Genomic DNA, 144,179 nt, shown 5'->3' on the forward strand with positions numbered 1-144,179 from the left:
ATAAGGGTCCCACCCAGCAGTCTGTATCCCCATGATCTCTTTGTGTGGTGGTTAATGAATAGTATCCCACATGCCAGCCAGTAGTGAAATCATCCCTGATGCTACTTCTAGGCTCCCCATCCCTGGTCTCTGCTAACCTGCATACACAACAGTGGTCACAGAATCATCATTAGTGTGTGAAAGAGAGAGCAAGAAGATAAGAGGGCAGGAGCCAGAAGGCCAGAGGCTTCTGCCCCTTTTCCCATCCAAAATAAGGGTGCTTTTGTGCACATGGGGAGGAGTGTGAGGAGAAGGGGTCAGGAAAAAATGCTGGTGCTGCCACTTTCCCATACGTGCCTTTCTCCTTTTCATGAAAGAGAAAGATGAGAGTGGCTGTTAGAGGCATGAAGAAAAATTATTCTGTAGCACGACTAATGTCGTTTAATGATGCTGCTTGCTCTGCTTTATTAGGAATGAACCCCTGTACCCTAAACACTGACAGACTACCTGGAAGCTTCAGAAGTGGTTTCAGCTGGCACATTGGCAGGCAAAGACCACAGGAATGTGGGGAAATGCCCTCAGACATGCACAGTACACTATTAACCACACTAGCAAACTTCGGCAAGTGACTGGAGGTATTGAGCTACCTTGCTGTGCAACTGGAGGAGGGGGGATGGAAAGGATGCAAAGATGACATAAATGGGAATATCAACAATGTAAGGTATTGTGGAAAAGGAGTTGGAAAAATGCTCTTGTGACTGTTGTACTTAGGAAGGTTTCTTTGGCCGTGGAACAATAAAGTTGTCTTAGATATTTTTCACCGCCACCGTGGGACTATCACGAACCCCTCATTCCGGACCCAAACATTTCAACCTCAGTAGCTTTATAGAGAAGAATCAGAAAGAGGTTACAGTAATGTGGGAGGAAGAGCTCATTTTAATTGTCTTGAGAGTGACTGGTTGTTCCTTAGTGACCTCCTGCCCATGCCTGACATCGAGTTTCACTCCTCTGTTGCTCTGCCACTTCGAAACAAATGATTAAATGGGAAATGAAGCAGTTGCGGCCTTGGTCCTCCATTGCTGCAGCTCTCCCCTGGGAATCGTAATGTGCAGGATTACAAGGGAGTCCAACAGAAAGTATGAGCAGGGTGCCAGGAATGGAAAACCAAGTCTTTGAATTTATTGATTGACAGCATTGGGTTGGCTATAATAAAAATAATGATTTGATCAAACTTCAGTTCACGTGTGTTTTTTGCCTCGCTTGGAACTTATTCTAAGTCCTCACTGCAGCCCTGTGAGTGGGGTTCCCAGCTCTGGGTTGGGTAATAATTGGGGATTTTGGGGGTGGAGACTGAGGAGGATGGGTTTGGAGAGAGGAAGGACTTCAGCAGAGTATAATGCCATAGAAGTCGCCCTCCAAAGCAGCCATTTTCTCCAGGGGAATTAAACTTTATCATCTGGAGATCTAATGTAATAGCGAGAGATCAGGTATGGTACAAAACACAAAAAAGAGTCTTATGGCACTTCAAATATAATTTATTATACATAAACTTTCATGGATTGCTTGGTGTAGTGTTAAGAATGGCAGTTTTTAATCTGGCAAGCAGGGTTTGATTCTCTGTTTTTCCAGCTGGGTAACCTCGGGCCAGTCACAGTCCTGATAAAGCAGGTCTCACAGAGCAGTTTCTGTCAGAGCTCTCAGTCCCACCTACCTCACTGGGTGTCTGTTATGGGGAGGGGAAAGGAAAAGTGTTTGTAAGCTGCTTTAAGACTCCTTTAGGCAGTGAAAAATTGGGTATAAAAACCAACTTTTCTTCTTATGATCTATAAATCTGTTTATTTTAAGCCCCTCCCACTATGCTACAAGTAAGGCCGCCAGACCCACATCAATAACCCTTTGGTTTCAAATCCTCATTCATACATAGACTTAATAGGTGGCCTTAAATTGGCTGCTGTCTCGTAGCCTAACTTCCAGGCAGCACCAACCTCCAGGTAACACCTAGACTAATCAACCCTGGATTAATCTGGTAAAAGTAAGGGATTAACAGTGCAATCCTACATCAAATCACTCCACTTTAAACCCAGTGAAATCAGTGGATTTAGTCTCCAGTAACTCTGCAGAGAGTTAAAGAGGATTCTAGTGGCACTTTAAAGACAGACAAAATTTTATCCCAGCATAAACATTCATAGATTACAGCCAACTTCATCAGGTGCAAACATAAATAAATAATAGAAAATTTATGGAAATTTAGGAAAATTTATCCTGGAATAAAATCTTTTTTGTCATTAAAGTGCCATTAGATTCCTGTTTCTTTGTGCTGTAAAAGACTAAAGTGGCTACCCCTCTGTACCAAATTAAGATTCACATTTGCATTCTCTAGATCTAGATTAGTGGTTCTTAACCAGGGCCATACGGTCCTCATGGTGGTGTGCATGATGGGTGGAGACCTCCAAACTCTAAAGGACTTCAAGAACTTTTGGAGCAAATGGGGGGAATTTGGAATTTTAGGCAGCCCCTTCTCCCCACGTTCACTAGCCTGACAGCAGAAGATAATTGCTTTATACTGCTTGCCATGCCCTGAGGATAAACGACCTCATCTTAGATCGTCCTCCAGGGCCCCTAAAAAGGTGCCATATTGCTAGGGTTGCCAACCTCCAGGTGTTGGCTGGAGATCGAATTTCAACTGATCTCCAGGTGACAGAGATCAGTTCACTTAGAGAAAATGGTCATGCTGGAAGGTAGTGGACTCTGGCATCCCAGCCTATTGAAATCCCGCCTCGCCAAACTCAGGCCACCTCAGGCTCCACCCCCAAAATCTCCAGCTATTTCTCAACCTACAGCCAACACGCTGGAGCTCATGCCCACCGGAGAGACGCAAGGGTCCCACGGAATCTGTGCACATCCACGACGATCGTATCCTCCCTCTCGCCGCTTGCCTGCTGAGCTGCTTTTATGTCCGATTTGTGAATCGTCGGCGGCGCTCGCTCGCGGGTGTCCAGCGCAGAACTCCGGCCTCGACAGGCCAGACCCCTTCGGGGCGGTCTCGGAGGAGGTGCTACTCGGAGCGTTACGGTAGGGGCGCCACTCGCTCCTCCTCTCCCTCCCGGGCCGCTGCCAGTGGGGCGAGCGTGGCGCCGGGCGCCCCCGACTCCCTCCTTCCGCACAATGCCTGGGGCAGCGAAAAAGCAGCTTTAAAATGTCAAGGCTGGCTCCAGTTGGCCAGCGAGCGTGCGAGCGGCGGCTGCGGCGGCGGCAGGAGGACGATGCTGAGGGGCCAGGCGGCGGCGGCAGCGGCAGCGGCAGCGGCAGCGGCAGCGGCGTGTTGGCGGGGCTGAGGCTGAGGCTGCCTGGCGCGTCATGAAACTCTACTGCAAAGTGGTGGCCCTGGCGCTGTGCCTGGGCATCCTGCTCCTGCTCTACCTCTTCGTGGGCAACGCCGACGAGCCGCCGTTGAAAGTTGCCAAGGGGCATCGCTCGGCGCCCGCTTCCTCCGGCCCGGGGGCGGACGGCGGCCCCGCGCTCCGGCCACATTTCCGACCCGTCCCGCCTGCAGCCGCGGAGCCAGAGGAGGAAGAGGCGGCTCAGGTTTCCAGGCGGGAGCCACGTCTCCACAGAAAGCCAGGCAAACGGAGCGCGCCCAGAGGGAAGTTTGCAAGCCTTAGGTAAAGCCGCGCGCCCCTGCCCCCTCTCTCCCCCCTCCCCCCCCCCGTCTTCCGCACATTGTCGTTTGAATGCCGATCGCCATGAATTAAGGACTGCCTGTTTTAAGTGGGGGAGGGGGGCTGGGCGTTTTGCAGAGAGGGGCCCCGGCCTCGAAGCTCCCGCCTCGGCTTGGACTAGGCATGGTGCTCCCCAGCGTGTCAGCCCCTCCACCCCCGAAAGCGGGGTCCGCCTCCCAGAAGTCTCCCGTGAAAGTGCCCTCGTTTTCTTTGGGAACGCCTTGCGAGAATGTGGAGGGCCAGAGCCCCTTGGCGCCACGCAGTGCCACGCCAGAGGAAGAAGATGCACGCCCTTCGCCTCCTCCCTCCAGGGACAGAAAATGGGCCTTCTGAATAGTGACATACAACATACTCTTCATGGACGCCTGCGGCTGCCTTACACTGAGGCAGGCCATTGGTCTGCCAGGGTCAATATTGCCCATCCTGGCTGGTAGTGGCTCTCCAGGGACTCCGCTGTGGGGTTAACTGGAGATGCCAGGGACTGGACTTGGGAGCGTCTACATGCAAAGAGCAGTTATGCTGTACCCCTGAGCCTTGGTGTCAAGTATTAGGGCTGCTTTGGGGTTGGAGTTGGCTATGGAATATAGACTATGGGCGGAGATGACTAAGGAAGGGGACATGATAGAGGTTTATGAAATGAGGCGTGGGGTGGGGGAGAGGTGACAGAACTTTGTCTCCCTCTCCGTAGATTTAAGATGCAGAAAAGGAAATACTGGTTTCCACAGTGCGTGATTAAATGAGAATTTGCTTCCAGAGGGTGTAGTGATGGCTACAGGCATAGACAGCTTTAAAAAGGGAATGAGACAGATTTGTCTGTCAGTGGCTACTGAAGGGAACTTCCTCATTCAGAGGCAGTAAACCCTTAAAATCAGTGCCAGGAGGCAACATCAGCAGAACATCTCGGATTCTGTGCCCTGTTGTTGGTCATCCAGAGGAACTGGTTGGCTACAGAGTGAGTCAAGATGCTGGACTAAAAGGACCTCTGGTCTTATCCAGCAGGGCTCTTTTTATGTAGCTGGCTGATGTATCAGTTGGTAGAAAGTTATCATGCCTGAATACAAAATGACAAGCAAGATGAGGCCTACTAGATTAGACTACAGCTCTCAACAAATGCTCTGAAATGGGCGACAGAAAGCTTGATCATCCGTGGAGAGTTACAGGATGGTAAACATCAGAAAGGTTTCCTGGACCCACAGTTAAAGCCAGCCCGAATGAATCCATTTTGAAAAATGATGGTGCCCCCCTCTGTTTTTAATCTTGATGATTTTCTTACAGACATAATGTTTTGGTTTTGGGGAGGAAATTGCACTATCATTGATGAAGTGGAGAATGCTGCAGCTTCCTGATGCATGTACTCATGCCATAGAAACATTTACCCTGCACTTCACCTAGGAGAGCAGGCATATTTTTCTGTGCCTAGCATAAAGTGAGACTTTTTCTTGGGTATGCTCACTGATGCACACAAACTTCCAGAATGGTGTTGTGTGAAGGGTAGAATATTGTAATTCCTAATACTCCAATCATTTAGAAAATAAGTTTCTATGGGTATTATGCCTCTTCCCCCTTTCTCATTCTCGAGTCTCACTCAGTGTACTGATGTCTCTTGTAAAATAAGATTTAGGCAGAATTGTCAACAACCCATTTTAAAAAAACATATTTTCCTTGACTGGCTTCCTTTTGAACTGGCGTGACTGAGTATGAATAGTATTAATATAATTAATATTACTAATCTTGCCAAGACATGTGTATTATACCATTATAACGGTAAACCATATTCTAGATACTTTGTCTTGTCCTACCTGAGTTAAGCTCTTAAATAGAATTAGAAAGGCATCACTCTGTTTAGGATTACAGTGTAAATGTCCTTTATCCCTTTAAATTTTACAGTTACAAAATATTGCAAAAAGCTATGTCTGAGCTATAGGGAATTTGGCTCTAACAATGCACTTTCCCCATCCAAGATAGTCCCGGTTTCCTACATGAGCAAAAAGAGATCTATAAGACCCTCCCCATTTCATTCATTCATTCAAAAATAATACCACAATTTAAATTAAACAAATCCTCCTAAAAGAGAGCCAGTTTGGTGTAGTGGTTAGGAGTGCGGACTTCTAATCTGGTGAGCCGGATTCGATTCTGCACTCCCCCACCTGCAGTCAGCTGGGTAGCCTTGGGCTCGCCACGGCACTGATAAAGCTATTCTGACTGACCAGTGATATCAGGGCTCTCTCAGCCTCACCTCCTTCACAGGGTGTCTGTTGTGGGGAGAGGAAAGGGAAGGCGATTGTAAGGTGCTTTGAGACTCCTTCCGGTAGAGAAAAGCGGCATATAAGAACCAAGTCTTCTAAAAGATAAATGTGTGCTCCCCTACTTTGAAAAAAATCATGACAGGAATACAGCTTTTCTTTGCTTAACAAGGCTAATAAGGTGAAGAATTATCTGCATGGTAAGTCTCTTCAGACATTTCTTGATACAATTACAGTTAGCAAAATGTATGTGCAATTTATGCTGTTATGTTTCCGCTGTTGTTAAAAAGGTGAAACAGAAAAGCTGGGAAATAATAGGTTTTTCATTCAGAAAAGTAGATAATTACTGTGTAGTTTTTCTGAACTTGGAAGACTGCTCTCCTGTTTCCTTTCAGCTTTGGTGTGACCTTATCTATCAAATAAATCCTGTGTGTCTTTGATTCATGATTTCACAGCGATATTCTGAATGAAAGGCTGCCCTATTCTCTAAGATCTTATTCTTTACCCTATTAATGCGTCTAGTTCCTTACCAGCATTGTATCTGATTGAGAGCGAGGGATGTGTTTACTGTGACCAGGACAGGCTCACGGGCTGAATTCAAATGGATGTATTAAGGCAGGATTATTTTCCATTAGCAACTGTATCTTCCCAAGTCATTTTTCTTCAGAGCATATCTCTTAGATTATCATGGAACTTTTGGGCAGTGCTAAATGAAAGAGGAGCTAATGTGGTAAAAACTATCCTGGAAATGGTAAACAAGTGGAGTCCTATTTAAATGAGTACGAATCATCTGATGTTCTGAAGCTTGATTTTTATCTGAGTTTTATTTTAAGTATTTCTTACAAAGTTGGGCTGGCAGGGACTGTGCGTCAATGTAGAAAGCTTAAGAATATAAAAACAGGGATGCAGAGTATCTAGCTCTCCCTTTTTTATACTGTGGTAGTTTGCACTTAGTTATATACCATTTTAAATACAAAGTCAGAGTTAATTCTGCGAAAATCTGTTGATTAAAGTGGGAATAAATCTAGTAAGTGATGTTCTGTATTTTGGCTAAAAAGCCTGGGTACGATCCCAGATGTTTAAGATGTTGGTTTTTATGAAAGTTTTGGTCTCAACCAATGGCTAAGAACTTTCATATTGGGCAGTAACAACCAGCCTTGGAGTTACTCTATTTATGGTCCCCACATGGCTGGCACAAGGACTTCTGTTGGGTGTTCCATGTTCAGAACTGCATTTTGGCCCCAGTTTGGATCAGGGCTGCAGGGCATGGGGTTAGAGGACTAAGCCCACACCCCAAAGTCATTTTTCAGATTTGAAATGGCACTAGGGAGCTGCTGTTATTCCTGTTAGGGAGACTCACATGTTCTGTTGGCTGCACATAAGTACCTTGGCTAGGTGGAACTTAGACTCTCTCTCTCTCTCTCTCTCTCTCTCTCTCTCACAATCCCTATTTAAGTGGGCCCAGCAAGTGCATGGGAAATTCTAAGCCAGGCTTTTTCAACCAGGGTTTCCTGAAAACCTGAGGTTTCTTGATGCCCCTGGAAGGGTTTCCCGAATGGAAGAGAGTTCATTAATTTTTAATTCGTTAAACATTGATTGGATGATGTAATCAAATATGGTTGTCGACCTGCTCCCCCCCACCCAAAATGGCCATTGATGGGCATGGAGGGGGTAAGAAGGGGAGAGCATGGAGCTCTTCGACCAGGTTTTTGGTCGAGGCCGGGTTCTTAAGATCACTAGGTCCCCCTCAGGCTCCACTAGGTCATCAAGTGGACCCCCTGGTAGTTGTTTGTAGAGAGGAGAAGAAAATTTTTGCTATCTTGATGTTTTATTGGGGGTTAGATTTTAGGGGAGGGGTTTTATATTGGGTGTATGACTTTGTTGTAACCCGCCTTGAGCTTCAGAGTAAAGCACACTATAAATTGAATAATAAAATAAAAAATAGAAATTGTGTGTGTGTGGACTGTCAACTGAGCTGGTGTTGGTTGGAATTTCAATGCCTTCTTTTGCAGAATGCTTTTCTCATCTTTTCTTGTTCAGATCCACAGTGAAATAAATAGGTTGGAGGAACAATTATGTCCTGGCCTGTGGAATCCTCTGAGGAGGAATTCCAAGAAACCCCCACCCAGCCTCAACACCAATAACTCTGGGTGCCAAGAAAGATAGCTTTGTCAGGGCTGACAATGGCAGCTTTGTAAAAATGGCTGCATGATGGGAGAAACAGTTCTGTCTTTCCCTTCTTTCCTTTTCCTTTATCTTTTTGGACTGTCCCCATAACCTTTTTCTTTGACTGCTATCCTCTCTTTCTTCTCCATTCCTCCTTCTGCTTTATGCCAAGTCACCTGTTATATCTATATATATTTGGCCACTGATGCAAATGAGGGCTTCTGCCAGCCAAGGAACTAACCAATCAAAGAAACCTGATTGCTCTGCTTAGAGCCAATTGGATTGCTCTGCTTAGGGCCAATCAGAGGCAGCAGCGGGCTGCCTGAAAGGTATAAAAGTGCATGAGTTTGCCTGTTTTTCTCTGTTCAGTAGTTGTAGTCGGTTGATGGAGTTGATAAGGAGGTGGTGAACTCCCCCTCACTGGCAGTCTTCAAGCAAAGGTTGCATACACACTTTTCTTGGATGCTTTAGGATGCTTTGGGCTGATCCTGCGTTGAGCAGGGGGTTGGACTAGATGGCCTGTATGGCCCCTTCCAACTCTATGACTCTATCATTCTAAATAAAAAGAGCTGTTCTGAAGAACTGGAGTCTGTGATCACTGAATCCGCAGACTTAATACCACCCACCCATCTCTGTTTCTTAGGGTTGCCAACCTCCAGGTTGATCAGTTGCCCTAAAGAGCTGCTTTGAAGAGCGAATTCTTTGGCATTATATCCTGCTGAGATCCCTCCCAACCCTAGATCCTGCCCACCCCTGACTCCACCCCCAAACTTTCCAGGTATTTCCAAACCCAGAGGTGGCAACTCTGTTTCTCTCTCCCTTCCTATTTTACAACCCAGTCTCCACCCACCTCCTTTGTTTTCGGATGAAGAACCACGCTTCATCCCATGCTTGTGCTCAGTTGCCCTGTGAATCCATCTCTGATGAATAGTTCTGTGAGTAGGTCTCTAAAGTCCCAGGAGCTTCCACCAGCTACCACACCCATTCCATGGCAACAGCACTCATATATAGATGACATGGTGAGGGGAATCTTCCTCGGAAATCCATGCCTCAGGGGGAATTAAGAAGAGCTGTCATTGTATACCCTGCTTTTCACTACCTGAAGGAGTCCCAAAGAAACTTACAAATATCTTTCCCTTCATCTCCGCACAATAGAGTCCCTGTGAGATAGGTGGTGCTATAAGAGCTCTGAGAGAACAGTTCTAAGAGAATTGTGACTAGCCCAACATCACCCAGCAAGTGGAGCAGTGGCGAATCAAGCCTGGTTCTCCAGATTAGAGTCTGCTGTTTTTAACCACTATACGAACCTGGCTCTAGTGCGCAAGTTTATTTTGCTCTGGGTTTTGTCACTCTTAAAGTCCATGCATGTAAAAGTATTGGCCACATTTTATTTGATAGCATGCTCTAGAATCGGGGGGGGGGGGGGGCTTGTTGACAGAACTTTCATCAGGAATATCTTCAGGCCATGCATTTCAGTGCAGCAGAAGGGAAGCATACAGAGAACTGAAACATGATTAAAGAGAGCATCAGTGTTTTGGGTTACACTTTACTGTTCAACATATTCCTTTTCTTTGCCAGTTCAGGAAAGCACAGTGATATCGGGAAAATCTTCAGGCTCCCCAAAGATTCAGGGGATCTTCAGTATCCACCCCAGGGCAGTTTCAAGCAAGTTTGCACAACGTGTTTTGCTCCATATCAAGCTTCCTCTTTGAGTGGGCTTATGTACATTCCCATGACTGCCTCCCCTTTGGATAGAAACCTGACTCTTCTCCAGTTGGGAGAGCCGTAGGTGAGTGGATTGGGTATTTCACCATGTCCTGAGAAAAGCCTCCAGATATGCGTCCACTCCAATCAGCTGCCTAGCTCTACAGATATGGAGCACCTGCCATACTTCTGTGGTTGCTGGGTGCCATTAGAAGCAAAGGTTGCTGTCCGTCAGTTTGCTTTATTTTGAAGCGGAAAAGGGAAGAATGTCTCCTAAGTTTATTTTATTTATTAATTACATTTTTATACCGCTCTCCCCTGAGGCTCAGGGTGGTTCACACGGAATGTTCACCTTCTGTTCTATTCATCCTCTTCTCTCAGGGTTTCCCCCTCCCCATCTTTGAGGCTGGGTATATACATCTGACCTATAGCCAATTCCTGCCGGTCAGATTGAAGAGGGGTGTGGGATGGGGCTTTGTTTGGGAGTTTTGGGAAATTGTACATTTTTAGGACGTTTTAATCTGTTTGTGAATGTTTCGATTTATTGGTGTAAACCACCCCAAGCTCAGTTGCAGAAAGGGGCAGTCTATAAATCAAATCAAATCATAAAGTAAATAAATATTCAGACATTGTGTTTGGCATGTGAGGAGCACATTTTTAGGCCAAGCCATTTTCCCCAGTGTTGTCCTCCATGTGCCGTTTAACAGGTTTTCTCTAAAGGCGAAACTGGGTAGCTGTCATTACCAACAAATTGAATGAATGAATGAATGAATGAATGAATGAATGGGTACTGTGTGGCAACTTCTTCTCATAGTAAAGATCCCCACTGAACCTCCTGTTGAGACACTCCTCCCCCAGCATTGTTTTCTGTTTTGAATTCAGTTTGGCAAGAAGACAGGGAAATGTCCGTACTCACTTGCAGACAGGTGCACAGAAGCGAAGCTATATCAACATATTTATTACTTGTATCCACTGCTGATCCGAAGCAAACAGTGGATGAACACCTTTTATCGCTTTAGTTGGACTATAAAAGGTGCTTCAGCGCATAGAGCTTCTCCCTCCAAGCAAATGATTTCCCTTATACAGAAACCACTTCTGTTCAGGGGAAAAAAAGATTGAGACATTTTGGCAGAAGGCATTTGTGCCTGTGCACAGCCTTTCTCACAGCGCGGACTTGATCTTTAAAGCCCCGACTTGAGTCTTAATTCCTATAGTTGGAAATGGTTTATTCAGAACAATAATGCTGCTCCTTTTACAGTAAGTGCTCTAATTGAATAATGGCATGAAAGGTGAAACAGTTATTGAACGTTGGCGGGGCTTAGGTAGAGCAGAGGAGCTTGCATATATGCATAGTGGAGAAGTTAGCTTTGCCAAATTGTGGGCGCTTTAAATCTTTGCATTTATATCAGTGAGGCCTATCAGCTTTGATAAAGCCAACTTTTCCAGGAATCCAATGCATGTTCTGTCATGCAGAATGGACTAGAGAGCATGCTAAATGGTGGAGCAGATGTTTTGTATTCAGAGGTTCCACAGCTCAGTCCAATTAAGAATGCTGAGACAGAAGTACACATTGTGGCTATCCAGATGTTTAATATTTTTTAAAAAGATGGATTGGGGTTATGGCATTGGGACAGGGATTCCCCCTGACACACAGTTTCCCTGATAGAAATCCATGGCGTGCTCTTAGACACAGAAAGGGAGAAGACAAGTAAAAAGAGAGTGCCTGTTTCCTCTCTACTGGCAGTAATACAAGAACCAACTGGAATATAACTTCTTCTTCTTCTTCTTGTTCTTCCTCTTCCTCCTCCTCCTCCTTCTCCTCCTCCTCCTCCTCCTCTTCTAATAGCTGGGGTGACACAGCCAGTTTTGAGAAAATAATGTGGATGGAAAGACTTATCCCTTCCCTAGGTTGGGTCCTCTTAGGGCTGCCCACTCTGGATTGGGAAATACCTGGAGACTTTGGGGGTGGAACTGGGCGTGAGCAGGATTTGGAGTGGGGAGAGACCTTAGTGAAGTAGACTGCTAAATGGTCTATTTTCTCCAGGGTAACTCATCTCTGTCGCCTGGAGATGAGCTGTGAAACAGGGGTATCCCTAAATTCTTTTACTCTTTTTAAAGGATAAATTATGTCAGTATACATAGGTCAGCTAGCGGGTGCTAGGAAAAAGCATTGTCTCCTGAGATTCGGGACAGAGTTAGTGTGTAGTGTCAAACTGGAATCTGGGAGACTTGGATTTACCTTTCCACTCAGCCTTGAAGGCTTGCTGGGCAACCTTGGGCCACCTACTTCACAGGATTGTTCTGAGGCATTGGTTCTCAACCTGGGAGTCGGGACCCCTTTGTGGGTTGAACGAACTTTTCACAGGGGTTGCGGCAGGGCAAGCAGCTTTGCCGGGAGGGGGGAGCCAGTGTTGCCGCTCCTCCTGAAGGTGCCTGCTAATTTATATACAATCATGAACAATGGATCTTCACAGCATTGGTCAGTTTCGGTTTAATTTCTGTGAAAGAACACTTGCATAATTTTATGGTTGGGGGGTCACCACAACATGAGGAACTGTTAAAGGGTTGCAGCATTAGGAAGGTTGAGAACCTCTGTTCTGAGGGATAAAATGGGGAGGGGGGATCATATGGGTCAACCTGAGCAGGAGGAAGGGTGGGATAAAAATGAAACTTTCAGATAGTAGATAATACTGAGGTAAATGGGCCAGCTGTTTCACAATGTTAGGGAGTTTCCAATGTCAACTTCCTTAATTTATGGCCGTGCATAAAATTAATGTCCTTAGGTAAGCATGTTATTTTGTGTCAAAGTATTTTGGCATTGCAATAACACATTGTTGGGGCTTCTCCTTGCTTCAGTGGGAGTGTATGGGCAAGAGGCATATCCAAGCCTTATTCTTTCTTACGTACCTCTTGATTTAAAGGAGCAATTAAGAATAAGAGCGGAAGAAAGTAGGCAAAAAGCAGAGTAATAAGAAAGGGGAAAGAGCCCAATCTGTGCAAGCATCCAATTATATGCTTTAATAATTCATTAGGTTTCGCACTAATTGGCTGGAAAGTAAATACCATTTGCATAAATGTAGTATGTCATTATTTATCCACTGCAGAAATTGAGGTTTAATTAAGACAAAAGCCTATGGACTTTTAAGCAATTAATGAAATATATTGCATTGCTTAGCCAGTCAGGTACCAAAGGCGAATGTCCCTTAAGGCGCAAGAAGATTTATGTTGCAATATAGAGCAGCAGCTATTACAGACTTTATTTTAGTTTCTGGAGGAGGGGAAAAAACCCTGCTCCCTTTATGAACAAGTTTCCCAATGCCAGGCTTATTTGTATTTTGCCCCAAGAGACCCATAATTCTGTGCTGAGAATAAATTCTTCAAATAATGAAGCCATAATTTTGCATAAGCATCTTTTGAGCTTACCTAGTATTTGCACATCTGCAAAAGTTTGAATTAGTTGAGTTGGGTTGAAGCATGAGCAGAGATATCAGTCAGAGGTAGAAAGAAAGGAGTGAGTCTGTAGAAAGGGTATATGATAGGGGATTGTGGAAGGAGTTTTAGAAACTGTGCCTCTGAAATGAGGAAGAAAAGCTGGTTTTTATATCCCACTTTTCTCTACCTTCTTTAAGCATCTTACAGTCTCCTTCCCTTCTTTTCCCCACAATAGTTGCCTTGTGGGGTAGGTAAGTGGAGCTGAAAGAGTTCTGAGAGATCTGTGACTAGTCCAAATGACACCCAGAAGGAGGAAGAGGAGCGGGGTATCAAACCCAGTTCTCCAGATCAGGGGTAGTCAACCTGTAGTCCTCCAATTCCCATGAGCCCCTGCCAGCATTTGACTACCCCTGCTCCAGATTAGCTCTTCACCACTACATCACACTGAGTATTGGGCCTTTGACAATTGTGAATGTGCAGACACTGGGTTGGATTCTCAGTGGTCTTTCACCATTGTAATGACACTGATGCTAGCCAAATGATATTTCCAAGGGTAGAGGGGGGGCATTTTTGATGGTTCACCTCTTCCAGTGCAGACCCTACCCTCCCATCCCCATGTTGTTTTTGAGGTCCTCTGCCTACCAGGAGCAGAATTGCAGGTGGACTGTGGGAGGAGAGGAAAGTTGAGGAATTCCATGAGCTTTGTTGGGCTCATAATACTTTTGATCCAGTCTGGTGCCTGTATTTTCACCACCAGGAATCTGTTAGCCAGATGTGAGAGGCAGATTTTGTGCTTTCTATAAAACATACTCCATTGAGGTCCTTCCTCCAAATCCCGCCCATTCCCAGCTCCACACCCAAAGTCTCCAGGTAATTCTCAACCCAAAGATGGCAAACGTACTACCATAGTTGCATTGTGATGAAACAGTTGTGACAGCAGAAAATCTTTTAGGAGACTATTAATACTTTATTTAGGACTACCGGGCGTATAAAATGACCCCCCAACATTTCCACTCAAAATACAGTACTATGGGCCACTATGGGCAGCTATGTCTATCCCAGCTGAAGTGCACCCGGTGTATAAGACGACCCCCCCACTTGGAGGCATGTTTTTCAGGGCGAAAAAGTAGTCTTATACGCCAGCAAATACTGTAATTACGAGTTCTTATTTTGTTCAAGAGCCCTACTCTTAATAAAAAAAATATTGTGTTTACATTAATGTTGATAATCCAAAATCACCAAGTCTCTCTTACCCAAGCACATTTCCCAATTATTTCTAGGAGACCAAAGGATCAGAAACCATCTACAGTTCAGCTTTCATCTCCACCATGGATGCATCTGGCAGTGGTAGCATGTGGTGACCGGCTGGAAGAAACGCTCATCATGCTGAAATCAGCGGTTCTATTCAGCAACAGGAAACTCAAGTTTCACATCTTTGCTGAAGATTCCCTGATGCCTGAATTTGAGAGGAAAGTGAGTCCCCTTTGTTCATTCCTTTCATCAGTTGATTATAAGCCCTTATACTTGATTAGAAATGAATTCTTACGCATCCTAAGTCCTCAATGCACCATCTGAGCAAGGGCTCAGATTTGACATTGTAAATAGCATTTCTAAAAACTGCCCATTGGGAATTCTAATTTTGTACCTATTTGTGCTCTTTAGTTGCAGGACTGGCCTCCCTCTTACACAAAGAAGTTTGAGCATCATGTCTACCCAATTGCCTTTTCAGTAGGGAATGCTCTGGAATGGAAAAAATTATTCAAGCCATGCGCTGCCCAGCGCCTCTTTCTTCCGGTAAGGTACCCAGGCTCCCAAGTGGAGGAGACTAAGAAACTGACACTGCAACCTGAAGTCCAGCTCCCCCCCCCCCCGCAAAGTTGTGTGGGAGTGGTGTGGCCTTAGAATGTTTTATTTGAATTTGAATTTAATTTGTAAGAAATAAACAACGGTATGATAATAATAGACCAGATGAATCATACTGAGCTTAGTTCTAATCTATCCCCTAAAGTTCATTAAAGAGTAAAATGCTCAGAATAAAATGTTTGTTATAAACATAAAGCTTTATATTACTTAAAGTGCTGTTTTAAGCCTGTTGATCTCAGTAGGCTTAGAATTGTTCAGTTCAGTTTAGGATGACATTGTAATAATTTTATTTCGGCTTGATTTATTGTTGTTGTTGTTGTTGTTATTGTTATTATTGGCTTTTTTTTGCTGGAGTTGAAGGTATTGTAGGCTCTTCTCCTTAGTAAATGATGTGCTTTCTGATCCAGAACAGTTCATCAGGGGATTCAAGTTTTTCCCTCTCCACCCACTTTTCTACCTTTGCTAAATATGAACTACCATCAGTACATTGCTTGTTAGTTATTTTAAATGAAAGCAAGGGTGGGCTTCTTCATTGAGACAGCCCAGTATCTCAGTTGAATGTTGTAATTTAATGCACATTTTACTAATCTTCTCAGTGTTGATCGTGCCTCGTTTTCTAATGAAGTTTGAATGTTAGGATAGGTCTGCCAAAGGTGGAAATAAGTAGCAGATTCTGAGCAACCTTTCCAACATACATAATTTCCTGAACTATACATGTGATGGAATTTGACTGGAGTCAAATGGCCATAAAGATCTGGAAGTCTGATTGAACTGTTCCTCTCTCCCCTGTTAACCTGTCAGGCAGTCACTTGTCCCCACTTTCTAGCCTGAGTTGTGGATTTTTTAAAAGACAAACTGGGAAGGGGATGGCGTTGAATGACTGGATTCACTGCCCACCCATTTTCCAGTGACTGTAAAGCAAAGCAAGAGGATCAATGTAGCAAAGTTCTGTCCTGGGTTTTAGGGAGGGACTCTGACTCAGTGACAGAGCATCTGCTTGGCATACAAAAGGTCCCAGGCTCAATCTGCGGTTAAAAGGATCAGTGAACATGAAAGACCTCTGCCTGAGAGCCTGAAGAGCCACTGTGCCAGTCTGAGTGGACAATACTGACTTTGATGGGCCAATGGTCTGATTCAGTATAAGGCAGCTTCCTGTGTTCACATGACCTTTGGTATGTGAGGGGCTCTCTGTCTCACAGACTTGGTCGCTGTGAGTGCAAGCAGCACTAGCAAAATTTAGTTCAGTAAGGACCATTATATTTTCAGACTTAAAAAAAAATAGAAAAAAATGCTTATTTCTTGATATACAACTTCTTCAAGCTGTTTCATATTAAGAACCTGAAGAAGTGAATTAAATCTATGTTTACATAATCTGCAGAGGTCTGATCATTGTTGGGACCATGAAGCTGAGGGAAAGGAGGTCATGTTTGCTCCTATACCGTTTTCAGAAACCCAAATCCTCAGCATTTGAGATCTTGAAAATGACACATGGGCAGGAAGAACAGGCACTCCTCTTCCCCATGTCATGTCCCAGTCAGGACTGGGCCCCTGCAACATTTGTAAGGAGAGGGAATTTCACCTCATGGTGTACTTAGGGATGCCACATCTAGTTTGCTCTGAGATTATCATTTTCAGGAGTCTAGTGCAGGGGTAGTCAAACTGCGGCCCTCCAGATGTCCATGGACTACAATTCCCATGAGCCTCATAAGGCCTTATGAGGCTCATGGGAATTGTAGTCCATGGACATCTGGAGGACCGCAGTTTGACTACCCCTGGGCTAGTGGGTCTCTTGGTGTTCTGGGAACAGCCTGGTTGTGAAGGTAGTGCTACCCAAAGCAGTAATACACATTCAGCCCCTGTAGCATTCTTCTGGTAGCAAGGAGAAATTATGTATATTCATTCCTGCAATCTTAACCCTGTGTCTACCAGGGCCAAGATACAGACCAACACTCAAAAGAAATGAAGGGGAATAAGGTTCTTAAACAAGAAAATTAATTTATTGAATGAACAAAAAGAAAACCAAGTTAAATCAGGTATATAAAAGTTGAGGTGTGACAAAAAGGAAATAAGTACATATGTGAAGTACAAGCACAGTATAAATCCTTTCCTGAACAAACTACCTGTTACTAAGGAAGGAAATAAAAGGTGAGAATCAAAGACATTGGTACCTGCTTCCTGAAGATGGTGAGGCAGCTCTGGAGATGGAAACTGAGTAGATTGGAGGAGTGCAGCAGAACAGGGTAAAACTATAGAGAAGCCAGCAATGCAGATGAGGTAGCAGGCTGGCTTCCAAAACTGGTTATAAAGTGGATGGACTGGTTATAAAGTGGTATAACTTTTAATACATTTTTGCTACGATTGAGGGGGGGGGGGAGGGATGTTGGCATTGGAATGTGGGAGTGGTGAAAAGTCCATCTCTCCAGAGATGAGCGAATTTGAAAAGAGGGTTTTATGTTTGTGCATTGTGGAGGAGAATTTTGTTCTTTTGCATTAAAGGTAAAAATATCAAGGAGAAGTGTTCCCTTAGGGAGACTGAGAGGTTAAAAAGGCAAGTATCAATGGCTGAGTATTTTATACAACGGAGTTAGTCTAGCTCATGATAAAGAGGGCTGTCTAGCTCATGATAAGGAGGGCTGGCCCATTGCTTGTTGTCTTATTTGGATTGTTCACTAACCTACATCTTAGATCCTTGACCCCCACCAGAGATGGGCTTGTGCATAATTAAGGGAGGAACCGTCTTTACCTTCCTTGCATGCCCTCAGCATGATCCATGTAATTTTGTTATCAGTTTGATCCAGGCTTCATTTTTCATTGCTAGGCCCTTGCTAAAATATGCTTGTTTACAAGGATTCAAAATGGGAGTCCCCTATGAGGGGGAGCATCAGTGGAATTCTCAGAGGTTTAAGGGAGGAATCATTGGTATATCTGAGGCGTTTATTGAGAAAACACAGAGCAGGGGTAGTGTATACATGAAAGGGAAGAATGGCCATCCTCTTAACTTACCAAGGCTACCTTGGTAAGACGTGACCGTCTATAATTACTTAGGGAAATGATCTCTTACGGACCATGGCTTTTCTTTTTATTCATGTGTCTGTCCAGTTCAGGATACTTGGCATATAAATAACAAAATCATTTGACTGGGCACGTAAGACTATGTCTGGCTTTTTCAGACCAGGTTAATTCAGACTATCAAAAGAATCTGCCTGTGGTGAAGTTGGAGAGCTTAGCTTTTCACAGTAAAAAAGCAGATTTCTGCACTATAACTGAAATAAATATTTGGAAGCTTGCACTCAGAATTCTTTTATTCATCCAGCTAAGCATGTTAATTTGCCTAATGTGTGTACTTAGCAGAGAAAGGGTAGAGAAGAATGCTGGTTCATTGTTTTGTTTTGTTTTTTTGTTTTTTTTAACTTTTTTGGCAGCGTTTCTTATTTGTATTCACTGTTTCTGTTGCATTTTTTCTTTATAATGTAATCTGCTCTGTGTAAAGTGATTTCAGATGAAAAAAGTGACTGGCAACTATACAATATGACACAGTTTTGTGACATATGAATCAGATTTTTTCAAAAGAACTGTGGTTTATTGTCTTGTCTACAAACCAGGATTTCAAACCCCAGCCTTGGTCTGGAGACAAGAGAACAAACCTGCTTGTTGTGAGGTAAACAACAAACTGTGGTTGGTTTAAACACAGCAAGTTTTCAGTCTCGACCCAAGGAGAGAAGGAAGACAGCTTTTGAGGCTCTTTCTTGAGACATATATTCCAGAAGCAATATTTTGAAAATATTTCTCTAAAAGCCTATTTAATTGAGGTGGAGTGGCTTTTTTTTTTCATTTTTCATGTCTGCACTTAAGACTAGCACTGATGAGCCCTCAATCGAAAGAGGCTGTTTCATACTCAGCACATACTTAAGGGTGAAAATCCTCTTAAGACTGTTCTCCACTTATGATAAGGGTGGCACTTGGCATCATAAGTCTGACTTTACATTGCATTTCTCCACAGATTTTCACCCTTTATTCCTCTTTAACCCATTCACAAAGCGCCTAGGCACATATATCATGGCAGTGGAATCTAGTGTACTGCTAGGAAAGTAATTAATGTCATTCATTCTAAGCCCTTCAATAACACTTTCTCCCTCCCACCCCATATACAATGCACCGACCACGGAGGTCAGCTTGGAATTCCTGAATGAATACAAAACTTCCCTTGGCATTTGGAAAGAGACATTTCAGCATAGATTTGTTAGGCTGAATTATTCCTCAGAAAACATAACAGTTAGCTAAAAGTTGACTAAGCAGGCATTTCAGCTAAGAAATTAGCATCTAGGAAGCTAACAGTTTTTCACATCCAAACCCTTTGAGAACCCATATAACATGTGGGCTGTCTCTAATTTAAAAAAAAAAGTAATCTGGTACCTACCCTAGTTGAAAGAATAAATTACTGGGCTTCGAGTGAATTTATCCATCATTTATCTGATGGATAAATTGAAGAACTGCAATCTGGATTTTCAGATAGTTAGGTGGATAGGGAATTGGTTAGACAACCGCACTCAAAGAGTTGTTGTCAATGGTGTTTCATCAAACTGGAGGGAGGTGAGTAGCAGGGTACCTCAGGACTTGGTGATCGGTCTGGAACTTTTTAACATATTTATTAATGATCTAGATGAGGGGGTGGAGGGACTGCTCATTAAGTTTGCTGATGACACAAAATTGGGAGGACTGGCAAATATTCCAGAAGATAGAGACAGAGTTCAACGAGATCTGAACACAATGGAAAAATGGGCAAATGAGAACAAGATGCAATTTAATAAAGATAAGTGTAAAGTTCTACATCTGGGTCAGAAAAATGAAAAGCATGCCTACTGGATAGGGGATACGCTTCTAGGTAACACTGTGTGTGAACGAGACCTTGGGGTACTTGTGGCTTGTAAGCTAAACATTAGCAGACAGTGTGATGCAGTGGTAAAGGTGAATGCCATTTTGGGCTGTATTAACAGGGGCATCACATCAAAATCACAAAATGTCATAGTCCCATTGTATATGGCACTGGTCAGACCACACCTGGAGTACTATGTGCAGTTCTGGAGGCCTCACTTCAAGAAGGACGTGGGTAAAATTGAAGGGGTACAGAGGACAGCGACGAGGATGATCTGGGGCCAAGGGACCAAGCCCTGTGAAGATAAGTTGAGGGACTTGGGAATGTTCAGCCTGGAGAAAAAGAGGTTGAGACGGGACATTTGAAAGGTTGTCATTTAGAGCAGTGGTCCCCAACCCGCGGGCTGCGGCCCGGTGCCGGGCTGCGAAGGCCTTGGCGCCATGCCACGGCTCCTTCTTCCCTCCCCCCCCCGAAGCGAGAAGCTCGCCAGGCTGCAAGCAAATCGGCTGCCAAAGCAGCCGATTAGCTTGCAGCCCGGCAAGCTTCTTGTTTCGGGAGGAGAGGGAAGAGAAGCTTGCCAAGCCGCAAGCTAATCGGCCGCTTTAGCGGCTGATTTGCTGGCGTCCAGGAGGGGCCGGGAGGGGGAGCCGCGGCCGCCGGCATGGCAGCGGCGCAAACGCACGTGCGCGGCAGTCCACACATGCGCGTTTGCGCTGGGGCTGCCGCGCGTGCGCGGGCCCTCGGACCGCCCTCTCCCCCCACTTCGGAGCAGCGGTCCGCGGCAGCCGAAAGGTTGCGGACCGCTGACTTAGAGGAGGGCAGGATGCTGTTTCCGTTGGCTGCAGAGGAAAGGACACACAGTTTAAAGTACAAGTAAAACGATATAGGCTAGATATCAGGAAAAAAATGTTCATAGTCAGAGTAGTTCAACAGTGGAATAGGTTGCCTAAGGAGGTGGTGAGCTCCCCCTCACTGGCAGTCTTCAAACAAAGGTTGTATACACACATTTCTTGGATGCTTTAGGATGCTTTGGGCTGATCCTGCGTTGAGCAGGGGGTTGGACTAGATGGCCTGTGTGGCCCCTTCCAACTCTATGATTTTATGATTCTAAAGTACTGACTTCTGTTTCTCCTGATCAGAGGAGAATAGGCTATACTTAACAATAGGGAATCATAGGAATATATATATAGGAATAAAATTCCCATATAAAATTCACTTTCTCTCAGTCCCTCTGATACTCTCTCCTGTGGACTGGCTAGCTTTCTAGTACTAAGTTTCTAGAGACTATAGCTGCCCTTTAAAACTCTTTACCTGGCTACATTTTCCTTTGTACAAAACACAGATAGCATTCAGATAACATTTTTCTTTCTTTTGCATCAGAAATGGCTCTTCTTTTTTTAATTAAGCAACCCCAGGGAAAAATGTCTTGGTTTATGTATGCATTGTCCTGTTGTAGTTGTTTTAAATAAGATTTTTAAAACAATTCTAATAACCTGGTTTTATTGCATTGTTTATTATATATATTGCACTTTTTCATGGCATTTTTAAGAATGTTTGTCTCTGGCATGAATCATGGTGACAAAGGCAGAGTATAAATAGAGGAATTAAGTGAACACCAAATCCCTTTACTTCACAGATGTCACCAGAGGACCAATTCCATGGAGTTAGTCTGGAAAATAAGGCAAACAAAATGAAGGGATTTATTACAAAAGAAAGAGGAGTGGGAATGTGAAATAATGAAAAAATTATTTAGCCACCTTTTGAAAAAATATTGCTAATTTTTTATTTAAAAAATTATGAATGAAGGCACACCGAAACAAATGCCCAGCAGAGGGCACACTGTGAACAATAATTGACAGGCTGATTATTATTTTTTCTCCCTTATGAGGCTTGAACACTGAGGTAATCTGTCATCCCATTCAGACATTTAAAGTGTCCAGATTGATGAAAAAGTGCAGCCCCTGGTATCTCCTTTTAAACGATCTTACAGCACTGGCAGACTTAAGCTAGAGACCTTTGAAAAGTCAAGTTAAAATATTGGACTAAATGTACCAAAAGTGGCTCATGTGTTCATCCTTTTTTTGGGGGGGGGGGTAATCCCCCTTCAAAGCCTGACCAAACCATACACTTTGGCTACCTAGCACGAGACTACTTGGGGATAGTTCACATGACCTGAGTTACTCAAGAGGAGGTCATAACTATCAGACAATAGTCTATTTGAAATGTTTATCATGTGGTGATTTTTCTGTATGTGGGAATTCTGACCATATTCTCACAGCCAGTGACATAATCACTGCCTCAAAACGGAGCATAGAAATATCCTGAATAAATTTTTAAAATGTATCAATAGCTGCATGGGGTGTCGTATTGTACATCTGTCACTCTTGCTTTTCCATGTTTTTTTTATTAGTGAATGTTTGTTTGTTTGTTTGTTTATTTATTTATTATATTTATTGTCTTGGGCTGGTGTACAAAATACTAGCTTCCTCTTCTTCCTGCTCCCAATATTTGTGAGTACCAGTGTAACCAGTTCACAAGGTCCAGATGACAGTGAAGTGGTTAAATAGCATTCGAATGACCCTACTTTGTACTCATAATTGCATGTATACCTAATTGAAATGAGTTCTTGGCCTGTAATTTTTTTCCTCTCCACTGTTTTCTTTCCACATGTTTTCTTACAACTCCTGGCAATCCCCTAGATGATTTTAAAAGATGTGGATTCCCTTTTGTATGTGGACACAGATGTTCTGTTCTTACGCCCCATTGATGACATCTGGGACTTTCTGAAAGCCTTTAATTCTACGCAGCTGGCTGCAATGGCACCAGAACATGAAATACCAAAGATTGGCTGGTACAGTCGGTTTGCTCGTCACCCTTATTATGGAATGACTGGGGTCAATTCTGGTGTCATGCTGATGAATTTAACCCGCATAAGAAATGCCGAGTTTAAAGTAAGTTTTTTTTTTAAGTCTTCCCCAACAACTGGGGATTGATATTTGTCTCTTTCCATTTCTGGTTGCTCCTAAAAAATCATCCTGGGTCAAACTGTGGGCACTTTTATGAAGATGACTTTCATATGTTGAAAGCAACCTGTGATCGTTTTAGTCCTGGATACTGGATCTCCTGAGAAATGGGGACAAACCAACTAGAGTCCACTATCACAGCAGCATAGTAAGGGGGCAGTCAACTAGTGAGAGAGAATCCTCATTGTAGTTCTTTGTTACCACACTGAGAACGTAATCAGTTAAGGTGATTCTGCACCTCACTCCTATCCAGCTGAGTAAGAACTACTTCAGAAGGTATTCCTGCCAAGACAGCTTTGGTATTCCTCCCAAGACCTCCTGTGAATTCATATCTTTTGGATGGATTTTTTAAAAAATTTTTTGGAAGTGTCAAATGACCAGAGTGTTAAGGCATATGAAGGCTGTGATATCTGTGAAACTTTTAAAATTCCTCTGGTGAAGCACACTAGGAGGGATGAGAGTTCAGCTGGCCCTCAAAAACTTCTGCTGAGGCACAAGAAACCACTGTGAACAAAGTGTCATGTGGCAGAGGGGGCTGCAGTGAGAAGGGAAAATCAGACAAAATTGCCTTGTCTCATTCTTTTTCTAGCAGGACAAGCTTGGCTCCAACCATGCCCAGCTATCACAAGAGTTAGTGGAAGGGGATTTTGTCTGATTCCTCCTCTTTTAGGGTTATCATGTTCCAGGAGCTCAGCAGCTATTGCTATGTCTTCTACTGTTGTGTTTTTTACTAGCAGACATTTGCATTGCTTTCATACCTGTCTTTCAGAACAGCATGATACCAACGGGCTTGACGTGGGAAGAAATGTTGTACCCTTTGTACCAGAAGTACAAAAACTACATTACATGGGGAGACCAGGACTTGCTCAATATTATTTTTTCCTTTAATCCAGGTACAGAATGCATAAAATACCAATGTATATAAAATATTCTGTTCCTTTGTCTTCTTCAGTCAGATACTTAATATTAAGAGAGGTGGAATGCAGGCTCGTCTCCCCCCATCTATATTTTCCCCTTAACATTTCAATTCTTTTTCTAGACTAGTACTACTAAGGCGGATTATTATTAAAACAATTAACTTAAAAATAAATTGCATATATATACAATAAAACATCAATCAGTTATGTTGAAATTAAGCTTTGAAATTGTTTTTTAAAGTCCTCCTCTTTCCAGTTTAGGTAGGGGGGTAGTCCATATTGGACTGATTTCCATGGCTGGATGAGTTCTCAGACAGGGAGGCCAGTATCTGAATGATGTCATCCTGGACTCAACAATGTGACTGCTGCTTTAGACATTTTTCGTATAGGTAGATGTGAAAGATTTTTTTTTCTTTGTTTTTAAAAAACAAAACTTCTGGCTTGTGAGACCCAGAGATCTCTGTACACTTACAGAGAAGCAGAGAGCATTGTGACCACTAGCACCCACTAGTAGATGGAACTACACATATATTCAGTTACCCCTGGAAGCATTTCCTGTTACTTAGAGATGTCACATGTTTCCCAGAGGAAATATTTTCAAGCAGTACTCTTGGTTTTCTGGTTTTCTCCTAAGATTTTTGTGCAGGAAGTTTAGTAGTAGATTACGAACTAGGGTTGCTAGCTCGGGGTTGGGAAATAGAGACTTTGGGGATGGAGCTGGGATTTGGGGAACTCCAAAGTAGCCATTTTCTCCAGGGCAACTGACCTCTTTAGTCCAGGAGATCCCCACGTCCCACCTGAAAACTGACATCCCTATCAAGGTTGTAGACTGGGGAGAGGCAGAATCTTTTTTTTAACTCATCTTCCCAGCCTTCATGGTTCCTTGTTCACTCATATTCTTTGCCTTCTTTAGGCCTTTGCACACGTCTACATCACTTTGATTTCCCACCCAAACTGTCACTTCCAATGGTTAAGACATTTTGGAGTGACATACATAAACATCTGTTCCTCATCTGCAGAGCCTACTCAGAAGAATTTGATTTTTGTTTGGTCTTTCCTAAATCCTTGTATATGTCCTTGGAAGTTGAAGCTAGTAATTATTTTCCAATGCTTTGCATTAATCCCCTCTTATGTTCTCCCTTCCCCCCCATTGGGCTTTCTAGAGTGTTTATATCTGTTCCCTTGTCAGTGGAACTATCGGCCAGATCACTGCATGTATGGGAGTAACTGTAAAGGAGCAGAGGAAGAAGGCATATCCATTCTCCATGGCAATCGGGGCGTCTACCATGATGACAAGCAGCCTACTTTCAAAGCACTATTTGAAGTGATACGTGATGTGAGTGTTTCCCTGCCAAAGTTCAATCTGTATTGCCCCGTCTGATTGGGAAGATTCTAGTCAGCAACCTCCCTGGAGAAGAGCCTAATGCTGGGGGCGATTGAGGGCAAAAGAAGAAGGGGACGACAGAGAATGAGGTGGCTGGATGGAGTCCCTGAAGCAGTAGGTGCAAACTTAAATGGACTCCGGGGTATGGTAGAGGACAGGAAGGCCTGGAGGATCATTGTCCATGGGGTCGCGATGGGTCAGACACAACTTCGCACCTAACAACAACAACAGCAACCTGCCAGGCTGTTTCCTGTTTAAAATGATCCCCCCCCCAATTCCATTTGGCACCTGCAGCTGTTTTAATGGGTTTTAAAGGTGCCCATTTGCTAAACTGAGTAGTTTATTATAACTCTTTAAAAGGGAAACTGTGGAAGTGAGGAATGAGATTCTATATTGGTAACAGTCAATAAGCAAAGGGGCAAAATAAATTAGGACTGAGGCCTGTGGCATGGATGGATCACAGTTCACTGGTAGAGGTCATGTTTTGTATGCAAAGGAACTCTTTCTCTGCTGGAGGAAGATTTGGTGGAATTATGTTGTAGGGTGTGGTTCAGTAGAAGAGAGTTGTAGGATCCAACCAGTTGTGGCTTAGGATGCCTAAGTCTGTATGGAATTGGGCTGCATGCCGGGCAAATGCAATGGCTTGGCTTTTTTTCACAGATGGAAAGATTTCTGTCCTTCTTTCTGCAATTCCAAATGCCTCCTGGAACGCCTCAAAGTCCTATCCAACCAGAGTAGCAATTGAAGGGCATTTGGGCTTACAGCAGGAGGAGGAAGAAAAGGAATCCTTGAGCATGGATCCTTCAGTCCACAAAAATGCTCCAGGGATCCAACCATCCAAGGCTTTGTGTTGATTCACAATTACATGGTTCAGCTCTTGTTTACAAAGGGTCAATATTACAAAGCAATCATTGGATGAAAACCCTATTTTAAATATATAGATATAAATTTATAGATATAATTAACTCTATCTTATACTGTTCATTCTCCCCCCCCCTTTTTTTTCTTTTTTAGTTTTCATTTGAAGACAATCTCTTTCAATCAATGTACTACCCACTCCAGTCAAAGTTCCTTGATACAGTGCACACTTTATGTGGTCGAATTCCACAAGTTTTTCTGAAACAGATTGAGATGACCATGAAGAAAGTCTATGAAAACCGAGTGGTCATCCAGATTGGGGCCAATTTGAGATTGTAATTATAGCAAATATATATATTTTAATAAGGTCTTCACCTTTTTTTAAAATCAGACCTCTTGAAGAAGATTTACTGAAGGAAAAATGTTTCAGACAGCTGCAGTTTCAACAAAATTGTCAAGATATTTTTGGACGCTGAACGCACAATTCATGGACTTCCTGGTGAAGATGAATATGGCTTAAAAATCTAAGGATCTCTATTAGTAATTGTCAGAATTCTTTGGAAATTACTGTTAAGCATTTAACGTTTATGCTTTTGTATGAAGCTTACAAAGCTCCGTGTCTGGGTTAAGTCCCACTGAAATGAAGGACCCTCTTCAGAGGGGAAAAAGACACTAACAATTTTAGACTGTGAGGTAAAATATTAATTCAGTAGTACTCACTCCGCACCTTGAGGAGAGCTGCATTGCAACTTCCATCAGCTCAAAGAGCCACGTGACCATTGTGTGCTGTGTGCTGGCCCACCAAACACATACATAAAGTAAGATATAGCAATGAGCATTGAGTATTCCCAGAGTTCTTCTGAGCACATATGGTTGTCTGTTGAAAAAGTTAGGCCATGCGCCTTTCAACGCCAGCACTGCTGGCTTGCTCAGAGCAGGCTCCTGCAGTGGAAAGCTTTGTGCTCTGTTTCCATCACTCTTTTCTTGTTCTTTTCCTGGCACAAGTTGGCAACTTGGATGAGAGCAAGATGTTCAAGGCTACTCTGACTTGAGCCAGGAAAAGGAGCAAGGAGGCAGGCAAGGGAAGTAACGTGTGCTGAGACATCCCACGGCAAAAGCCTGCTCTGAGTCCGAGCAACAGGCTTTATAGCAACAGACTTCCAGAGAGAAATTTAAAGGGAGGGAAATGTAATATGCTCAAGGTTATCCTCAAGGTTATCCTCTCTACAGGAACAGGGATGTGGTTGTTCGATGTAGTCTGGGTTGTCTTAGTAGTTCTCTTACTGGCAACAGTCTGACTGGAATTACTGTTATATGTGCACAGATAGGGATACACCACTGAGAATCTAGTGGATGGAGCCAACTGTTTACAGCTGCCCCCTCTTCTATACTGGAATGATTAAAAAGCACATATGGCCCGATTTTTATCCTCAGAAGAAGCACTCTGACTGAGCAATCCTTTTTTTATGCACCTACATCCTCTTACAGATTGTACTGTCCATTTTCTTTTTTAAAAGGGAGCCAGTCTGCTGCTCTGTCTTGTGCACATGGAATCCCCCCTCTAGAAATGTTCCATGCATGGGTAGCTAAGGAACCCCCTGCTGACTGGCCACTTGGCTTCTCACTCGGAGTGTGTATAGCCTTGTGGAATGACTGCAATGGCAATGAATGCAGTGTAGGCAGCTGGTCTGTCCTCCCAAACTGTTGAGACACATTGTAATGCAGGGGCCAGCCCACCAGGATTTTCACACCTGGAGAAGATGAGCACACAATCTTCAAGCCCTTCGCATGTTTGTTTTTTCAACTTTCACCAGCATTGACATCGCTTTGTTTTTTTTACTTTTAAAAACAAATTACAGTTGTCATTGCCAGCAGGTAGCCAATTTTGAGATAGGAAATTCCTGGAGATTCCGTGGTGGAGCTGGGGGAGGAGAGAGATCTCCTCTGTGGGCTATCATACCATAAAGTCCACGGTCCAGAGCAGCCATTTTCTCCAGAGCGTTATCATTCTCAGACATCTGGAGATCAGTTGTCATTCCAGGAGGTCTCCAGGCACCACATCGAAGTTGGCAACCTTACCAGCAGGCAAAAAGCCCAGCTGTGTATGGGGGATCAAAGGCACTCAAGTGGTAATGGTCAAACAGTAGTGTCTGACTGTTACTTGACAGCATTAACAATAACCAGTATCACGCCACCGGACAGTGCTATATTTTGAAGTGTGGATTATCTCTTGTGGGAGAGGAAAAAACCCTACCCTTTTACTCTGAGTTCATGCAATTAATCAAAATAGCTGCAAATGTTGGCACTGGGGTAGTCAACCTGTGGTCCTCCAGATGTCCATGGACTACAATTCCCATGAGCCCCTGCCAGCAAATGCTGGCAGGGGCTCATGGGAATTGTAGTCCATGGACATCTGGAGGACCACAGGTTGACTACCCCTGGTGTATAGGACCAAGTAAGTCTTGCCTATGAAAGCTCATTCCAAAACAAATTAGCTAGTACTTGAAGTCTCTTTAGTCACCATGCGGTGCAGACATAAATCCACGAGCTTAAGAGAATTTAAGTGTGAAATTGTGCTCTTTGTCATCCTTGTTGCATCACATAGACAAGAGGACTTTTCTGAAATTTATTCCAAGTAATTGTTAGACATGGAAGTGAAGATTCACCATGCAATAATAACTAAATTACAGAAAGCTGTAACTGGGTGGGAGGGGGGAAATGCGATTTCCATCTGTGCAGTGTAATACCTGCTATGACTCCAGAACACCTTCCTGTATATTTAGTAAGGAAGAAAAATAAGGCTCATTCTCTGAAGTGGAATTAACATAGCCCAAGACTACTTTGAAACATTTTTCTAGGTTCAGGTGTTTCATGCAGAGTGGGAAAATATTATTTGCCTTTATTATCTGTGTAGCATGGAGAACTTTAACAGATACTGGCAAAAAATGTGCCCAGGTTAGATGCTTTATTAAGTCTCATTCTGTATGCAACATTCAAGTCATGCCATAGAGTGTGTGTCTTAAGGTTAATGTGCAAATCTCTTTTAGAGATGCAAGGTGAGATTACAAATCAAAGTGAGAATTTGTGCATCTTTCAGAAACACGAGTTCCTATCAGTTTTGTGATGTTATATTCCTGTGTCTTTAAATAAATCTTTGGATCGAAGTTTGGACTCAGAAGTTCAAAACTCAAAGGTTTTGAAGCTTGCCATGTTGAAGCTGACATGGTGTTTGGTGCTACTCTTTGCAGAAAGCCAGGGTTGTGTCACAGTAGGATCTGGGAGACCCAGGTTCGAATCCCCACTTTGCCATGCATGTTTGCTAGGTGACCTTGGCCTACTCACACAGTCTTAGCCTAGCCTACCTCACTAGGTTATTGTGAGGACCAAATGGAAGAAAGGAGAACTAAGTAAGTTTCCTTGGATCCCCATTGGGGAGAAAGGCAGAGTATAAATTATATTAATAAATTAATAAAATAAATATGGAAGTATTGTTCCATATGTGAACCCACCTCTTCCCTTAAGCCAGTGTGGATTGATGTATAATAAAGGGACCTGAGACCCAACAGATGAGGACTAAAGTTAAAAATGCATGAAGGTGGAATGAAGGTCAGACTTCTAAATCGGTGCTAAATCGGTGCTGGCAAGAGCCACCAAAACAAAGGGTCCCTCTGGACTTTCACCCATATGACCCTGATCCAAATCAAAATGAACAAATCACTTGGCTTGCTGTTAGCATGAATCTATAGTAATAAAAGAATTGGCCTGTCTGTTCATTTTTGTTTATTTAACTATCACCCATTTTTCTCCCCAATAAGGATCCAGAGCAGCTTACAGCTGCCTCCATTTTATCTTCACACCAACCCTCTGAGGTCAGTTAGGCAGTTAGGCAGAGAGTGTGTAACTGGCCCAAGGACACCTGGTGAGCTTCCATGGAAGAGTAAGGGTTTGAAGCTGCCAATTTAACCACTACATCACACTGGCAGGCATAATTTGTCAGAGAATAAACCTAGGAGACAGAAAATTGGCCATCAGTTTCAGGATGATTGTGGGTGTGTCAGCACAGGAGAATCCTAGTCCAGGTAAGACAGACCATCACCACACTGTGCTGCTTGTAACAAGTTAAGAGTCTCTGTGGCAGGCATAATTCAGATAATAATGCTAAATGTCTGAAAACTGGCCACTAACCCTAGAATGATGATAGAAGTTACAATGCCAAAAATGAAGGGAACTGGAACATCCTGAACCAGATTATCTTCACAACAGACATGTACTGAGGGAGTTTTTATGTAACTTGTCATGTCTGTAATCCTCAGATCCCCAGCCTGACACGGAAGGTTGCTGGGTGATACACTCTGAGCCAGACCTATATCACAATGTTTGATCAAATGGAAGATAGGACAACAATGTAGGTTTGGATCCCTCCTGGGGAGAAAGAAATACTGGATATGGTATTCGTTATAAATCTAATTTTTAATAATATTTAAAAGATCAATTGATAGGTTTAGCATGATCCGTTAGACAAGTTTACTTCAGTCTTGGAGAAAGGGAAGTCTAGCCAATAGAAAGCTTTCTACTGTGCTCAGACTTCCCTGCACGCCCAGTGGCTGCAGCCAGAACTGCATGAAAAAGTAAAGGGAAAGGCATGTGGCTGGAAGCAGCGTGACACTTTTCCAGGACTTGGGCTCCCTGAATTCTGTTTCCTCAGTCCCCTCTGTCAGCAGCCCTGAGAGGAGGCAAAGCTGATCTTGATAGACCAATAGGCTGACTTCCTATAAGGCAGGGGAGGCCCTACCAGCATGATAATGGCAGGGGCTCATGGGAATTGTAGTCCATGGACATCTGGAGAACCATAGTATGGCCAACCATGCTATAAGGCTACTTCATATGTCCAATTAACGTATCATCTTCAGAATTTGAATTCCAGTTACACTATTACACTAAGTTACACATGAGTTCTTCATAATGAAGGAAGCAAAAAACTGGAGACCATTGTCGGAAAAAAGCATTATCTCTAATAAGTGCTTGATATATGTTTACAGATGTTGCAATGTTGTTATGTGTGCACACTTGTTTTTATTTTAACTTTTTACCAGAAAATGTACTTTTACAGTATCTGTATTTGATTTATAGAGGATTTGATTGATTTAACATGGAAACTAGAACCTGCACAATAATATGGGAATTCTGAAAGTTTTTTGGCTCTGTGGATATTCTTTTTTGTGAGCACTGCAAAACTTATGGATTTTTTTAAAAAACTGTATAAATATGTTTATGCTTTGTCAATTTAGAATACTAATTTATATTTTACAGCAACTTTCAGAACTCTATCACATTCCAGTTTTAATAGTAGTTTTGTTTCCCATCTCAGTCTTATCCTATACATCATAATGAATGATAATTTTTTAAAAATACCCATCACTTATTTTTTAAATACTGGGCCTGTGCCAATATTTATAACCTTTTCATCATCCATATGTAGTTTTATATTCTGAACTATGATGCAGTTACTGGAAAAGCATCTTACCTCAGTGTAACTTAGAAATGCTATCAGAATAGCTATAAATGGATATAAGGTCACAAGACTGAAGATACAGGGTCAGTATCGGACTAACTCATGAACAAATTAAGTAGCCTTATGATCCTCTGCCTTATGAACGTTAAACTCAACCCATATGCAAGCTTGTGGCCTAAGTAACGCAAACTGAATGTAGGAATTAAACTCATATATTGTAATTATCTCAAATCAGTCAGAGCTATGTGCATAGAACAATATTATCCTGTGGAGAGCAGAGGCAAGCATGCCTGAAATGGTTCCCTTTCTGTCTTCGGCATGAATAGGTTGCAAGTGTGCTTGTGATTTCAACTGTTTTCTAATACTTATTTCAAAGAGCTTAAATGTAGAAGGTCCTGACTTGGATAGCCCAAGCTAGCCCTGTCTTGCCAGATCCTGGTTGGACCTAGCCAAGGACCTAAGCTGGTTGGACCTAGCCAAGAGTTGGATAGGAGACCTCCAGAGAATTACAAGGTTGTGGTATGGAGACAGGTAATGACAAACTTGTAGGAGTTTGGCTGTTCAGTGCTGGCAAACCACGCCCCTCTCCAGCTAAAGCTTCTACATCTAACCCTAGTCTGAGACGGCCCCTTTTGACCTATTTCCTTATTTGGCTTGGAATGTAACCTAAACCAATCCTGAAAGAACACGATGCCTTCAGGAAGCTCCTTTGTCTAACTTGGGGGGGGGGGGAGTAATAAATACCGCAGCGCCTTCTGATCTGTAGGCCTTTTCGCACAGACCCTCGCCTCTTGTCATTTATTCTTACTGCTTCCCTATACAAACTATCTTCAAATTCTCATCTTGAAAACTCTTATGGGACTGCCATAAGGCAGCTGAAGTTCAAGGGTACTTTCTACCCCCACCAAGCTCAGAAGACCCTGTCATGAGGAAAGAAAGCATTTAATCAAACATTAAGCATGCTACTAGCTTTCTTAGTAAGGATAGCATTTAGCTATTGGGATTTCCTGGATGGAAACTCAAACCCAAAAATGATAGTTCATGCCGGTGCGCCAAATAAATAAACTTTACCTTCTGTTGCTCAACATCTGAAGGATTGTGTTTCACGTACACATTCTTAGTACATGAAGGAAATATAGGCCAATAGGACTTCTTAGTGCCATAAGACCGCTGAATCCAGTTGTGCAACTGAAAACTTTGTTTCTAAGCTACCTGCTGCAGAAACCTGTTTTGCTTGCTACCACTCGAAGAGGCAGAATTAAAAACAAAACAAAATACATTTGTGGTATATGCACTGTGACACCACTTTGGAGGGAGCTCTAGGAAATGCCATGATTGATACAGCTACCTGATGTCATTTCTGGGTTTTCTCCTGAAGGGATTTCATAGTGATTGCAGCACCCCTACCCTCCCTACCCCCCTCCCAGTCTTAGAGGCCCCTCCCAGTCGCCAGGCTGTGCCAGTCCTTAGGCACACAACCGATTCAGCGATATTCATTTTAAAGATATTTGTTGGGTGAACAGAGATATTCAAGATGTCAGCAGATGTATTTCCTGCTAACGTTAAATCCACTATAGGCCTGACTCTGTATCCCTATATTGGTTGCATATGGCAGAGTGATCCAGATTTCTATACAAGTATAAAATGGAAACTTATTTGCATATGTATAAATGCATAAGTCTTCGTATGTATGTAAGACATTACAGTCAATGTCACACCACTTCATTGTCTTGCTTTTTTAAAATTTGACAAGTGCACCATATGTTTATAGCTCCTAAGGAGGTAATTACAGTGCATTTCAAAGTCATTTGCAATTTTAGTCTGTTAGTGTAAATAAATGAACCCGTGAGCATCCCTCGTATTTGAAAAGCCTGTGTTTTTTCTAGAATAAATTAGAAGGGCGGTTCCGATTCTCACTCATTGATGATTGCCTGCTTGTGTACTCTCAAACATACATGCCCCAAGTAGTATGTCTTTTAAAGGTTCCTTGTTTAAAACTGATATTAGTTTGTATGAGTGTATGAGTGCATGAGTCATGTACACGAAACATGCAGTAGAACGGGATTTACTGGCAGGCCACAAGGCATGCTAATCCAGACTTTTTCAATCGGTTTTTTTCTGAAACCAGGTTTTTTTCAACCAGGGTTTTGTGCAATACATACACTAATAAGGATACACACCACTGAAAATTTTGGGCAGCCTTTGGAAGAGAGCTAATGATTAAAAACTAGACACCTTTCATTAAGTGACTCTGACACTTTACAGCTCTTACTTTGGAGCTTTTATTAGCTGTTATACGTATTTTATGTGTTAAGAACTGGTGTGTGTTTAAACCAGACCTTTGAAGAAGGTCCTACAAGGACTGAAACGCATCTGTCTATTGCAGTGGTTCTCAACATGGGGGTCAGAACCCCTTTGGGGGTCGAATAACCCTTTCACAGGGGTCGCAGCATGGCAAGCAGCTTGGTGGGGGTGCCATCCACACAACAGCCTTGCGTGGTAGATTGAGATAGAGCGTTCATCTTTCTGGAGCAGCAGAAAAGAGCGAGATCAGCATGTTGGGACAAGAAGCAGAACTGAACTGAGAAACCCTGGAAAAAAACCAATTTATATACAATCATGAACAATGGATCTTCACGCCATTGGTCAGTTTCAGTTTAATTTTTGTGAAAGAACACTTGCATAATGTTATGGTTGGGGGTCACCAAAACCTGAGGAACTATATTAAAGGGTCGCGGCATTAGGAAGGTTGAGAACCACTGGTCTATTGGTTCACATAGTGCATAGCATACTGGTTTGCAATAGCCTATGGGCTGGACATCTGTATTTAATCTCTTAGAGTTTTTTTTTTAATTGTGCACAATAAAAGTAATATAATTTTAACAATAATACAGACATTCAACCTTGGTAGGTCCTGTTACCAGTTGGGTTTTTATGGTTCCAGTTCTAGTCATGTGTCCCCCCCCCATTTTTTTGGAGGGGGGTTAGATTTCTAGGCTCCACCTGGAGGCTGGCAAAATAGTGCCTTGTATTACAGCAGGTGGAATTTCTATGGCATGACATTTAGTCAAGAGTACCTTTTGGTTTGTTTATTCTTGCTGATATTGGACTTAGAAGCCTCTGGTCTCTTCTGGCTAGGCCTGTATCAGTTCTCTCTCCCTTGAGAGACACATGACAGAATGGATATTGCCAGATAAGTCTCCTCTGGGCAAGTCCAGGCTTGCGAAGACTAGAGCAGCATGTACTTGGCATTCTCCCATTCACTCATGGGACTCTGTTTCATTGGGTCTGCCTGTGAAATTTAAGACTGAAATGAGACAAAATTTAAAACTAAATAAATTGAACAATCTTTTAAAATGCCAGGTTCTGGCGACTAAATGCTCAGCCTACATTACTATCACAACAAATCCATCCCTTGGATCAATTAGATGTCATTCTTGAGTGCTTGAGGAAAGTCTTGATTCCTCTGGCTCTCAAGTATTTGGCTGGATTTGAAGACAGTGGGAAATTGTTGCTGGGCAACTACAGGAATGCATTCATTGTGGCTCAGTGAATTATGGGGAGGCTGTTTGCTCTGGTCTGGGGAGAAAGAAAAGATGAGCAGATCTCTTGGGAGAAGAACCAGGACAGGCAATTCTGTGAGTGGCAGAAAGGAGAAAGCACCCATGTTAGGTACAATACATTTGACAGTTCTCAGGAAAGTCATAGAAACATATCTTGGGTTATTTTGTCCTCTAGTATGATTTTGCTTCTAGGAAATCTTTCTAGTTCTAATGCTATTGACAACAAAGATTTCATATCTAAATACTGCAAGGATAACTGGTACTCCCTGAGACTGGAAATACAGGCCCAGTTTCTCATTCATGCTACCAAAAGATACATACTTGGAGGAGGCAGTCTAGAATAGCAAAATATTTGTGGTACAAAAAGAAGATTAACTAAGTTCTGACAGTCAAGTGTGCGATAGAAGTTGGTGTGGAAAAGTAATCACTGTTCTATTCTGTTTCCCCTAGATTAATAGAATTAGAAATGAAATGGGTCAGTCCTGTCTACCCCTCTCCCCATTTGAAGGCTCTGGCTTATTCTCACTGAGGTGGTAAACCTGTCTGATTATGCTATGTAAGATATTGTGTAGGGATTTCATACAAACGAATTCCCTCCTCATATAAAACTAAATGTCAAAGAAAAGGTTAGACCATAACTTTTCTCTCCCTAGTAACTAATTTTGTGTGACTGGTCCAAGGGTGGGTGGGAATGAGTCTTAATGTTTTGATTGTTATTTATTGTATTCATGTTTTAACGATGGTTTTAATTCTTGGAAGCCACCCTGAGTCCACCTTTAGGTGGGAAAGTTGGGGCAAAAATCTAAAGTATAAATAAATAAACAAACAAATAAATATAGTATGCTTCATGATTAAGTGAGGATTTGAACTCTGGCCTTCCAGCCAACTAACATACTAACAACTAGACCAGGGGTAGTCAAACTGCGGCCCTCCAGATGTCCATGGACTACCATTCCCAGGAGCCCCTGCCAGTGTCTGCTGGCAGGGGCTCCTGGGAATAGTAGTCCATGGACATCTGGAGGGCCGCAGTTTGACTACCCCTGAACTAGACTATTCACAGACTGGATGCTTGGCACAAATCTACAAATGGATCTCAGAATCCATTGTAAAGAATGGCGTCTCAGTATGTTTTGATGATCCACAGGTTGAGAGTAGGGGCTTTAAACTGAACTTGCATAGATCTAATGGAAAAAGTAAGGTAAGGCAGTAGAAGGGTGCTTCTATATGGCAAATAAATCCCCCAAAGTCCTGACCTAGAAAAAGTAAAGTGGAGTTGGCAAGTAGAGCAGGTCACACCACACAGTGTGGGCTGGCCAAAAGAGATAATTATAAGAGCCAGAACAGAAGAATTTCAAAGATGTGAGACCCAGGAATGCAAAGTGAGTCCAGAAAGAGAATTTTTGGATTTGCTGGATGTGACTGATGGGGGGTGGGTGGGGGTAGAGTGACAAAAGGAGACTGCATCCATGCAAGGGTGGACAAAAGGTCTGGCGGGGTGGATGCCTCTCACCCTCCATGCCTCCATGCAATGACAAAAGGAAAGGTGACAAAAAGAGACTGCATCCAGACAGGGGTGGGGCTTCCCCCATCCCTGGGGCAGGCTGGTGGGCGTGGAGACATACAGGCAAAGTCAACAAAAAGGTTATCAGCTCTACAGTCATTTGAATTTGCACTGAGGAAAACTTACAATTGATGATTAGATAACCTTTATAGACCAAGGGTGGGTGCCTGGCTTTGCAAACCCCTGTGGCAATGGGCGGAAATGCAGATGTCCTATGAGTGAATCAGACTCCCACCCAAAGTTTTGATCCAGTCCTGGCCTGGAGAGACCCTTGACCTCACCAAGACACATTTAGCCAGGATGGAATCGGGACAGACTGCACACATCTAAGTAGGAAGGGGTTGTTAGCACTCCCCCATAGCTAATAATAAAATGATGATAGGGCCATTTCTAGTATCCCACCTGTGAAGACAAACCATAGTCCTCTTAATCAAATTCCTTACATCATATAGTTGAGGGCAGCCATGGGGGCCTGCAGTAGAGCAGCCAGATTGCAGTCCAGTATCATCTTAGAGGCCAACAAGATTTTGGGAGCATAAGGTTTTGAGAGTCAATGCTCCTTTCATCAAATACCAACAATGGGAGGGATGACACTTGAAAGCTCCAACACCCCCCGACTCCCCCCAAATCTTGTTGGTCTACAAGGTGCAATTGGACGCCAGTCTAGCTGTAATTACATCACAGTTTGTGTTGCAGGTCATAGGAAATATGTTCTTCAGTTCAACAGCAGAGGCCTCTAGATTGCCAGGCAGATTGATCTTTCCCTTCCCCCTTTCATGCTCTTTAGGGCTGCCATAGAGTTTAGAAGAAGAGCTGGTTTTTATATACTGCTTTTCTCTACCAGGAATCAAAGCAGCTTACAGTCGCCTTCCCTTTCCTCTCCCCACAACGGACACCCTGTGAGGCAGGTGAGGCTGAGAGAACCCTGATATTACTGCTGGGTCAGAACAGTGGTGAACCCAAGGTCACCCAGCTGGCTGCCTGTGGGGGAATGCAGAATCGAACCACTCTCCAGATTAAGAATCTGGCAGTTTGAGCAGTTTCATGATTCCACCTGGCAGGCAGGGTGGGGCACCTGTCTCCCACCAGAAAATTGGGTGGGCTTGAGCCCCACTGCTCCCCCCACCATAGTTTATGCCCCCATCCATCAATAGAGTCTGAATCTGGGTAGAAACTATAACAACAGAAGTTTGTAATTCCTAGTGAGACTAGAATCCAATCTTGGTTTCAAAGACCCATTTCCAAGCTGCATGGAAATTGCTTTGGGAGCTTGTGGGAGTTCACAGCCAGTTTGCAATATGGAAAAGGGAAGAGGAGAGTTATTTTGATCCTACCCAATTAAGTCACCAATATCTTCCTGGGCACCAGCTGAAATGTATAAATAGTCCTGGTTTATATGACAGGTGCAAAATCCATGTTGCTGATTTTTAACCATGTAGGACTAACCACTTCACAAATGGTTACCTATATTTAAATGGCTTTGTGTATAGACTGTGCTGGAGAAACAACAATCTCACCAAAATCGCAACAACAAAGCCTGTTCCAATCCACTAATGCTCTATGACTCATTTTTGTACTCTAAACAAGCATTTGTTTCCTCTTCTTGCTGGACTACACCGAGATCTAATATGCACAACCACCGGGGGAAATGTTCACGATGGATGAGCCTTGTCACTTACTCCATGGAATGACAAATTATCTCTGCCATTCTGAAACTGGAAAAGAAAGGGGAGAAAAAGCCTTTTCCCTGTCAACCTGGAGGACTTCTGTGAAGCCAGTGCCACTTGAATCATATGATAATAACCTTCAGGGTGGTTTAGCAGGAAAAAGATATTTTCTCCGGATCTTTATCTGTAATAGTATTCAGTGGTACACTAATTTGTGCAAGACGCCAGTGAATAGTTCCTTTATCCTGACTTGCCCACATTGAAAATGAGGCCCGATCTTGACTATTCTGAGGAATTTTGTCTGAAAAGGAAAGCGTCACAACCCCCCACTGCACAAACTCAAGTGTTGGTCTTCACACTTTCCCCCCACGTACAGGTTCTCAACTGGCACAGAATACCCAGAAGCCGAGTATGTTTTAATACGAGTATTTAAGGACCTGAAACCTGCCTTCTGATTATGCATTGTCTGAGGCACCTTACAATGGATTAAAAATCATGCAGCAAGAGAACTTCTGATTTGACAATGATATAGCTCTTGCCTCATCCTGGTTGAGATGCTGAATGTAAGGTTGCTGACAGTCCTGGCCCTTTGACAGAATGTGCTGGGCAGCTGAAGCTTTTATGGCAAGGCGGTAAATAACATTATCTGGTAAACAGCAGCTCATTACTCCTCCATTAAAGGGACAGGGCAATTTATCCCCTCCAGACAGCAGGGCACTGTAGCTAAGCAAGTCACTGGAGTTGCATGGGAAATCAGTGTGGTGTTGGCAGGGGCTCATGGGAATTGTAGTCCATGGACATCTGGAGGACCACAGGTTGACTACCCCTGGTGTAGGGGTTAAAAGCATCTACTAGTGTCTGGGAGACCTGGGTTTGAATCCCTACTGATGCCATGGGAGCTCACTGAGTGACTTTGGACCAGTCATACTGTCTCAACCTAACCTACCTCAGAGGGTTGTTGTGAGGATAAAATGGAAGACTGGACACTCACATAAACCTGCCTTGGATCTCCACTGGGGAGAAAGTAGGGTTGCCAGGTTTCCCCAGGAGATGTGGGGAAGGGTTGCCAAATCCAGGTTGGGAAACTCCTGGAGATTTGGAGATGGGGCCTGGGGAGGACAAGGACCTCAGTGGAATACCATGCCATACATTCCTCTCTCCAAAGCATCCATTTACCCGAGGGGAACTGACCTCTATAGTCTGGAAATTAGCTGTGATTCTTGGGAATCTCCAGGTTCCACCTGGAGGCTGGCATCCTTGGGAGAAAGGTGGCATATAAATGAATTACATATTAGACTTACTTTAAACTGGAACATTGATTTATCAAAATTAGTATTGCCTGTTCTAACTAGAAGTGATTCTTCAGGGTCAGGTAGAAATTTTTAATTACTACTGGACCCTTAGAACAGAATGGAGACGCCAGGGACTGAGCTTGGGACTTTTGGCATGTAAAGCAGATGCTCCACCAATATGCCCTGGGCCCGCCTCATAATTTCTGAAGCTGCAGCCACTCCTACTCTCCAGCATGGGCTTGTCTAGGAACTGAACCCAGGAGGACCTACCTCATGCAAAGCTAGAATTACACCCCTAGACTAACAAGCCCGGTAAAAGAAGCATTTCTCAGTATTTTGAGTCTTTTCTTTAAAAACATAAAGCTGGAGATGCAAGGACTGAGCCTGGGGTCTTTTGCAAGCCAAACCATTTGTGTCCCCCTCCCCCATAGAGCTGCAGCCCATGTTAAAGTCTTTTCACAGCTCTCTAATGTTCCAGCTAGAGTTGCCAACTGCATGGGCGAAATATGTCTTGTCCCTTTAATACACAGAATGGATCCTTTTTGCCAGGTGAGGTCATTTACCTCCATGCTGTGAAGAGTTTCAACTGCCCATTTACACACAGTAAATCTCTATTAAAGGGAGAGGGCATTTTTTTCTCCAGGTCTGTTGGCAAGTCAGCACTATTGTGCCTGACCTCATGGGGCCTCAGTGAGACCTTAAAAATACCTGCTTTGGGATGTGGTCGTCCAAGTAACACCAGTTCTGACTCCTGTTTAAAGGACCTTCTCATCCTGCTACATGGGATACATCTCCTGGCTTGGCACTTGGTAATGAAGAGTTATACTGGGTCGTGGCCGTGTGTTTGTCCCTGGCTAGGTACTGATTCAAGTGACAGCCTGCATTCCTGTCAATGCAAGCAGGGTCCAGAAATTTTAGAATCAGTAAGGCTACAAATACAAACGAGCGATCAAATACAGGCTTTGAATATGCTGAAAGCTCATGCAGCTATTTGGACAAAGCAGACTATGGTCAATACTGACTTGGTGTAATGCAGTTGTTCCCAACCTGCCTAATGCCGCAAGCCTTTAATACAGTTCCTCATGTTGGGGTGACCCCCAACCATACAATTATGCAAGTGTTCTTTCACAGAAATTAAGCCGAAACTGACCAATGCTGTGAAGATCCACTGTTCATGATGGTATATAAATTGTTTTTTCCCCCTGAGGTTTCTCAGTTCAGTTCGGCCTCTTGTCCCACCGTGCTGATCTCGCTCTTTTCCGCTGCTCTAGACAGATGAACGCTCTATCTCGATCTACCCCACAAGGCTGTTGTGTGGATGGCGCCCTCCCCAGCCAAGTCGATTGCCCTGCCGCAACCCCTGTGAAAGGTTCATTTGACCCCCAAAGGCGTCCCGACCCCCAGGTTGAGAACCACTGGTATAGTGGTTAAAAGCAGCATCTTCTAATCTGGATCTGGGCTTGATTCCCCACTCCCCCATATGCAGCTAAATGGGTGAACTTAGGTTAGTCACAGTCCTCTTAGCGCTGTTCTCACAGAGCAGTTTCTCTCAACCTCATCTCAAAGGGTGTCTGTTGTCAGGAGACGAAGGGAGGGGAATTGTAAGCAGCTTTGAGACTCCTTTGGGTAGTGAAAAGCGGGGTATAAAAAAAACCTTTTCTTTTTCTTCAGTATAGGTCAAAGGTTGTTAGACCTAATGGAAACCTCATTATTATTAAAAGGCTATGCCTGACCTTTTAATCAGAGTTCAGCCAATGACCATCAGCTTCTGCCAACAGTATATAACTCTGTGTAAATCAAGTGAAGTGTGCCCATAATGGAGCATTATTATTCAAACATGCACTTAAGAGAGGTGAGATCAATTCAGATACAGCCTGAAAAAAGGGGGTTGTATTAGGCTAGCAGGTTGTTGAAAAGCACTGAGAGCAGGTTCAAGGTCTCCACTGAACTTTTCTTTCTCAGGCAAGTTTTCAACTTGTTAAACAAATAGAAATGTTAATGATAGTGGCATGCAAATAATATCCAGAAATGTGTTTAGATTCATACAGAATAATTTTTTAAAACCTTATGCAAATATCATGGGTTGTATATTGCTAATCCTTTGATGGGCTAAAAGCTCTGTGCAGACTGCTGAGTATTATAGGACCTGCACAGACAAAAGATACATGTGCCAGGGGCTGCAGGGAGGTGGAGAACAGGACAAGACTGAGTGGGGAAACTGGCTAGATCCAACTCAACGTCATTTAATGCCAACAGCCCAATTTCATTTGATTCTATGAGAGGTAATCAATACAATGCTATTTGTTCCTCAAATTCCACTTGAGTAGTAGCAGTAATGCTATGACTAGATCCAATTCAGTTACAAATACTAATTCAATACACGTGATTTTGTAAATGACAGACCCGGACTTCCTTTTTCTCTCTTAAATCAAGTTTATATATTTCAATTGTTGGGACTAGCCAAATGACTATAGCTCAGCTCCTGTGATGTCTTTGAATTGGGAACAGCACAGGGTATGGTCTCAGGCACTATGCCAGCACTCTGATGACAGATTTTCTTATGAAGCCAAGAGGTCATGGACCCATACCACCATTTCTGTTTTCCAGCTGAATGCACAGAAATAGGACAAGGCACCATACTGATTTGGGCAAGAATATTCTGCATTATGATTGCATCCCCGGCATGAGTGCATTCAAATGGCCACCAAGAGCAGAGGCTGTGTGTAATGCTTATCTTTCCTATAGCAATGATCAAAGCCTGCGCTCCCTAATTGTATCCCTTAAAAATGAAAGGATTATTTCTTACAGTCATATTCTCCCTAATGAAATGGTTCAATGCAAACAATATTCAAAGGCAATTATTTTTAAAGGAAAGTGGTTTGGCTGAAGATCTGATATTTAAAAATTTTAGTCCATCATTCCTGTGGCTAAATGTTTTAATGTCCTATGAACATAGATCAGAATACTTGATTTATTTGAGTTTTCAGTGAGTCAGCAGCATGTAGGCTGCACAGAAGAAAAATTCACAGTAACACAGCCGGATTTGCAAAAAAAAGAAAGAAAAGGAAGTGGGGAAAGAGTGTAGAATAAATGTGCAGCTATGTTGGTGACAGATAGTGAAAAACACAAAGTTGGGAAGCTCTAAGCTTTTACTGAAGTAACTTTTCTTACTCAAAGAGAATGCTTGCTTATGAGCGTCAAAAGGCTGTTCTGTACCCAGAATTATTTTTTTTTTAATGGTTCACAGCTCAGACTACAATACACTGAATCCAGGCTATCCTGATAAACATTTTATGTTTGGGTAAATACAAGCAACCATTTCCCAGCTGGTATCCTTCCATCACTGTCTACTCTATATGATCACTTAACAAGCTAATCATAAGTTACCCATCTGTATCACCAGGCTAAGTAATAAACAGAACAGGACTAGTCTGGTGCTGTCCCAGATAAAATGTGGAAAGCTGCAAGAATCCAAAATATAAGTCCAGTGAACAAAATTAAATGCCTAGAACATACAGAAATTTAAAATATCCAAATTACTGATTTAGGATTGCATGGAATGATAAGATGTACAGTAAAATTGTACAGTACAGAGAGGGCTGTCTGATGAATGAAACTGGTACACGAGACATTATATTTGTACTTCAGTCACAACGACAGACATTTAGTCCACTTCACAGATCAGACAAGGATGGTCTAAGGGTATTTCTGGGAGTAACCTTTTTTTGGGTCATAGGTGAAAAATGTGGCAAAACAGTAACATCAGAAGCATCCTGGGGATATTCTCCATACTCCCATTGCTCATTTTGCAATGCTGACGACGTTCTCAGATCAGTAAATACACAGGATGAAATGCAAGAACTAGCCAACTTCCCTTTCCAACTTATCATCATCTGTAAATGTTATAAGTCTAATTCTCTTCAGTCAGCAGTGCTAAACAATCCTCTGTACTGACCTCACAGCCATTGACAAGGTCTGATAAGCAATTACAGTCTCCTTCTTGGGAGACAACCTGCTAAAATATATCAGTAACCTAAATGTCACGCCCCAGAGCTTCAGGCTGGAAAAAAAATCCCATCCCCACCCCCCTTCCAGACCTGTCATTAAGAGCTAGGCTTTTGGGTGCAGCTCTGTCAGTAGTTAGGAGAGCATGCTGGGGGAGATTACTCATTTGTAATTCAAGAGTTGTTGTTATCTCTGACATGCAAACAGCCTGGAAGGACAGCAAACAATATATATTATCATAATGTGGTATTAAAGCAGAAACTCTGCAATTTAAATCTCGAGTGATATGCAAAAGATGGCAAAACATAAGGAAATATCTTACTGAGAACTAGAGTGGTGTAGTGGTTAAGTGTGGCAGACTCTAAACTGGAGAACCAGGTTTCATTCCCCATTCCTCTACAGGCAGCCAGCTGGGTAACCATGGGCCAGTCACAGTTCTTAGGGCTGCTCAGAGCAGTTCTCTCAGAGCTCTCTGAGCCCCACCTACCTCACAGGATGTCTGTTGTGGGGAGAGGAAGGGGAAGGTATGTGTAAACTGTTCCGGGTAGTAAAAAGCATTGTATAAAAAACATTCCCTCTTATTCCAAGGACAGTCTGGTTTATTGTGCCCATGGAAGCTGCAGAGCCTGTTGATACCTTTCCTGGTGTCAAATTTTCAGAAAGTGGACAGGGCCAGTGAAGGGTTTGCCTAGCCCGATTTTTAAAAAATTGCTTGAGCAGCAGCTGTCATCACAGCACAAGGATCTTCAATATATGACTAAAAGTAAGTTGTGTGTGTGCAAGAAAATTTTAAACAATATATTCATTAAAGGCAACCTGTTAGGAGAGGTTCTGCCTGAAATAATGACTATTAGATTAGTGCATTACCTCACTTCCTAATATTTTGAAGTTGAAATTGGCTGCAGCTCCAGAGGCAGTCATCTTTTTTTTGGGGGGGGGGGTTGGGGACATGTTACCGCAGCCTTCTGTGACCTTTTTTGGTTGCACCCAAGCATTTTAAAGTGTCTGTAGGCTCAAAAAGGTTGGGGACTCCTGGTCTAGTTTACTACAATACAGCAAATAATGCCATCTTGAGGATCTAACTGTAGATTATTCCTTGAAACCAATGTTAGGCCTGAAAGGTCAATATCATGTGCATCCCAAACAGCTTAAACACAGATATAGCTCCTCCCAAGGATTTAATGAAAACAATGGGAAAATGAAAGGCTCTTTTACTCAGCTACATTCCGACTACATTCCTAAACAATCTGTTGGGGGTGGCTGGCAGCATGGTATTGTTGTTCCGAGAAACCAAATGTTTCGTGTGGCTGGGGAAGCATGTCCAGTTCCCGCCTCAGGTGGACTATCGCTCCCCAGGCCCCTGCTGGAGACTCCCCACCTATCACAGATGCCCAACGAGCTTGGCATGGCTGGATTTGGTTTGATTAACTGGGATTTTTCGCCCGTGTATTTCACCCAGCACTTCGACCCAATCCGTGCCGGATTTTCCTTTCATCCCCACGACATCATCCGCAACTCGAGCATGGGAGGAAGCCGCCTCTAGATCGCGAAAACTCGCCCTCGGTGCCAGCTCCATTGAGGCGGCCCTTCGGCCTCCCCCAGCGCGAGCGTTGCCGGGCTCCTTTATGCGCGAGGGAGCGAAGGTCGCGCGTCGCTTCGGCCGAGGGGGAGCCCGCGCGCGCGGAGCAAGGCGAACGAAGCCGCCGAGATGAATGGAAGAGGCGCCCAGGGGCGGGCGGGCGAGCGTGCGTCACGCAGTAAACACAGAGCCGTCGTCACCTCGACGCCTCCCCCCTCTGCCGGCAGCCCAGGCGCCCACAAGCCGAATGGAAAAGAGCAGGCTCGGCGACGGCTCCTTTTGGAACGCGCCCTAGCCCTCCCGCCCAAACGCGCCGCGGCGCACTTACGTCATCGGCCCCGCCTCTCGGCAAACCTCCCTGAGCGCGCCCCCACCGGGGCGGGAAGAGCACGGCGCGTCCCGCGAGCGAGCGAGCGTGCGTGCGTGCCTCGGGGGCGCGCACGGCGACGGCTTGGGCGCCATGTTGGAAGGTTACTGAGCCCGGCCGCCGGGGATTCTGCCTCTCCGCTCTTCCTCGCTGCCTTTTCTGTGTCTGAGGCTGAGTCGCCGCCGTCGCCGCGGCTGCTGCTGCTGCTGCTGCCTGTTTCCTGCGAGGGCCCGGGCAGCAGGAGGAGCGGGGGGAGGAGGAGGACGGGGGCGGCGGCAGCGGCGGCGGTAGCGGCGGACCATGGATGTCGAGAGGCTGCAGGAGGCGCTGAAAGGTGGAGGCGCTGGGCTCTTTCGGCGGGGTGGGGGTGACTCCGAGGTCAGGGCGGGAGGAGGGCCCCGTCTCCTCAGCCTTTGCGAGCCCTCTGCGGGAGGGGAGCGGGTCCTCTGCTGCCCGGGGTGGGCTGGGTGGGGTGAGGGGAGGAAGGGACGGCGTGATCCGTGCGGTGTGGGGGCAGAGGGTACATGGGGACCATTTCTCTTTCCCTGGCGGCGTGAGGGCCTGTCCTGTGTGTGCCCGTGGTGCTTAGGCGGCAGAGGAGGCCAGCGTGTGCCCCCGGGGTTTCCACCCGCCTCCCCCCCTGAAGAGTCCTTTCTCACCCGTCGCCATCGCTTGCCTTTCCCCTGTCGCCGTGTTAACCTTTTGATTCTTTTGATACCAGTTTCCTGTTGCTCTTGACTCCCTGCTCGGAGTCATCGGCTACGGCTTTTTACTAGCTGTCCAGCCTGAGGCGGGTGGTGCGATTTGGGGAAACCAGTTCTGATGAAAAGGCTGGAAATAAACTTACCCATTGATTCCCTCCTATGTGGTGTGGCCTGTAAAGGTCTGGTCTGGGAATGTGCTTGTGTGGTTGTCCCGGGGGCAGAAAGTAGGGTCATGGGGAGGTACCACGGAAAAGGTTTATAAGGTAAAGATTGTTTTAAGTAATTCTATTACTATTTCTTTGCAGATTTTGAAAAGAGAGGGAAGAAGGAAGTGTGTCCAGTACTGGATCAGTTTCTTTCCCATGTTGCCAAGACTGGAGAGACAATGTGAGTGGTTTTTAACTGAAGGTGATGGGTCTTTATTGTGTTTTATTAAGCGGCTTTTTTGAGAATGTAACTCAATCTTTCCTCTTCCAGCAACTTCCTTTTGGATTGAAAGCTGTTGAATTTACACCTTGTTGAGCTTTTCTAGGTGATTTCTGTGGTTAGTGGGCAGCCCTAACTATGTTGTTTGGTCCCTCATTGCATAAAATGAACCTGTGAAAGTTTTACTTGTATCGCAGTAACTTGTTAGATGTGTGACTTTATGTATGATACTTTTTATGCTGTTATATGGAAGCTGGCTGTCTGCTTCTCATTCGTTTTTGATTCGCAACCTAGCACAAAGTGCTCCCCAACTAATTTTTTTCAAATAGCTGTATCATAAATTCATGAAATAGCAACAATCTTTTTATAGAAAAAATAAATGCATGGTGATTTTCTCTAACTATCTTCTATAATAAATAACAATAAAATGTACGATTAAAAAGTATCTAAAGTACAAGAAAGCTCCCCTCTAATAAACAGCATTTGGAGTTACTCACACGGTGTTCATTTTACATACGAATACTACTCCAAAATCATGCTTAGAAGTGTGGGTTCCTTTTTGCCCACCTTATGTATGGGGAACTAATGCTGAGAATACGTTAACCTTGGTCAAGCTTTGTGGTCATTTTTCAGAATCAGACATCATTATCCTTGCCCATTAGATATCTACAACCAACTCTGAAATAACTGTAGAAGAGGAGAATTCTAAGTTGGAAGACAGATCTTTATTGTTTTGTTATTTTATTATTGGTTGTTGGGTACCACTGATGTGCCTCAGCTGTGAGGTTTCAAGAGGACACTTTTCAATGCTCACCAAACAACCATTCTATAAGTCAGCCTTTCTCAACTTTTTTTTATTGTGGAGAACCCCCTGAAATGTTCTTCAGGTTTTGAGAAAGTGGTGAGGTTGTGCAGAATATGGTTAGGAAGCATAGCTGTATATACATCCACTCGGGGCCCCTCCACCTCTCACTTCCTTCAGACCCATAATTGGCCATTTTGAGAAGCGGTGGGTAGGTTAGAATGATCATATATCAATTGCCAACTAGATCAGGGTGGTTCGGCCATCTGTCAGCCATATTTGATGTGGTTACCACAAGTTGGCCTGTTGCCTTGCCTAGTCTCTTTCCTTCAGAACCAGACACAGAGGGTTGTAGTGAGGGGAGAGCTGCCCCTTTTAACTCCCTTGTGGAGTTCCATAAGGGGCAGTGTTCTCCCCCACACTGTTTATCATGTTTATGTGCCCTCTGGCCCAGCTGGTTTGGAGTTTCAGGTTGAGCTGTCACCAATGTTTGGAAGCTATAGCTGGATGGTTAGAACAGTGTTGCCTGAAACTCAGCCTCTCCAAGACGGAGGTCCTGTGGCTGGGTCGGAGAGAAGTGGATCAGGAAGCACAGTTGCCCACCTTGGCTGGGTGCAGATTAACATCTTGCTGGAGGCCAGGAATTTGGGTGTGATTCTGGATGCCTCCCTATCAGTGGAGTCTCAGGTTATGAGGGAAGCTCGCCATGCAGTGTTGACCTCCAGGATTGACTTCTGCAACCCGCTCTATGCTGGCCTTCCTTTTGGCCTTGACCCAGAATTTGAAGCTGGTGCAAATTGCAGCTGCTGTGGTCCTCACAGCTACACCATGGAGGCCCATATCCAGCCAGTGTTGAGGCAGCTGCATTGTTTGCCAGTTGTGGCCTGGATCAGGTTCAAGGTTTTGGTATTGACCTTTCAGGCCATCTGTGGTCTGGGCCCCACATATCTGCGAGACCACCTACCCTCCTATCCCCCCCCCCAGGGCTCGTTGCTCTGCGGGTGGAAACATGTTGGTGATCCCTGGTCCACGAGAGGTATGCCTGGCCTCGACCTGGGCCAGGGCCTTTTTGATCCTAACCCCCACCTGGTGGAATGATTTCCCGGAGGAGTTGAGGGCCCTGTCTGAGCTTTCTCAGTTCTGCAGAGCCTGCAAGACAGACTGCAATTTTGGAAACCCTTCCAGGGCTGTCAAAAAAACCCAGGGTTTCCTGAAACCCTGGTTGAGAAAGCCTGCTATAGGCCATTAGTTTTTACCATCATGGCTAACTATATGCCTGGAGATGGACTGAAGGTACATATTCTTTTAATATTTCACTAGGCCTCAGTCCTAATGTGTGCATCCAACATACTGCTAGACAGCTCTAGTCCTCTGTTCTGATAAGTCCTTACATGTGAAAGCAAGACTTGTTTGCTCAAATTTTCTCCCATTTTCCAGCCATATTTGCTATGTCAGTATAAAGAAACAATGTACATGACTTTGATCTGCTGCTTCTTGGACAATAGACAGTGATTTAGTCCTGCAGACCAGTGCACCAGAGAAGTAGTAAACAGGAGCCTGACCAAATTCGCAGGCCTTCCTTCTCTCCTGTTGTGCTATTCCTGCTGCTTGGTACAACTTCTGTTGCTTGTGTTTGAGCATGAGCAAATATGCTTAGCAGTGTTTATTTGTAAAGGTGTTGTAATATATTATTAAATTTCTAGTTCTCTGATTTCGTTTATTCACAGTTTAGTGGGAAATGCCTCTAGCATGCACTATTAGTGAGGTAATAGGTTTCTGGTTCCCATTATAATGGGGGCAGTGTATTTGTGTGTGCTCTGTTCTTTCAGAGATTACAGTTGACTCTTGTTCATTTCGGTTTTTAAGGAAAAACTGAAGCTCTAAAACTTTCTCCTTGAGTTAGATGATTTAGTGCAACAAGAACAACACATTGTCTTTTCTGAGTGAATTATGAAGCTAAATAACAAAAAGCCAATATTTTTGTGCATTTAAAATTATATGTACTGGTTGAACCAATCTGTCTTTGTACACTACCATTAAAATGATGGCAAGATCAGTTTAACTTGATGTTGGCAGTAATGTATATAGTACCTTACAACAAATGTTGATTAACATTTTCCAGTATTTGATTGTAGTCTTGATTAACAGAGTATTCATGCTTTGTTTACTACCAAAATAGATGTTGTTTGATTTGTTTTGTTTTTTATGCACTGTAAACTAGGTGGGATCCTATACTTTCCATCTACTTGCGCAGCTCTTTGTCCATTATGGAGGTAGTCCTCCAGTATACATATTCTTCTGTGCTAGTTTTTTTCTGCTCTACTGGTCTTGCATGAGCAGAAAATGCCTAGTGCTGGAGGAATGTGTTCCACAATGAAGGATGGCGCTATAGAAACAAGATATAGGATCTCAGCTTCTGTTATGCTTCAGAGTAAAATGAAATAAGGGTTATGGTAACTTTATTTTCATAAATATTGGTGTGTAAATTTAAAGACTTATCATAGAAAAATTCTAGTGGGTTTTACTTGGATGTCTGCTAATGAGATTTTCAATGTTTTACATACAAGAAAAACTTAGTGATGTCTGGTCCTTAGCTTATTTTTTTTTCCTGTCAAAAGAACCATGTAAGTAGTACAGACAGTTGGGAATGCAAGGTCAGGAACAGCTTGCTGCACAATACTCAGCTGAACTGTTAAAGGACAGATGTGTACCCCATATTTAGGCCTCTTAATGTTTCTGTAAGAAGATAAGCTGTTGGTTTCTGGGCACATTGATTTTTGGCCTTTTTCATTAATCTGGGAACAATATGAATGAACTTGGTAGGTAATTCTGTTACCTATAGTAGATATAGGATAATGTAAGTAGAAGACCGGCAAGATGCAGTGGGCATCTAATTTTGCTCTTTCGGAGTCCCATCCCTCCTGTTTTCGTGTTCTTTTTTCCTACCAACCAGTCAACCTATCTTCATCTGCCCCATTGTCTTTAGCTTTCCGTCCTTTATCCTGGGGAAACCATGGCACAAGTCTACAGTGGCAGCCACCAGAACCAGATGCATAGAACTTGTGGGGGGCACATTTTCTTCTCTAACCCCTATTTCCTCTTTTCTTCCTCCTGGTGTCTTCTCACCCACCAGTAAATCAACCTTTTTATCAGCTACTTGTCTGCATGTACATCTATGCCTCACCTTTCTTCCCAGTGGGGTCCTAAAGCAGCTTACATCGTTCTCCTGCCCTCCATTTTATCCTCACATCAACTCCGTAATTTAGGCTGTGTGTGATTGCAGCTGATCCTGGCACTGATCAATACTCTCTTAGATGCCAAAGTAATTCTGGAAAGGGCCCTGCCATTACTGATTGAATCAAAGACTTAAATAGTATTGTAGTTGCCTGACAATAGCCACTGAGGACAAACTACAGAGGCTTTTAACCACACCCTCATCAGTTTTCTTTCTTGCAAATGTGGGGCTTTTTCAGGTTTGTCAAAAGATCTGTTTTGTCTGTCCACGGTCCCAGTCTCTGGATTTTAGTATCCATACCTGGGGCCTTCTTGAGAATTACCTATATTGATATAACCCTTTTACCTCGCCATGTTGAACAAATGTACTCAGTCACCAGAAGTACAATGAAATGTTTATGATTGCAAGTTTAATTTGTGTGTTCTATGAATCCTTAATATATATATATATATATATATATTGTAAGAAAGGTTCAAAATATGCTTGTGCTAGATTATCATATGCTTTAAACATGATTTAGCTGTACTAGCTGTACATGGCAAGCTGTGCTGAATCATCCTGTTCTGATTCATACAAGAATAAACGTATGCATAGTGTCATTTTTAGAAAAAAAAGATATGTATGTGATTAGGTCTGTTTTGTGATTCCCTTGGCTGATAGGCAGTCATGTGATGTGGCTGTTTGTGGCTCTGCAAGTAAACAAGTAAACTAATGTGGTGTTGCTGTGCTGTGGAAGAGGGCTGGGAAAGGATTCAGCTTGTACTAGAGCTGTGTCTCGTTAGTACAGGTTCTGTGATTTTTATGGCCTAATTCTTATAGGTGTGGTCTTCCTACATCTAGTAATTTCAGCCTGGAGGTTGGGGCTCAGATAATTGAGTGGTCCCCCACGTGAAAAAAAAAAAGAGCAACCTTCAGGTACAGAATGAGTAAAAGCCTAGGCTATGGCTCTCTTCCCTGAAATTCTTTTTTACACAGAGATTTTGCATATTTAATGCTTTTTGATAATGCTTTTTGATTGAGTTAAATCGGAACATGCATTGTGTTGAACACATCAGACCATTCTTTCATCAGGGTTGACTACTCAGATTGGCAGTGGCTCTCTCCAGGGTCACATGTAGAAGTCCTTCAGGGGTAGTCAACCTGTGGTCCTCCAGATGTCCATGGACTACAATTCCCATGAGCCTCTGCCAGCGTTTGCTGGCAGGGGCTCATGGGAATTGCAGTCCATGAACAACTGGAGGACCACAGGTTGACTACCCCTGCTTACATCACCTCTTTGCCTGGTCCTTGCAATTGCACATGCTGGGGATAGAACCAGGTGCTTCTGCATGCAAAACAGAGGCTCTTCCTCTGAGCTATGGCCTCTCATGAGATTTCTGTTGGGAGTTTTATTATGAACATTTTGTTAAGGAAACCCATTTCTGTTGTAAATCTGCTAGGACACACACAAGCAGGTAATTGTCAAACATTGAATGTTCTAAATGTTCTAAATCTTTTAATTGTCTTGATACAATAAGGTAATGTTATGACATGTTTAGTTATTTTATTAACTCCCGCGATCAATTTTAGCAGCCCAGCTACTTGTACATTCACTTACAGTAGTCTTTAGAACATTAATGGCCAGGAAAGGAAATGGCGACCAATTAAATCCGGCACTGTTTGGTCTTCTGGAAATGATTTTCAATCATTATAGCTGACTGTGTGAGTGACTATTTATAAACCTATATTTATTATTGTGACTAAGAGAATGACCTGTGTTCCAAGAGACCATTTGTTCAGATCTTGCTGCAGCCACAAATTGTTTGGCCCTAGGCAACCCACTCTTCTTCTGACCAGTTCTCTGACTGCAATATGGGAATACAAATGTAACCTACCATACAGAGCTATTACAGGAATTCCTTTGTCCTTGTGAAGCATTTTAGATACTAAAGGTGCTATATAAATACCAATTTTGACAAGTGTTTTGCTAAATGTCTCCAACAAGCTGAAAACTATGAAAAAATTAATGCTGGACTTCAACTACCCAGTCTTGTGAATGTATTTTCTAAATGCCTGAAACTTACGATCACTTTATATTTAATTTCAAGCTGTGCTTTGGAGAGAGACAAGTACTTCAAGAGAGTGCAAGCACATAGTTACAGGATATACAAGGGTGTTTTTTTTTCCAAAAAAGGAAAACCCAGGGGAAATTGCTATGTTTATTTCAAGAGACAAGATAAATGTTGATTGGATTTAAACACTGCTGGGCTAGTTTTACCAGGGGAAAAAGTACTATACCATAATAATGTTCTGGTCACTGATCTGGTTCTGCCTCATTAATGCTTTAGGGTTCTGGCTTGTTTAGCATGTAGAAAATAAAGTATTGACACCCAGGCTCTCACAGAGCTCCAGAGCTTTTTGATCCATCCCCCCTCTCTCTCACAAACATGCACACAGACTGCTTCTCTCCCCACTTCCCCAACCTACTCGCAGGTCACTACCCACCAGACACACATGTACACAAAGAGTCCTCCCCCCCCCCCTTGCCTCTTCTCCCAGGAGGGTCCCAGCCTCCGGCCTGGAGGGCAGTGCTTGTGTTGCAGCCTGTGGCCTAGCCCCTGGGAGCTGCACGGCCTTTGCCCTGGCCCCCAGAGGCTTGCAGGGCGGCTTTGGCCAGTTGCACAGCTTCTGCCCTGGTCCCCAAAGGACTCCGCCAGCTGCCTCCCAGACTCTGCCTCCCCTGGCCACCTCCCTCCCTCTTCTGGTGCGCTTCCTTGGGCAGGACTACAGACGTCAAGTCCATACCCATTTCTGTCCCAGGAGGTGCGCCAGAAGATGTGTTCCACATCAGTAATAATCTCACTTGGATGTCCGTCTGTCCCCCTGTAACCACATTATGAATCTTAGATCAGTTTCAAGTATCATTCTGCCTGAAAAGTACTCTTAAAATAAATGACAATTCCTGTTGCACTGGATAGTTGCTGAGGTCAAATAATATAAATGTTAAAACCTTCTGTTAAAAACTAAATATTTTCATATCCTTTTGTCTTTGGTGCTGACTTCCCACTATGGAACTTGGCCAATGGAATATTAGCAAGTGCTAACAAAAACTTGTCTTTGATATGTTTCTCTTTTCAAGAAATTTTCACAAACTTTGCATGAAGTCTTAGTTCCTACTAAATTACAAATGTTTGCATGCCTGGACATGAAAGTGGAGTGATGTTCTTCTCCAGTTACATGTTTCATAAATATGTTTCTTGTCTATAGTGTGAATTACTGTATTAGTATGCAATGAGTACTCAGAGTAATTTTGTTCTTCATTCATACTGATTTGTACTTTTATTCTTTTGTAACTGTGCATGAACTTAGCTTTGTGTTAGATCCCATCTAAATTGTGTGCATGGGACCATGCCTACCCCCTCTTGCTGCAGCCTGAAATGCCTCCTCTGGGGATACGGACCCCCCTCCCACACATAATGAGGAAGTTCAGGAGGGTGACTTGGCAGAGGGAGAACAAGCAAAAATCACCCCTACCATTGTACACAGGGATTTTTTTTCTGTGAGGTCCAAGCTATTCTCATTATTTACTTTTCCTTTTATTCCTTCAGCATTCAGTAATTTTGTTCTTATACTTTAAATTCTCATGATTTGATCTTAGAACCATATAAAAGAGTTAACAGTATTCACACTTCTGAATGAGTTGCAATGCATATGCCAGTGGTGAGAATTTAACTCTCACTCCTACAGTGCTCTTGTTACTCTTTGTGAAAGAGTTAAGAAAGTGAGAGAACGTCTTGATAGTGTTCTTTGGTGAATTTCTTGTCCGTCTCAAGGATGTAATTGGTGATAAATCATCTGTTTTTGTAGGTTTGCCTTTTTAAGACCCAGTATTGTTAAATCTTAGCTATTATGTATTCAAGCTTGGAAAAAGGGTCCACATGCAAAGAGATCCTCAGAGCTCAGTAGAGCCCTGTTCCTCTGTGGCTATTCCCAAGACCTTTACCTGTATGAAGCACGGGGGATGGAAATGGAATGCCTTCCCATGCCTTCCGTATCCACTTTGTTCTTCCCAGTCAAGTTATGCGAGATCTGAAGCATGTGGAAATAAGGGCGGCATGCACAAATCTCCCAGTTCCTAGGCTGTTCTATTGATGGTACTGAGGGAGGAAACAGGCCTCTGGCCCAGTGTGGGTTCTTCCTTAAACGATTCATGATACTCAATGTAGCGTTACTTAGTAAGCAGCTAAAGTATTCTCTTGCTATTTTACAGCCCTTTTTGAGTTCGATTTTGGGTGGATTTTAGAGGTGGTTTTCCATCAGAGAAGGTGGTTTTCCATCATGTGAAAATGGTCACAAAATAACAATATAGTCATAAGGGTAGTATCCACCATTTAGTGGTAACAGTATGAAATAACACCGTTTTCTGTTACATCCCTCAGTCTTTGCAGTTCACAGTAGTCCATGTTTTGATCCCAGAAATAGCAACAATACCATTTATTCCCAACACACTTTGAAACAGCTTTTTAAAGAATTTTGAAATTCTTGAATCAGAACAGGTTGCTGTCATCTCAGACAAAATAGGGTCATACCTTGTGGACAAGCCAAGCCTGTTATTTGCTTCTTAAAATGCACAAAACATAAGCAGTCTGGCAAATAAAAATTCAAGAGGGCTACCTCAGTCTTTGAGGGACTAGGCATATGCTGTAGGGATGGAACGAATCTGAAAGCATGAATGGTGTGCTTGGAAAGCTGGTTCTTATATTTAACTCTGTTCTATGTGAAATGCTTGTCTGTCTCAAACAACTGCTTTTAATAACCATTTTAAGCAAATTTCATTTTCAGTTGAATATCCCTTTAAGCTGATGAACTCATAGTGACTTCATTAATCAAATTTTCCATGTTATGTGCTGATTTGCAATCTAATTAAGATGCTATTTTGCAACACAGTTGCCTCTGCTATCAGTGTTCTCTCCCCCCCCCCTCCCAATGATAATACTTCAGAGGTGGCTTTAGAAGCAAAGGACTCTGGGATTCAATCACAGATGAAACAATGCAGCATTGTTGGAGCAAAGACCAGTTTACCACATCTACTAGTTACACTTTGGGCATAATTGATCCTCAGAGTGACCATTTTGCAGCACCAGAGAGAATGATTGAAGGATATATTTATCAGCCCTGTCATCTTGGGGATGCAGTGTCAACATATAAAAGATAAGAATAAAAATAGAATGAAAGAAATTAATTTAAAGAGGGTTGCTCCAGTAAGAGAATGTCATATCAGCTCCAGCTGACCTGGGAGCTGCATTTTTAATTCAAAATGACAAGCAAACTCAAATGGAGACCACCTTACTGACAAAAGCAAAAGAGTTGTTCCATTTTAAAAGTGGGTGTTTGATAACTACATGACAGCAGGCATTTTAAAGCAATGTGCTAAACAGAGATCCAACATCTTTTTAATAAGCTAATGCAGAAAACTTAAACGTATTGTTTATGTTCCTTCAGTTTAGGGATAAATCATGCTTCTAACAAGCTGTAATGAAGGCAAACCATGTATGTGCTGAAAGACTGACCTTTTCTCTCTTCTGATTTAAAGATAATTGGGGTTAATAAAAAACTGAAAGGGGAGCCATTGAGAATTAAGTCTGACTAGAGAGGCTAGATTTGCAGAATATTGGGACTTAAAATGAAATATTTTCTTATTGAAATATAATGGCAGTTTTGGGAGTAGTTAATGGAGCCTTTTGCTGTGGGCCTCAGTCTACCTCTTTGTTCTATCTTTTTTCAGATTGCTCACATGCAATCACGAAGCAATTTTTAAAAAAATCTCTTACACACAGCCCTCTTTAACACTGAAGTAAATGGGAAGCTTCATCAGAGACTTTAAACCAGGCTGTGTCTTCAGTTTGGTTACAAAGCTAATCTTCATTAATAGTAATAGAATAATTTTTGATAGCAGAGTATTTTCTTGTGCTTTGTTTCTGCAGCAGACCATTTAACACTTGCAATGGCGGCATTACAAATTTTGAGTTCAGTGGCAACTTTAAGACCAACAAAGTTTTATTCAAGTAATGTGGGTGTGCTCATGAAAGCTCCTACCTTGAATAAATCTATTGGACTTAACAGTGCTACTGGACTCAAAATTTGTTCTGTCGCATCAGTCCAACACTTGAGTCTAATGGCAACCTTATTTTGTCATTATAAATGGGAAATATTGAAATGCCAGGAATGCTTTTAACTTTACTTTAGAGGGAATATGTGCACATGAGTACATATGTATTGGTATAGTACTTCTCTACAATGAGTATGATACAGTATTATTAACATGTCATTTTATTTGAGATGACTATTTTAATATTTTTGCTGGTAAAGGTAAAGGTATCCCCTGTGCAAGTACTGGGTCATGTCTGACCCTTGGGGTGACGCTCTCTTAGCGTTTTCATGGCAGACTCAATACGGGGTGGTTTGCCATTCCCTTCCCCAGTCATTACCGTTTACCCCCCAGCAAGCTGGGTACTCATTTTACCGACCTCGGAAGGATGGAAGGCTGAGTCAACCTTGAGCCAGCTGCTGGGATTGAACTCCCAGCCTCATGGGCAGAGCTTTCAGACTGCATGTCTGCTGCCTTACCATTCTGCGCCACAAGAGGCTCTTATTTTTGCTGGTATATTACCCAAATTACACAGGTACCAAGTTGAAAAGCAGGAATTCATAAAGGTGAATTCAGGATTGTTGGTTACCACTGCCAACTTCTGCAAGCATGAAGTCTGTGTCTCCCCTCTGCAGGGTATTCCTTGTTGAGAACTATTTGTAATATTAGAATATATTAATGGTGTAAGCTAGTAATACTGGTTACCGTTGATTTAGTAGTTTCAGTGTTCTAAGATTCCTTACTAAAATGACCTTGCATTACTTGCAGTCCCCCAGCAAGATAAATCAAGATTATTAGCCCATATATTGGAAGCTGAAGGGAGAGGGCTAAGGCTGAGTATGAGTGGCTTAACTAAGGTCATCTGCTGAGCTTGTGGCAGAGAATTTCTGCTGATAGTGTTCTTCTCTTAGCTATTGTATTGTAGCAGTCTTCCAGGGGGGGGGAGTAGTTTTACCTATGAGTATAAAGTATTTCACAGGGCTAAAGAATCAGTGACAAGTGTGAAGACATAACCTGGATGGAGTGAGAGGGGAGAGAACCTGCCAAGTGAAGGATTTTTTTGTCTGTCGCGAGGAAAGGAAATACAAATGCCATGCATTTCTAGTTATGACATTAAAGCAGTTTGAAAGCAGAGGACCTCCAAGCAGTTTGAAAGCAGGGACCTCCAAGCAGTTTGAAAGCACTTTCTGTCCTGCTATCATGTCTTGCTTACAGTTGCCTTAAATAACAGGGGAATAACAAGATGACTTGGTTCATTGTGTGTGTGTTGAAACACTAGGATTCTATGTGACTTCATAGACTAGGTCCATACATAATGCATGATCTGGCCAAAGGGGGGGGGGGGGCTCTGAAAAGCAAATGTGATGCGTAAAGAATTTCTGCTAATTGTTCTTACATTAAAGTATAGCCCTTAGTCGCTGAATGCACTACTGTACTGTTTTCCGTACATTCCTCTGAGAGGCTTGTTAAAGCACTGTTGTGATGAAGCCATGGTAACAAGAAGAATGAAAACGTCAGGAGGCAGAATCAAGTTATGGGCGAAACTGGCCAGCAAGTAAAACAGTCTCTCAAACTCATAAAAGTACTCAGCTCAGTTTGAATTCATGCAAATAAGAATGGCTTGAAAGTTTGTGCTGTTCCAATAATTAGTTCTTTTAAGGTCATCTGGAAATTGTGCCACTACAGTTCAGAAGCATATTAGAGCTTCAAAGCCAGTTTAATCTGTTTTCCTTTTTAAAACACATGTTCTAAAATTCTTGGTGCTTTTCTTGCAGTTCAGTTCTATGGTTTGCTGAACAATTGCAACTTTAAAGTATAGGAGAACTGTTATAGGAATTCATAGCACAACTTGTGCTATGAGGATAGAGGGCATGGCAGATGGAAAGGGACTCTGTCCTTTGTAATATTGTAAGCAATAACATACATGATTATTGTGCTTTTTTGGAGCAGCTTTGCTTTTAGCCTTAGGGGAAACCGATCTCCTTGTTTCCCTACCTGTACCTTTTGGTACTTGAAAATAGGGATAGGCAGAAACCTAAAACCTGGTTTATGGTGGCTCCTGAGTGGACCTGAACCAAACGGGCCATGGTAGAACTGAATCAGTTTGAGAAGTTTGGTTCCCTGTTTCTCCTGGCTGCATGGCTCACTGTGCCTGGGGAAAATGGAGTGGAGATGGCCTTGAAAGGGACACCCTTCCACCTTTCTCTCAGCCAAGGCTTGCCTTGGCCAGAAGAAAGGGAGATGGAATTGCAGAGAAGAGGCAGCTGGGAGAAAGGGAAATGAGATTGCCTGAAAGGTGCTCCCCATCTTTTGGCCACACAGCCAGGAGAAAGAGAGGCGGGATTGCTTGGAAAGGTACTTGACTGCACAGCCAAGCGAAGGAGGGGTGAGATCATCTGAGAAAGTGCTTTCCATCTCCTCTTCTGCCTGTGCACCTCTCTCTGCTGCCTCAGCAGTCTTGGGCTCCCTCCTACATCCTCTTTAAACCAGAGGGCAAGAGGGAGCCAGAGGCAATGAAACTGGCACAAAGAGCCTTCTCTGTGCTGGGCCAGCTGTCTTGGATTTGTTTGTACAGCCTGTCTAAAGGGTCTATGCCAGGTAACCAGCAGATGCCTGTAGTTCCCAAGCACAGCTCCTTTTAAACAAGTTGTGCCAGCAAGCCTGAAACAGCTGGGTTTGCACAGAGAAGGTTCTCCCCACCAGTGGGAGAATCCAGTTTTTTGGGGGAGAGCCCACATACACACTTTCTCCTTGCTACTGTTCATCGTAGCAGAGAGAAAGGGAGTCCACACTTTTCTCTTGAGAGATCTCTCCGCCCACCCACCAAAGTACTGTTACTTTGTTTATGTTTACATGTACCTCTCAATTATAAATGTGTTTTCCTATTTGGTTGTTTGTAAGAATCAAAGTGCTACAAGATGACCAGATGAACACCTAAGTGAAAGGGAGGATTGTAATACTTCCAAACATTTCATGTTTTTCTTTGTGAAATTCTTCTCTGATGCTGTAACACTTATTTATGTTTGATTTCTAACATTTCCTCAGTGATCCTTTTTATTGAAGGAATATTCCTCAAATGCCTATTATGTTTCTATCTTTAAACTAACTATTTTCTAAGATGTACAATTCTTCACTGATCTTCTTTAATTTCTCTCATCTTTTGACCTGTTTTTTGACCTTCCTGTTCAAAAATAAAGTGTCCAGAAATTTTGAAGCCGTATGAAGGAAGCCCCTAATCTCTCCGTTCTTTCTACCCCAAAGAACAGTAGATATATGGGGGAAATTGAAATATGATTTGCTTTTCACTTTTTAACCCGCTAATATTTTAATGTTTGTGTTTTAATGTTTTATGATGTAAACCACCGCGAGCCCATTCAGGGAGTGGCGGTCTATAAATCGAGTAATAAATAAATAACATATATAAAATATATAATTCACAATTTAGTATGTAAAATGTACTATTTGGCTAGATGAAATTTAAAAGTATAAATGCCTGTTATTTCCTACAAGAAAAGTTTCAGATACCTAGTACTAGAGACAACTGCTTTATGTTATGCAATCCTCTGAGCAATAGGAAAAATGCAAACTGAAAATAGCAAACATAGATTTTATTGTAAGAAAAATGTCTGAATAGAAACAGACACCATATTTTTAATCATAAGATTTAAAAGATTTAACTCTTGATTGATCGAATTCTAGATCAGGCTTAAGGCCATACGTGGTCTGGGCCCAGTGTACCTGAGGGACCGCCTGTCTGCCTACACCGCTCAAAGAGCTCTGCGCTCCACCACCTCCAACTGGCTAGTGATCACTGGCCCCAGGGAAGTCGGTTTGACCTCAACAGGACCAGAGACTTCTTTGTCTTGGCTCCTACCTGGTGGAACGAACTCCCAGAGGAGATCAGGGCCCTAACAGGACGAAAACAGTTCCACAAGGCTTGTAAAAGGGAGCTCTTCCACTAGGTCTTTGGTTAAGGTTGACTGAAACTAAGCAGCATTTACTGGGCCCTGAAATTCCCTCTTTTCAACCCATGCAATGGATCTGACCAATCTGCTAGATTGTTTACCCTGTTAAAATGTTGTTATTATTGTTACCTTCATTTGTTATAATTACTACGTTTGATGTATTGTTCCTGTTACATTCTCTGTAAACCACCCTGTACCTTAGAGGAGGGCAACATACAAATCAGTGGGAGTGGTAACTGGGAAAAATCACATTTTACCACCAACTCTTATGTATAGAGCTTATTAGGTCTCTACTGGATTTTACTAAGGGATGTGCATACTTACCCGTAAGGGAGGGCCCATGTACTCTAGTCTCTGATTATCCAGTTTACTATCTGTTCAGAAGCTATTGGGGTTAATGGCCTCTACCACAACAGTGGGTACTCATACAAGACTTAGAATCATGGAAGGGGCCATACAGGCCAACTAGTCCAGCCTTCTACTCAATACAGGATCAGAAATACTGTACTTCATACGAGGCTGATGCAGAATTCGTTTATTTAAAAATTCATAATTCTAGCTCTCAATGGGTCAGGTTGTCAGTCCTTAAGTATATCCTGAAGTTCTTCAGTTGGAGGTGTCAGGACTCCAACGCATTAAAAGGCTACAAATTTTGACAAGTGTCCACAAGATGTGGAAGTGTTTTTAAATGCCAGCTAGGGGGGTTGGAAGTGCACTGTGGTTCCTTTCGCACTTAAGGACTGATGGTCAGAGAGGGAGTCTGCACTATGTATTGATCTAGAGATCAGAACAATCAGGTATGCTTGTCTCTTTTGCAGCTGTCCTTTTAGGCAAATGGGTTCTACTGATGACAGAAAATGTACCTGCAAAAGGGATGGGTTTGCTAGCCTCGTGTTCAAAGGTCGTTTGGCAATGGACCATTCAGAGGAACATCTCCCTTCAGACCGTTTATATTTCATTCATAACCAACTGTGTTTGCCAGACTGAAAACAGACCACTCAGTGTATATTCTCTTAGCGACATGTTGGCCCAGGAGAATACACTTCTCCTTCCTCTGCAACATTTCAGAGGGAGTTCAAATAAGGCTTCTTGTGATTCACAACGGTCCATCACAAAGTCAGGTTACTACACCTCACAAAATGACTGATGAATCTTAGACTGGCAAAATCAAGTTATTATCTTGGACTGTAAACTGGACACCCACATTTTGTACTCGTGCCAAAGGTTTACTGACTGGACTACCCTTAGTGAAGTCCACCCTGATGCTTGCTCTCATAAACCATTTTTGAATATTTTCCCTCAAAGCTGTGGACTTGTTGATAAGTTCTTTGATTGTACACATGGCAATGATCTTGGCTTTCCTGCTCCTCAATCCAGTAGGTTTTTGAAAGGTTTATTCAGTTTATATCTATCATTTCCACAGATCTCCAGTGGAGTTTGTCTTGGGAGTAAACTAATATATAAACAGTTTGCACTCCTGGCTATGTGTGATTTGTGTATTTCATCAGTCAGGACTGGTTTTGCTTTCCATCACTTTATTGTATAGAATCGGAAAATGTTGTGCCCTATGAATTTTGTATTTTCTGTTCACAAATACATAAATACAGTATTTGCCCATTTTCTCCCAAACTCCCCCCCCCCTCAATTTGTCCTTTCTCAGGATATAAAGTTTCCTGCATTTTAGCAAAACAGACTAAACACACATTAGAGGTTAGGAGTTCTGTGCTTTTTTATTTGCAACACATGAAAGACTTTTGGAAGGACCCAAACTTATTTGTACGTGTCTTTGATCCAAACCAAGGCCGGGCAGTTAAACTTACATACTCTATGGCTGACAAGATGTCCTTTCCCATTCCGAGCACATTCCACTAGAGTACTTTTCCTGGTAGAGTCTCCTTAGATGACATCTACAGGACTCCTACCTGGTTGATTCTTTCCGTCCAGAGCCGTAGGGAAGGGCGGTATAAAAATATAAATAAATATTCTTGAAGCACTATTCCATCAGTGTGGATTCCATGAATGAGGCTCCTGTGAGGAAAGCAGTTCTATAATCCATTTTCACCTTAGTAACCGAGCTTGCTATTCTTTCAGTGGGGGACGGGACTGCATAGTAGCCTCAAAGATAAAAACAGAGTTGACATACCTGTAACTGTTGTTCATTGAATAGTCTTCTGTACAGGGTCACATCCCTCCCTCCTTTTCTGGCTGTGGGCTGCTTGCTCTGAGCACCTGGCCTTTCCATGGTGGTGAAGGGAAAACTGAAGGATGGACACACACTCTACCTTTTTCAGGTGCCAGTTTGGGCAGAAAATGGTGGTGCAAGATGGAGGGGGTGCATTCTCAATGCTTTGAAACTTCACAAAAGCTCTGGACTCCACCTCTGTGGTTGGTGTGTGTCTGCATATAAAACCACTCTTTAAACAACTATTATAAGTGCAACTGTGTTATCCTTAGCAAAGGCAGCCCTATCCAGGTAGTAATATGCATCTTCCAGTATCCATCCCTATGAAGCAGACAATAGGGAGCAGGTTCAGAAAGATTGTAGAGACAACACAGTCTAAAAGCAGTGAGATGGCATACCCAAGGCCCCCAGTTCCATTCCCACATGGAGAGAACTGTGAAACAGTCTAGCTGAACTCTGGAACATAGGTGAAGTTTTGCTGATTGGTTGCCTTATATACCTTTTTATTTTATGTTATTTATTCGATTTCTAGCCTGTTGCTCTTGGGAACTGGGTCACAGTGGGTTACATAAAATTCAATAATATAATAAAAACCCATTAAAAACCCATAACGTTACAATAGTTCCAAATGGCAAAAACCTCATGCTTAACATGAAAACTTTCAGAGGCAGCATGGGGGGCTAGATGTTCGGAGCCTGAGATGTAATCACTCCAACCGGAGAAGGGACCCGTAACATTGGTTTCTAGTACTGGCCATGACCATAAATTCGGTGGAAGAGCTCCATTTTGCAGGCCCTCCAGAAAGTAGAAAGCTCTCCAAGGACCCACAGCTCCTCCAGGAGCTCATTCCACCAGGTATAGGCCAGGAACAAAAAGGCCCTAGCCCTGGTCGAAGCCAGGCAAGCGTCCCTAGGGCCAATAATATCAATAGGATGGAATCCTCTGAGCGCAAAGCCCTGCCAGGAACATAGGGAAGTGGCTTGCCTGGCCTCCATGTTTTACCTCCCTTCTGTTTTCCGGGGCTAATTACCGCTGCTGAGTGCTGTTAATTCCAGTGATCTTGCATTTGTGTGGTTTATCAGATGTCAGCAGTGATAAGGCATGTACAACATGGAGAGCTTTCCCTTTCTTCCTTGCAAAAGCATACTTTATTCCGCTCCATTCCTTCATCTTCCTTTTGGTGTGAACTACATGCTGACGAGATCTGGAATTAGTAACAAACTTGACTGACCTGTTGACCCCAAATAACTGTAGAGCAATCCACACATTTATTGAATAGCACCAGGCGTACAGGTGTACCTCATGTGAATGAGGTTGCCAATTTCCTCCTCGTAAAGAGGCTTCTCTGCCTTTGCAAGCTGCAACAACAAACCCCAGAATTACAAGGAGACTTGTCACAATTACTGCATGCTTATGGGAGGGACAATTGTGCCAAACAATAGATGAACAGCTTGTGATGTTGCAAGATGTAGGGTGGATCAAAGGAGCCAGCAAGCACACAGAGCAATAAGGTACACATTGGTCACTGCAGCCATTGGCCATGCATGCCATAGGCTTATTAGGTGGTTGATATCTTACTGGGAATGCAGCCTTTTCTGGCTCAAACCATATTTGTCTCCATATTTCAAAGAGACGCTGTTGGTAAGAATAATGTTATGCCTGGACAGCAAAAAAAGTGGCTGCCACAATTCTGCACATGTTGCTCAAAGTGAAGATGCTGGTTAGTCCTAACGGGTTGTCAGGAACTGGAAAATTCCAGTTCAGGCCAGTCTGATTCGCTTCTCCCCCTTAGAAACAGGGAGAAACAAAACAGACCACTGAAATGGCTGCTAGCCATTTGTCCAATCAGTTTTGCTTCCCTGCTTTGAACGGGGAAGGAATTAAATTGATTGCTGAAATGGCTATCAGCCATTTACATTTATCAGCTTGAGGACTCCCCCATCAGCTGTTAGATTAAATGGCTGCCATCTATTTAAATCATCCATTTCACTTCCTTTCAAGTGAGGGGAAGCAAAACATCACTGAAATGCCTGGTTTAAATAGCTCGCAGCCATTTAAACCTTATAGCTGAGAGGCAGACTGCCCTGCTCAACTGCTAGATTTATATGGTCTGCAGTTAATGTGATTTAATATAGCTTCCAAGCACCCACAAGCCATTGAACTATTTATCTTGATTTTCTTTTTTAGCTTCTTGGTAATCCTATTTTTGTAAAGTGCCTTTTTCAGAATCGAATGTGATTGTGTTGGAATTTTATGGCAGCTTTCCATTGACATGAATGCTTTGTAGTTAAATTGATGTAGTAACACCAGGTCTTGCATTCTGTTGGAAACAGGTCCAGGTTTATTAACCCTTTAGTCACTCCTTTATCAACTTTTCCAGTGTTCTAACATGTTATCTGCTGTGTTGCCATATAAATTTTTGTAATAAATTACTGAAGGTATAAAGTGAATAATATTTTTTCTTGAAAACTTTATATATGGCATTAATTAATGTAAAATTTCTAAATCTCAAAATGACATAATCTGTGGATACTTAAATCTGGAGCCTGGAGCCATGAATAGAACAGGTGTGTTTATGAGCCTAAAACATGGCCTAGGTTTGCAAAAAAATCTGAAATCTAAAAAGGATTAACTGCCCCTAGGTAATAACAGAAGTAGCACCCCTATCTTTAGGAAACGAATTCCGTCATTGGCCATTACTAGGCAACCACAGCCATATTGCTAGGTTTCAAATCTTGATTTATGTCAGTAAAAAGCAGGATCTCTGTGTTACTTTCCAGTGCTGTTAGGCCTTTGAGAGAGGGGAACTCCTTAGAGTCAGGCCCAGCAACAACCACCAGGCATCTTTTTGCCACATGACTTGCATGTTTTATGTGCATCCTGCTACTTGCTACTGTTTAATATTGTACAAACAAAGAAAACCTACTGTGTAGTAACATCACAATTACAATAAGGGAAACGTTTGTCCAGTGCTTTCACAAACACGATATTGTAATACTCCAAAAAGTGTGTAGTTGTAGGAATGCCACTGGAAATTCTCACACAATCCCACCTTTGTGGAATAAAAACTTCACCCACCCCCAACGGCAAAGCATGGTGGAACCTTCCTGGCGCAGCTGCCTCTGTGTGGAGGCAGAAATCTGGAGCAGAGCAGGTCCATTGGGGGAAATCTTCCCCCATGAGGACCCAGGAAGCGGCAGGGCTAATTGTCCTGTTTCATTGAACTGGTGGGGGCCCAGTGTGGCCGCTGCAGTACAGAAAAGTTGTATGTTAGCCTAATTTATCTTACAGGGGTGCTGTGAGCATTAAATGGAGGTGAGGAGGAAGATGTAAGCTTCTTGTATTTCCTACCACACTGAAAGGCAAATATAAATGAAGTAAATAAATAATGTAGTTGAAGATGTGGGGGCAGATAAAAGGAAAATAGGTTGGTGGGGAACAAGAAAAGAAGGAAGCCGGGAAAGTTGAATATATAGGGATTATACCAAGAGGAAAGGGTAAAGAGTGTGGGGAAGAGGATACAGGGGGAAATGAGATGCCTCATCGGTTCTTGTGAGTTTGCCACTGGTACAGCTGGGCCAAATCTAGCAGCCAACACCACACAGCTGGGCCATAAGTTCCTGGGTAGAGGGAGCAAAAGAGGAGAAGCTGGACAATGAAGTAAATAAAGGTAGGTTGGGTGGTTGGTGGAGAGAGGAGCAGGGAAAGAGTTATGGTACTTCCAGTGAAAAGAAAGAAGGAATAATGGGGGAAGGGAAATGACATGCCATTACAAGCCCTTTTGGGGTCACAGACTGATTTGTGAAACTAGTTGTGGAAAATAACAATTGAACTGCTTGGAAAGCTAGGATTTTAGAAACTATTCCTTGTTATTTGGACGGCTGAGGCATCTATTCTCTGTAGTTTTGTAATCGTAATTTTCTTCTGCTACTGACCCACTTATTTCTCTTGTTAAAGTGTTTTTAATCTTACTGTCAAAGTAGCATTTTTATCTAGAAGTGTTGTTGTTGGTGGGTTATGACAGATCCTGCCCTATTTTGTCTTCTTTTCAATTTTGTATTTAAGCCGTGGGGGGGGGGGAGGAATCTGTTTTGTCTTTGATCACGGCAAGATTTCGCTTGCCTGCAGGTAGTTTTATAACTAACGCTGCTGCACATATTTTATTGCTTTAATATAAATATGGTTAGCATGTGGGGTTTTGTATGCTGTTAAGCATGCTGTGTGTTTCTTTTTTTAGGATTCAGTGGTCGCAGTTCAAAGGCTATTTTATTTTCAAATTGGAGAAAGTGATGGATGACTTCAGAACTTCGGCTCCTGAGCCAAGAGGCCCTCCTAACCCCAATGTGGAGTATATTCCCTTTGAGGAGATGAAAGAACGGATTCTGAAAATAGTCGCTGGTTTTAATGGGTATGCAATCTAAGATCAAACCTCATTTATTGTTTGGACCACATGATTTATTATCAAGTTCAGGCATTCTGTTTTTAACCTTCATATTGTAGTAATTTCCTGCCATATGCTTAGCAAAATGAATAATTCCTATAAATATGTTTGGAGAAGTACAAAAGTATCATGGTGAGCTTCTGGATCTTCGTACTAAAACAATTCATTTAACATTTTTCAGGTCTGATGAGAGGGGCTGATGCTCTTCAAAGACAGCTCTCTGTTATTAAATGCTAGAAGCTGTTTCTAATGGCCATGCGTTGAGGACACAGAGTATTTGAGCTGATAGTTCTACCAGTTCTACCAGATACAGTACTGTAGTCTAAAAAATAGCTAAGCTTACTGAGTTCCCCCCCCCTGGTCAGTTTCATTGTTTAACAAAGCCAACATTTGACCATAGTGGAAGGTAAGCAAAGCTTCCTTCAGCCTGGTATCTGAAACCAGCTCCAACTCATGGTTTGAGATTCTTTTTAGATGAAAATTCTGATTAGCGTTACTGCAGTGGTTTGCATGACCAGTGGTTAAGGAGAAGTCAGGTTGCCATTGGCAGGGTTCTGATTTGTGAACTGCAGTTGGCAGGAGCCAGAATTATACCACACAGTTGTTACTTTGTGGCAACACACTGGATGCTCCTTCATCTGTATTGGCTAGGACCTTTCGGCAGTGGGATGGTCATAGCAGTTGGAACCTGTTTAAATAGGGTTTCTTTATCTTTCACAGATTGAGAAATTATAGTAAAGGTAAAGGTATCCCCTGTGCAAGCACCTGGTCATGTCTGACCCTTGGGGTGACGCCCTCTAGCGTTTTCATGGCAGACTCAATACGGGGTGGTTTGCCAGTGCCTTCCCCAGTCATTACCGTTTACCCCCCAGCAAGCTGGGTACTCATTTTACCGACCTTGGAAGGATGGAAGGTTGAGTCGACCTTGAGCCGGCTGCTGGGATCGAACTCCCAGCCTCATGGGCAGAACTTTCAGACTGCATGTCTGCTGCCTTACCACTCTGCGCCACAAGAGACTCTAATTTATACGTTATAGTTAATTATACGTTATAGTTAATTTTTTGTCAGCATTATAATTTTAATTAGGGAAACAAAGGACTCTGCTGAAACAAAGAAACTTGCTGAAATAAATGCTAAAAGCTGAACTTTGATATCTTGTGGGATTGCAGATCAGATAAAAAATTGCTTCACTGCAAATTCTAACTAGGAGTCCAATTGTTAGTTGAATTCTATAATTGGTATCCACTTAATTGAAAAATTTGTCTTTGAACACTTGTACACTTATAGAATGGCAATCATTGTTCATCCTGCACGTAACATACAATGTTGGAAGAAAAATATTTTCTCAAATGGTGTATCTTTAATCAGATGAAGGAATCAAATTGTGTAAAATACAGCCCAGACATTTTTTAAGTGATTCTACATAGATGACATTATACATTTTTATAACTATTAGTGTTCTTAGTTATTTTAGTTGTCAGAAAAAGAAATTGCAATCCTGCTTAACATCTAATTTCATGAAATAAAAAATGTCCTTCAATACTACAAGAACAGGGGTACTGTTGTGCAACTTTAGTAATTGTAGAGTTGTGAGTTGATCTTATACACTTTGTGTTTCTGAATGTAAAAACATCACATTTTAGATAAGGACTCGTTTGTTTCTGACAAATATGTTACAACTGACTCAAATTCAGAAACTATTCAGGTCGTACTTGACCAGTTTTCACGTACTTATTTGAAACAACATAATTTGTAAAACTTGATAAATCACAATTTAATATTTTTCCAGTTCTATCGGCCTTGTGCCTCATTTTGGAAACTTTGTACTGCCTGGAAGTAGTCATATTCTTTGGTAAATTGAAAAGCTTTCCGCATTCATCTTGCAGAGCTGCTGTTTTATCGTGTATTATTATCCTTTCGGGACTAAATCCAGGGGTGTTGCCATTAATATATAGTAGTATGTCTTTTACACACACCAGGCAGTTATGGGAAAGCCACATGACTAGAACGCAAAAAAAAAAAAAGCTTTGTTTTCATGAGGTTAATATGAATGTGTCATTGTTGATTTTCTGAAAATGTCACTTTGGTATGTGATGATTGCATTGGGAAAATTGGCCGAATCCAGTTGTGTGGTGGCATAAGTGACTTGAAACAAGAATCAACTTCTGAAGTGTGCTTGCACACGAAAGCTCATACCTTGGATAAAACTTTGTTGGTCTTAAAGGTGCTACCAGACTCAGATTTTGTTAAGTTTTTGTGTCCCATCTGATGATTTTTTTTCTTTGATTCATCAAGGATTCACTTTCTCCCCAACTTTTTATATGGGGGGCGGAGCTCAGCTTTTGCTACAGTTGATTTTCTCCATGATACCTTAAATTTTGCTACTCCTGAAGTGGTATTTTTATGAATGATGAAATGTTTAGACTGTGTAGTTGTACAATCCCAGCTCATTAATATTTTGCACAGAGATCAACATTTGAAAAGAAATAGCCATTCACAGACTCTGATGAGGGACTTGTATGTTTATGATGTACCTGCTGTGACCGAACTAAAGCTAGCCAGTTCATGAAATTGTGTGAACCTTTTTATACTTCCTTGAAAATTCCTGGCTGGTGCAGGATTGAATTTATGGCAAAGCAAATGTTTGTGTGATGCTTTAGTGCCATCTGCTGTCCATAATGTTTCATACAGTTTTCCAAAAAAGATTCTGTCTAGAGAGCTATCTGTGTGCAGTTGCAGTAGCTTTGCAGATTGTGTATGAAACTTGTCTGGGTTATTCTTTCCATTTCCATTCATTCAAAAGACAATTTTAACTTTATACATGTCTTTCCAGTATCCCTTTTACTATTCAGCGACTCTGCGAACTGCTAACAGATCCAAGGAGGAATTACACAGGAACAGACAAATTTCTCAGAGGAGTAGAAAAGGTATGTCTGCCTTCTGTCTGACTGGTTACTCAACTTGAGCTATCATTTCATGGACTTCCCTAGAATCGATAATATGGTTCCTCTGTGATTGTTTGGTGATTGTTCAGAACTATTTGCTGTACAGCAGCTAATAACATGGCAAGTTCTTCTGTACTAAACATCTTGTGGATGAAGTAATATCTGACCCTGCACTAGCTTTCCTGCAGCAGTTTGTTTTGGTGAATTCTGCGGGGGGGGGGGTCCTCATGTGGATCTGCTCTGAGAAATGGTTGCTGTGAGTGTCTCTTTGCTATGCTGACTGTTACTTCCTTCTTACTGCTGGATAACTGTTTGGAGAACTATCATTTCTGAGCGATGTATGTGTATTCCTGCTTGTGGAACTCCACAAGATTATTCAATGAAGTCCTGTATCTGGATACAGTATTACGTCTTTTGTCACACTAATTTCAGGGTAATTTAGATTTATTTGATACTTCTTAATTACTCCGGTTCCCCCTTGCTACATTTGTGTGGACTGAGCTTCTGTAATGTCGCCAGAGGTTCACAAACATTCATTGCTCACTGGGGAACTATAGGCATTGGGGTGAGACACGGTAACATTCAAGTGCCAGTAACCTACAATAAGCAGAGGCCTAGGAGTGCGAAAAGGGCAGAGATGATGGACCTGGAAAGCTAAGGGAAGAGGAAGCCAAGCGCCTCTGGCAGGAAGTGTAGTGGTGGTATTTATTCATTATGGTTTACACTAGAACAGTGGCAGGAAGTGGAGAGAGGCAGAATTGGAAGAGCCCACGTAGTGGGAAGTGAAAAGAAAATGAGGTTCTAGAGTGGCCAGAGGTTGGACAAGGTAGACAGGAAGTTGGAAGGATGGATCCTGAGAAAGTGAGTAGAAGAAAGATGCAGACCTAGGTTAAAGAGCATTCTGGATGGCAGAGAGTTAAAGATATCAAATACTGAGGAAAATTGCATGCAGGGCATGGATGTGGCATTTTGATTGGGGGACAGTGCATAGGCAAGAGATCCTTAGAAATTAGAGGACTTTGTGCTAATGAGCATCAGGGAGGAGGAAAAAAGTGAATTTCACTTACTGATTTGCTCAGTATTTGGCTGCATGCTTCTAATCTGAAGCGTCCCACATTAATCGTAAATTCTATTCTGCCTTTCCATCAGGTACAGAAAAAATTGAATCCAGTAGCACTTTTAAGACCAACAAAGATTTATTCAAGGCGTGAGGGTGCTGTTTGACTCAATTTTTTTTGTGCTATTTCAGGCCAACACGGCTACCCACTTGTTTCCATCAGGTAGTTCACCAAAAGTAGTTAGAACAGCAATAATAAAATATGATTAAAATCATTTAAAAAGCTCTCAGATGTACACAGAAAATGCACCAAAAATGCAGAGCAGAAGTGTCTACAGCTGGAGTTGAAAAACTGGAGAAGCTAAGGGGCCCATTGAATAAACTGTTCCCGCCTCTGAGTACAACTACATCCAGGGGTCTGTTTGCTTTGTAAATAATCTCTGTAGTTTGACTTATCGTTATGTACTCAAGGGCCTTTTCAGCCTTCTTTAGTAAAATATATTGCTTTGACCTCTTACACTGTTGAGGTGTCCATGCCTTGCTTTAGTGTATTTTGCTTAAGGCAAACTGCTTAGTTGCTCCATAGCAATGATAAAAATTAGAGTTTTTTCCCTTTCAAATTAACACTGTGTCTCTTTTGCTTTGCAGAATGTCATGGTTGTCAGCTGTGTATATCCAACTTCAGAGTAAGTATGATGTCCTACAATTCTTTATAATCAGTGAATCGCCTACCTTTTTTAAAGTATTGCTTTCTCCATAGTAATATTTGTTGTACAGTTTTTATTGATTGTATTACTGCTGCTAAAAGGGATGAAGAGCCATCACATTTTTGTTGAGATTCCTAGCCCTCATGCTAATTTGCCATTGGTGCTACTTGAAAAGTAGTTTTGTTCTGTTGATTTATTCTGATTTATTCTGGCCTTATTATTACACAGGCACATTATAAGGTAAAGGTAAAGGTATCCCCTGTGCAAGCACCGAGTCATGTCTGACCCTTGGGGTGACGCCCTCTAGCGTTTTCATGGCAGACTCAATACGGGGTGGTTTGCCAGTGCCTTCCCCAGTCATGACCGTTTACCCCCCAGCAAGCTGGGTACTCATTTTACCGACCTCAGAAGGATGGAAGGCTGAGTCAACCTTGAGCTGGCTGCTGGGATTGAACTCCCAGCCTTATGGGCAAAGCTTTCAGACGGCTGCCTTACCACTCTGCGCCACAAGAGGCTCTTAGGCACATTATATGTTAATATATATTGCGATTATTTTGTTGTTTGCGTAATACTGACTCTGGTTTCTCTATGTCATTAAAATAGAATTTTATGACATGGTGCTGCATAAGATAAATTTGAGGCATCAGAACTTTTCAGCTAAACTTGTTATTAGAAAAAAGTTAATGGATGGGTAAATAGTACAATTGCATTTGACTGCTGGCCAATCACATATGATCCGCACTTATTCTAATGCATACTAAATGATCCTGACCCACATGTTGACTAACCCCTTCTCTAGTTCTGCCAACTGCATAGAGCATCTATGAAAATTACAAATCTTTCTTGTGCAAGCAGAAAGTGCCTTCTGTTTGTACTGACTCAGTTGTTTGTCTTACACATGGGCTTAATTCTAAGCATAGCTCTTAACTTGTGAGGAAAGTTTGTTGTGGACTAGGAAAGATTGTCCTGGACTAGGACAATCAATCTGATTAGAAAGTTGATGTGTTGTGGTACAGAACTGGAAGTCTATTGCAAGCTGTACAAAGTGCCAGAGGCACAATCTTCAACCAACCTTTTTGTTTATAATTCTGTTTGTGTGCATATCTGAATAAAGCCCTGTGACCATGAACAGCAAGCAACTGTGAGGCTTCTTAAAAACTGTATTTGGTGCAGTACATTGGGTTTACAGTGCCACTAAGAAAATTACTCAGCTAACGTGGTCCATAGCTGCATCTGAATAGCTTACTGTGTGATCTGTGACAAAGTAGGGTCCCGTTTCACTGCCTGTTTCTGAGCCTACAACCTTTTCACTTCTTGTGAGAAGAAATGTTGGCAGGATTGGAGGCTAAATTGGATTGCAAAGCATAAGAATATTGTGAAATATGTGGAAAGGAGCCAAGCTGGAAATGGCAAAAGGAGAGCTTTGTGTGTTTCATTTCTAGTTTAACATACCAGTTTTGGAGAATGTTTTTAGGGACAAGGTTAGCTAATGGGGTTGCAAATGTGTTAATTTTAGACATGAAATAGACTTAAAAGCATATTTTAGCCAAGATATTAAAAAAAAAATCAGTCACCACCAAAATCTTAAAACCCTTGATTTTTTTGTAGGAAAAACAATTCCAATAGTTTAAACAGGATGAATGGAGTCATGTTCCCTGGAAACTCACCAGGATACTCTGAAAGGTAAGAGAAATTGCTAAATGGCGGGTGGAGAATGACCACCCTGGAATATCTGCTGTTTGTGTGCCCTTTGCCTTTTTAAAAATAGGGCTTTGCAGTATAGTCCCAAATCTTTGAAATTATTTATCCTCTTATGCAGAATCTCTGTAATAGATTAAATGTATTTATGGTAAGAATCTTTAGCATCTCTGTAAAACATGTCAGATAGATTATCTGAATCCTTTAAAACTGAAAGAAGTTAAAACATTTTCTTTCCTTTGCAGGTCCAATATAAATGGTCCAGGAACTCCCCGACCTGTAAATCGACCAAAAGTTTCTTTGTCGGCTCCTATGACAACAAACGGTTTGCCGGACAGCCCAGAAAACCAGGAAGCCAGTCTTCCTCAGGCGGAAGAAAAAGTCAGCAGGTTAGTAAGGGAAGTATAGATGTCAGGAAATTGGATTAGTTGTTTTATGTTGTCCCATTTTGTCTTATGCATACAGTCCCATACAGTGCTCTCTTTACTCAGAGGCTCAGTCTTTGAGGATGGGCTGGAAAACACTTGGATTAGAAAATACTTCTTCTCCAGAGCTAGCCTGTCTCTTGCCTGTCTCCTCCCTTCTCACCCCTGCTTTGAGCCCTAATCTTTTGTCTCTTCATACTCTACCATTTAGTTTTTGCATGAGTTTTTTCACTTCTCCTTGCCAATTAATGCAGATTTGGCAAGAATATTTAGGTGGCCCTGTTCAAGCACAGTCCTGGCAAGACCTACCAGTTTGCTATGGACTGTAGCAACTTGGTGGTGGCTAGCAATGATAAGGTGGCTGCTTTTTCTTTAGAGCAGTGGTTCCCAAACTTATCTGGCCTATCGCCCCCTTTCCAGAAAAAATATTACTCAGCGCCCCCTTGAAATTAATTTTTTTAAATGTTAATAGTTATTCATCACCCCCAAATGCACCTGTGGCCCATCGCCGCCCCCCCGGTAGCGCCCACTTTGGGAATCACTGCTTTAGAGGCTCTTATCTACTACCTGATGGTCATTATCTTTTCTTAGGCTCAGACAGAAAATCAATCCTGTCCAATGTCCCAAAAGTCCAGCACAGCAGTGACTGAGAAAACTTCATTGCTGTGGCTGATGACTTGGACAGCCTGAAACAGCTATACTAGGAGAAATTGTCAGGGCAAGCTAACAGGTCCCAAAAGCTACTCCTATGCTTTCCCCCCCCCCCCCACACACACACCAATTGTTTACATAAGCTGTAGTGACACAATTCTTCCATTTGTCAGCTGACACAGAATTTGCAAATGTTGTTCTTTCAGTGAATCACCAGCCTCTGAGCCTGAAAGTGTCCAAAGTAGCACTGTAAAAAATAAACACCCTGAAGAAGATCCAGTGGATGTTGAGGGACGTGAAGTAAAAAGACTCAAATTTGACAAGGAGGCGGAATCAGAAGAGACTTCCACTCAGAGTGGTTCTAGTGAAACTTGTTCAGCAATGGTAGAAGAGACCGAGACAACAACTTCTCCACTTCAGGATGAAGAAAAAGAAACTATTTGTGAGCGGCAGCATTGTAAAGAAGAGGAGGAAGAAGAGGAAGGTATGATATCTCAGTATCACTACTGTTGCAGCGAAATAAGGTTATTGAGCATGTGCTCAGTGCGTGGTTGACTTTGACTTTAAATTTCCCCATGTTGATGAAATTCCATATTGAAGCTTTTGAATTGGACCAAACTAATAGAGAAAGAAGGTTGAAGGCATTGGAGGAATTGAAACTATTAATACAGTATGCATGATGTAGTCTGCCTTGAGTCATTCAAGAGAGGTGGGCTAAAAATCAAATAAATAAATAGACCAATGTAAACTGCCCTATTCTGCAAGGGAGAGCGGTATATAATATAAATATTAATATTTCACATGCACCTGTATGTGTGTTCCAAACACAGACTTTCTGTTACAATGGTAGTTGGCTGCCAATGTCCATTCATACTGCATTTTGACTTTGGTGTTATCACAGAATTTAATACTTCCAGTATCATGTTAGAAATTACAAATATCACAAATTCATGTCTATACACATATTAGAAGTTCTGTATGTATGCTACTGACCAAGTGATCCAGTTTTATGAATAAAAGATTTTACAGACATGAAGGGAGTTAAGTTGCATGAGCGAGCCCTACCCCCATTGCTACTGATGTTTCCCTCTGCAGTCTTCAGACTAGCAAATATGTAGGCTGATTCTTAGAGCCTCTTGTGGCGCAGAGTGGTAAGGCAGCAGACACGCAGTCTGAAAGCTCTGCCCATGAGGCTGGGAGTTCGATCCCAGCAGCCGGCTCAAGGTTGACTCAGCCTTCCATCCTTCTGAGGTCGGTAAAATGAGTGCCCAGCTTGCTGGGGGGGTAAAATGGTAATGACTGGGGAAGGCACTGGCAAACCACCTCGTATTGAGTCTGCCATGAAAACGCTAGAGGGCATCACCCCAAGGGTCAGACATGACCCGGTGCTTGCACAGGGGATACCATTACCATTAGGCTGATTCTTAGTGAGGACATGGCACTTGATGAATAAACCCCTTCCTACTTTAACCCTTAACCCATTGGAGCAGAATATGCAGAGGTGAAACTACTTTGTTGCGGATTTTGGCATGTCAAAGGGCATTACATTTTCAAGACTTTTGCCATAGGGTGCTGGTGGGCCTCCATTTGGATTTTCTTCCCCAGGCAACAGTATATATTGGGCCATCTATGGAAGATGGGTTGTATGTTACTAAGTGGTTCAGTTAAAGCAGAAGGAATAGCAAGGAGTTCCTGTGCAACTGGGAGAAAGTTTTGATCTTCTGCATACATACTGCTCAAACTCTAACTGTATTAATGACTTGATTTGCTAGAGGACTTGATATAACAAATTGAAACTAATGCTGGTTGGGAAGGCGGAAATGTGGAAGGAAATGTAGTTCCCCACTTTGATGAAGTTCAGCTGACCCTTGTTGCCTCAGTTTAAAGCCTTGGGGTGAAAAATCGGGGGGGGGGGCGATCTTTCCACTCAGCCTAGCCCATAAGATGGACCCTTAACTTGATACAATGGATCTGGCCACCTGGGTCTGTGCTATGGTAATGCCATGGCTAGACTACTGTAATTGGTCTCCCTTCAAAATCAACACAGAAACTGCACTTGCTGCAAAATGCCACAGTTCAGCTAGATGGAGCATGTGTATGAAACCCATTCTGCAGTCACTCTAGTGTTAGCCCATCAGCCCACCAAGTTCATTTCAAGTCACTGATTATGCGATGCAAAGCTCTTCATGGCTTTGTCATGTCTACAGGACCACATCTCCCCATATGCCCTGCCACGACATTCTGCAGGTGCCAACTTGCAAATGGACCTAATCAACTGCTCATACCTGTGTGTTCTCTGTGACCACGCATTATGGCATGGCCTGCCTGATGAGGTCACAAAAGCTCTCCTGGCTTTCTTTTAACTATGCAAAATTAAATTTCAGGGAATTTCTGCACTGGTAATAGGTCTGGAGTGTAAAGGTTTAGGAACTGTGGCGTGTGGGCTGGTATGTATAGCCCACACTGCATCTTCTTGTAAGTAGAATCCTGCCATGTAATAGTTGGCATCATTTAGTGCAGCATTTTAATATTCTTCACTTTCAGTTCTCTGAAGATTTCTGGTTGGTTCCAGATTTCTGCAAATCCTGTTGCATGTTTTACTGGATGTGCCATCCTATGGATAACATTGACTCACTCTGTGTAGCTTGCCCTGAGTCCCAGTGAGAAATGGCCTCTATAAATTATGTAATTGTAAACAAAACAAAATAAATATTTTTGTTTATCGTATGGTGCAAGTACTTTGAGCCTTAGTATTCATCTTGTTTTAAGAATCTGATGCTGATGCAAAATTTTTGTTTCAGAATCCCTCATGACACCGGGAGAAACTGTTCCAGAAAGAAAAGAACAGGATAAAGACAGTGCACCCTTAACTGTGAAAGAAGATATTTCTGAGGAGAATAATCAAATGGAGCAATCTGAGCAGACTCGAGCAGAGAAGGATTTGCCTTCTGAAGACAGTGAAAACAGTGGATCTGTCAGTAGCAGAGCTGACTGCAGTGAAACAGAAGATTTGGGATCGTATGCCAGTGCAACTACCGAAACGGCGTCAGAGACCCCCATGGAAAATAGCGATGAAGCCACAGAAGCTGCAGAAGAACCTATGGAACAAGACTAATAATTTAAATACACTTAGAGGCAGTATTTTCCATAAGGCTCTGGTTTTACACTGTATAAATAATTTTATGTAATAAAAGTGGACCTTTAGTTTTACAAGAGAAGCAGGCTGTAAATTGAACTTCTCAATGAGATAAATCCTGAAGGAGCTGAACTTAAGAACTGTGAAATACCGGCTCCCTTGGGTCCTGCTTGCCGCTGAAATTTCGGTAAGGTCAAATCAGTGGTCTGTGTATAGTTTTTTTATTTAGAATAAAAGTTTTTAAACTGGAAGGTAATTATAATTTTGACAACTTTTTGAAAATTACCACATCTAGTTACAGCTACACAGGAATATCCCCCCCCCCCCGCCCGCCCTCTCTGAACACTATAGCAGTTATTTTATGTTTTGGTTACAGTTTGAACATTAACATGAGGATTATAGGGTTTCTCAAGGGTTTCCAGGTTTTCATCATACTGTGTTGTGTACTATTAAAAGCGACACGATAAAATACTTGAAAACATGCTAATCTAGGGAACGCCTATGCTTGTACCCTTATGCTCCCTCACTCTCCCCGTCCCCCGTCCCCCCCCCCCCGGTGGAAGCAACTGAACTCATTTCTCACAACACAGCTTTTCCACCTCTGAATAAACCAAATAAAATTTAGCCCACCTAATAGCCTGAACATCTGAACATCAAAATCTCTGTTGAAAGTACCAGGTTAAACACATTCCAAAATGTCTGTTCAAACAAAAACATTTCTGTATATTTCTGAGGTGCCTGAATGAACGATTTATCATTTTGTTCCTGAGAAAGTGTGAGGAGAACAGACTTCCAAACAATATGGTCAGATTTTTTATAGGGGGATGTTTGGAAACCTAACAAGACACTCCCTCTGATGAAATGGGACAGTCGATAGCGTTTCTTAGGTAATTATTTTAAAAGTAGGCAGAGTACCCTGGCATGAAATCCCTCTGCGCTACAAGACATTATCTTAGTTTTGAACTTGAGCTGAATGACTGACTAGCTGTTGTAGGGTGCATAGAAAACACCATAATTTGTACATGATTTTGGAAGTGAACTAAATATTTTTGAACATGCTACTTTGACAGCCAGTGTTAACGTTTTCTTTTCTGAAACCAGCTCAAAGCACAACTACTGCTTTAAACTCCTCACATTATATTTTTCAGACATCCACATGTAAAGACATTCAAGGTGCAACCCCCTCGTTGCACTTACTGGCTGCCAAATTTATACCTGTTTCTTCAACTGTACCTTTTGATATTTAGAATTTTTAAATTTCTGTAAAGTAGATTTTTGTAGATTGTAAAGAGTGTTCACTGCCATTGTGAAACGGTATATAATTGTATAATTTGTGCGTAAAACTGAATGCTTGGGCTTTCGATACAGTATTCATATAAAGCAATAAATATTAATGTTATAAAATGTTTGAGTACATTTTAATCAGAATCCAAAAGGAAATCCCTTTTTATAGGTGACGCTGCATACCCTGAAGTACAAAAATAACCACCAAAATGCATGCTAACAGTTCTTGTACTGCATGGTGTGCTTCATTTTGGAGAAAGGCAGGTTTTCAGTTTGTCTCGTATTCCAGAACAATTTGGCTCAATTTGCATAATTTGTAAAGTGATTATTTATGGCTGCCTATCAGGTTCAGAGCATGCAAGGAAATGCTTGGGAAAAGCCCTGTTGCCGTTCTACATACAAAAGGAAAATAAGTCATTGTCAGTTTTTTCCCCACTGTACAGAGGCAGGAGGGATGAGGTGTCTGTCCGTAAACGCTAAGGAATACTAAATCCAAAACATAAGGAAAAATATTTCCAAAAGTGAAAGACTATAAAACATTTTGCCTTCTCTTTCCCTTCCCTCCATTTGCTTTTTTCTTTCTTTTCAGGGATATTTTGCCAATGAGAACAAATTTTAAGTTTAGAGATTTCTGGAATTTTCTTTAGAATGTTTGTTTGTGAAAATATTGTTAATAAACCTATTCTTTAAGCATTTGTGAACTCTTGGCATTTTTACTTTAGCTTGCAAAATCCCTTGATGATGTGAACAAACTGGATCCGTGGAATGCAAGTTTACTAATAGTAGCTACAGCTTGAGGAATAGACTTTATGTCCTGTACAGCAGCAGCCTCCTAGACCGCATCAAAATGGCTATCTTAATTAAGCAGCATGGCTTTCTGCCTCTGGATGCTCTGGTTGAGCTGCAGCTTTTCCAAGCACAGTTGAACGGTTGGTTCCATACAGCTTGCCAGCTTCAGGCAGCTGGAGACGTGTATTCATTGTCTGTGTTCATCCTCTAGTTTGAAATGTGCAGCATTTGTCTTTGGGATGATGACTGCAATCGCGGAGTGTTGCTGCACAGGGGATTCCTGTTCTCTTTTGGCAAGGGGACACGTTTGGCATGTGCCTCAGAGAATGGGCCGCCCTCTGTACAAGTGAGGCTTTGAATTGTAGTTCCATTCAAGCGCGGTGTGTGTGTGTGACACAACTTGCTTCAAATAGATTTAGTATCTGGGGCATAAGTCATCTACTTGGCGTGTTTATTGCTGGCTATATGACGGTGTTCTATGTTTCTTAAAATCTAATCATCGCGGGTACTCTGTAGCTTGGCTGATTTCCAAAGTCAATTGCCCAATAGTAATACATGGACACAATGGTGCATTTTCTTTTGAGCCACATACAGCCATATAACCTGGCTGAAGGGTATAACTCTCCCAAAAACAAAGGCAGTGGGTTAGATTCATTAGCTTTCACCAGCTTGCAGAGGAAAGTGGTACGAAATGGCTGCTTTTTAGGCTGATATCTATGGCAGTTTTATTAACCAAAGTCCTGACAACAGAAGATTGGGGGTAACAGAAGATCTGAACACATCAACAGATAGTTGTAAATATGAAGGACTCAGTAATAATTGTAAAAGTAGCTAAGTCTTTGTTGGCAAGCATAAATGAAAATCTTTCCACTGTGGATTCCATAACTGCAACTGATAAGTTTTAGTTTCATTCTTTGCTATTTTATGCCAATAAAGGTACTCTGACTGACAGATGTAGGATCTAAAGCAGTAATTCCTGCACAATATCGGGATTATAAAACAACTAGTTTCAAAGCCCCTTTATAAAAAGGGGTTTTGAAAGGGGGGTTGCCTTGTGCGGCGGTCTGACGCTGCGCGAGGCGCTTCACGCCTCCCGCAGCGTCAGACCGGCAAGGAGGGAATCCCCAGCAGCCGCGCTTCGCGCGACTGCTGGGGGTTCCCTCGGGCAGCGGTCTGACGCTGCGCGAGGCGCTTCGCGCCTCCCGCAGTGTCAGACCGGCAAAGAGGGAATCCCCAGCAGCCGCGCTTCGCGCGACTGCTGGGGGTTCCCTCGAGCGGCGGTCTGACGCTGCGCGAGGCGCTTCGCGCCTCCCGCAGTGTCAGACCGGCAAAGAGGGAATCCCCAGCAGCCGCGCTTCGCGCGACTGCTGGGGGTTCCCTCGGGCGGCGGTCTGACGCTGCGCGAGGCGCTTCGCGCCTCCCGCAGTGTCAGACCGGCAAGGAGGGAATCCCCAGCAGCCGCGCTTCGCGCGACTGCTGGGGGTTCCCTCGGGCGGGGGTCTGACGCTGCGCGAGGCGCTTCGCGCCTCCCGCAGTGTCAGACCGGCAAAGAGGGAATCCCCAGCAGCCGCGCTTCGCGCGACTGCTGGGGGTTCCCTCGGGCGGCGGTCTGACGCTGCGCGAGGCGCTTCGCGCCTCCCGCAGTGTCAGACCGGCAAGGAGGGAATCCCCAGCAGCCGCGCTTCGCGCGACTGCTGGGGGTTCCCTCGGGCGGGGGTCTGACGCTGCGCGAGGCGCTTCGCGCCTCCCGCAGTGTCAGACCGGCAAGGAGGGAATCCCCAGCAGCCGCGCTTCGCGCGACTGCTGGGGATTCCCTCGGGCAGCGGTCTGACGCTGCGCGAGGCGCTTCTCGCCTCCCGCAGCGTCAGACCGGGAGCAACTGCGAGCCGCGCTGCGCGCGGCTCGCAGTTGCTCAGCCTGGGAATCGGAGGGACCAATCGGCAGGCGCTTCGCGCCTGCCGATTGGTCCCTCCGATTGTCTGTTGTGAGGAAGGGTCCAACCCGGACCCTTCCTCATCACGGACAAAGCCCACCTCTAGGGGGCTTAACGAATTATACAGTCCGTGGCGCCCGTGGCGCCACGGGCTGTTTAAAGATAATTACAAATAAAATGCAGTGTTTCTGAAACTGGATCAGTTGTCTAACCCAATTTAGACTCCTATGGCACCTTTAAGACCAACAAAGTTTTATTCGAGGTATGGAATGGAAGTAATCTTTTCACCTTCATATTTCGCTAAGGGGTAAGTGGGCAGAAAGTGGGCTGGGCCAGTCTGGGTGAGGGGCCAATCAGAAGGTGCAAAGCGCCTTCCAATTGGCCCCTCACCAGGACAGAAAGCAGTTCTAGCCAATCGTGTGAGGGCCCAATCTAGGCCAGAAAGGCATCTAGGCTCTCACCAGGACAGGCCAAAAAGTGATGGGGAGGCGCCAGGAAACCATGAGTAAAGGCCTTCCCCTCTGGCCTAGAAGCACAGGCCAGAGGGGCCTGTGCTACTAGGCCCGAGGGGAAGACTGCGCCACAGCCGGAGGGGAGGAGGGGAAGCAGTCCTTCCCACCGGACCCAGAAACGCCGCACCCGGAGGCAATGCTGCCTCTATGTGTCTGCTTGGCAGCCACGGCAGAGGGGGGGCCTTTCAAAGCCCGTTCTCACAAATGGGCTTCGAATCTAGTCAGTTCATTACAAGCAAATTGTTGCCGCTTTGCTCATACTAACCTAGTGAGGGATGGTCTTTCATGCTTCTGGGCTTTAAAGCATGGCAATCGTAACAGTTGCCCCACCCATTTGCTGATCTTTGGAAAATGGGACTGACCTAGGCCTGGTGAGCTTAGAGAGTATTCAACACAAGCTTAATGAACATAAAAATTCAAGCATCAGACTGGGCAACATTAAAAAGAGACTAAACATGCAGTTCTCTAAATCCTAACTCTCTAATTACCCTACACCCACCCCTATTTCTGATATCAAGTCATAGCTGACTGACAGTGACCAAAGGCAAAAGACATACAGAGGTGGTCTGCCATAGCCTACCTCTGTATTGCAACCCTTAGTGGTCTCCCATCCCAATAACTGGGACCACGCATAGCTTGTGAGATCTGATGAGACTGGGTATCCAGGTCAGGACATACTTATCATAAACAATGTTAAATTAGGATAGTCACAGCATTTATAATTGAATTAAAATTCATCCAATACCTTAGTTATCAGAGTTGGGGACTTCTGCCTATTGTCCCTTGACCACAGGGTCAAGAACCCTAAGTCTTATTCATTCATGACCGGAGCAACACTCAGATCAAGGGCCAAGGATTGCCAGAGGATTCATAGTCTTCCCTTGGTCTCCTATGGGGTTAATTCCAGTCTTCCTGGATTTGGTGTTAAATGGCCAGAGCCCATTTACATCTCAGCACTGAAGTGCTTGGGGGTTAATGACTCCCATCCTTTCCCTCCCTGGTGGCTATGAATTTGCTCATGTTCATTATTGTAAATCCTCTTGGGAGGATGCCATTTCCCAACCGTCACCAAGGTTTCGTGTTTTAAATGGAAGATTTGCTAATTGTGAGCAAGGACATGGTGCCAAGTCTTGAGAGCAAAGATTAAACAGGGAAGTAGCATTCATAGTATTCATAATGTGTTTGATCTTCTCATGTCTTACCTGGTCCTAAGTAGTACTCCCATCCATTGATTACCTAAAGGCAACATCTATGATGCAGAAACAGAGCTTGAAAAGGCATGAATGATGCAAGTGAGTGTGAAGAAGGCTGGTGTCAAAGCTCTGTGGAGGTTTCTACTCTGATTCCAGTATTCTGAAGGTGGACTCTAAGCTCAAAAGACATACCCGTGAAAGCTCCTGGGAGAGGAGAAGTCCCACTCCCCCAACTGCCTCTCACTTCTTGCTCACACCAAATCCTCCAATCACCACGGTTGCTGTCTGCTCCCCCACCATCCTCTTGCCATCATAGTCTCTCTTCCCCACCCTCCTGCTCCATCCTTATTCCTCCTGCTGCTCCCTTCTACTTCCTCCAGATTCTCATTCCTCTCACCCCCAATTCAGCTGCATCCATTTCCCCCCAGCTTCTTTTTATAAGTGTCTGAGTATACAGGCAAACCTTCACCATTGTGTCGTAGGGCTTAACTCCTCCAATTCTTTTTTTTTCTTTTGGGATTCCCAACCCACTGACCTAACCCATGGGGTGCTTCCCAAGGCTAAGGTTGGAATGAGGCATAGGATCCCATTGAGGTTGTAACTATGTCAGGCCTGAATCTGGGAGCAATTGGTGAAAGATGCTCAATGCATTCTGTGATGTTCTCCCTTCCCCTTAGCTGCTTCTCTTTCCTATCCCTCCTCCCCAGTTGCTACCACTGAGGATATAAATTCTGGGGTGGTGTGTGTGGAAAGATGGGGAAAGTGCTGGGTAAAAAACAACAGATGTTTGGCCTGAGTTCAAATCCTCTCTCTGTTATGCTGATGCTAACTAATCAGATCTCTTAGAACAGCCTGTCACTCAAGACTACCTGGCTCTATGAAGACTTAAGCCTTCACAGTCCTTTACCTGTTTCTATAATACTTCTAAGCTTTTAAAAGCACAATCTGTCACCGTGGGCCTTAAATGCTGGGAAATGGCTCTAGCCAAGTGCCTGTCAGGGCTTAGAAGAGGTGAATAGCATTTCCAGAAGAAGATGGGAACAAATTCTTTTGTTCGAAGTGGATCTTAAATGCTGAAGGACAGTTTATTGGTACTTGCATGCTGTTTTGTGCCTGGTTTTGCTGCTTGGTTGGTTATTTTATTTATGACTGGTATTTTGCTACATATTTCAAATTTTACATGGTTTGCACTAGCTTTGTGGACTAGATTCAAGCAGATAGCCAAGGTGGTCTGAAGTAGCACAACAAGATTTGAGTCCAGTGGCACCTTTAAGACCAACAAAAAGCAGGTGAAGAGACAGCAGAAGATTGCCACCTAACCTTTCAAAGTCATATCTGCTTGCAAATACCAAGCAGCTTGAATGTTCTTTGACCAGCAACGCTCTTTCCCCGCCCCCAATCCCTTGGAACTTTCGTATTGAAAATCCTTTGGAGTTCTCTTTAGGTAAGCCCCAAATCTAGATACTATGGTAGAGGTTTGCAGACTGCAGTTGGGGGGAGGGGGTTGTGCAGGTGTGTTCCTCCTGGGCTATGGCCAGCCCTTACCAGCAACTGTACCTCTGTCATGGGGAGACTGCTATGAGGAGAGGAAGGGAAGACGATTGGAAACTGCTTTGAGACACCTGAGGCCTGCTGGGTCACTGCGGCCCATTCCCAGTTCTCTCAGACCTCTCACAGCCCCACATCCCTCATAGGTTGTCTATTGGGGGGAGATGAAGGGAAAAGGTGTTTGTAAACTGTTTTGAGACTCCTTTGGGTAGTAAACAACAGGGTACAAAAAACCCAGTTCTTCTAAGGAGCAACCATGAAAGAAGCATGTGAGCACATAACATTTTATCAACAGTGAAAAAATTGAGACAGAAGGAGCATGGTGGATATCTGTGTACTGTGACTACCCCATGTGTATTAGGACAGGGGGACATTTCAGTGTCTGTGGCCTAATTCACACAAGGAGGGAAATGACACAGAACTGGAAGGAATTGGTTGCCATGTAATCTCCCCCTAAGAAGAGCGTCCAGTCTGATTTTCCCTTCACATATCTGAGGACATGGCTCTGGAAAGCTCATCTGTAACCACTATGCCATAATTCCCAAAGGTCAGTCCTCTCCCACACTCAATGAACATTCCAAACCACAGGTTCTTGATACCCATATCTCCACACCCATGCCCTCATTTGACACCACACCACCACAACCTTCCACACAACACACACATTCAATCCCATGCCCTTACAGACTGGACAACTCCTCCCCTTCCTTTTCCCACCACTAAGCTCTAGTGCCTGTTGTATTCCTGGATACAACGGGCTTTGCCCCTAGTTCTCCAGAATTCCAATTTTTATTGTTCCACAGTTCACAGTTTGTTAATAATAACAATAAATGACACAATAAACGTACTACGTGCCATGTCACGCCTTCTCCTACTTAACATCCATCAGGTATCCAGAAGTCTTCTGTACCAAACATAGATGTGAATCACATCATGTGATTCTTGCGTGGCACATAGGAGAAAGGAAGAAGGAAGGAGGAAGGAGGAAGAGGAAGAGGAAGAGGAAGAAGAAGAAGAAAGGGACTGGAAAGGGAAATGCAAGGAGGAGGCAGGGGAAGGTCACCCACTGGGCCTGCAAATGCCAAGTTTGATTTAGCCTGAGCCTCAGACTTCCTACTGTAATTTCCCCTGAAATTCAATAATAAGAAATGAGAATACCTTAAATGGGGGGGGGTGCTATGCCAGGCGGGGCGGGGTATAAATGAAATGATAAAATAAAATAGAAAGACATTAAAAAAATTCTGCTTGAAGATGACCATTCATGAATCATTGGTTCATTTTCTTCCACCTCACAAAACGTGTCAAAGGTGCCTGAAGTATACCTGGCAATTCAGAAAGCCTGAAAGCCAGACAGGCATCTTTCGCCCCCTAGTGGGAAACAAGACTATCTGCCGGTAGAAAGGCATTTTCCTGTCTCGCAGATGTTTTGAGTCAGCAACGAGGTCTGAAATCTGACAGTTTAGTCAAAACAATATAATTCGAGAACCTTAAAAGTAACCACAATAGAGGAATTGATGGCAATTGTTCAGGTTTTCATGGTAAATGGTTGGCTCTTAAAGGCGTTCAAATATTTTGCTGGGGATGTGTGGGGGGTATGAATGAGGGAGATCAGTAGGACTAGATGAGGTTGCAAGAGGATGGGAGATTGAAGTACTTTCGGTGTAAAATCTTTCACACTGGCAAGGAAAACAGTAAAAGCAGAAGGAAGAAGGGAGGTGGACAAGAGTGGCATAGCAAGTGGCCCTGGAAGAGAAAATCAATGGAAAATAGCTGCTATAGGACTGGATCCTGCAGTCTGTGAACATGAGGATCAGAAATCTTTCACCGAGCCCTCTCCTGATGCAGTTCTTTCCAGCCTCAAGAAATGTGATTCCCAAGATCATGGGACCTGTGTAGCTTGGGGCGGGGGCTGCTATGGGAATGGAGATGAAGATAAAGGTTTTCTCTCTTCCCTTTTTCAGCAGTGCAGCTGTATTGGAGGATCATGGGATCCTGCTCTCTTTTCCCTAGCAGAGAGAGAACGTCTTACATTTCAAATGCCACTCCTTGTTATGTTGTGGCTGCAAAGGCTTGTTTCTAATGTAATGCAAAACAAACAATATGTGATTTCCCAAGTATGCAAATTCTTAATGGTCATGGGCAGCTGGACAAGGGCACAGCTTTGCACCTGCTGGTATGCCCGGCCATGGTGGTTGCACAGCCCAGGAACTGGAAGCAGACCTGGCTGTAGCTGTGGTGGAGCCCAGGAGCTGCTCTGGGCCCAGCTTAGGCAGTGGAACCTGGGAACCACACCCGGCCTGGCTACAGTGGTGGTAGCTGCCAGGAGCAACTTGACCTTACCCAGTGGGTTAAGCAGATGAGTAGCAGTCGTGGGGGGGGGGGCTTGGGGACCAATTGGAAGCAATGCCTTGAGTCAACCTCAACCTAATGCCTGGCAGAGGAGCTCCCTTTTGCAGGCCCTGCAGAACTGTTTAGGCTCTGTCTGTTTGATTCTCCACTGCATCACATGAAGCCAGCTGGGTAACCTTGGGCTGGCCACAGCACTGATAGAGCTGTTCTGATCTCTCGGGAGACGGTATGATAAATGACACAAGGCAGGAGTCTGGTGAAAGAAGCCTGAAGATCAGAAGGCACTTCTTTATTTTATAGTTCCTCGTCAGCAAATACGAACAAAGAAAAACACTTGCAAGCCCTTGTGTTCTAACGGGATTGGAATTTCTAGCTGCCGTGCCATATATGGCAAATCTAAGAAAACTGTGAGGTGATTGGAAGAAGTTTGGTGCGGTGTGGTTTAGGAAGGAGGTAGAGGTAACTTATGGGGGTGTGGTTTGCCAACACATTGCGTGGTTTGCCAACACTTACGTAACTAAATCTCTACACTGATCGAACAGGAATATCAGGACTCCCTCAGCCTCACAGGGTGTCTATTGTGGGGAGAGGAAGGGGAAGGCGATTATAAGCCACTTTGAGACTCCTGGTAGAGAAAAACTGCGCATAAAAGCCAGCTTCTTCCTCCGCAGTAGAATTTAGTTGGCTTTGAGGTTGCCACTGGATTCAAACTTTGTTCTCCAGTTAGTTAACTCTTGTATTTGCATGCTGATTTACTGCCATTCACAGATCTTGACAACTGCCTTAATCCAATCTCAGCTATTAGGTAAAGGTAAAGGTATCCCCTGTGCAAAGCACCGAGTCATGTCTGACCCTTGGGGTGACGCCCTCTAGCGTTTTCATGGCAGACTCAATACGGGGTGGTTTGCCAGTGCCTTCCCCAGTCATTACCGTTTACCCCCCAGCAAGCTGGGTACTCATTTTACCGACCTCGGAAGGATGGAAGGCTGAGTCAACCTTGAGCCGGCTGCTGGGATTGAACTCCCAGCCTCATGGGCAAAGTTTTCAGACGGCTGCCTTACCACTCTGCGCCACAAGAGGCTCTTACTCTCAGCTATTATTGCCCAGTAATTCCTGCATCTTGTCTCTAGCTAGCCCTTCCTGGCAATTAAATCCCTCCACTCTTGGTATACCTGGATGAATTGGTTGAGGAAATTCTGTTACACAATACCTGAAGCTTGCACACAAGACCTTGACTAAAACCTTATTGGTCTTAAAAGTGCCACTGGACTCAAACTTTGTTTTGCTGCTTCAGAACAACAGAGCTACCCACCCAACTCTGTAATGAATGGTGGTACCAGGTGTTTTCTTTGCTGCTGTCCTACCAATTGTAATTAAGTTCTGATTTCCTCTAGTTGTGTTTTTGCCTCATTAACCTTTGTAGATCAGAGTCTCTTCCCATGTCCCTAATTTGATACTAAATCCATAAGAAAGGAAACCTGAAAGACAGCACTTCAAAAGTGCCAGAAATCCATTTGGATGGCCTTCTAAAACATTCAGCCTACTTGCAACTTATTGAGATTGTTGCACTGATCTTGGCAGCCCATGGTGATGAACTGATATTTTCTTCCTGACAGGGGCTGTCGGTGTTTAACAGCTGGACAATGGGAAACAGTCCATAAATGTCTGGTAAAAAAGAATGGCAAACCCCACAAGCTGCAGAATGCCCCCCCCCCCCAAACTGGATATGATATCCTTAGGGAAGTACTGCCAGTCTGTGTTTTCTGCTAGCTGCTACAGCAAGTCATCAGAGAGGTAAGAAAGGCATCGTATTAAAGTCAGGATTGTTTTTGTACCCTGCTTTTCACTACCCGAAGGAGTCTCAAGGTGGCTTACAATCACTTACCCTTCCTCTCCCCACTACAGGCACCCTGTGAGGTAGGTGGGGCTGAGTGATCTCTGAGAGAACTGTGTCTGGTCCAAGGTCACTCCACAGTTTCATCTCTGAGGCTATGGGAGTGCTGCTGTAACATCCAGCCAACTTTCAAGGGGGTGATGGAATGGTGAAGGGAGGCCCAGATGGAGTTTTTGTTCAGGGAGAGAACAGTGAGGGCTCAAGTCTGGCTTAGGAAAACAGCAGGCAGTTTGAAGGGACAGCATTTCCTTCTGGTTCAGCTTTCCTTCTGGGATAGTGAGGCCAGCCTCCAGGTAGGACCTGGGGATTCCCCTGAATTACAGCTCATCTCCATGCTACAGAGATCAGCTCCCCTGGAGAAAAGGGATACTTTGGAGGGTGGATTACATGCTGCTATACCCACTGACAAGGTTGACTCAGCCTTCCATCCTTCCGAGGTTGGTAAAATGAGTACCCAGCTTGTTAATGACTCGGAAACGTACTGGCAAACTACCCCGTATTGAGTCTGCCATGAAAACGCTAGAGGGCGTCACCCCAAGGGTCAGACATGACTCGGTGCTTGCACAGGGGATACCTTTACCTTTATACCCACTGAGGTCCCTGCCCTCCCCAGGCTCCATGACCAGGTCTCCAGGAGTTTCTCAACCTGGATCTGGTATCTGAACTGGTGTCTGTGGCAACCTGGCAACCCTACTCTGGTAGAGGATAGAGTACCTGGTTTCTAGGTCAGTTCCTGGTGATGAGCAGATTTTGGACCATTTAGTCTGACTCTTGGGAAAGGGCAGGCTGGAGTGGGTGGAATCCTGTGTGTGTGAAAGGATCCAACCCAGTGTCTAGTCAGTGAAAGCCTGTTTGTACCTGAAAGCATTAAAAAGAATTCAAATCAGACTCTGAAACCATAACTAGCTTAAATGTATGTGTCTCAGTCAGGCTTCTCCTTTGTCTATCTGGAGACCTGTGCCAATGATCCATTCTTTAAAAACAGCCTGTAAATAAATATGTCTTCCTTGTTATTTACATACTACTTCTGCCTCAGTGATCTCCATGTTCTTCTGACTCACCACAAAATTTACCTCACAGAAGTGAAGACAAGGCCTTTACTCTTGCTGCCATGAGAGCATCTTCAGGTGGGTGGCTGTGTTGTGAGATGCTCTGGCCAGTAGCAGAGGGTATGTATGTATGTATGTATGTATGTATGTATGTATGTATGTATGTATGTATGTATGTATGTATGTATGTATGTATGTATGTATGTATGTAGAAGAAGAGTTGGTTCTTATATGCTGCTTTTCTCTACCCGAAGGAGTCTCAAAGCGGCTTACAGTCGCCTTCCCTTTCCTCTCCCCACAACAGACACCCTGTGAGGTGGGTGAGGCTGAGAGAGCCCTGATAACACTGCCCGGTCAGAACAGTTTTTTATCAGTGCCATGGTGAGCTTAAGGCCACCCAGCTGGCTTCATGTGGGGGAGTGCAGAATCAAACCCGGCATGCCAGATTAGAAATCCGCACTCCTAACCACTACACCAAACTGGCTCTGTATGTATGTATGTATGTATGTATGTATGTATGTATGTATGTATGTATGTATGTATGTATGTATGTATGTATGTTTCGATTCATATCCTGCTACTTTCACAGAGTGACTCGTGGTGGGTTCCAGTCTAAAATCCTCATACAAAACCCATGCAAATCTAAGAAATACCCACCCCCATTAAAACTCAATAACCCACTCCCCAGGCAGTGACCAAACTCCCACCCCTCGGCTCACAGACTCATTCGTACACCCGACCCCAGAAACTGCCTAAGCAGACTGATGTTCCAGCTAACTCAGTGATGGACCCTGATCTTACATGCCCTGGCCTCGCCCAAAGATCTGACGGAAGAGCTGTTTTGCAGGCTCTGCAGAACCGAGACTCTCAGTCGTTACTGCCATCTGTATGGGACCACAGTATGTCTTATATGGGTAGCAAGATTAAACACCAGGAAGTGTTGACTTATTTAGAAAATGTATATGCCCCCTCTCCAAGGAATCTGCCCTTCCTGGACCATCACTGCTTTCAGAGCACAGGTAAATCTGACTGGAATGCTGAATCAGGCTAAGGGGACTGCCTTGAGGCACATGTTATTGAACAAACAACTCAGGGGCTAGCAGAGAAACATCCCTGAGGACTGGAAGTTGACTGAATGTGACTGTTGCTAGGAGACTGTAACACTGAGGTCCCAAAACTTTTGTGCCTGTGGGCAGCTTTAGAATTTTGACACAGTTTGGTGGGTGCAACCACAAAATGGCTGCCACGAAATGGAGGCAGAGCCAGACACCAAATGAACACCGTGTTTAACTTCAGTCACACCAAGAAGCTTCTTGTTCTGCAGCAGGTGCTGAAATTAAATTTTTAAAAAATCTGTGCATCCAATAAAATATTCAATAGCCAACAAGAATCCTTTCAGGGCAAATGGGCAACCTGGTCCCATCCACTAAGAAAAAACTCTTGGTGGGTACCAATAGCACCCATGAGCACTGCACTGAGAGTAACACCCCCCCAGCCCTACCTTTCACTAGGCAGAGTGATGGTTCAAGGAGAATCACAATGCCCATCACTTCGCTTGGGACACATTGGCCAGGCAACTTCATTCTAACAAACTGCCTCTTCCAGCAGTCTTAAAGAGGCAGCCTGTAGTGTGCTAACAATTTTCAGCAGCCTTGTGAAACCCATGCTCACATGTTGTGCGCTCCTTCTGGGGGCCCAGAGACAAGAAGGGCTGGAAACAAGTGTAATGAATGGAACACAGTTGCTCAAGCATGTGGCTTCCTTTGTCCTGCCGCTTCGCAGATTCACGCCGAGTCCCAATAAAGACCTGAAACTTTGTGATGGCGAACAAAGGCCAGCCGAGAACCCCCAAGACAGGCTTTCATGCTGATGAGTGACAAGTATAGCGTGACGTTTGGCAATGCTTGTTCAGCCAAGCCAATGACAGGTTGACATTAAACAGTCCCTAAATCGAGACCATTGCTTTGATTTTTACAAATAACCTATCCGGAGCCTGGGCTTTTGTCCCTTCCCTTGGGGGCCTGCTGGATGGCTTGGAAGGGGGCTAATTATTAACAGTTTAAAGTGGGAAAGGAGTTGGATGGCTGTAATTGCCTGATGGCTACCAGTCTGGTTCCCGTCTCTCTCCCTCCCATCTCCCAGTTATCCTCCAGGGAGGCCTGCCATGCTGTGTGGAACAGGCTTTGCCATTTGCTAATTCCGAGGTACGCTGAAGGATACGCTTGCTGCTTATTCCTTAAGAAGATTTTATTTCAGCTCTCTGTAATGAGATGGCTATGAATAATAATATTGTACATTCTCTCCGCTGCGTCTAAAGCCAAGGGATTAGCAAGGGTTTGTTAGTGCCGGGGCCACACTTTTGGCAATGCCTGAGCCGCCGTTGGGCAAATGCAAAAGTACATTGAGGCAGCCACTGCTTGCTGATATACCACGGTTGTTACACTACCGTCACTTTCCGGCACAAAACTGTTCTTGGAGAGGAAACGGGAATCACATCAGGAAAAGCTAGAGAATAATAATACCCCAAGCAAACATTTGGATTTCAGCAGATTTGGTTCCTCTGACTTGAGCGCTTGGGCCCAGTTATCTGTGTGTCAGTTGTGTTCACAACCCGGGAGTCTGGTTGTATAAAAAGGGTCTCTAGGGGTGTGACCAATGTGCAGGTCTAGAATAATCATTCAGCTAAGCACACCATTGGGTGCATTATCACAGACACATTTGATAACAAATGCACTCGGAATTATGAATGAGGAAACTTGTTCTTTAGGCAATAAAACAACTCCACTGACTCCTCCCCTAGTATAAAATAAAGTTTGAGTCCAGCAGCACCTTTAAGACCAACTAAGTTTAATTCTGGCTATAGGCTTGCATGTGCACACACACTTCATCAGATATGAACGTTTACCAATAAGCAATGGTATAATTTGAATTTCCTCATGGCTGGAGAGTGCCACTTGGCAGTTGGTTGGCTTATGAACCATCTAAGATGGTTTCTGTTTGCTGTGCAATATTACGAATGACCAGCAGAGGGAGTACTTTGTTTGCAAATTAGCTGCACAGAAGCACTGGTTACTCAAAAAACGAATGCCGGTAGACCAATAGGACAAGGGAAATTGAGATCACAGCGGAGCATTTTCTGCTTGTATATCTAAAACAGGGGTAGTCAAACTGCGGCCCTCCAGATGTCCATGGACTACAATTCCTAGAAGCCCCTGCTAGCGAATGCTGGCAGGGGCTTCTGGGAATTGTAGTCCATGGACATCTGGAGGGCCGCAGTTTGACTACCCCTGATCTAAAATACAAGGAAATGTGTTTTATCGGATTCCTTGATATCATGTATGCAGTATGCCTTCCCAGCCTCTTCAAGCTATATATGGTCGATTATTTTTCAGAGAGTTGCCATCAGTTTTGTATCTCTCTCATTCGTACAATATTCTTTCTCTTTCCCCCTATCTCACCGTGCTCTCTGTGCTTAGTGGTTGCACAGGTCTTCTCAGAGCATTGGGCTATTCCCTGGAAACTGCAGTCTGAATCTGTATGTATATCAGGCCCTGCTTGAGATCTGTACACATTTTGGTGCAAGTGTATATTGCCCTGAAATGCTTGTGAAACTGCTGAGAAACTGAGCTGGTTTGTTTATTTACAGAACACATGCAAATGGTAAGTGTTTGAAATACAAGTCCGTTCGCCTTGCCTTTCATAGAGTGCAGCTAGACTTTTGGCTGTGCGGCTCACGAAAAGCTATGGCTGGTTTTAAAAGAAATGGCCTTGCCACAACATCTGTTTGTCTGGATGCTCCACTTGTATTCTGCACCAGAGGCTACTGTTAGGACAGACTATGGGGGAAATAGAATGGTTTCCAATTGGAACAGGGGTCAGACAAGGATGTATTTCATCTCTCTGGTTCTTCAATCTAAAGGCAGAACACGCTATAAGGAAAAACTGATTAGATTTAGATGAAGTTAGAGTGAAAACTGGTGGAACAATCCTCATAAATATAGGTGGAGAATTACAGTTACCCCCTCTCCCACTGTCTCCTTTAAGCTAATTTCCCCCAACTCATTAGAAGACTGGCTCTTCGGACAACTTCTTCACCAGCTGTCATTGACGCTGGCCTCCCTCCATGCTCTTGAATGGCTTGCCCACATAGCACAGGGGGGGAGCATACATTCAACAGCCCTTTCAGCCTGCAGGACCCAACTAATAGAAGGAACACCCACTTGGCTCTCTTGCACATGGCTGGATTAGCAACCTACCCCCCACCCCCCAGAGCAACCTGCCAGTCATCATATGAAGGCAATATTTGTTTTTAGGCCATCAAGTCACAGCTGACGTATGGTGATCCCATAGGGTTGTCATGGTAACAGACATTCAGAAGTGGTTTTCCCATTACCTACAGCAGGGGTAGTCAAACTGCGGCCCTCCAGATGTCCATGGACTACAATTCCCAGGAGCCCCTGCCAGCGAATTGTAGTCCATGGACATCTGGAGGGCCGCAGTTTGACTACCCCTGGCCTACAGGCTCAACTCCAGACTACAGAGATCAGTTCCCCTGGTGAAAATGGATACTTTGGAGGGTGGGTTAGATGGCCTTGTACCTCTTTGAGGTCTCTGTCCTCCCCAAGCTCCATCTCCAAATCAAACTAGGAACAGACAGGGGAGAAATGTTACATGGAACAGAAAACAAAAAACATACTGGAATGGGCTAGGACTTGAATTAAAAAAAAACATTAGAAACACACACAAAGCCTGTAGGCTCACACTGGATCTTCCTCAGAGGTCTAATTTTTGACACACATATATTGATAAAATGCAAAACATACAAAGCAGCCAGTAAAATAAATAAAACCTTGTAAAAGTTAAGGGAATAATTGTGATAAATCTCAACAACTCAAATCAATAACATAAGAAACATGAAAGAGACCATACAATCATCCGAGCGACTTATTTTTTAGGAGGACATAATCAATTAAAATGGATCAGATGGAAAATGTCTGAGGAGACCCAGTGTCAGTCGAAACGCGTCAGCTCTAAGACCTAAGATTGTACGGTGCATATGGTATTTTTGGCCTGTGGGCTTTGTGAATGTTTTTAACCTGAATATTTTTTAAAAGCTGCACACAATAACTGTTTGTATAATTTTATTTATTTATTTTATTTTCTAAGTTGTACAGACATCCGACCTTTCAGGTCCTAGCTAATTCCATCTTGAAATCTCCAGTAGTTTCCCAGCCTGGATCTGGCAACCCTCCTCTCTCCATCCCCCGCTAGGGATCTGGTAAAGATAAAGGTAAAGGTACCCCCCGTGCAAGCACCGAGTCATGTCTGACCCTTGGGGTGACGCCCTCTAGCGTTTTCATGGCAGACTCAATACGGGGTGGTTTGCCAGTGCCTTCCCCTGTCATTACCGTTTACCCCCCAGCAAGCTGGGTACTCATTTTACCGACCTCGGAAGGATGGAAGGCTGAGTCAACCTTGAGCCGGCTGCTGGGATTGAACTCCCAGCCTTATGGGCAAAGCTTTCAGACAGCTGCCTTACCACTCTGCGCCACAAGAGGGATCTGGAGGGACCCTAATTGCCCGCCTCTGTATAGCAGCTCTGGACTGCCTTGGTGGTCACCCATCCAGGTACTAAACAGACTCAACTCCGCTTAGCTTCCAAGATCTGTCAAGATTGGGGCTATCCTGTGCCATCCTGGTCAGGTCTGTGGACTTTCCATTTGTATGCGAGTTGAAGATGGCCCTTCAGGTATGGTAAAGCTTCTCTTTGTGTAAATACAGTATATGTTTTTCACACGAGTGAAACCAGATCAAGACTCAGTAATGTAGAAATGGCTCCTGTTGCTCCATGGGAAAAAGACCTGTCTACAGGCAGCCTCCATTCGATCAGGCGTGTAGTCAAAAGGCCTCTCACTTCCGGCAGTGCTTGCCTTGCTTGTCATTCCAATGAAGTACCTTCAAAAGGAACAGAAGTATGCGAAAACCCTCTGAATAATGTAAAAGCCGTATTCAATCACCGTCTCTTGCTGATGCAGAGCAGCTAATGAGATAAACCTTAAGGGCCCTTCTCTGGCACTTCGGAAGATTTTAAGCATAAACACAACCAATATGCATACATTAGCTTCTTTGAATAATTAATGGGCCGAATGTAACTATATGAGTAAGGTAAGATCCTTAATTGTTCGATGTTGAGATGCATACTTATCACTTAATGAATAAATAACTCTCTTGCCTCACAGGTCTTGCTGGTTGTTAGCAAGTGTCACGAGAAGTATCGTAAACAAATATCAATTAATACTACTTTAACATGTGGTGTCTCAATCCAGTCATTACTCTCATGGATTTGGGATGGCCGTTCAGGGACAAGGGCCCGGGCAACTCTTGACTGAGAATGTAATGGATCAGGTGGGTGAGTCGAAGAACCAGCTCCACCGAAGAGTATTGAGGGCTTGTGGTTCAGTTGTCGAGCATGTATTCTGCATGCTACTCTGCAAGTCAGTCCCTCGCATCTAAAAGGATCAGGGATGTGAAAAACTTCTACTTGAAGAAGAACAAGAGCTGGGGTTTCTCGCACCCCTCTTTTGCTATCCAAAGGAATCTCAAAGTGGGTTAAAATTGCCTTGCCTTCCTCTCCCCAAAATAGATACCCTTTGAAGTAGGGGAGGCTGAGAGAACTCTAAGAGTAGAACTGTGGCTGCCCCAAGGGCTGGCAGCATGTAGAGGACTGGGGAATAAAACCCAGTTCTCCAGATTAGATGTTCCTGCTCTTAGCCACTACACCACGTGGGCTCTTGATCCCCTAGGGCAGGGGTAGTCAACCTGTGGTCCTCCAGATGTTCATGGACTACAATTCCCATGAGCAAATGCTGGCAGGGAATTGCAGTCCATGGACATCTGGAGGACCACAGGTTGACTACCCCTGCCCTAGAGAGCTGGTGCCAGCCAGAATAATTACTGACATGAATAGATCAGTGGGTCTGACTTGGTTATAAGGCAACTTTATGTGTTGCTTTGAAGCAATGGAGACATATTTGGGGCTTGTTTCATGTGTTTCATTGGATGATAAGCAGGATGTGTATGATTGCACTGTATTATTTTAAGGCACTTAAATCCATGTTTAAATAAAGAACTTAGGGCAGGACGACACAATTATTTTACTTGTTTGTTTGTTTGTTTATTTATTTGCTTTTTATATCGCCTCCCTGGCAAGCGGGGCAGTTCACAATAATAAAATACAATCCTGAAAACACAGTTTAAAGCACAGTTTAAGACCAGTCCCATCTCCCCCCCCCCACCTGTGTGAACATCCTCCGCTAGAGTGTGGCATAGAATGCAAGGGGGGGAGGAGGGGGGGAGACCCATTTATTTAAAGTCCGCCATGGTTTCACTCATATGCTAGGTGGAAGAGTGCTGTTTGCAAGCCCTGCAGAACTTTGACAGCAGTGAGGTATGAATGGTAAATGGATGAATGGCAGATTGTAAGTGGGAAATGGCAATTGCCACTTTGGGGCTAGGAGGCAAATTTCCTCCAATCCAGACTGGCCAGGGATTCTTTTTTGGGGGGGGGGCATCATCTGGGCATGAGATTGGGGACACTGTGGGTGGGCAGGAAGTTGTGAATTTCCTGCATTGTGCAGGGGGTTGGACTATATGACCCTGTGGGTTCTTTCCAACTCCGTGATACTATAATTCTATATGTAAGTGATATACGGCTGTACATACAAACACACACACATATATAGAGAAAAATAATATTTTATTTATTTATTAATTTATTTATTAATTAATTTATTAATTATATTTATATACCACCCTCCCCGGGGGCTCAGGGCGGTTTACATAATAACATAAGAACAATACATGGAACAGTCTATAAAACATTCGAATAACCATACAATAATAAATGATAATTGTAAACATATAACAGTATAGTAGTATAACCAATAAACAATAAAAGGTAAAAGTAAAGGTATCCCCTGTGCAAGCACCGAGTCATGTCTGACCCTTTGAGTGACGCCCTCTGGCGTTATATATGCATGTGTAAGTATGAAAATAATTTTTATGCAGGAAATAGCATGCATCCAACGATTGGCTTAACATGTGTATATGTTGTGGTATTTCTAAATGCTATGAATATGTGATGTCCATATGTAGCAAAGTACATGCAAATATTGTTCTACTGCATGACCATCTATGAGCAAGTGGAACACAGGCATGTGTGATTGTTCAAATCAAATTTATTTGATACAGCACTGTGGCCAGATAAAACAGATAGCGAGAAAAATGTGTGAGGCCTAATGCAGGCCTGAATCTTTGTATGTAGCATGTGCCAGTCTGGGGCCTGAGGTCTTGGCTACTCATCAGTTAACATCACCTAAAATGCCACAACACTACCATTCTGTTCATGGATTTGTGAAACATTACATTTCACAATGTAAAATGAGTACCCAGCCTGCTGCTGGGGGGGTAAACGGTAATGACTGGGGAAGGCACTGGCAAGGCCACCCTGTATTGAGTCTGCCATGAAAACGCTGGAGGGCATCACCCCAAGGGTCAGACATGACTCGGTGCTTGTACAGGGGATACCTTTACCTTTTTACATTTCACAAATAAATCTTCTTCATTCTGAATTCCTTCGAGTGATTGTGTATTCTCTTAGCTAGATTCTTACCTCCAGGATAGCAGCCCAGACGAAACTCTGAAATATGAAAATACTTATGCTGCATCCAGTGACTATTGTGCTGTCTTTGCATTATGGCAACCATTTGTAACTAGGTCTAACCGAGGGGACAAGACAATCGAGTGGTGAATGATGGCTGTAGCACAGTGATGGCGCAATACCCAATGATGTGTGGATGCAGCAAGCTGCATAAGTCATAAAAACTGCTTAACAAGCCAATAAATGGGAGCAAAGGTAGAAAGGCCTCTCAGTGCTTCTGAAATGCTTTTATTCGCCATAAACACTTAAGAAATGGCACATTTGGAGCTACAGAGAATCACTACCAGATGGCAGTTTATATATCATCATTGTATTGACTTGGTGAGCAAATGACATTGAAGTCTAGAAGATCATGGGTTGGAAGGCATTGATAGGTCAAGCATTTTTTGAAAGCTGTTTCCCAAGGTTATGGGATCTGTGTAGAATAAGAGCCACATGGGATAATGAGCTGCAGAAGGGAGGAAGAAGGGAGACAAAATTGCTTCTTTTGTCAACACAGCACCAGATGAGTGTGTTTGTGTGTGTGTAAAATGTTGACAAATTGGTAGCTGACTTGTGGCAACCATAGGGTTTTCAAGGCAAGAGATTAAGAAAGGTGGCTTGCCATTACATTCTTCTAAATAGCAATCCTGGAACTCCTTGGTGGTCTCCCATTCAAATACTGGCCAAGGTCAACCCTGTTTAGCTTCCAAGATCAGATGGAATCTGGCCATCTAGGGCTAAAGGAAGAAATAAGAGGGAAAACATTTTCTTCAACTCACTGCTGCTCACTGACCTGAGATATTATTCCACTAGGGCTTCATGAGCTTTCTCAGGGTTGGACAAAGCTGCAAGGAAAACATGGGAAAGAACAAAGACCTTTGTAAAAACACCTTGCTACATCCACCAACATACGTGTTGGTCACTTATAGTCCAGGTTGAAGGACTGCAAAATCAGTGGTTCATAGGATGCATCTTTAAGTCCCAAAACTAATGAGGAGATGCTGGTAGGACCGTAAAAGTACACAATACCTTTTTCCTCAACGGAGGCCCTTCCCAAACATTTCCTGGACCTTAAACTTAGCATCCCTCAGCTGTTAGTTTAAATGGCTCTGAGTATCTTAAACCACCCATTGAAATGGCCTATGACTCATCAATAAACTGAATACTGAATACATTTAAACTACCCATTTAGCTCCCCTCCTCCTAAGCGGAGAGAAGAAACTGATGAGCCCGAACCAGACTGATTCATTTCAGGGGTGGTGTTGGGTCAATTGGGTTCGAGAGTTTGGTTCAGGGAATACCCTGTTTCTTTTGACATCCCAGAATCCTGATATAATTGAACCACTTGCAAAGTTTATATATCTTGCCATGAGAAATCGTGAATGTATTATGTCTTATTCTAAAGCATGATCTTTGCCTTTGTTTTCTCTAGCAGTGGATCTTTTTGCACTTTCCCTTCTTATATTGTACTTTTATATACTATTAAAGGCTTGTTGTTGTCACTTATTTTTGAAGACAATGTGGATCAAGATCTATTCATAGTGGTCTGTTCTTCTGTGTGATCACTAGGCTGCTGACCCATGGAGCGGGATCAGTCACCTCTGTGGTGGTGGTAAGTGTCCAGTCATTGAATTGTGGCCTTTAATTTTTCTAGTACAGAGTAGGGACCATCTCACACCCATGGGCAAGTGGGAGTGGGTACTGATGAATCCAAGTAAACACAGCAAATACCAGGAAATTAACTCAAGCCTTCAAAAACATCTGTGAAGCGTGAAGACTCCATCCATTGGTGCAGGTTCTTTGTGAGGCAGTTTACAGACTCACCAAAGCAAGTCCAGTATTAAAAAGGTAAAGGTATCCCTTGTGCAAGCTCCGGGTCATGTCTGACCCTTGGAGTGATGCCCTCCAGTGTTTTCATGGTAGACTCAATACGGGGTGGTTTGCCAGTGCCTTCCCCAGTCATTACCGTTTACCCCCCAGCAAGCTGGATACTCATTTTACCGACCTCGGAAGGATGGAAGGCTGAGTCAACCTTGAGCCGGGTGCTGGGATCGAACTCCCAGCCTCACGTTCAGAGCTTTCAGACTGCATGTCTGCTGCCTTACCACTCTGCGCCACAAGAGGCTCTAAGAGGATCATTAGTCTCAGTTACATCAGAAGTCAACCCAGCTTCATCAGGGAATCACACCACATAGCATGGAATTACACCAATGCAACTAGAATGACCTGCATGTGACTTTTTGACACTTATCCCTTCAGGATTTCAGCGACACTCTGCTCGGATGCAGCAGCTTCTGCTCCATGGTCCAATTTAAGAGACTGGCAGGCTGGCTACCGCACTGCACCATGCATTAGAATGATCACTGTCCCTGGAATGTGGCTGATTGGACGTAGAGCCCATATATATCATGCTCATGCTCTTTTCTAGCTTCTACTGTCTTTCTTCAGCCTGCCCACTTCTGAAAAATGCATCCATCCCCCCGGAGCATTTATAACTGGTTGCTCCAGAATCTTCACACTGCCTGCAGTCGTATGCAGTTGCACAAGTACTGTGAATCTTGCTTGTGCCTTTTTGGGGCAGTTGTTTGTGATGGACATTTTGCCTCTCCTGTGCAAGAAGCTGGGGTTGTTTTGGTTTTGCTGAACTACACGCCATGTTGCTGCTGCTGCAGATGTAGCTCTATCCTGGGCACTGGTAAGAGCTTTCATTCTGCAAATACCCTCAGTCTGTTCTGGGTTGGCGGCAGGTTTTTCTAAATGTTTCCCCCTAAGCTTGCCATCTTTTATGCCGAAGGACCTGAGATGGGCCCAGCTTGCAAATCTGGGCTTCTTTTCTTCACTCAGTGATCAAATATTCTCTTCCAGAATCCAGAACATGGACGCTCCTGCAGTCTATATTGCTAGCCAGTGAACAGTACTAAGGAGGAACTCTTCCCAGTTAGACGGAACTGACACAGCTATCAGAAGGGGAAGCAGACCATTTCATTGTGATAAATGTACAATAAATATGCCACATTCCGCATCGCTGGGGTGTTACCATCAGTGCTCAAGGGTACATAGGCAAACTGTATTCACAAATGTACTCCTAGCTCTCTGTATCTAGGGACCATTTGTTTGTGCTTGAAGCGAGCATAAATGCGGCTAAGAGGAACTAGGAGTGGCACACAGAACTTACTGAGATGTAAATAAACTCACAGCAGCATTTGGGGATAAGCAACAACAAGCACATCAAATGATATCTAGTTCAGGGCCAATTTATCTATGTAGCACATGTAGCCCGTGCCACGGGCCATGTGCTTCCAAGGACCCTGTGCAGTGCCTCCCCCCCCCCCACCTGATCAGAGCCATAGACTCAGACTTCCCCCCTTTTCTCTCTTTAGAGAGTGACAACCCTTTACCCTGTGTATGGGGCCCTCTCTGTTCCCAGACTGGCCGTTCCTGCCTCAATTCTACTCTGTTAGGACCCCACAAATTCTTAAATTGGCTCTGGCACTATGAGCCCCATGAATCCTTAAACCATTCCTGATCTAGTTACACAAGATATTCTTCCCTCAGGTTGGTCCATAAGGTGAGTGCCTACCCTTGGTGGTGTCCTGAGCACACAGTATCCACAGAGAGAGAAGATGGTAAACATAGGTCAGCATAGCACAAATCAAATCTAACTTGGGGCAGGAGACTGAAAACATTTTGTTCATGATTTGGACACTTCTTCCCTGCTGCTTGAAGCCCAATTAAGTAAGCCCCCCCTTTAACGCATCGTCCCCTCTTTCCCTTGGAGGATGTCTGGAAACTGACTTTAGGACCTCATAATCAAGGCAAGAATCCTGGCCACAAGTCTGCCCTATTATTAATAGGACCTGGGCCAAAACAACCTTTTTTAAAAAAAAAAAATTGATTGTGTTTTTATTTCATTTCAGAAAAAAATCTCTTTGTATTTAAATAGACGGCAACATATGAAGGGGACATAAAGTAAAACATGTTTAAAGGTAAAGGTATCCCCTGTGCAAGCACCGGGTCATGTCTGACCTTTGGGGTGACGCCCTCTAGCATTTTCATGGCAGACTCAATACGGGGTGATTTGCCAGTGCCTTCCCCAGTCATTACCGTTTTACCCGCCAGCAAGCTGGGTACTCATTTTACCGACCTCGGAAGGATGGACGGCTGAGTCAACCTTGAGCCGGCTGCTGGGGTTGAACTCCCAGCCTCATGGGCAGGGCTTCAGACTGCATGTCTGCTGCCTTACCACTCTGCGCCACAAAAGGCTCTTAAAAAAACATGTTCAGGGGTTACAAATATACAAACAATAGCAATGTTTATTAGATTACATTCTTAACAAGCCTATCTATTTTTGACATTTAAGTGTCCCTGATTCTGTCATCAGACTTCTCCATGTAATGGCAATTTCTGTCATAGCCACAAGAAAAGTGATGTAATTCTGTAGGTCAGTGTCGCACATGGTGGCCCTGGTCTTTATGATCAAGTTGTGCATCAAGCCTGCATACTGCACATTGGTGGAGTTGTCCATGGTGCTTTTGCTGGGAATACCTTCTGAATTCACAACAATGCTTCTTCCTTGGACTCCCTTCTGACTCTGAATTCACTTCATGGTTTCTTCCACCTCGACGTCTTCTGTCTGGTATGGAATTTTCAATGGCCCTGGATGTGTGTTGCATCAGCCAGTAGACAAGAGTCGACTCTCCCACCTCAGCCAAGTTGCAAGGGGGAGACAGACACTTTCATGCCTTAGGGATTCCCAGCTGGCACCACAGCCCCTGTCTCTGTGACCATATGCACACTTGCGTTGCTTGCAGCTCCAGGGCTGGCGGAGAGCTGAATCAATTGTAAAATGAGAAAGACGGGTTTTGGTCAAAACAACCTTTTCTAATAAAAGATTCATTCAGCTCTTCCTCCATCGGAACTCCAGCTCTGGATCTACACTGCATACAGATTCCTTCTCTTTCTTCCCCTTATCTCTACTCAATGCATTCATAACTCTCTTCACACTCACTGTGCTTGTGTTGTAGGACATTAGCTTTTTTTAGCCTGATATTACTCCATCGCCTTCTGTGATTGGTCTCCTGTGGGTCATTATTTAAATGTTCTAAAGCAGGAGTGGGCAAACTGTGGCCCTCCAGATGTCCATGGACTACAATTCCCATAAGCCCCTGCCAGCGAATGCTGGCAGGGGCTCATGGGAATTGTAGTCCATGGACATCTGGAGGGCCACAGTTTGCCCACTCCTGTCCTAAAGCTTAGTATTGCAAAGAGCAAAGGATCATTTTTAATATTTTATATCCTGTGTTTTTGGAACTATAAAAACCAGGGCAAGGGAAGGATAAAACAAAGAGAACGCAGCGATGCATTTAGGTGTCTTATTTATTGTTTCCTTCCTACTCGGAGTGGAAGGGGAAGTACTGAGTAAGCTATAAAATACGGACTGACCGTGAGGTGAGATGAGATGGGGGCTCCGAAGGCCTCCTCAGTGTCAATCTTAATGGGGGCTTAAGCATAGGCGTTTCAAGGTGAAAGGTTAGCTCTCTCTCCCTGGTGCCACGCGAAAGCAAGCCCCACAGCCATTTCATTTCCTGACATGACATTATATCCAGGGGTTGGCTGAATGTTTGCCTAAAAGTCACACTCTGGTATGAAAGGTTATTACAGAGCTGAAATTATTTTCGGAGGCTCAGCTGGATTATGTCAATAAGATACACAGGTGCTGAGAGAAAATGGTGGCAGTAAAGCATCCCTTCTGGAAGCTTGTAAACAGGGAGCGTGTTTACGATGTGGCGACAAAATGCCTTGCATGGTGTGAATTGATGGCTCGGGAGGCCTATTTGGTTCCCCCAAAATAAGTTATCTCTTTAAAAGCTGTGCAGTAATTTCGTGTGCCATCACTTTGCTCCTTGGACCTTCACACGAACAAGAACTGGAAGAGGCCTATTGAGTTCCTGGAGGAAACCCAAGGATAATGTCCGAAAAGGTAGTCAACATGGAGATGTCCCAACCATCAGCCATCTCCTCCCCCCCTCAAAAAAAAAAAAGGTATGTGAAGTTGCCTTAAGCCAATTCAAGAAGATGTAAGAAATACAGAGGTAGCAGGAACAGGTGACCTTATAAGTTCCTTTCACATCCTTATGGGATGAACACAGGGTACTCAAAACCTTGAACAAAACAGATGTCTCCTTTGTTATAAGGGATATTTTGTACTAATGATCTGGTCCATTGCCTGCTACCCTCATTAATACTGAGTTGGGGCTGTTTCTGTGAGAACCACTGCTCTGTGAAGGGGGCACACCCCCATTTCATACGTACACTAACAGCCTTCTGTTTAACATCAAGGATGTGAAAACATTCCTAAGACAAAATCCTTATACTCAGGTTGAATTTCTCATACTGTTAATGTCATAGGATGTCAGATGATAAATGTTACAGTCACTAGGGTGGCAATTAAAAAAAAAGGGTTCTTCAAGTCAACAGGGGAAGCATTCAGAAAAATTGTTCTGGTAAAAGGTTTGTCTGCTATAAAAAAGGTACAAAGGATTATTGTCAGGTCACATGGGCCTGACGGAGACCTGAGCTGAGCCAGGTGTCAATATTTTGGTATTCTAGAGAAATGGCAATGTCAGATTGTGATAAATGCACCAGTGGTGAGACTCTTCCTGGAATTTAACCTGGAGAAGGAAACGGAGGACCTTTATGTTCAACTCAAGAGTTGTTATTGGTTGATCAGCTTTTCTTGGATTTCACTGTCTTGACCCAGTTGCTCCTTGGGGCCCTGGCTATCCATTGAGGGTTGCTCTTCTCCCCTTGCCTTCAGAACACAAAAATGGGCAATGTCGTGCTGAAAAGGCCCAGAGAAGTTCTTGCTTTTTGAGCAGCTGGGTGTTCATGCTCTGAAAAAGGTGGAATAAATTTCAAAAGTGAGTACTCGTTTAATCAAGAGTAATTCATATTATTAAGCAGTGGGAAGGTCTGTTTGCATTTAGCGACAAGTTTTGTGGGAATTAAAAACAAAAATAGTGCTGCACCTGTGAAATTTCCCTCTGCTTCAGGGTGGGAAAATGTCAGTGCAGTTTCTGAGTCACAACCCAGAGACCTCTTTAAGTCCTTGCTGAATTGGAAAGATAAGCCAGCTTCGGCTTCCCCTGCTGTTTGCTCCCCCTGCTGTTTGCTCCGTGTCTTCTTCCTATCTCCCCCGAGAGGGGAGGACAAGAGAAACATAGAGAAAATGTCAGCGAGAACTAAGTGCTGCCCCCTCTCAGTTTGGTGGGGAAATGCATTTCCTTTTCTTTTTTAAAGCTGCATAGAGTTCTTGATCCAGAGGAAATGCTTGTGAAATCTTGTTGACCCGCTCTAGCTTTTTGCCTGCAGCATCAGAACCACTAAACACCGAACAATAATTGGGTACAGATGCCTGAGTATAGACATGGGTTGATTTTCTGTTGTGTTCTTCTTTGAAACAAACACAACTTGGAGTCCCAGCATGACCTCAATCTCTCACAGCTTGTATTTTAGCAGAACACTAGAAATACAGACAAGGCCTTTGAAGGGCCACTCAGCTCCCAGGTATGGATTCCAAATGAAAATTCTTAACCTGGGATGGAATAATTTTTCTTTCAGTGTGTTTTCTTTCAGTGTGTGTCTGTCATTGTAGATACCCAGTTTACTCCTCATGCAGTTCCTTAGGGATGCCCATTCCCACTGAAACAGCATTTCAGGTGGTGCAATCAAGTGCAGCAGGAGGGGAGAGGACAGAAAGTTCTGCTCCATTGATGCAAGTTCCTTTGGTTTTTTCTTATTATTTATTTACAGCATTTTCATCCTGCCTTTGTGGCATATCAAGGACACCAAGGTGGCTAACAGTTTAAACAATGTCATAAAAATCATCCAAGAAGTGTCCTTTGAATTAATTCTCTAGTTTTATCTCTTTAAGGTAACTCTGCACCACATTTCAAGTATTGCAGGATGTATTCCAGCCAAGCATGCCATTTGCCCACTTTAGATGGGCAATCTCCCAGGGGATTGGCCCTCCTACCTGCCCTTATTGTCCAGGCCAGTAGCAGAAACTCTGTATGGGGGGTCCAGTAAACGATGTCATGCAATGTACCTACATCACTTTCAGCTGAAAACCCAGAAATTACATCATTGCTTTAGCTGACTTTCTGGAAACTCAGTGGTAATACCATAGACATCATATTGTCCTTCTTCAGTGGTGCCAGACAGAGGTATGGCATCTCTAGTTCCATTGTATGCCATATGCTTGCAAAAACTGAGTCAACACTGAGTTGCCCTCTGATGAGGCAGACATTACAAAAGATATTGGGTAAAGTCCACTTTATTTTAAATAGCAAGTTGCTGTGAGTTCTCAGATGGCAATTTCAAGTGACCCTTATTTCTTATGTTTATTTTGTTTGTAAGTACTCTCATGGATGTAGCCAGACATGAAGGGAAACAGTTGTTGGACTTGACACAAAAGGTCATAGAGGACGTTTCTGCCCATAGAAACAGAGCTAGGCTGGCCTGTGAGTTAATCATGCCTAACTCACATGATAGCCCTCTTTAAGTATTTGAAAGGTTGTCACTTGGAGGAGGGCAGGATGCTGTTTCCGTTGGCTGCAGACGAGAGGACACGCAGTAAAGGGTTTAAACTACAAGTACAACGATATAGGCCTGATATCAGGAAAAAAATGTTCACAGTCAGAGTAGTTCAGCAGTGGAATAGGTTGCCTAAGGAGGTGGTGAGCTCCCCCTCACTGGCAGTCTTCAAGCAAAGGTTGGATACACACTTTTCTTGGATGCTTTAGTCAGTTTTACGAGTGTAATAGCTATGCTTTAATAAAATCTTAAAACGGAAGCAGAGATTCTCTTTTCGTTGTGTTCTATGCCCGTAATGGAACCGAAACATTATTGAGATGTACAACTGGCCAGGAATTAAATGAACTGATATAAGAAAGCTAACTAGAACCCTTGAGCTTCTTTAATGCATGCCCATATCTGAATCAGGCCTGTCTAGAGAAGGGGTAGTCAAACTGTGGCCCTCCAGATGTCCATGGACTACAATTCCCATGAATTATGTTTTCACAAAACCCTGGCTGAGATTTCCTGCTATAATGTGTAACCTAATTACTAGAATTACTAGAATTACTAATTACTGATTACTAATTACTAATTATTAAAGGTTTGAAAGGAATCTTAATCTTGAGGGACCACTGCTTACTGGTGCACCTTATGTGTATTATGCAGAAGGTCCCAGGTTCAGTCCCTGGCATTTCTACTTACATAATCAGTTCTTGAGCGATGGGAAAGTCTCTACCAGAGATCCCGAAGAGCTACTACCAGACAGAGCAGAAAATACTGATCTTGGTAGACAAAAGGTCTGATTCAGATGCTTTCCAGACTACAGCTGCCTTTCAGGTTTTTGTGACAGTTCCAGTGATGTGCTAAATCATTTCAGCAGCCACAAGGGGACTGTGCAATCCTGTTAAAGTACATTCTCTGTCCGTCACACTACAACTGCAGGTCATTCCTGAATACATTTCTCACTGCTTCTTGGTTGCTTCTTTTCCTGAGTTTGAATGGTCTCTCTCATTGGTTCACTCCCTACATGTTTGAGTTTCTTTACCTGACCTGCATCAGGTACACTGCTTCTAGTGTACATGGCATGTGGACAGACTGTTTGGTGTCCACATTGTTAATTGCAATGCAATAAATATATATTTTTTTAAAATGGTGAACTGGGAAACTCAGGTGGAGGCATGGGCTGGTAGGTGGTGGGTGTGGACACCCATTAGTGCTGGAGCAGTGATAACTCAAATATGCAGCATAGTGAGAAAAGAAATTAAAAATCAAAAATGCTACACTAAAAAACAGTGAGATATACCCTAAAAGAAATATAAATGTGTTGCAATAGTGGATTTGCAAAATGTGGCGTAAGAGTGCATGGAATTCGAGTTTACTCCCGAAAAGGCAAAATCAGGGGGGGGGGGGGAATAATTCTAATATTTGGGATGTTACGAATGCCTATGCACAGGTTGCTCTAGTACAGAAACATATGACAGCGGAGCAAAATTTGCCTGCCTTTTTGCTAACACAGCAACTTCTTCCTGGGTTTCCTATCTACACGTATACAATTGTTCTTCTCTCACCAGCGCCTACTTACTGTGCCACTCCTAGGACATATCAGAGGAAGGCTCTGACCTCTCTGCTCTAATTGTTGGTTGGACAACTGAGTGGCAACTGTGTGAAACAGGATGCCGGACTAGATGGACCCCTGCTGTATTTCAAGAGGACCTCTCTTACATTCTTACATTCCAAACTCTTGGGTATTGGCTTCCTCTACTGTCAGTGCCAGATAGCTGGCATGAAGGTTGAGAATTGTGTCAGACAGTGGAAAGCTGATGTACTGAACACATAAAAAACAAGACAACACTCATTTGACCCAAGGTTAATAAGATACATAATGAAGTCCTAGGTAGATTTAATGACACTGTGTAAATGGTAGTCGTCAAATGATGTCATATTTTCATGACTTCACGGGACACAACTCTTTGGGGATTACAAGATAACATAAGGGGTGCAAAGATAATCAGAATGAAGGTATATATTCCTTTACAGTTGTACGATGTTAGATGTTGCTGGACACTCCATACTTGCTTCTACCTTGTGCTGCTAATGGTAAAAGTCAGGGTATGATGATACAACCAAATAGCATAGAATCATCACATTGTGAACTGATAATTTGATCAGAATTTTTGCAAGATATTAAATGTCCTTGACAAATTTGCTCCACCATTTCTCTTGTTGTCACTGGATTCTTCTTACAGCCAGTGGCCTTCTACAAACTGTAAGTGTAAATCAAAAGCCAACAAACAAACAAGACCCCCTTGTAATTTGAACACATTGCCCTTTGTCCTTCCTTCACTGCCCTTGATAAAATGGGATTTCTCATTCAACTTCAAGGCATCCTTTTAAATATAAGAAACAGGTATTTTTCTTTGTAAATTGAAGGTTACCTGCTTCTTCCTATTTTAACCTGTTGGTTTTTCCAGGGTGGTTTTAATTTATATTGCATGACCAACGATACCTATCGGTATAAATATTACTAATGCTGGCAGTAATTGAAGGTAGAATTGTCAAATGCATGTATCAAGCAGTTTTACAAAGTAATCATTTATGAACATGGCTCTATTAATTTGTTTAGTCAGATGCAGGGAAGCAATAAAAGTGATTGACGAAAAACAATTAAAACAGTAAAAGTAAATTGTGTCCATTAAAACCTGCTGAGCCTGTCAGATGGAAATTGTGGATTTAAATGTGAAAATTAAAGCTATTGATTTTATCCAGTACGTTTGTGAATATCTGAGTTCTAATTTGTTTTACTTTTCCCTACCAAAAGCCCCTGAGGTCAAAACGAAGGTGTTCTCCTAAATTAGCTTCTGCAGATGCTGCTTGTAAACCTTCTGAAAGTCATACATGATAAATAACATCTTTACAATGGGGATGTTTTTTTGACAGGGGAGAGTTATGTTTGTTATCAGTATCTCTGCTTTGCAGGAGTGAATGCAAATGTTTACCAATAATGGTAATTTATTGTATTTTTGAAGGGAGTGAGGGAGAAGAAATTGACAACCGGAAAAATATGACAGCTAGAGTTTAGGGTTTCTTCTTCTTTTTTCTAAAGTTTATGTGCATCACTTTATTGTTGCTTTGTTTTTTTATGTGTTGCACTAAATCTTGTATTCACCGAAGTATTATTTCTTCGTATTCAATTAAAATGGCAATATAAATAGAGTTTTAGGGTTATTTGACCTGCTATTTTGGGGGGAAATATGAGGGATGAAGGAGAGAATGTGTGTAGAGCCCTACTAAATCAGACAAAGCCCCATTGTTTCCCCACCTGTGGCTTACCATAAGTCACTGGGAGCTCAGCCGGCAGTCAGGCAGTCTACCAGTTGGTCACAATACTGGTTTCTGCCAGTCTTCTTTTGGGCAGGAGGTGCTTTTGGAAACTCATTTTTATACTCGGTACAGAAACATTCCTGATATAAGACAGGTTCTGCAACTTGGTGTAAATGGCAACCAAAGGCCAGTTTTTGCCCCAGTAGTCGCACTTTTCTTAAGGAAGTCCATATAAAGAAACACCATTGGTTTATCGTAGGAATATACCTGAAAGCAAATGAAACCAATAGGCAAAAAGTGGCATCTTCTTGAAATTTATTAAATGCAGTCCTAAGGTTATTTAAATGTTTTTGTAACTGGAATGGGGTCCCAGGTATTCAATCCCACTTTCTGTTACTTCTTCAGTGGTTGCAATTATAGTCTTAATATAAAGATTTAACATCAGCAGTATTACTTTCAATTATAAAAATAAAGCATATCACATTGGCAATAGCTCTTCGGTAAAGGGGTCACTTCTTCAGTTGTGCCTTTTCTTAAGGAATGCATTTGCTTCTGAGGTTTGCTTAGCACCCACATGGCTCTCTTTCAGGCTGGGAGAAAGACAAATATTGATCACTACCAAATTTCAAGGTAAAATCAGGAACCCAATACATTAGGAGGTTTCAGGATCATTGTAGCAAATAAATCGAAGAGGGGACTGGAATGGCAAAATGTGATGTTTTTTCATGACGACAGGTGGTTTTCCAAAGCCAAAAGGAGCCTTTGGAGAAGGATGCTCTCCCCAGTTTTTGGGAAAGCAGCAGAGATCCAAAACAAAAGATTGTTTTCTTCCTAGACTTGGAAAGAAGTAGCAGAGCTCAGGTGTGCATCGTACCTGGAGAAGGCAGAGAGAGGACTGTCCTGGGTTACAATTCCAAATAAAAGACAAGAGGGAGGTTTCGGAGAGGCAGAGGATGTGTTCCAAACAGGCTTATAAAATGTGTGTGTGTGTGTGTGTGTGTGTGGTGGGTGGTCAATAAAAACTGAACAAATGAAACTGTTGGACAATTGGTTCAGAGGCAGGAAACAAAACAGATGGAATGCTATGGAATACCACTGCAGGAGCTACAGTGCCAAACATTTATTCCCTAGTAGTATCTTCAGGGAAAATTTGAGAGAGTACCTGAATCCTTGGAACATGGTACCTGCCTGTCCCATTCTCACCAGAAGGATTCTGTGGTCAAGGACACCAGAGATTGCTGAGGGGTTCACAAGAATCAGTTGAGTTGTACCCCTCTTATCTTTCTCCTTCTAAATGTCATCAGAATGACTCCCTTCCAGTCTCCATACCAAAGCTAGGCTAGAAGCAAGGCTGGAAAAGGTCTTGGGGCTTTCTTTAGAATAACCATGCTTAAAATTGCAGTCTGTCAGGATTTAAGAGTCAAGTGGGAAATTTCGGAGCTCCTAACATTATCCTTTCCTACTGAAGTCCACAACTGTGAACTTGTGGAGATACATTGTACTTGTTAAGGTGGCGACCTCTGGAATTCATTTAGGGACCTATCATACCCATTCAGGCTGAAATGACCTGTGACACTCCAAAATCAGTGTGATCACTGACAAACAGGATAATATGGAGCCCCATGTTAATTTTACATGCTTAAAGCATTTCTGGCTTGCTTTTCTTCCAGGGGTCTCAATGGATATGTATGGAATAGCTGTGATGAATAGACTCAAAGGAAGACCACATAAACATAGCTGATCAAAATTTTCCATTTTCAGTTATCTTACAATCAGCCCATCTTCAGCAATAAAGCAGTAAAAATGGTAGATATTTTGAAAGGGTTAAGTTTCATGGAACTTTATGCAGCAGATGTTCTGACTGTGCATTTTTATATAAATAATCATTTATTCACACAGGTTTTATTTTGCAGTCTTAAAATTCAATGTGTTTTATGCTTTGCATTATCACAGGAGGGAACTATTCCCTTGGTAGCTCAGGCACAGTGAATTTTTTTACATAAGCACCGTCCCAGCGTCTCCTTCCTTGGGAAGACTGCAGCATTCAGCAGTTTCAATTCTGCTGGGAGCCATAGAGCCGTGCCATTATAGCAAATAATTTGAGCAGTTATGTCCCTAAGAACTGTTACCAGCAATACCACGCTGAGCATTTCAAGCGAAAAGCAGGTGTGATTTTTATATCTGGCTTAAGACGGGGGCTTGCTCCCCCCACCTCTTGTTTCTTCTTGAATGTGCAACTCAAAACAGAAACCAAGAGCAAGAACATATCACAAATGAATAATTTTCAGGATCAAGGAAAGGGAGTTTTTTTCTGGTGGCTCAGTCCTATTTGGGCAAACATAAATCAGTTCAGAGACTAGATTTCTGTTTCGATCTATCCTGTCCTCAATAGTCACCCTATCAGATATTTTACTTTGCATTTACTGTGGTGATCCTACAGGCCCATGCCATCATATCCTACTCAAAGACAAGTTTGCCGTTTCAGGAATGATTAAACAACTGAAATAAATACTGGAGTATGCCAATGGCCTATTATGCACGGCCGCTGAAACGGCGACATGGAGAACACGGAGGAGGAAGAAGCAAAGCAAACCACTTAAGCACGGGATGGAACGCAACGGCGGCAAAACCCAGAGTATCCGATTATGCATGTGGATACTCTGGAGCTGCTTCTGGTTGCGCCCTGGTCCTGGGAAGCTCCACTATGACCGTTTACGCACTGGGAACTTCACTGCCCCAGCTTCCATGCAGGAGCACAAATCGGGGGCAGATGAGGTACACTAGGCCAAATGCTCCCCCGTGTGGGTGCAGGAAGAGGTGGGGCAACCTGCCACGACTAAAACTCCAGCCTCCAGCTGGGCATGAAACCTCCAGTGTGTAAACGGTCTTTCTTCCGCATCTCGCTAATGCGTCTTTTTTGGTGGCATACGTTGACTCTGCACCCGGTTGCCGCCTGCAGCGTGCATAATTGGTGATTTTAGCTGTCGCCATTCTACCCCGAATGCGGACCTTCCACTCTGTGCATAATGGGCCAATAAGAGGGCAATTTCTCCTCTGTTTTTATCTTCCCTTCAGCCAAGGCTCTTTTTTCTTGCTCCTGTCTGAGGTATTTCAGGAAGTAAAAGGTCTAACTGTTTTTTAACCGTCAAGTCTCATTCGACTTATCGTGACTCCATAGGGCTTTAAAGAAGAGTTATTCAGTGGTGGTTTGCCGTTGCCTCCCTCCATGTCACAACACTGGAATTCCTTGGCAGTCTTCCAAAGAGATGTCAACCAAGGCTGACCTGGCTTAGCTTCCAAGATATTTTCGATTGTGGAGACTAGAACACCCGGGGAAGAAAAACAAGTCTGAATGGTTAAAAAATACAATGTAATTGTATAACATTCATTGGGAAAGCAGTTCAAAGCGCTGCAATTGATGAGCAAATGGCATATAACAAAGCACATAAAAACAGAGAAGTCTATTACCTATTTATTACCTCAGTTCTTCTGCTCAAAAGAGGAGAAGGGACCCATTGAGCTTAGACAATGTGAAATCCCATAATCAGGAGCATTCCCATTGGACACCATATTAGTGGAAGATAATGTATGCCACTCTCCGCGGCCCCTGTGTAAACACATGCTGTGACTAATGTATATGCAAATAATTTGCTTTGCAGAAGCATAACTTCATATAAATTAAGGAGAACATTAGTGATGCAATTTGGGTGGTGTAATGTGCACCATGAATTTCACCATTAAACATGAGATATTGTTCCATAGCCAAGCCCCTCCCCGCCCCCCCAAAATTGAAATCAGAGTGGCAGGGGTGGGGAACAATGAGCAATATGGACTAATTGGTCCAAAAGCCTGTCTGAAGAGAATGGGGAAATGGATAACGCTTGTTAATTTACAGTTTATATACTAAAAACAAATTATAATATAAGGAAAGTTCACAGGCTTGTTTAAACAAGACCTGGTCTATGTTGGTGTGGTAAGGGGATAATTGCTGTGTTCTCATTACACTGTGAGCCAGTGTGAGCCACTGTGAGCCAGTGTGGTGGGGTTGAGGTATTTGATTTAACTTGAATTCAAACCAGGGTCTCAGTACTATGTGAGTCACTTTTATATTTCATGAAGGGTATCAAATTGTTCCATTCATTGCAAGCAAAGAAAAGAGAAAGGTCTAGCTTTCCCGTTCCTGGGCTTAAACATGACCTTGATCACATGGTCACAGAGTACAGGGCAAACAGGCGGCAAAACCCAGAGTATCTGATTATGCATGTGGATACTCCGGAGCCGCTTCTGGTTGCGCCCTGGTCCTGGGAAGCTCCACTTCCAGAATGGAAGGAGACCCTGAAGCTCCTCCCTCCTTAAAGCGCTTGGAGCTACTCCAAGCAGAGGGCACTTTTCCTTAAGCATGCCTCGTTTTGAATTATGTTGGAGTCCACCTACCTGACCTGTATCCCCCTTCTCATCACTGTCTTCACTGGATATAATGGAGGGATGGGGGCAGCCTCTTCGGGAGCCCCTAGAGGAGGACCCCTTGGACCAATCATTTTGAAATTTGATGGGGAGTCAGGGAAGAGCCTCCTGGAGATACCATGGATGTTGGGAGGCTGCACCTCAAACCCCCACTCCCCAGGCTTCAGGAAACGTGGGAACACTGACTTTCCCATTATAGTCTATGGCACCATTGACTTCCATGGGCGCCGAAGCTGAAGCAGCAGAATTGAGCCGTTTGTGCACAAGCCTACTTATGATCCCATAAAGGGCGGCATTCAAAAGCACTATGCATCTATGATTCTATGCATAGGCATTGCAACAGATAGGTATGATTTAAAAAAAATAAGTGGGCATCGCGACACCTTTAAACTGTGTCAGAATATGGAGGAAGGAGAATGGTTGCCTGAATTGATTGACAGGTGGATGTGCAACATGTATAAGGCATGTTGCTCTCTTCTGCCTCTTCTAGCAGCAGGTGAGTAGGGAAAGGTATGCAAAAAGAAGGCAGTTAAAGGCGAGACAGCAAAACGGTGAGGAGGGCTGAGGGGGCGTGATATAATGTCACTCTTTGCCATTCTGTGGGTGTGATGCTGTTTTTAGTAATGTGCGGAATTGCCCCAGATTTTCCCCAATAAGCCAGTCAAGGTTTCTTTGACAAGGATGAGGTCACCCATAAGCAAAGTGCCTGTTCTTTGTCTCACACAGGTAGCTAATCCAAATATGATGTCTTAGAGGCTAATCACCCTAACCTGCCCTCAGGATATGTTTTGGCTATAAAAACACCATTCTTGGTACAGTCCAGTGTGTGTGTGTGTGTGCATTGTTTGAACCTGACACTAATTTGGTATTGTGCACCAACTTGTTATTTGCTACTTCCCTGCATAGTCCTCCCTACTGTACTTCTGCAAGGCACTGATGGTAGCTACCATAACCTTTAATCCTCTGTTGCAAAAACTCAACCCTTTATTTCCTTCTTTATGCATGTTTAGTTTAAAAAGTGTTTGTGTGTTCGGAACTTATTTGTTTTTCAATTAAAAAATCCTTTTTGATTAATTTCTGTATCTGGCTCTGCCTGAGATTTCTGGTCAAGATCCTCTCCCCACAGACATAAGTTGAGTGTCCCCACTTGTTGCCACCTCTGAGAGAGGTCTATTTTAGTTAACGTGGGTGAACTTGAGGTGCTTCTTCAAAGGTGTGAGAGAGCCACAAAGCATGGGCACTTGGATTTCTCATGGGCAGGCATGGAGTTCTCATGGAGTTCCTCATGGGCAGGCATGAGTTGTAGATGTTTATATTTTGTGTCTCTGGTTTTAAAAAGCTTTATTTATTTGTTGGGTATCTCAGATGCCTTCTCCAAAATGGTCTCAGGGTGGCTTTCAACAGACATACATAAAAACCCTAATACAATAAAAGTCTTAAAAACCTAAATGTTAATCCTTTTAAAATTAAACAACTCACTTGCTCTGCCAAATTTATTTCCAGGAATCTGGGACCCTGAGAGATGAAGTTCCCAGTTCTAGCCCAGCTTGGATAGGGGGTATAGTCTTGGCAAGTCCAGGCAGGGGTTTAGGCGGGGAGAGGCATTCAATGGTAAAGAGTGCAGTCCCTGGCCTCAACCAACTGCCTGGTGTAAGAGTACCACTTTACAGGCCCTTTGGAATTTTGGAAGTTCTATTAAGGCATGGGCCTCCACTGGTAGCTCATTCCATCAGGCTGGCCAAGGCCAGGAGCACATCTCTGGGGCCAGGGAACACCAGCAAGTTGGAATTTACTGAGCAAAGTGGGGAGGCAAATAAGGAGAGGTGGTCCCTTTAAATGCACCAGGAATAATTCTAGGTTTTTAAAAGAACAGGCTAATTTTCTTTTCTATTTGCTTTCATTTCCCTATAGATTCTCACTCTTCTTTCCCAGTCTTTAATCATCTTCATGAAAAAACCCACAAGTTCCCACAAATTGTGCAAAGCACGTAAAATCTAGAAACAGACTGGAATTTATTGTTGGATTTCATGGAGCTGTATTGTATCACAGTGGATAGCATTGTAAAACTGCATGTGGCCCAGGTGTTGTGTTTACATTTCTTAGCAACATAATTTTGCCAATGCATCAGGGTACTGTCTGCGTTCACATTTATTATTTATTATTTTGCTGTTGATCCTGCTGAATTCTCATTGATCTGAACCTGGATCTTGAAACAGATCTGCATCCTTCCTTTGTCCCAACTTGGGACAATTTTCACTAAGATGTTTTTTTCTGCACTTTTTTTTGGGGGGGGGGCAATGGTCACGTGCCAGCACCTGTAGGCACCTTTTAGCAAGAGTGCAGTTGGGGGGGGGGCAACCCCAATGGCCAACCATTAAGATAAAAAATGCATCTGTGTTGTGGCATTACTGCATAGCAACATGAAAGTACCTTTAAAAAAATTAATTTTGGGGCTGGGGGGGGATTTTCAGTCCAGAACTGCTGTGCTTTAATTGGTGGCGTGCTGTGATTGACAAGCCGAGGAGCAGACGAAGCAGTTTGGTTTGTTTCCCCTTGCAGCCTCGTCAGGAGGCAAAAGGCCACAACAGGGCAGAGGGAGAATGTGGGAGGGTCTCCCCGTGAGGAGGGCTGCAAATGCGAGTTACCATCCCATGTTTGCAAGCAGGAAGCCACTTGCACTTTGCCCCTCCATGCGGAAATGGTCTAGTATTTCCCATTACTTTGTATGGGTGTGATAGCTGGACCCTGAAGGAAGTTGACAGGATGAAAATTGGTTCCTTTGAAACGTGATGTTGGAAGAGAGGTTTATGGGTAGCTTTGATGCCCAAAAGAAAAATAAATGGGTTCTAGGTGAATTCAAGCCTAAACTTTCTCTAAAAGATAAAACAATCAAATTAAGGCTATTGTACTTTGTTCACATTATGAAAAAGGGAAATTTACTGATTCTATGAACTTAGGCAACTTTTGAGTGGCTTGGCAGAAGGGACTGTGTCAGTGCTAGGCTTTTGTGGCCCTTTCTTGCATGCCCAGGGAAATGCCAATTGACACTTTAGAATCATAGAATCATAGAATCATAGAGTTGGAAGGGGCCATACAGGCCATCTAGTCCAACCCCCTGCTCAACGCAGGATTAGCCCTAAGCATCCTAAAGCATCCAAGAAAAGTGTGTATCCAACCTTTGCTTGAAGACTTCCAGTGAGGGGGCGCTCACCACCTCCTTAGGCAGCCTATTCCACTGCTGAACTATTCTGACTGTGAAAAACTTTTTCCTGATATCTAGCCTATATCGTTGTACTTGAAGTTTAAACCCATTACTGCGTGTCCTCTCCTCTGCAGCCAGATTGGGAAGCAAATTTCTTCCAGGCCATACTGGTCAATGTGGGTGGGTTTCCTGCATTCCACAGGAGGTTGTGCTAGAAGACCCTGGAGGTGCCTTCCAACTCTACAATTCTATGATTCTATGATAAGGTTATGATGCTAGAAAAAGTTGAAGGCAGCAGGAACAGAGGAAGCTCTAACAAGAGATGGATCAGCTCACAGAAAGAAGCCACAGCCCTTGGTTTCCAAGATCAGAGCAAGGCTGTTAACAATAGGACATAACGGATGTCATTAATTCATAGGGTTGTCATGAATTGGAAGTGATGTAATGGCTCTTAACATATACACAGAGCAAAAGAGAATCAGAAGCCCAGTGGCCCAACAATAAATATTCCATCATTTACTAGAGTTTTTACACTATGCATTTCAAAGTTCTTCATTTTCCTAAGTGTAAAGATACTGCAGATTTCTCAGTCTAATGTCCTGCTGTTTAAACCACCTTTAGCTCCTCATCTGAATTTAGCTTTTACTTTTTAAATAAATATTTTCCAGCTGTAGTTTTGATAAAAGCCACTCTGCTAGCTTTAATGAAGTTGTTTTTATGGGTCCATATAACATCAGCGCTTTAATTACTCCAAATGGATAATAAACCCTTTCTCAAATATGAGAACGGGAGATGCACAGAGCGAATGTCATTAGGAACAATTGGATTCTCACTTGATAATTTTGTAAAAAATGTAAATACTACAAGGAAGAGCCGGAGGGGAGGTTCAGTAACTACACCAGGAACCACAGAGCATAACTAATATTTTCCCATAGAGATGGTTCTTTTCATTGTCTGAAGCTGCCATACGAAGAGGAAGGAATCCACAATCAGTAAATCAATACACACACTCTTAAATTTTTTAGGACGTTATTTAGTTTTCGCCTTGCATTAAATAGTATCTGTATGTGCGAATTCTGTTCTATAGATGCTGCTTTTTGCTGGGAAAATGGATTCAGTCAGGACACCATGCTGCTTCCAGGATGGACTTTGCCACTTGCTGTATGGATGTTAGTGACTTTCATTCTAAAGAAGACAAGCTTCCACACAATCTAAATCAGTGGTCCCCAACCTTTTTATCACCGGGGACCGGTCAACACTTGACAATTTTACTGAGGCCTGGGTGTGTGTGTAGGCTTTTGCTGAGGCATGTTGCTGCCACCGCCTGAGCCCCTGCTCCACTTGCTTTCCTGCCGGAGCCTCTGACTTCCCACCGCCCACTGGGGGGCGCTGCCAGCAGCAGCTGCGTAGTGCCATGCCGAGCAGGAGCCCCAGCCATGTTGGCCGCTGGAGAGCACCAAAGGTGAGCCTGTGGCAGAGTGGCAGGGCAGCCCCCAAGGCAGCAGCCGGGGCACTGACTGAGCGGACCGGTTCCGGTCTTCAAACCGGGGGTTGAGGACCACTGATCTAAATGACATACTTCCAATCCACTTCAATGCACTTTGCAACTGGATTTGACTCTGGGAAATGACGAAATCTACTTGCTGAAGTGGATTGAAATGGCTTTATTTAGCACGTGTGAAAGTGCCCAAGGCTGACTATATCACGTGTTGGATCAAATCCACTAGTCAATAAAGCCATATATATTCCTTAAACTCTTGAAAGTGTGTCTGTTGAATGCATCTTGTTTTAAAAGCAGTTAATTGAGATAGCGCATCTTCGTGGCTGACTATACTTCTATGAAATAAAAAGACTCATATCAGCTTATATTGCAATGTACAATTGTAGTTGGGGATGTAGTTGGGGATGTGAAAAATGCTTACAAGAGAACCGAGATACTAATAGAACAAAAGGAATTAAAATCTTGTTCAGATTGGAACTTGATGCTCTGAACTTTCAGGTGTGACTTTCATCTGCATCTATAACATTTGATTACATGGAATTTGTCTTGTTAACATAATTAAAAGCAGTCCTGGAGAGGAACCCAGTTTGAGTGAGCATCAACCTTATTTTGATACAAAATTGCTCCCAGGCAGCTGTCAAAGGGCTTTAACCCTTTGGAGGTTGCAAGGGAATGTGTACACTCTTCGTTTATGAGGGCTAAGTGAAACGAGGATATTTTAATAAATCAGAAGGGACTAGAGTTGAAAAAGCCAAATGAGGAGTGGGCTGTGACGATTTATTTTGGAGTGAACAGTGATGTGGCCACATTTGCAAGCGATACCAAATGATGCAGGAAAGACCAAGCAGGATTATGAAGAGCATGAAGCTGGTCTCTCCCAAGTGGGTAAATAGGCAGCAATATGGCTAATGAGTGTCAATGGAAGCAAATATGAATGGATGTACCTTGGGGCAAAAGCATCCTGCACTTCCTTATAGCATCTACTAGTGGGATCTGAGATGAGGAGGTAATGATGGGGTCATGGTGGATAACACAAGGCAAATGATGACATGGTATGCTGCAGCCATAGTAAAAAGGGTCAAATTCTGTGTTTGGGATTATTAGGAAATAAATTGAAAGGTCAGTATTGCAATTCCCTCTTCATAGCATCTGAAGAAGTGAGCTCTGACTCACAAAAGCTCATGCCGGAATAAATGTTGTTTGGTTTTAAGGTGTCACTGGATTTCAGTAATGCAGTACTCTTGGGGAGAACTATGATACACAGTCCTGATGTTCCGTTACAGTACATTAAGGCAGGCTTTCTCAATAAGGGTTTCGTGAGACCCTGGGGTTTCTTGATGGACCTGGAAGGCTTTCCCAAATCGGTGAGAGTTAATTCATTGCTAAAATTTGTTAAACATTTATCAGGTGATATAGCCATATATGGTCATGTCAACTTGCCCCTCCCCGCCCCCAATGGCCAATAATAGGCCTGGGAGGAGTGGGAAGAGGAGGGGCCCTGGATGGACATTTACACAGCTATACTTCCCAACCATATTCTGCACCATCAAACCACTTCTGGGGTTCCTTGATGCCTGAAGAATGTCTAAGGGGGTTTTCAATGGTAAAAGAAGTTGAGAAATGCTGCATTAAGATAATATGCAATTAAAGTTATATTGGACCCTAATTTAGTTGCTACCACGCTCCTGAGAAACCAACCAGGGGAAGGAGTTCCTAGCCAAGTGGGGATACAACTGGAAAAGACTTGCTGCCTTGAGGCCAGGAGTTAGAAGGGGAGAAGTAGAGAAGTACATTTGAATATTTCTAGTCCAGATATATATCTGAAGGGGAAAAAACAACAGCACAAGCACTCCAGCCACCTGGAAATAGTCCCCATATGGAATAATAGACCTGACAAATGTCAGAATTCTAAAACAAACAAAAAAACTCTTCCCCAAGCCAAAAACCAAAGTGGTTTTGAGGACCCAAAAATGCCCTTTCCAAAATCCAAACTCTTGAATATTTTTCAGGTGCACATCCCTAGGGAGAAGAGAAGAGACAGGAGTCAGCAGGAAGAATTGGAGGATCAGTTTCAGAAAGGGAAGAAGAATGAGAGAAGGGAAAACTTATATTCTACCTGCCTGTCTTGATAACGAAGAAGTCTCAGGAGCAGGATCAGCTGCAAAAATTAAAGGTTTGACATGCCCCTTTTAAGCACCAGAATTTACCTGGACTCAGACAGTGCTGTTGGCCAAAACTGGTTCAGAATTAGGATCATAGATGCCACTGGACCAAACTTCAGAATTCAGCTGCTCCTTAGATAATTCAGACCTTCTATTAAGGAGTGTCCTGAGATGAAGTAATAGGAAGGGGACTGCAGGTGAGTGAAATAACTTGAGTGGCAGGAAAGACTCAGATACATGTGAATATCATCAGTCCTTTAAGGGTTAAAGGATATATGGATATGTTGCAACATACCTGGTTCTAAAATACAGCAAGCTCTACCCTACACATCCAATTATTCAAAGTGGGAGCCAGGGAAGTTTTTATACAAGATCCCCTGATAAAACAATGAGCGAAACACCTAGGGATTTAGAGGATCTAATAAACTCTTTACTTGGCACCTTGTTCCTTTTTTTCTCCTACCAACTGGTGCAGCCTTATCTTCTTCCTGTCAGATACATATAAGCTATTGACGTTGTAAGTAGTAACTTGGAGTATATAAAGAGGACACATTCCCCAAGAATGTGCTTGCTGACTGTGGCCAGGATATGGGTAGGTGTTCCTTCCAAAGGGGTGGATTAGATTTCCAGAGAAGTCTGTTTGGAAGATTCTGCGGAGATTTATTGTCCTGCAAAGATATACAATTATTTTTTGCTGGGGTATGAAGGTTTTTGGAAGGTCACACAAAACTTATTTAATGTGCCCCTGAGTTCTCAAGGCAGCCAGGCAGCTTCCACTTGAAAGCACTGGAGGGAAAACAGTGGAGGAAATCGTTGTCTTGATTGAGAGACTCTGATTGGTAGCAGACAGATGGCTCCAGCCAAGCCTCTGACGTCATCAGACCAGAGGGTCTTGAGGTACAAAACAACGGGGTGGTTGGAAGGCTACTGTTAGGGCATCATCTAACTGGCCATCACAAGAAACAGGATGCTGGACTGGAGCTACTATTGATCTCATCTGCCTGGCCTCTTCTTATGTTCTCCCTGATGACCATTGGCCAGAGAAGAGGGAGGAAGAGAAAGAAAGATGATGTTAAAAAGAAAGGAATTCCCCTGAGGGGCAGCTTGGTATAGTGGTTAGTGAATGCGGACTTCTAATCTGGCGGGTCGGGTTTGATTCTGCACTCCCTCACCTGCAGTTGGCTGGGAAACCTTGGGCTCGCCACGGCACTGAGAAAGCTGTTCTGACTGAGCAGTAATATCAGGGCTCTCTCAGCCTCAGCCTCAGCCTCAGCCTCACCTACCTCACAGGGTGTCTGTTGTGGGGAGAGGAAAGGAAAGGCGATTGTGAGCTGCTTTGAGACTCCTTTGGGTAGAGAGGCATGGCATATAAGAACCAACTCTTCTTCTAACAATGCAGGTATGGGTTCAATATCAGAAAGAACTTATATTCATAAATATAAACCTAAAGCTTTTGAAAAATCCCTCCAAATAACCCTTGGTACTTTGCTCATATGAACACACTTGGCAAAGTGGACATTAGTAATCTACCATGCAAACAATAACTTGGCGACTGTATCAAGAGGATATATTTCCCAAGAATTTCCTTGTCATGTAACTATAAGTTTTCGTTCTCGGTGATATTATCCCTGGCCTTCAAATTTGTTTAATCTCCATTCTGCTATAAGTCTTGTGACTGATTCCTGTGCCCTTTCTGTACTTGGTGGACTTGAAAATAAACGATGCTCTCGAGGCAAGACAAACAGCATCCGTGATACATCACCCTGCTGTGGAGCTCCTTGAGATTTAGATGCTGTTACTGCCTGGAAGTGCAAGGCTCAGCTGAGGACTGGGCTTTACTCTGAGAGCTCTCACTGGAAGCTAGTTACTGAAACAGCACACAGGAATGGCACGTACTCCTATGTATACAGACCTGCCTTGCCTGCGTGGGTCTTTCCTAGCTCCATCAAAGGCTGCCGGATGACTGGCAGGCAGGCAAGTGCGCTGGATTGACACACATCGATTTTCTGAGTGACAGTTGTGTTCTTTTAAAGTGTTCCCGTTCTCTACTGCCTCTGCTTCTACTCGGCTTTTCAGAAACCCACTTAACTCGCTATGCAGCCTTTTTGAGCTGCTCCTGATATTTCCCCACTAAGGATCGGTTCATTTCATTGTAGACTCTCGGCGCTCGCTCTGCTTTATTTAGCTGACACTTATCTGGTAGAAAGTGCAAACAGCCCGACAGGGAATGTGGGGAATCGATACTTTAAAAAACAGGCGAGCTACTGGAGGAGACTTTTGTCCCCCTGTTGTGACTGCAGGCAATTAATGCTTAGGGCAAGTGCTGCCAGGTGAACTTTTCCCTGTCTTCTTGTAGCCAATGTTTCCCCCTTTTCTCTCTTTCTTTTTGATCGAAATAGGGGCAAGCTTGTGTTCTCCTGGGGTTCTCCTGTGGACACTCCCTAGCTTGGAAATAATTCTAAAAGGGTAGCTATATTTGCATGCTCAGAAGTCTTGTGGTGCCTTGAAGACAAACAAGTGTTTATTCTCCGCCACGAGAGCCTTTAGTTATTATAACCTTATGCGAAAATAAAAACTTGCTAGCCTTCAAGGCACCACAGCGCTCCTTTTTAAATTTGTTTGGAAAGAACAGCAACAGACAATCAGTTCCAGAAAGGCCCATAAAAAGAGCAGAATATTTTAGGAAAGTGTTCACCCCCCCATTTAATTTTTTTTTAATTGATTGGAAATTTTGAGGAAAACTCAGGAAAAATCTGATGCATTTCTTACCACATGAGGATGGGCTTATGTGGTTACCCTAGATCAGGGGTAGTCAACCTGTGGTCCTCCAGATGTCCATGGACTACAACTGTAGTCCATGAACATCTGGAGGACCACGGGTTGACTACCCCTGCCCTAGATGCAGATTAGCATAGCATCAATGAGGCTTCTACATGGCAGGTGACTCTTTATTTTTCCTGCCCCAGTTGCCTGGGGGCAGCCATTTTCCCCCTTCCCATGGAAAGCTTTCTTTGAAAGTTGGCAATTGAATACAGTTCCATTAAAATTACATACTGTCAGCTTATCCGAATTCCCAGTTTCATTTGTGAAGAAAGTAAGTCTCTGGCCTCTTTCAGTGCTGAGATATAAGGCATCTCTCTTCTGTGAAAGCAGCTAGAAACTGTCTTGACAAAATGAAAGTGTGGAATTTGGAGAACTTGATTGACCTGTTGTTATTTATATACTTCATTTACACCCTGCGTTTCTCCCCAGTGAGGACTCAGATAACTATAAATATATTCATTGTAACTTTTAAAAAAGCCATCTTGTGTTGAGGAGGAAAGGGCCACTATGGGAAAATGTCCCTGAGCAAGAGCTGGGTAAAAGCTAGATGCGAAAGCCACCCTGGTCTTCTTGAGATCCTCCCAAAACATCAGGACAAAACAGGAAAGATGGAGGGAAGCCCTAGGGGTGTATAGAAGCAGCTGGAGCCAGCAGGGTAGCTGTTCGGAACTGTGCTGAAGCTCCATGGAATTTGCAATAGAAGCTTTGTTGGAGGCAGGCACGACTCAGAAAATGAAGCTAGGAGTCTCAAAATTGGCCACCAGCTTCAAGATGTTGGTTAGACTTGCAATGATAAAAATGAAGGGAACTGAAACACCTCACATACATTAGCCCCCAAACACCCCCTCTTCTATTTACGGTGAAGGGGAGGCAGCACAGATAAGGAGGGTGGGAAATAATCCTCTGTTATAAAACAAAGAACTCTCTTGACCTATCAAGAATTGGTTAGTTTCTAGCTAGGATCTAAGAGACCCAGGTTCAAATCTCTAATCTGCCACATAAGGCTGCTGTGTCCTGCACTGCTGGCTTCCTCTCCCTTGCACTGCTGCTTGGTGTGTGTTGCACTGGCGGCACCCCCCCCCCCCCGCAGAATGCAGCCAACAGACCACCAGCACTACACACATTGGGGCTTCTGGCTTGTAGCAGTAGCAACTGAAGGTGGCTTTTCAGGATGAATGCTGGGCAGTGGTCATGCCTGCTCTCAGCCATCTTCCATGCCCCTTTCCCCAGCTTGCAGCTGGATGCCATGCCTTGCGGAGGCACAGCAACCTCAAGGACAAGCTTCTGGACATGCCAAGCCTCCCCCCCCCAGCTGCCCAGCAGAGTAGAGAGCACTCTCTCTTGGACTTCATGCAGGATTAGCTCCAGGGGAGGAGAAGGGTTTTTTTCTTGCAAAGCCCAGCTCAGTTCTTCTTAACCAGCCCCTGCACTCTCTCTCTCTCTTTCTCACTTGCTCATTCTGCCCCAAGGGCTGGAGGAGACATGCAGACTCTCAAGCATCCCTGCTCTAAGAAAGAGGCACTTTCCAGCTGAACATTATGATGTTTCATGAGGGCATGCATCTTTTAAAACTTTGAACAGTCCTCACACACACACACACACACACACACACAATGTCTAAAACCTTCCCTGTCTCTAAATCTCCCCCCACCCCACAGTGATCCAAGTTCAGTGGAAAAGAGGCTCATTCCTCTTCTAAATCCCCTCCAGAAATTGATGAGAAGGAAAAAAAGTAAGCAATCATAGAGCTTGTACACTGTTGGGGGGCGGGAATCACTAACGTTCTGCTAAGATGGTTACCAGAGAGTGAACGCAACATGGGGAATCTTCTTATTTCCTAAAAACATTGCCCAGTAAGGCAAGACCAACTATAACGGGCGCACACACAAAATGTCAGTGCTGTGATCCTATCAATTTTTTTCTCATTGGTATACCGAATCTGGACTCCGTGATTCCCAGGAGAAAATCAGGGGTGAAAACATGCAAAGTGCAGACCCAAGATCTGAAGTAAAGCGATACCAACTTGAATCCAGTGATAGTCAGAAATAAGCTATGCATGAGGAGAAACTAAAGGGTCCTTTTAGGGGCCCCTCCTACATATTTATTCCTTTTTTCCCCCAAGTAGACATGCATGTTCTTTGATGTTTGGTTTGTGTACTTTTTGCCTTTCAAGTTCTGTCTCTTTTGAGAGGCTATTGAACTTCCCCATCACTCAAGTGGCTAGCTTTGTCCTGGGAAATTCAGTTCATTTAGGAATCGCAAATACATTGTTTGTGATGCACCTCCCGCCAGAGCCACACCGCTCTTCTCTCCAATTGACTACACACCGCCAGCTCATGTTGTGCCTTGTAATCCTGCATCTTAGCATATTTTTCTCTGCTTTGGTTAGATGCTTTCATGTTGCATTGGTTTTAGTTACAACTCATTTGCCTCTCCATGAGAAAGGCAGCCTAGAAACAAAGAAATAAAATGCAGGGACATCTTTATTGGGCGGATACTTACTTCCGAGGCTAGCGTGCAAAAGAAACAGCAGTATATCCCAAAGAACTAAGGGCATTATGTACATGCCAGAGCTTGGCAATTCAGAGGGCATTGTCTAGTTGCTAGCAGTGTCCAGCATAGGCTGATGACATTTTGATATGCTCCCAGTTTGAATGGTTAGCGGGCTGCCAGTTTGTGAGGATGTAAGGTCTAAAGAAGGCTGTATGATTATGTATGTGTTTCTTTGTAATCAGCAGGAGACACAAACCATCTTTCAAAAAAAATTTTTTTGCAAACAAGAGGGAGGGCTTAAATCTTGCTTTTAAAATACATGTCCAAGCTGATACCCAGTGTGAACACAGAGCATCAGGGGTATGGTCTATTTGCTGCCCAGAGTAGACTGAAAGTCACTTGTACCCAGATCACAGTTTTCAAGACCCACTAGGTAAGAAGAGAACTGATTTAGGCTTTTCAGTCTGGAAGTATACTTATAGCTACTTTCAAGCCAAGAGCATTTTAGAGACCAACATGTTTTTTAGGGTATAAGATTTCCCAGAGTCAAGACTGCCTTTGTTAGATATCTTATTTAGTATCTAACTAAGGGAGTTTTGACTCTAATGCGTTGCTGGTACCAAATCTAGTTGTTCAACAGCATACCCACACAATTACTTGCAGGCACTATTTTCATGGAGGTATTAGATTATTAAACTTTAGAAAAGAAAAAGTCCAGGGCATGATCTCGGGTAGAGTGTGACTACAGATAAAAACAGGAAGTTGGTGTTGGAATATACAACTTCTAATGTGCATAAATACAGACAGATAACTGGAAAACCCTGCAGCAAAGGGGACAACTAGTTAGATTAGCAAAGTTAGGGACCTTCCACTATTTTGCATTGTTCCCTTCTTGTCCCTGATTGGCTTCCTGAGGATTTCCCTGGTTTTTCCGAGAAGAACCGTTAGGACCATTCTGTACCTGGAAAATATAGTGAAAGGCTTACCTTTTACACAACGTCGTCAGCATCCAGCATCCTAGCAGCAAGTTACAACCTCCATTTTAAAGCATTAGTTGTATGTAGTATGAGTGAGAGGAGAGTAACCAGCAAACACACACTAAAGAAATGTGTGGAGGTGAAGTAGTACTATCTCTGCCTCCAGTGCCCACCTCTCTCTCACTTCTCCTGGGGGCGGGGCTTTTTGTTTTGTTTTTTTAAAGAAAACTGCCTGGAACAACGAATACACATTACATCATCCAGGCAGAGGGGAAAAAAATTCCCCACCAGTTAGCATGCAAAACATGCCTCTCTACACCCCAAAAATCAGGAATAAGGTTACTTTTTTTAAGCTTCAAGGCTAATAATTCCAAAAGGGGTAGCAGTAAAGTATGCACTATGCATCTATGATTAGATGCATATGCATAGCAATGGAGAAGTTTTACTTTCAAAAATTAGCTTGCATTGTGGTCCCTTTAAAACAGGGAGAAAGGTGATTGACAGGCGGAGGAGAGTGCTGTGTATAGCATGTTCCTCTCCTCCACCAAGAAGCGCGAGAAGGCAGCAGAGGAGAGCAAGAGAGCCAGGAGGTGAGGAATGGCCGGAGGTGCAATTTTTTAAAGCATTACGCCATTGCGCTGGCATAATGCATAATGCGGAATGGCCCTTAGTCTCTTCTCCTCTCCCAGCTATTATAGGCAGACAGGCTTCTATCACTTCTCTGTCTTATAAAATAAGGTTTTTCTACAATACATCTATTTTGTTCTTAAGCAGTGTGCACTCAGCTTTTCTGCACATTTAGACTCTGCCAACAGGTGGTGGAGGAAGATTCAGTCACAGGAAGGGAACAGTACACAAACAATATCTTTCCATTTTCTGTTCAGCTGTATTTTTTATTTTGTAGATTTAAAAAAAAATAACTATAGCACAGATCAAAGCTTAAATCATAGAGCTTTTACTTGAAAGTAAGCTCTGCTGACTTCAGGGGGATTTACTGTCAAGTAAATGTGTTTCAAGCTGAGAAAGAAAAAGAAGAGATTTAATTTCTCATCTTGATTTGCTGGAGTCCAGTGTAATCACTTACAATTTTCCTGGCAAAGAAAAAGAAAAAATGTAATTCTAGTAAGCAAGGTGATCTATCATATTTTTATGCTAGTCACCAGAAATTACAAGTTTGCAGCAAGCCCCCACTTCACCATTAAAGAATAAATGAACCATAAGTTTGATAAATGAAAAATTAGTCAAAACCACACTGATATCCCCAAGGGGGTATTCTTAATGAAAACCGATAGAGTGTGTTTTCTCATTTAAAAAAAAAAAAAAAGACCAATGGAATTATTTTTTTGAGTGGGACATTATATCTCTTAGTGCCTGTTATTGCCTTGGTTTAGGAGCTAATGGCTATTCCGTTCCGGAATGAAAATCTTTTGTCTAGAAGCATCTCTCTGGCAGAATGATTTCAAAGCAGACGATAACATTGACTGCTGCTGTGTACTATCCTTATTTTGTGTCTGCTTGACCCTGGGCCAGTGGTCTGGCCAGGTTTTGCCACTTGGATTGTTGCTTCCACCCTAGCCCCTTTTGCTCCATGGAGATTAGCGATCAGGCAGTTTTAAATTTCCATTGATCTAAATTCACAGCAATATGCAAGTCAAGAATGACTGTTTTTCTAGTATTATTAGTGAGTAACGTGAGCGAAGTCAGTTTCACACGTGCCTTTAGCACATCAAAGTGCTCAGTATTCTGTTAATAGGGCACCACATATACCACACGTCTAATCATGGTACATTTTCCTGGAGCCGCTGCTCAAGAAAGAGCAGTTCCAGCCCCTCCCTTCTTACACAGAAATCACGTTTAGTCTTGTCTGTCTTCCTTTACTGTCTCGGGATCTAGCTGTAAATGTGGACACAGCTGTGTTCATCTTTTGCTGTGAAAATAAGTGGGTATAAGTGAGTAACTTAAAGACTAACAAGATTTGGTTCGAGCATACACTTTTGTGGGCTAGAACACCCTTTTGTGAATTATGATAATCTCTGGGCACATGAAAGCTATGCTGGAACAAAGTCTTGTTAATATTTAAGGTGCCTCTAGATGCTTCTTTCTTTCTTTCTTTCTTTCTTTCTTTCTTTCTTTCTTTCTTTCTTTCTTTCTTTCTTTCTTTCTTTCTTTCTTTCTTTCTTTCCAAATATTGACCGGAAGAGTGACAAACCCTTATAATGACCCTGCAGCAGATACATATAGCAGAAACAACACTGAGGAAGGAAGTGAGGCTGGAAGGAAATGATTGGACGGATGACGGCAGATGAGTCTGAAACAACTTTCATTTTGTTGGGGGGGAATCAAATAAAGAAATGACCCTCCAGTGTTAAAGATGACTCTCAGAAATGGTGATCATCACAAATGTAGGTGAATGCATTCTGAAATGCAAGATGTAGCTAAATGTGGAATTTTTAACCTCTTAGATTTTTTTTTTTAAGTCTGTAGGAACAAAAGTTCTTTGCATCTAATTGCTCATTGTTCTGCAGCGGTCTTTTTCTCCCCTTTGCTTGCAGGGTGCAAAGGATGTCCCTAGCCAATGGGCTAGTTCATGTTTGTGCATTGTTTGCTCCCATCCCTGATTTTATAGAGCATTGTAAATCTTTATTCTCAGGACTCTGCCTTGTCCTAAATGCAGAAGGCCAAGGAAGTGACAAATGGCCTAAATTATAATAGTGAAAAAAAAGAGAAGACATCAGGTTACATTTTTCACAGCCAGTTGTTGCAATCAGGGCTCCCCTTTATGGACATGTTCCATATATATCTTTTAAAATGAAGCAGAGTGAATAATAGCCTAGCCAAACCATAAACATATAATGCAACATCACCTTTGATCTTTGTAGGTAATGCCAAGGTCAAAGATTTTATAGGTTGTAATCATGATTTATGCGGCAAGTCTTTGTGGTTCCAAGCCATCTTTGCTTGCCCCATAGTTTCATCTAAATTATTTAATTTAATTATTCTAGCTTCCAACTCATTCCCAGTATTTGATGGTTTGGGGAAGATGGGGGCAGGGAAAGGATATGGCATTGTCCATGTTTTTATCTCAATAGCTTATTATAACTAAACAACAAGAAATTTATAACTAAACAACAAACACAATCCTCATTTTGCATAGTATAAAAATGCTGAATTGCACAAGGGAATTATAACTAGGTATGGGGTTTATTTTCAGACTGGCCATCCTCAATAAGAACTTTAAAAAATGTTTACAAGCTCCATAAATAGTAATGCTCCAATCCAGAAATCAAGAGTCCCTGCCTAGAATGCCTTCCCCATTCTTTTCAAAGACTGCAGCCAATCCATTTGGCTTGATCTGAAAAGTTAGCGTTGACTGGTGAGCTTTGAATGGTGTCATGGATTGCTTCCAAGAGCAATACCGTTTGAATTTAAATTGCATCAGTCAACCAGCAATGCTTTGAAAGCGGAATTTGATAGTCACATTTTTTTCCATACAATGCTTTGTGATGATTTGGCTTTGGGCCCCTGTTAGAGCAACCCACCATTTAAATAGCCCTAAGAAATTGTATTGATTAAAAAAATGTAGATATCTTCTTCCAAAATTCTATTGTGTGGGAACTATTGTTTCTCTGCAGGCTGAGTAAGTTTGCAGAAGAAGAATTGGTTCTTATGTGCCACTTTTCTCTACACCAGTGGTTCTCAACCTTGGGGTCCCGACCCCATTTGGGGTCATCTGGCCCCTTCCACAGGCCGCCATGGTGGTGGGCGCTGGCAGCAGTGGCAGGCCACAGCGGTAGCAGGTGGCAGTGGGTAGTGGCAGGCGGTGGTGGCAGGCGGAGGTGGCAGAGCCATGGCACTGGTCACCTCCATACCACCTCCAGATTGTTGTGTGCCTGTGCATCCACGCACACCACCTACACATGTATGTGTGCCGCCCCTGCCACCGCAGTTGATGTTGCAGCGTGATGGCGGTTGAGAACCACTGCTCTACACGAAGGAGTCTCAAAGTGGCTAACAATCACCTTCCCTTTCCTCTCCCCACAACAGACACCCTGTGAGGTAGGTGAGGCTGAGAAAGCCCTGGTAATACTGCTTAGCCAGAGCAGTTTTCTCAGTGCTGTGGTGAGGCCAAGGTCACCCAGCTGGTTGCAGGTAGGGGAGCGAAGAATCAAACTCAGCTTGCCAGATAAGAAGTCGGCACTCCTAACCACTACACCAACCTGGTTTGTGTGTAAAGTGCCATCAAGGTGCAGGGGACTTAAGGCAACAGAGGATTTTCAAGGCAAGAGACATTCTGACGTGGTTTTCTGTTGCCTGTCTCTGCATAGTGCCCCAGGTATGACTGACAGGCCAATAAAAGCAAATCATTCTCCTCCTTTAACAGCCATGTACATAGTAGTGTGAACCACAGTGCTCAGCTACCTCTACCCAAATGGCTTATGATATGAGTGGAGAAGAAGGAGGGGAGGTCCATGATCTTGTTGACCTGGACCACTGAATGGCAATTGGAGGGGAGATGTAAGGCCAGATATGTGCTGGGTCTCTGCAGAGGCCCTTTACATCCCTCATCTATGCAAAGGGATGATCCCATGGGTCTATACAAAATTATGCAACAAAGACAGTAGGTGAAAATAGCTGGGGTAAAGACTACCTTGGACAGGCCATTGATGGTATTGGGACAAAAGGTTCCATGAAAACTTCTTAGTTGTTATCATGAAGAAAGAGGAATGGATTTGTTTTGATATCCAATGATTGACTCAATGTAGTTCCTAACTATTCCTGTAGATTTGTAATACTTTAGATGGGAGAAAGTTCCTGCAGAACAACAACATAACTCTGAAAATGGATTCAGGCATGTAGCCATATTGGTCCAAAGAAGAAGAACAAAGTTTGAGTCCAGGGGCATCTTTAGGACCATCGCAGTTTTATTAAAGGTATACGTTTTTATGTGCATGAACACTTCTTCAGATTGATCCGTCTGCCTGTCTGTCTGTGGAGAAGTGAATACATTGTGTTGGTATTAAAGGTGCCCTTGGGCTCAAACTTTGTTCTACAACTCTAAAAAGCTATCAGTAAACCAAGGGTATTTCCGCACCCGTTAAATGTAGTGAAATGCTTACCTTACGTAGTCATTATATTCTGGCCCCTCCATATGACGTTGCCAACATCCAGCATCTGGGTAGTAACCGGCTAGCTACATCATAGGATTGGAGTGTAGAAAAGTAAAGCTATAGAACAGCGGGACATATTCAGCCGTTGCTGCTATGCAGTTGCTCCACTTGGCAATGGAGCTTAAACCATCCTGTTGTGAGTGTACAGTTGGTGGCTCAGAGGAGAAAGGAAAAGAATAAGTTTTGGCTTCAGCTTCCATACTCTTGGCCTGAGGCAATGGTGGCAGATGTAACATTGGTTCTAATAAACCACAGGTCCCTGTTGTCTGTATTGTTATATAAGAAAAGTAATAATAATGGCCTCTGAGAGTGAAAACATCCATCAAAGACTGAAAGAAATCTTTGACATAATTTAGAGAAAAAAAATAAAACAAAGAAGCTAGTTTAATTTGAAGGAAGTTCTCATAAAAGTACTTGGCGGATTTAATAAAACATCATTTTGGGCTTAACATTTCTTTAATGTGAAGCTGCTATTTTGGGAAAAACAAGCCTTTGAGCTTTGTTAGAAAGGGGTTTTATAATTACAAAATCCTATCTCAAGAACAGGGGGGCAAAGGATAAACACAATAGTATTATTCATAGGGTAAGGTTTGCTCCAGAGCATTGGGTGAAATAAATTCATACCAATTTTGTGCTTAGCAAATGGGCTGTGCTATTTTTATTATCCCACAAGAAAACAGAGTAAACAAGTGGCCTTTTATGGGTGGCCGTGGATTAGACATATATTCTTTTAAAAACATCAAGATGTTATTGTATTGAATAGAGAACACAAGCAACTTCTTATCATTTTGCTGATCAGAACACTTGAGATCTTGTTTACTGCAACCCTGCTAATTTAAGTTTCTTAGGTCCCATTGATCTTCGTGGGAGAGAGTTTCTTGGGATTTAAATGTGCCTCTCTTTGTCCTCTCAGAGGTGTTCACTACGGGAATGATGAACATGGGATTATTCAACAATGACTAATATCTTCATTCAGTGGGGTTCCAAATAAAGACTCACAGCTCTTGTTCAAGCTGTAGGGTAGATCGCTGTGCATTCTTTCTGTGTGGGTGGGGCTCACTAAATATAATTAGCCATTATCAAGTGGTGCCCAATAAACATAATTAACTATTTTTTTGTTCACTTAAATTGGTTGCCAGTATACTCCCAAATAAGCATCAAGATACCGGCATTGACTTGGATGGCCTGGGCTCAGTATCGTGGAGGGAACATCTGCCTTCTTCTTGTCAGCTCTCTGCCCTTTAAGAGCCATTGATGTGGTGCTTTGCCATGTCTTCCCTGTTTGAGATTTGAGAGCCATCTTGGTGTAGTGGTTAGGAGTACGGACTTCTAATCTGGTGAGCCAGGTTCGATTCTGCACTCCCCCACATGCAGCCAGCTGGGTGATCTTGGGCTCGCCACAGCACTGATAAAATTGTTCTGACCGAGCAGCAATATAAGGGCTCTCTCAGCCTCACCCACCTCACAGGGTGTCTCTTGTGGGGAGAGGAAAGGGAAGGCAAGCCGTTTCTCTTCTGATGGGGAAAAGCAGCATATAAGGACCAACTCTTCTTCTTCTTCTTCTTCTTCTTCTTCTTCTTCTTCTTCTTCTTCTTCTTCTTCTTCTTCTTCTTCTTCTGTCGGGCAGGAGAGGTAGGGTGCTTTTAGTGATGGTTTGATTCTTAATTAAATCCTTCCCCAAAATGGAATCCCAACTGATTACTTATGACGAAGTTTGAGTTCCATGGCACCTTTAATTCTGGATGTAATCTCTGATGAAGAGTTCATACACACCGAAGTATCTACCCAGTATTAAACTTTGCTCTGTTGTTTCAGATCAACATGTCTACCCACCTGAACTTACCTATGTCTGGTCTAGAAAGTCATTGGGTCTTCTTTATTTTGACAAGCATTCGGTGAAGTTTTGTTACATAATTCTTGGCAAATGATTTTTTTAAACCTGTTTTAGATTGTGGTGTTTCTAGCTGGATAGTATTGTGTTTTATGCTGTGTTGAATGTTTCTTAGTCTTTTGTAAGTCACCTTGAATGGGAATATGAAAGGCAGGATATAAAAAATATTGATAGTGGAGCGCCTAATTGAGCAATGGCTTTTTATGTGAATGGGAGCTTTATGCAGCTTGCTTTCATGACTATTATTATGCCTGGTCGTTATTAGGCGATTGGCATCTTGGTATAAGATGGGTCTGTTTCATTTGAAAACTGCTCTAGAAAGCATTAACCCCTCCCTGGAGTTGTATTCCAGTTTCTGCTGGTGATGAAAGCTCTGATGGTTTTCGTCTTTTCTGACCGAGAGGTTGCAATTAGGGAAGCTCAGTCATTGTTCTGGGATATTCCAGGGGGTGCTGTGATCCTCAGTGATTTTTAGCATGTGCATCAAAACATGGAATGACAATCTCTGGAGGTTGGGATGGAGTGTCATCAATACGTAGATCACCTCCAGTTCTGGATTTCTTCATCTAAGCTCCTGGGTCCTGTTCTGTCTGGAGGCTGGGGCTGAGGGCAGACAAGCTGAAGCTTAATCCAGGCAAGAAAGAGATGATGCTGATGGGTAAGCCTTCAAATGAATGGCCTACACACTCAAGATAGTTTAAACCAGCCTTTCTCCACTGTTTTGCAGTTGAGAAACCCCTGGGACATTCTTCAAGTCTTGAGAAACCCCAGCAGTGGTGCAATAGTGCAGCATATGTTGGGGAAGTATCGCTGTATACCGATCCATCCAGGGCCCCTCCTCTTCCTACTCTCTCCAGGCCCATCATTGGCCATTTTTTGGGGGGGGGGGCAGGTTGTCATGACAACATATGGTCATATCACACAATAAATGTTTAACAAAATTAAAAAGTATATAAAAATTATTTCCCACCCAGTTGGGAAACCCTTCCAGGGCTGATTCTGCACTTATGTTGTTTATTCCATTGTGGTTCCTGCTGAATTCAGATCGATTTGAACTCAGGTCTTCCTCTATCCCTCCCCCCCCCAATTGAAACAGAAAGAGGCAAATCTCTGCTGGGCTGCTGCCGAGTCCTTACACCGGAGTGGAATGCTCTGCTGCTTCCTGCATACGCACAGGAGAGGAAATCTCCTGGCATACGTGGACTGCACCAGCATAGTGCATACACAACACCGGGGCTAGAAAGCCAAGTGTGCTGCCTGGCAGTAGTGGCAGCGGGGGGGGGAGCAGGGGCCATGGGGACCCACCGCACAATGGCAGGGAGCGTCATGCCACTCTCCCACCTAGATGGAGGTGGGGGAACACCCCGGCCAGCTCCGTGTCTCCATGGAGCTGACAGGAGTGTGTAGCGTCCCTGCAGGGACACCATAGGTCGGGGGATTATGCACAGCTATGCCCCGACCTAGCCCTTGATGGCACCCACTACATCTCAGGGAATGTGGAAGACTCCATATTCTCTGACCATGGGCCATCTGAGGGCCTGAATCAGGGCTGGGCTGGGTGGTGCCCGGGATGACGGTGATGTCAGGCATAAGATAAAGGTAAAGGTATCCCCTGTGCAAGCATCGGGTCATGTCTGACCCTTGGGGTGACGCCCTCTAGCGTTTTCACGGCAGACTCAATACGGGGTGGTTTGCCAGTGCCTTCCCCAGTCATGACCGTTTACCCCCCAGCAAGCTGGGTACTCATTTTACCGACCTCGGAAGGATGGAAGGCTGAGTCAACCTTGAGCCGGCTGCTGGGATCGAACTCCCAGCCTCATGGGCAGAGCTTCAGACTGCATGTCTGCTGCTTTACCACTCTGCGCCACAAGAGGCTCTGCCCCATACATGGTCATGGTGCTTCTGGGGAAAATAAATATTTAGACATTGTGTTATAATAATACAGTATCTAAATGTATTTCATGTTCTTTTCCTTGCACTTAAAATACTGGGTTGTGGGAGAATGTCAAGTTGACATTTCGGGGGAAATGTACATGCCATGTTTGATGGTCCTGCCTTAATACTCAATGGAAATAATTAAATTATAAACCAAAAAAGAAAGGAATGCCAAATGCCTGGGTTAAACTGCAGGCCTTCTTGTTGTTTGCCTAGTAATGTGGATAGCCCCATGTTCACATCCTCATGCTTTTCTACAGACTTTACAATAACTAAATGGTATCTGCAGATCCAAAAACAGAGCCTCTGTTTTGGCTGCCTATAGTAGGCAAAATTTTTAAAATGTATCTGTATGAAATGACTTTCCGAGATATTTATATTTGCCATCCAATAGCCCCCAATTTTATGTTTCTCTCCCATGCTTTCCAAATGGAGGACACATCTGGAAGAACGGAAGATTTCTCTAATGTCACACTGTTTACCTGGCAAAGCTAATATATGAGTTTTCCCCAAGGATTGTTGTGGTCTTTAATTAACATCTTTCCCACAGGTCTGTGTTACTGCATTATACAATATTTGGCCGGTCCCTTAGCCTGCCTTTCCACTCCCGCGGAGGAGTTATTGGTTCTCATCTCCTAGGGGAACAGTATACACACAAAGAGGCAGGCTGTGCTAAACAAAATGTGAATTGTGATTATTAATCTTTGTCTTCTCTCTCCAGTTGTGAGCCGGTGTATGAATCCTCCATCCAGTTTGCTAGTTCCTAAAGCCAATTTCAATGTAGTTTTCTTTCCATTTCCACTGGAGATACCTTTTGCCATGCGGGAAGTATATCGCTCGAGGCATCGCTACACAGACCGGGAGTGGTTGTGCTTCAACATCAAATGCTCCCAGGACAGATCTTTTAAACAAAGGTTAAAGGCTGTTGCCACTCCACTGAGATTGACATTCAAGAAGATGCAGCAGCAAGCCCATCCCAAGGCCAAAGTTCTGAGACAGATTCCCAGCCCCCAGCCCTCAAATCTGAGAGCACAATGGCTAAGAATTGAGTAGCTCAAAAGCTGATAGGACCCGAAAGAGGCTGTTGCTGCAATGGAAAATTTCCCGCTGTGAAAACAGAGGCCTATGTGCTAAGGAGAGAACTATTTTTGGAGTAAGAGACAGGTGAAGAATTCGCAGTTGAACAGTCCAGAGTTCAGAAGTTCATTCCTGAGGAGCTGTCTGGTAATTAACAGTTCGGTAATTTGGGAGAACTACCTGCCAATTTGTTGACTGAAAAGATACAGTGGCAAAGCAATGTACTGGGGAAGAGGAATAGGAGATGTGCTTGTTGTTTGCCCATGCAAAAAACAGCCTGTCTTGAGCAAATGTGGCTAAATCACAGACAAAAGAATGCTTCAGGAAAAGGCTGCAAATGACCTTGGAGATGCTCACATGGAAGCCAGCAGAGGAACATTCTGATGAAAATGAGGAACTGGCCATTAGAACCCCTAGGCGGGAGACTCTTGGATAGATCTCTGGCTCTAAAATGGGGATGGCCAAACTGTGACTCTCCAGATATCCATGGACTGCAATTATCATGAGCTCCTCCCAGCAAGGTGCTGAAAGGTGCTCACGCTCATTGTAGCCCATGGGCATCTGGAGAGCCACAGTCTGGCCACCCCTGCTCTAAGAGATCAAGTACCACCTATGAATACTTGACTTTTTACTCTCCGGCGCTGCAAAGCCAGGCATGAGTGGGAGTGTCTTCCTTCTCCTTGCCACATCCCTGAGAAATCCAGCCTGCTCATCACTAAAGGGAATGTCTGGCCACCGAATATCTTTCAGCTGGGGCTACTGATAATCATGGACAAAGGAACATGCCACGTGTGTGCTTCACTCACTCTCCCACTGTGAACAGAACCTAGCAATTACATCCATAACGTTCCTGGTTTCTCTTGTACCATGGAATTCCTGAGAAGACTCTTGGCAGTGTGGATTAGAGTGGAGCACAGCAGAAGGAGCACATAACCAAGACTGGAAAGATTGGAAAGATTTTTGCTTTCTTCGTTTCTTTTTTTCTTGCTTTGATTGGTTGTTGTTTGGTTCAAAATGACTTGGGTATCAGCCACAATCTGAAACACATCTAAAATAACAAAATGTAACCCATTCCAGAATGGAGACTTCCTATAGAAAGCCTGCTTGTCTCAGCTCAGGAATTACTTATATTCTGTGGTGTGACACACTAGAGAATTTCAAACCTTAATCCTTGAGAAAATTCTGAAATTCAGAGTGATCAGCAAAGGCTGTCTGATCGGATGGGGCTGCATTTCCTGAAATGCATCACAGTAAATTTTGAGGAGTGGGATACCACATGTCATTGCTCACCATATGGTAAAACACATTTCAGCTGAAAGTTTAAAATACCCTGGAAACATTAGGGAATCGGGTTAGGGCATCACATAAAGGTAAAGGTATCCCCTGTGCAAGCACCGAGTCATGTCTGACCCTTGGGGTGACGCCCTCTGGCAGACTCAATCAAAAATGGTTTTGCCATTTCCTTCCCCTGTCATTAACGTTTTACCCCCCAGCAAGCTGGGTACTCATTTACCGACCCCGAAAGGATGGAAGGCTGAGTCAACCTCGAGCCGGCTGATGGGATCACACTCCCAGCCTCATGGTCAGAACTTCAGACAGCATGTCGGCTGCTTTACCACCTTGTACCACAAGAGGCATAATGTGGTATCATGCAATGCCTCAGCATCAATTCTGTCATGTTATGGCAATACCATAAGGATTTTGGGGATTGCTAGAACATTGCATCAATGCATGACATCATTCCCAATTATACCAACAGAAGTGATGTTGTGTTATTGCTGAGATGACACTTTCCCCTGTAAATTTCTCCACATGTTGCACATGTTGGAAAAAGCAGTAGTGGGGACTGAGGAGATTTTTGCAATAACTGGAGACCTGGGTGTAAACTGCATGGAGCTTTTATTCCAACCCCAGGTCTAATCAGTCCCTACACAGAATGCAATTTCCGTTTTGATTTGGGGCAATTTAAATTTTCCATCTGCAGCAAGAAGGATTGATCCGGAGTGACCCTACCTTTATGGTGCGATATCTTGGAGTGCTTTTAATGCTCAATATATTTTAAAATTGCATTGTTTTGAATCTGGGCTCTCCTCTGTGGTAGGGAACCCATGATTGGCCACAGGTGGTCATGTGATAAGCCTGCCTTAAAGGAGAAGCCCCTAATTTCTCTCAACTTCTGTTGGTCTTGGGGTTTTTTTCTGCCTTCTTTGATCCTCTTACACCCCCCCTTCAAGAAATGAAAGGATTTTTTCCTCCCTCCTCTGACTTCTTGGATCCTCTCCCCCCCTTCAAGAAAACAGAGAAAGAGTCTCCACTTGCCTCCCCCCCTCTTCTGAACTACCCTAACCACGTGCAGAAGACTTTCCTGTTTCAATGGGGAGGGGGAGGGAGAGGAAGAGGAAGACTCGAGCTCAAATCGATCTGGATTCAACAGGATTGACAATGGAATAAACAAAGTAAGTGCAGACTCTGCCCTGGTCCCCTTTCCCCCTGTACATGAATAACTATTACATTTGGGAGGAAAAGATTTGAATATTCTTTGATATACCAAGTTTGAATATGCAAGAAGATGAGGAGGGCGTGTGAGGTTCCTTTTTCCTAGCGTTTCAAGAGATTGTAAAACAGACTGGACTCCACACGTGATCCTGCTACATAGGTAGACTGGATCTCAGCAGAGCTGCTTTGACACCTTTCAGATATGAAATGTATGGCATGATAGACACCTGAAATGGATCACCTCTTATTTGGAAACTGTGTGAATTAGCTCTTTGTTGCAGCTGATGTCCTTTTCCAACTGTTGTCTAAATTACGCACACTAAAAAGTTTGCCATTGAAATGGTGGAGTTAAGGAATGCTGGTGGAAGCTAGGGGCATAGTGCCTGAGAAAGCCCCACGCATCCAGCTAGGCCAAGAATCTTTTCAAAGCGTAAAAAGTAGTTGCTGATTTTTAACCACTCTCTTGAAATTTGTTTGAGATTTATGGAAATACCCGTACATCCCAGAGAACCCTCTTTCCTTTCTTTTTGTCCCAAAAAATAAAAGAATCAATTTAAATCCAGGGGAGTTTGTTTCAATCAAATGCAATTAAAATTCACCGTGATGGCTTCTAAGAGACAAGGAGAATCCTATAACCCTTCCAAACTTTGCACCCAGCAGAAGGGGGCTGACTTATTAGTACATACAAATGCCATGTTCTTGATCAGCTTATATTCAGTTCTAAACAGACGATTGGAATAGTGCCAATGTGGTAGGATAGGAGGGCCACAGCAACAGCGAGAGAGAGAGAGAGAGAGAGAGAGAGAGAGAGAGAGAGGAAGCCAATTATGTACGGGTGTTTTCCCTTGCTTTTACTGTACATGTCCATCGGGTTTTCTTTTTCTCTTTTGCATTGATTTTCTTCCTGTCGGCACTCCTGCTGTTTCCCTGTTTTTTTTCTTTTCCTTTATTTCGTTTTAAAATATAAAAATAGAACAGATAAGAAAAAGATTATAAGAAAAAGAACAAAGAACTGACATCTTATATCTTTTACATTATGATATAGAATTACATTAGTCAATGGGCATTGTTACATTATTTTACTTCTCCTCTAACAAGTTTACATCTTTTCAACCCTCTAGTCATTAATCTCTTTTCATTGTGTTGTACGTACTCAAATATCTACAATCTAAATCTTTGAATCCACAAATTGTCCATCCATTTTCCCCCTTCCATGTAAAAAGTCAATAAAAGGTTTCCATTGTGTTACAAACGTGGATGTTGATTTTTCTCCAACCTAAGCTTCCTCAAAGCTTAGCCATTTCAGCGAGTTCTAGCAAATTAGCAATCCAGTCTTCTGTTGTAGGTAAATTTGTATTTTTCCAGTTCTCACTGCAATCATCATATATCGAAACAGAGTGCCATGATTATTTTCCAGTTCATTATCGATCAAACCCAACAAAAGTCCTTCTGGTCTCAAACCTATAGTTGTTTTTAAAATCCTTTGGATACAGGTATGTACTTGCATCCAGAATTTCCGGACTCTACAACTTGTCCATCACCTATAGTAAAAGGTTCCTGTTTGTCTATAGTGGAGCCAGTTTGGTATAGTGGTTAGCAGATAGTTAGGTCTCTCCCTCCCCTGCCTTCTAATCTGGCGAGCCGGGTTCGATTCTGCGCTCCCCCACATGCAGCCAGCTGGGTGACCTTGGGCTCGCCACAGCATTGATAAAGCTGTTCTGACCGAGCAGTAATATCAGGGCTCTCTCAACCTCACCCACCTCACAGGGTATCTGTTGTGGGAAGAGGAAAGGGAAGGCAACTGTAAGCCACTTTGAGACTCCTTCAGGTAGAGAAAAACAACTCTTCTTCTTTCACATTTCCAAAATTTATTAGATCTGTTTTGAAACATTTTGTTAAGTTTCTCTGGTTATTTGGGATGAAAAGCAACAGGAAAAAAAACATGCTTTTCTGGTAGCTCTCCCACAAGATTCTTTGCAAGCTCGGGAAGGGAGGAGGAAGGGGGAAGAGAAAGATCAGCAATGAAACAGGGCCGTGGCCTATAACATAACAGATAATTCACAAAAGCTTTGCAATAAGGAAGAGGAGCCCCACAAATGGTCTTGTCAGTTTCAAAAATAGTTTGGTCAATGTCACAGACCCAAGGCTGGTCTGGCTGATCATAGGAGACCCCTTGCAGAGAACCGCTCCAGACACATGTGGTGTTGAGAAATCAGTCCTTATCGAGGGATTCCATGGGGCAAAGTGAAACAGAGCTTGGCAGGAACAGGAACATCGACAGCCAAACACAGGTGACCCCCTTAGGTCTATGTATAAGGGGTTAGTTTAAGCAGGAGAAACTGTTCTCATAAAGGAGGCTTTTGATTTTAAAGGCGCAAATTCAGGAGACATTAAATCTGCACCCTCTGCGATTCCTGGCAGTAAATTTTCAACCCCTATCATCTGAAACAAGGATGGCAATAGATAAGGGAGAGTACTGCACAGCAGGGTCATACCATGGGATGGAAGGGGAGGAGGGAAAGTACAGAAAAGAGACAGGAATGTGGGGTTAGGGATGTGTGAAGGACTCGTGGGCCAATTGAACCTCTAAGCCAACACTCCCAAGGGAGTCGGGAGGGCAATTATGACAATC

The 144,179-nt window shown here is 43.3% G+C and overlaps 2 protein-coding genes across 2 annotated transcripts; both read left to right on the forward strand.

Annotated features, from left to right (window-relative positions):
• The first annotated feature begins 3,071 nt into the window (after positions 1–3,071).
• GXYLT2 (glucoside xylosyltransferase 2) lies at positions 3,072–31,354 on the forward strand. The gene is made up of 8 exons (XM_077325193.1): positions 3,072–3,641; positions 14,524–14,716; positions 14,906–15,037; positions 22,679–22,930; positions 23,772–23,895; positions 25,083–25,255; positions 26,318–28,459; positions 28,589–31,354. Exons 1-7 carry the CDS (start codon positions 3,337–3,339, stop codon positions 26,498–26,500), a joined length of 1,362 nt encoding a protein of 453 aa, XP_077181308.1. The 5' UTR covers positions 3,072–3,336; the 3' UTR covers positions 26,501–28,459; positions 28,589–31,354.
• A 14,375-nt stretch (positions 31,355–45,729) lies between these two features.
• Positions 45,730–80,185, forward strand: PPP4R2 (protein phosphatase 4 regulatory subunit 2). Its single transcript, XM_077325194.1, has 9 exons — positions 45,730–46,041; positions 46,717–46,798; positions 67,386–67,556; positions 70,423–70,516; positions 72,240–72,277; positions 73,907–73,981; positions 74,242–74,385; positions 75,279–75,556; positions 77,874–80,185. Exons 1-9 carry the CDS (start codon positions 46,008–46,010, stop codon positions 78,185–78,187), a joined length of 1,230 nt encoding a protein of 409 aa, XP_077181309.1. The 5' UTR covers positions 45,730–46,007; the 3' UTR covers positions 78,188–80,185.
• The last annotated feature ends 63,994 nt before the right edge of the window (positions 80,186–144,179 follow it).

Source organism: Paroedura picta, chromosome 3, assembly GCF_049243985.1.
Source record: "Paroedura picta isolate Pp20150507F chromosome 3, Ppicta_v3.0, whole genome shotgun sequence".
NCBI lineage: Eukaryota > Metazoa > Chordata > Lepidosauria > Squamata > Gekkonidae > Paroedura > Paroedura picta.

What these genes read in the sequence shown, in the direction of transcription:
- GXYLT2 (XM_077325193.1), top strand. Translation starts at nt 3,337, where the DNA reads ATGAAACTCTACTGCAAAGTGGTGGCCCTGGCGCTGTGCCTGGGCATC. An exon ending in TGCCTGAATTTGAGAGGAAA is followed by an intron (nt 14,717 to 14,905) that starts GTGAGTCCCCTT and finishes TGTGCTCTTTAG; the next exon opens with TTGCAGGACTGGCCTCCCTC. An exon ending in CCCAGCGCCTCTTTCTTCCG is followed by an intron (nt 15,038 to 22,678) that starts GTAAGGTACCCA and finishes GCAATCCCCTAG; the next exon opens with ATGATTTTAAAAGATGTGGA.
- PPP4R2 (XM_077325194.1), top strand. Translation starts at nt 46,008, where the DNA reads ATGGATGTCGAGAGGCTGCAGGAGGCGCTGAAAG. An exon ending in ATAGTCGCTGGTTTTAATGG is followed by an intron (nt 67,557 to 70,422) that starts GTATGCAATCTA and finishes ATGTCTTTCCAG; the next exon opens with TATCCCTTTTACTATTCAGC. An exon ending in TCACCAGGATACTCTGAAAG is followed by an intron (nt 73,982 to 74,241) that starts GTAAGAGAAATT and finishes TTTCCTTTGCAG; the next exon opens with GTCCAATATAAATGGTCCAG.